Here is a 144179-nt window from a genome sequence, read left to right on the forward strand (position 1 = left end):
CGTCGCGCTCGCGAATGTGCATTCCGCGTTATCCGGCCATCCCCGAAGGATCCCTCGCCCGGCGCTCCCGCTGTCGTGCGGTAAATAAAATCGGTAAGCGCCGCGACGATTTACGAAGGCGGAGAGAGAGAGAGAGAGAGAGAGAGAGAGAGAGAGTGAGAGAGAAGGGGGAGGGGGGAGGGCAGTAAAGGTTTCCGCTCGATCGGCCGTAAGCGCGGTTGCTCGATGTACCGATACACGATAACCGCTGCTTCCTGCCTCGTCCTGCCGCGGCTGGCTCGTCGATCCTGCCGGCTCGCGTCTCCACCCCGTCCCGTCGAGAGTCTCCGCGAGAGTCGCTTCGAAAGCTTTATCGTTCCCCGTCTTTGCCTCCCCTCCCCCCTTGTCGCGCTGCACGCTCGCGAGCTGCGATACATTGTCGTCGACCTGGAGTGGTCGCGCTCGCATGCGACTGCGTTATCGCTGATAATCGTCGAAAGCTTTCGGCCAGCCGCAACGTTTCGAATTAATTGAAAGCGGAGGGGGAAGCGGAGGGTTTGAAGGAAAAGCAGCGACCTTCTCACAGCGTCTCTCGCGTGCATCGGTAAGGCACGTGTGTGGAAGTACACATCAGTTGTCAATTAGTGATTTTATATGTATAGGGTGAGGCGCCTAAAACGAGTCACCTGAATAACCTTGGAAATATTATAATCTTGTTAATTTGATGATTTGAAACTTCCAAAAGTCATCAAGTTAACGGAAGGCACAAGGTTGTGACAGCGATATTCTCGAGAGCAGATAGAGTAACAAATCCAGCATCATTTTTCCTTCCGACAAATAGTTACCGAGACTTGCAAGCCAGATATTGAGAAAGTTACCAAGTTTTCCCTCAATATCTCAAAAAGTATTAGGCAATTAAAAAATTACTCGAGACAAAAATCGTTCAAATTAGTTGGTAGAAAAGTATGATATGATAAAAAACTGGGGTTTCCATCTAAGAAAAGTGATGATCAGTGAATATTTCGGAGGTGGTGCTATTTGTAAACAAATTATGATATCGCTGTTTTATATTCCCCTTCAAACCAAACCACTTTTATCTGAAACATTTTTCTATATCTTTCATGTTTTTCCAAATATTTTAGCGAAGATATCGCAAGTCAAATACTGAAAAAGTTACCGAGCATTCCTTAAATATCTCAAAAAAAATATTAGGCAAACGAAGAAATGTCTCGGGCAAAAGTTGTTCGAATTGATTGGTAGAAAAGGGTGGTATAATAAAACAAATGGGGGTTTCCACCTAAAAAATTCAAGGTAATCTTCCTGTGACCTTGACGACGCTGTTCAAGCTCGCACTAGTATCGCTACGTGACGCGTCACTGAAAACCCTACAACTTCTGTGCCTAACATCTGTTTTTTCTACCTCGCATACCTTCAAAGTTATTCAGGCTTTAGATCCTTCACCCTGCGTTTGCTTTATTATCATTATACGCGAGCGGATGTACTTCACCGCCGCATACGAGACGTCGGTATGTCACTTTCCGTCCTTCTCAAACGCGTGCTCGACTCCCGGATCAATCAAGTCGTGAGAAACGCGTAGCTTGAAGCGATGGTCGAAATCTCTCGACAAAACTACCCACCATCGATGGCGAGACATCCGCGCGATCGCGGTCCTTCATGTCAGCCAGGCTTCCGATCTGGCAGTCGCGAGGCCAGGCGAATCCTCCACGTCATGAGTTTGCGACGAGCGTCGCGGGCGACGTTGCGGTCAACGTAGAAGAGGCTTGATGAAGAACTACGACGAGCGCGCGCGTTCCCGCCTGATTTATAGTGACGAGGGTCCCAATGGGGCTAAGAGAGAAAGAGAGAGTAAAAAAGAAGACAGCGAGAAGAGAAGAAGCGAAATACACGGCACTACGTGGGTAGGCCCGCGCGCGGCCCAAGTGATTTAGTTACTCGCTCTTCCTCGTCGCCGGCGGACGGGCCGAGTCCGGCCGACGCCGACGACGCCGACGACGACGACGACGACGACGACGACGATCGCTGAAAGATCAACGATCCACGGGGAGACGCGGAGCATTCTTCCGAACGGCGAATAATACTCGTAAACAAAATCTCCCGGCGGACTCGTAAACGTATCCTGGACGCACTTCGCCCGCGCTGTCGCTCGCGCGCGACTATAAACGTCCGCGGCGACTGCAATTTCCGAGCGGCGAATTATAGCGGCGTCGCGCCGCTCTCTCGCGAGCGCGAGCGAGCGCCGGATGATTACGAACACCGCGCTTGTAAAGAAACCTGCGAAACCGCATCGTTTCGAGCCTCGCCACAAATGTCCCTCCCGCCCCCCCCCCCCGCCCCTGCTCCTCTTTGTGCCTCGCAGACCCCGCGAGTTCCTCGCGTCGAGGAGGATCCCGCGCGAGGTCCTCGTTAATCTCTCGTCGCCGGCCGAGCAGAAGGCGTTGACGAATCTCGCCCGGACACGAGGTGCGCGCGAGCGCGAGCGCAAGGGCGAGGGCGGGGGCGGGGGCAAGGGTGAGGGCGAGGGCGAGCGCGCTCTCGCCAGTCATTCTCGTTACCTCGTTCCCGAGCGTGTCTTCGTGGATGATCAGGGACTAGCCGGCCGGACGGACGGAGGGAATCCTCCTCCGTCTCTCACCTTTTCCCCGCGCTCTCTCACTCTCTCTCTCTCTCTCTCTCTCGCCCGTTCGCCGTCTCCTTACTCCCGGAGTGGGCGAGAATTACAGGCATTGTGTGCGCGCTGGCCGTTGCGGTAATGCGGTTCGCTGATTTATCGCGGAGGTGAGCCACGAGGAGGTGTAGCTAATTGTTCTTGCATGCAGATCCTCTCGCCGAGGCGCGCCCCGGCTCGTTTTCTCGTCGCGACGCTTCGAAATTAATTGTCCGCCGCGCGTCTCTCTTTTCCTCCCGGAACCGAGAGAGAACCCACCGGCCCCCTCTCCCTCCCCCTCCCCCCCCTTCCCGCCGCCGCCGCCGTCGGCGTCGACTATCTTACCGGGGCTCCTTTTTCAGCTGTTTTTCACCGACGCCTTATCGTCTCCCGGCGGCGGGGCGGCGGGGGAGCGGGAGGACGCCGCCGCGTCGCATTCCACGTCGGCCTCCTCGCCGCCGCTGACCCCGGCGCGGTGCCGCGCGGCGGTTAACGTATTTATTACGGCACACGCCGTGCTTACAATAAGCAGATAGCAATCTCCGCGGCCGAAGCCGCTACCTCCGGCGCGGGAAAAAAGCGATGCCCGGGCGCGTAATCGGTCGCGGTGTCGATTAATAATCCCATGCGAGCGAGCGCACCTTTGTGTACGGTACCTGAAGATTAATCTACTCCTTCCGCGAGAGAGCGGGCCCCGTATCTCTCGGCTCTGCGCTGCCGGCGTGCGCGCTTTCGTCGGGGCTTTACAAATAACGGACGTTCTCGTCGCCGCTCGGCGACGATTTATCGAGCTCGCAAGGGGCAAGGTCGCCCCGCGCCGCAGGTTGCAGGATCGAACGAATCTGCCGAACGAGTTCGGCCGAAGGCTGCGGCTGTCGCCGAGGACGTCGGGCTGCGAAAGCGGCTAAGGACTCGGGACTGCGCGAGATTCGTTCGTCTCGCGGTCGAAGAGGACGATGGCAACGTAGTCAGGACGACTTCTACTAGTCGATCGCGGTCGGGAGGTTCGCGAAAGAGATCAAACACGCGGTTGCACGCGTGTGCAATCTAGATGTTCGCTTCGCTGGCGACTGGTCGATCTAATTACTCCGCGGGATAAAGTCGCGCGATTAATACGAGAGCGAAACTACCACTGTCGAGCTCCGCATTTTCAGTTTCCCTCCTCTTCTCTCGCATGAACGAGAGACCTGAGAAAGCAAAGAGAAAAGTAATTTCAGAATAAGCGAAATCGTGTAAATTTTGGAGGATTTCACTCTTATATGTGGCCTCGAGAGAATTTTTCTAAGATTAAGGGGAAAATGTTGCAAACACTTATTATTCTTAAAGTTGGGGGGATCATGTGTATAGTGCAAATCTTATTGATTTTAACATAAATTTCTTCTTATACACAGATTATTTAGTCCTTCTTTAAGGAGGATCTTTTTTTAAGGCGGATTATTATTTATTCTTGTTATACTTTTATTCTTACCGGTTATACTGGTTAATTTGGAAAAATATTACAAAATGAAAAATAAAGTATATATAGATGTACTTTTGGCTCCAGTTCTATACTAAGTAGGCGCGAATGAAATAAGATCATCGTAACAAATAAATTTCCCATCAGTTTTGTTACGGACTTCATTTTATAGCTACAAAGATGTCAATCGCAACCATTTGTATGAAACATAGTTAAAAGAGAGAATATATTGTTCAACCTCTTGCAATAGATTATAAACTGCACTTGACCAAACATGGGTAAATTATCTTTCGTTATATGTTACAGCAACATACCTTTCTTTTAAACAGCATTCCAAATATTCTGATCCATGGGCCATGTAGTTCTGATTCATATGGTTATCTTTTCGTTCATGTCCGGAGGTAGAGCATGACTGACAACAAAAGAAGCCGACATTCAAATCAACGTATTCCTCTTCACACGAGAAAAATTAATTGGTATAAGAGGAAATCCTCTCGAAACAAGAGGAAAACAGTTAGAATAATATCTGATAAATTTTAGATGAATGGTTCACTTTCGCTTTACGGAAAGAGGAATCCTTTTCTTGTAAAAGGCTTCGCTTAAAATACGAGATTATGGAAAAAAATCACTTTACAAATAGAATACTTTTTTTTTTTTCTTTCAGAGAAGGAACGCGCGCAACAATTTTGGCAAAAGTAGCTCCAGTTTGTCATATCGACGGTACCGAACGATCGAAATCACCAGTAATTTCTCTTTGAACAAGGCTGTGAAAAAATACAGGTATATTTCCGGTAGGAACCGTCGTCCTAATGCTAATTCGCGAGAAAGAGAGAGAGAGAGACAAAGGAGAGAATTATTCCAAAGGATTCTTTTTGTGATCCTTTTCCGAAAAGCTGTCGTTTCGACCGCTCCGCCAGAAGCACGCCGTTTTCATGTTAATTCGAGAGAGACAGAGAGAGAGAGAGAGAGAGAGAGAGAGAGAGAGAGGAAAAGATTAGAATTATTTGAAAAGATCCCTGTCATAATGCACCGACTGAGAATTTTCCCGCAACTTTGTAACGAGCAGTATCAGCGGGCACTATGATTACCGGTTCATTCATCAACGGTACGTATTATCAAGCGCCTCGAAGAGCGTTTTAAGAGCAAGGAACGCGTCCGAGCGCGTCATATTTCCAGCAGCAATCGGGTAACGATACTCGACGGTGCGTGTAAAATTCGAGGAAGCAAATTCGCCGCGACGTATAATCGCCCGGCGAACGCCAAGCAACGCCTTTCCGATTTGCCAGCTGAAGCAACGTGGTGACTGCTGGAGAGAAAAGAAGAGAGAAGGCAGAACTCGGGACGGAGTTCCGGGCCAAGAATCGAACGTCGAATCCGTCGATCGAGCGTGCGAGTCCGCGAGCTGGTCTCCCTCGCTTTGTCTCTCGCGGCTCGGCGGGAATTCGGGCGACGCGAAAATAAGACTCGTCGCCGTGTTTGGTGCGAAACGCGCGTTTTACGGCGGCGAGCGGCCGGCTCGTCGCTAGACGAGCGCGAGCGTCCGATTTTTCTGCCGCGACGTCGCGTCGCGTCGACGCGCGAGTTGAAAATAGCAGCGCGACGTCGCCGGAATCTTGGAACGTAGCCGTAACCGCCGTCGTCGTCGTCGTCGTCGTCGTCGGCTATCCGGCGACCCATATTAATGGCGCGCCGCGAACGCGCCTCGCGAAGGGTTCAAAGTCGGCGGCGTAATGCCCGCGCGATACGAGCGGCTCTCTCGTCGCGAATGCGCCGCTTCGCGGAGGGTTTCTCGCTCTCCCCCTCCCCCCTCTCTCTCTCTCGCTTTTTCTTCGCCGAGAGATTCGCCAGCGGACGTCACCATATTTTTCCGCGGCTGCGACAGCGCGCTCCGCGCCGCGCGAGCCGCGGCCACCGCAATTATGGCGAAAACGAGGGAACGAAAGCGACGTCCGTTCTGCGCGACGAGTCCGGGCAATTTGTTTCGGCGACAAAGCGCGGCGAAACTTCTTGGAGCGGATCCAGCGGCCACCTCACACCCGCGCGTGCCGCGCGCCTCGGTCTCGGGGACGATTCGTTCGAGCTCGCTCGCTCGCCGCCATCTTCGTCGCCGCGCCGCGTCGCGGCGGCGGTCGTAGCCGGGCGCGAAACCGATGGCCCCAGTTTGTCACGAGGCATCACGGAGGAGGCACTCGTTTGTCAAGGGGATTACACTCGCTGCTTTCTCGCCGCCGAGGAATATTAAAATTCCGGTGTATCTTCGTCGGCGCGCGCCGACCGCCTCCGAAGATGCGCGGAGCGCGCGCCTCGCGAGGGGAGCCGGCTGCCTTTTTTGCGCCCTCACCCCCTCGCCGCCGCCGGGGACAAGAAGGAGAGCGACGTTGCGCGTTTCGACTGTCGCGAAGCGCGCAACAACGGAGTGTAATGGCAATAAATCCCGCGTCCGCGCGATCTCCGTCCGCGTCGTTCTCGCTTCCTTTCTCGGCCTGCGAGACCGACCGGCTCGCGTTCGATCGCGGCAAAAACGCGCGTGGCGGTTTTTGCCGCGGATGAGGGGCCATCAATTTTGCCAAGTTTTCGCCCGCGGTCGTCGGGAATGTTGTTGTTATTTTTTCGTTGAATTTTTTCACAACTGGGCGCGCTAACGAGTGAAAATGTTTATTCGGCGGATAATGACGTATTTATTTGTATCTAACTTTTTTTTCCAAGGTAGAATGAATCGTTTGCACAGAGAAGGCTACTAGGTTCGGAGGAAACGTGGATTTTTCATACGAAAAGGTTTTCCTGCGAGCACTCGTTGGTCGATTAGGACTTTGTCCGGGTAAAATAATCGGCAGGTCAATAATCAAAATTAATCGACGATGATTAGTGCGTATGATATTGAAATGAGATGAAAGTGATCGATGGAAATAATCGTTACATGCAATCACGATTTACTCGGTGCTAATTTTATTGCAGTCGACGAAAATTTCATTAACATATTTTTCGTAATAAATCTTCCCGTTTGATAAAATCCGCACGCAAGAATGCGGCTACTGAATATTTTATTCTACCGCGGTCTCCTCCATGTGTTGAGTGAATTGAATTGCTTAAAGAAGCGCTCGCTCGAGAATAATTCGTATTCATTTTTCACGTCAAATATTCATCATCGGATTATTTTATATTTGCTTACTGCGACATTCTATTTGCATCTAAGAAATTAAGGAAAATGAATTGTCTTTAATTGACCCTTAAACATTAGGATGAATGAAAATTTACCAGATGATATTTTCTAACTGTTGTCACTGTTGTGCCGAGTGTTAATGTATATTTTTCATATTTTTAAAAGAAAGATTTATAATATTTATGAATGTATCTTAGACCATTTGTATCCAAATAAAATTTCTTCCTGGAACAGTGGAAAGTTATTATCTTTCCTTTGAAAAATTGCACATGATTTAAAACTGTCTTATACACAGCCACAAATTTTTATCAAATATTTATATAGTTTATGTACACCCGAAGAAAAATAATAAAAAAAATTGAGTGAAAATTCACCCGATCATATTTATCGACCGTCTGTCTATCTTAGACCACTTATGCTCAAATAAAATATTTTCTTTTACAGTGGAAGGTTATTTTCCCCTTGAAAAATTATATATGACTCAAACCAACTTCCTTACACATTGCTACAAATTTTTACAGTGTATGTACATTCAAAAGAAAATATTAAAAAAAATTATGAGTGAAAATTCACGCGTTCCAGCAAGGAGCCAACAAGCCCATCCTAATGTTCAAGCATAAATTAATCCCCGAGTCCTCGCTCAAGCCGCAACAAGTGAAATCAACCATCGACACGACTCTAAATTCCGCCAGGAGAATTCACGAAATTCTCCTGGTCAACGATGCAACGAAGCAAGCTCTCGACTCCCGAGCGAGCGCGGCTCGCGGGCGGCGCTTGAAAGTAGAAAGAGACCGTTGGCGCAACGTGAACCTTCAGCTGCGCGGCGCGCATTGCGCGAAATTTACGAAAGATTTGCGCAAATTAAATCCGCGCTTTCCCATTAATCTCCGCCGCGCAATCGACCCGCCGTCGGCGATCCGCCGGGCATATTGAAAGCGCCGATCGATCGATCGATCGATCGATCGATCGATCAGCCGTTCCCTCCTTTCTCCGAGTTGGCTCACGTTCCCGGCGTCGCCGCGGATTCCAGGCGGTAGCGACGGAAAGAAAGTCGGCCGCTCGTTAACTCCATTATTTATTCGCGCCCGGCGGACTCGCCCGGGTCGCGGATACGTATCGACTTTTGCGCGCAATTTGCGCCGACTCGCTACGGCGACGGCTGCTCGGCGAACGGGCTCGTTTTTCCTCGGACGAGTTAATTGACTGGACGTGCCGCGCTCTCAATAATAAATAAAAGCGGCTAAACAGGACGCGTTCCGTCCACTCGCCGGCATTCTGGTGCGCGCGTGCCCGGCCGTGCCGTGCCGTGCTCGCGTCGCGAGAAAGAAACGTCGGGGCGGCGGGGCGGGGAAGAAAGAAACAGGCAAAAGCAAAAGAGGGAAAAAGATCCCGCGCGGCCGCGCACGTGGCCGCGACGTGGCGGAGATGGAGGATCGCCGCGCGTCCTCAGAGACGCCGCTCCGGGCGGACCCGCGCGATTGTGTCGGGACACGCGGCGTCCCGGGCGCGTCGGCGTGTAATCGCGCGTCTAATTCGCGGCGACGTGTCTCGCGTCGTTATCTCGCATATTACTACGGCCGACCGAGCTGGCCGCCGCCGCGCCGCGAGCTAGCTGGAGATCGCTCGCGAGGACGGACGACACCGGCGACTCCAACTAGCGAGCGAAACGCAACGAAACGCTTCGTCTTATTAGCGAGCGATCCGAGCAACCGGTTCGCCGAGCGCATCCCGAATAAGCATTCCGACGAGCGCGCGCTCCGATTTCCACGCGCGCAAAAATGCTTTATCTCGCGAGCCGAGTTACCAGTTCTACCTACCGCCGCCTCCTCCTCCTCCTCCATCCTCTCCGCGATAGGCCGGCGACTCCGCCAGCGCGATAATCCGCGCGTGCTCGCGCGCGAGATCGAGATCGAGATCGAGATCGAGATCGAGATCGGCGGATCAAATCGTGCGGATTTCTCTCGGCGAGCCCCGGAAATCGCTCCTCGTCTCTCTCCTCCGGTCGCGGATTTCAGCGAGTCACGCGCACCGAGAGCGGGGAAAAAGGAGCGTTTGGTGTCTGTGGCTGTAATCGCACGGCGAGCTGATTACAGCGAGAAAATGCCGCATTTTTGCGCCGGGCGCTACCGCAATGCCGGTGATAATAACCTTGTATGCGATACCGCAGCTGGTTTTTCGTCGCGGCAACAGCGGCGCCGAAAATTACTATAATCTCTACGTGCCGCCCTCTCCGAGTTCCCCCCCCCCCCTCGTCACGCGCTCCGAGCGTCCGCTCGCGCGCGAGATTGTCACTCTCTAAAGTTCCCCGAGCGAAATCCCGCTCGAAAAGTGGAGTAACGAGCGGCTCGCTGGGACTCGAGCGACTTTCCTCCCGCGCGAGCTGGGAATTTCCCGCTCGGAGCGGTCGACTGAATATCTTCGTCAGAAATGAGAGAGCGAGTCCACTGTGTTCCGTCACAGGAGCATTTTCCTCTAATCCTCTCGTACCTCTCCGTCGTCTTTCTCTCTCTCACCGCGGAAGTACATTTTCTCCGATCGCTTCAAGCTCCAAGTTCAAGCTTCAAGACCCATTTGCGTCCGTTTTGTCTGCCGCCGGTGATATTGGAAGATCCCCTTCCACCGGTAATTTCTTACCGAGCGAACGGAGATCGAGTGACAAAAATCGAGTGTACGCAGAATCGTTTCGGCGACGGACGCGTGAAACGCTCCCTCGCCTCTGTCGAGGCAACTTCATTAAGGTAAACGTCCCAATGACCGGACACGTTCTAGTATCTGATCACTTTGTAAACAAATATTTGCTATTTATTTTAAGAATAATAAATGAAGGCAATAATTATTGTAAAAAAGAAACTCCAATATTTGACAATTAGTTGGAGAAAATATATACTCAATTTGACACCTTTAAGTTAAAGTAAAAATTAATTAATAACAAGCATGCACCTATGATTTGACAAGATAATGGTCAATCGTTGTAATCTTCATCGAAAATGGAAAACCAACATGCGCATTTTCGTCACATTTTGCTTTTTTTATTACCGTAAAGGCAAAAATGCAGCGCAAGCAAGAAAAAAGTTGTGCGCCGTGTATGGAGAAGATGTGTTGACTGAACGCAAGTGTCAGAATTGGTTTTCGAAATTCCGTTCTGGGAATTTCAACCTCAAAGATCCATCGCGTTCTGGGAGGTCAGTTGAGGCTGATGAAAATCAAATAAAGGCATTAGTGGACGCAAATCGTCATTTAACAACACGAGAAATTACCGAGAGATTGAATTTCTCGAATTCGAGCATTTGAAACAACTTGGTTTCAAAACTCAATATTTAGGTTCCACACGTTCTCAAAACAAAAAAAGCTTCGAGTCGTCGCATTACCATCTGCGATTTGCTATTAAAACGGAAAACGATCAATTTCCGAGGCGACTTATGAATGGAGATGAAGAATGGACTATGCAAAAAAATATTAAACGCAAAAGATCATAGAACAGATGTGATGAACCAGTTCATAGCACATCGGAAGTTGATATCCATCAACAGAAGGTGATGCTCTTTGTTTGATGAAATTGGAAAGAAATGGTTTTTTGAGCTGCCACCAAACAATCAAACGATTGATTCGAATGTGTATTGTCATCAATTGGACAAATTGAATGATTCCATCAGGCAGAAGAGACCAGAATTGGCGAACAGGAAAGGTGTTGTGTTTCATCATGACAACGCCAGACCTCACACAAGTTTAATGACTCGCCAGAAGCTGTTAGCGCTTGGATGGGATTTGCTACCGCATCCACCATATTCACCTGATCTAGCACCTGTCCGACTATCACTTGTTTCGGTCGCTGCAAAATTCCTCGGATGGTAAAAATTTCCATTCGAATGAAGGTGTCAAAAACTACCTGATTCAGTTTTTTTTTTTTCCAATAAGGACCAGAAGTTCCACGAGCGTGGAATCATGTTACTACCCTAAAGATGGTTAAAGGTGTTAGAACAAAACGGTCAATACGTAACACAACAAAACTTTTCTTTCCAGTAAAAATATCGTCTTTCATTTTCATGCAAAAAACCGGAATTACTTTCCGAACAACCCAATGGATTTCACCGACGGATGCGGAGATGCGGCGACTAAAGCTCCGGACTTCTCGCCGCAGCGCGGTGGAAACGTCACGGCCGGCGCACAGTGGATCGAAACGGTGAAAAAGGTGGACATCGAGCCAAAAATAAAAGTTCGAACTTCACGACTTTATCCACTAGAATGTATTGCAAAATAGTTCTTCTAATATACGATCCGAATGCAGAAAATATAATGTAATCAATAATATAGATACCGTAAGCGTCTAAGGTCTCGAGTTTCTGTGATAAGGAAAATGTGTCAAGCACGAGTCGTCCATTTGTGTTCGCTGTATTTTATATAAATAATTATCGATCCTTGTCTATCTTATGGTACGCAATTCTATGGTTCTTCAAGAACATTTTTATCATATCCGTTGCCAGATTTTGTTATATTTTACGCATTTCTCTCTATGATGAATCAGAACGAAATCGTAACTCAACTCATACGTGTTCATTGAATAATTAAAAAATATGTCCATATTTATTCAAGATCTACTAAATAGGATTTAAAAAAATCATTCATATAGTAAAAAACCGTGTAGTTTTCAGCTGCGATCTCGCGCGATCTTTTCCCCTCTATCCACTATACGTCGTATAGTGGATAGAAAGCATCTAACCTATTGTGTACAATTGTACATGAATGAAAATTCGGTTCGGAGACAGAATTTCGTCCAGAAATCATTTGTAACGAAAATTTCAGTAAATTTTCTGTTTATATTTCCGCAATACTTTCATAACAATATCTTTTCTTATTGAATTTTAAATATTCCTGTTTGGTTTCAAATCAGCGTCACATAGATAAGAAACAAGACATAAATCTTTTTCAATCTGTTGCAACGGATTGAAAAAGAATCGCAAAACTTCGAATAGTCCTTTCGTTTGATCCAGTTCTATTCATAAACACGTAATCAAAGGATTTGCGAAGAACCTCTATCCCGTATCCTGTTATCCTTGGCTGTTTTCACGAATTTTGTTTTACAAAATCCACCATAGTCTTGCAATTTTCTCTTGCGTTTTCCCAAACAGATTGTTTAATCGTAAAATTTTCAAAAATATGCAACAAATATTTTATTAATCGGATTTATGCAAGAAGATTTGATATAACTTGCCCAAGATTAGCTTGTTCCCTGCACCTTCACGTGGTGCTAGCTGTTATTTCCAAGTGGGATGAAAAACATCCCACTACGCACATGTGAGTACCAAAAATGTGGGACATTTTTTATCCCATTGTTGTGTCCTCGAGGAGTTAAGGCAAACTGTCGCTACCAATATAGACGACGGACATCAAAGCTTCAGAACAAGATTATTAAACTCTAAGGATGCTGTTCAGGAACAATGTGTGTAATGATTTTACTTTAATCCTAGCTTAATTAGTCCTTCGATAATCTAGCTTATCCATGGATAAATTACGATGAACCAAGGCTCTGTTATTCGGAAATATTTTTCCGGAATAGTTTAAATTTGGTATCCGTACTAAAGGAATTAAACTCTTCGGGCGGTATTCGTGGTAGGATTTTATAAACCGAATAGAAACACTATATATTTATATAAATTCGTTACAATACTATTATTATCAAAACGGTATACAAAAATATTATAAATAAAATATTTTACGAAAATTAATTTCATTAAAACTTATTCCTGCCCAAAATTTGTTCCCGAACAGAATTCTAGTCGGTGTCCGCAGAATTTGAAGTTTCGATCCACGATGTGCGGCGCCCCGCAGTGCTCGCGGAAGGGGGGACAGGTCGCGCGACGTTATCGAAACACACTCGGATATCGTCGCGGCAGATAAATCGCTTCCCACATGTTGGCCGCACACCTGCGCATATTTTACGAATCAGCGTGCCGCCGCTTCCTTAGACTCGCCGCGAGCTCTCTTCCGCAAGAGCGGACGATCGCGCTGGCGAGACGCCCGGCGTCGCCGATTTAGCGACGAACGAACGTTCTTTCTTCTCTTCTCGCCCGCCGAGGCGGATAACGACAGCGGCGGCGACGGCGGAGCGATGTTTATTTCAAAGGCCGATAAAGCGCGCGGCCTGCATCCTCGAGAGCAGAGTATTCCCGGCTAATTGCTCTCGAGATAATGCGCCACTGCTTCGCGGAGGAGGCCTCGATGAGGGGGCGAGGGAGGGGGAGGAAGGAAGGCATAATCGTGGCGGATGCGCGCCGCTGTTCTCTCAAGAGAGAAAGAGAGAGAGAGAGAGAGCTTTCGTAGATCCGTCTAAATACTCGACTCGAAAGAGTTCCGGCTAGTCCGGCTACAAAGTACGCGCGCGCGTATATACGACGGATAGGGGACGGGGCAGGGGAGAGAGGGGGGGTTTACTCCGTATAAAAGAATCCATTATCGCGGTAAGTTCCGCAGCGAGCGCTGTGTGGTCCGCGAGAAGTTTCGAGCTGCGCGATCGGTCGGAAAAGGAGGGGAGGATGGAGGGGGGGGGGGTTGGGGAGTGAGAGGGGGAGAAAGCAAGAGGAGAGTAAGAGGACTCGAAAAGTCAATTAAACGTCCGCGGTGTTTATTCTCGATTGGACGATAATAAGCGCGACCGGGATAAGTTATGGCTTTGGAATTAGTACAAAGAGCGGACCGGCGCTCTCTTTTCTCTCTCTCTCTCTGTCTCGCGAGCAACTCGAGACACGACACTTGATTTGGATTAATGAATGTATTCGTGCACCGTGACCCCAGCGACGATCGCGTCGTTACCCAACAACGGCCGATGAGACGACTCTATTTACGAGCGCTTCCCTTTTCCCATAGCCGGCCGCGACGTGCGTTTCGACGAACGAACGAACGAACGAACGAACAAACGGCGAGAGTGAGCTGAGTCGAGCTGAGTCCGTATTAGCGACGCTGTGCGCTTTCCACGGAGGGTGAATCGGCAAATATGTAAATAAACGAAATCCCAAAGCAGCGGCGCTCGCAGCTTTCGACGACGAGCAGCGGCCTAGGAGCGCGCGTCGTCCGTGTGATCGAGTTTTTCGCTCGGAAACGAGCGGATAAATAAATGAATAAATAAATAAAATTCCAAAGCAGGCTGCTCGTGCGTGTATCTGTGTGCGTTTCCACGCGCGTTACGGCGAGTTTTTTGGCGCCGAGGGAGCACTCTCTGCGTTTCTTCCGCAAAGATGATTGGCCAAGCCGGCGAGAGCCGAAGGCGGAAAAGCGGCCATTCCGACGTGTCGCGCATCGCCGCACAATGTGCCTCGCGATCCGCTATCTCTCTCTCTCTCTCTCTCTCGCCGTCTAGGATAAGAAAACAGCCGGGAAAAAAGGCGTTCCCCAATTTATCGGGCGTACCGCATTCATCCACGTCGCCGGCAGGGCGTAATTAATAACCCGTTTAATCAGGCCCATGCGCGCTGGATCTCCGGCGGAAAAAGCGTATCCGTAAAAACGCACTGATTTATAGTCAGGTGATGAGAGAGAGAGAGAGAGAGAGAGAGAGGGAGAGAGAGAAACGGCAAGGAGGGAGGGAGCAAGAGACAAAATAAAAGCGCTCCAAGGAAGCGACGCGGCCGGATTGATTGACGTTAAGTCGGCCGGCTGACTCGATTATCGTTCGTCCCTGGTCATTAAGGAGAAACATCGTCCGCTCCGGAGTAAAACCTCCACTTACGTGGATTAAGATAAGTAATTATGGCCTGCGCTGCGCCGCGCTGCAGAGCGCGTTTCCAGATTAATCGATTTCCAGCCGCGAAATCGCGGCCGCGCGACGTCCGAGCGGACCATCAATTTTCGCATCATCCGGCATTAATGGTCGGGCCTTCATCGACACGCGAGCGAAGCGCCGTCGTCGAGTCGTCGCACGCGCGAGTGGAAACCGTTCGGGCCAATTAACCGCGTCTCATTAAGGCAGCAGCTCGTCTCCGTCTCCGTCGAGAGAGCTCGGCAAATACAACGAATATAAATTACCGCGCGGGTCGGCCTCGCGCGAACCGCCCGAAGACGTCGCGTCGCCTCGTGAAAACGTCGGATTCCGGCCGGAGGCCGTTTCCGCCGTTTCCGCGACCGGAGCGAGTTCCGACGAATTCGACGACGACGACGACGACGACGACACGGCGATATCGCCGCTTCAGCGGCCCTCCGGCGCTCGTAGACTCCGCGGGACTTGCCGGAAGTCCGCGCTCGCGACGGGGCCGCCATTGTCTCGCAACGCGCGGGCTACTGCCGCCGCTTCGGCAACTTGCCCGCCGCAATCTCGCCGATATCGTCCGAGTTGGAGCGTTACCTCCTCTCGTCGGAGGACGTCGGAGAGTAAACGACTCTCGACGAACTCTCCCTCCGTGAGAGAGGAGGAGGCGGCTAAGACGCCACGTAGGTCGCGTTTCGTTTTCATACGGCCGGCAGGAATCGGCGAGTTGGAAGCACGAATCTCACGGGGAGGGGGGAGTCCTCGTGACCGGCGTAAATCCTTCGAGGAATTAAATTCCGCGCGCGCGCGGCGCGCTGAGAGAAGGAGCGATCGAGCGAAGGTAGCGCGGGCTAACCTTTTTACGTCCATTATCAGAATTACACGTTTGCCACCGAGTATCGGCCGGCCGCTCGGCGAATTACGACGTTGCGTGGCCGCGCTGGCCGGGGAAACGAGACCGGACGGGAACCGCCGCGAGGAACGTCCGCGTGAGACGGCAAATCGAGCGGCATCGATTAAAATTGATGAATGAAAATCCGTCGGCGGAGCGATCGGCGTCGCCAGCGACTCGTCCGCGATGAAAGATGAGGAGGCTCGCGGGAAGACGCATTACACGGAGATACCATTTATCGCGAGATCGAATCACAATCACGAATCCGGAAATTCTGCCGACGTGACTGTAATTGAATTCTCAGACACTGAGAAATTAATTTCATTTACTCCCCGAGAGGTCCCACGGTGTGTGTTTATCTGATCATTCATCACCGATCGCGCGAGATCGGATCGTCACGAGTCCGGAAATGCAGCAGACGTGACTGCGATTGAATTTTTTGAGAAGTCGATTCTCTGGGAAATTTACGCTGTTTACTTTCCGAGGGATTTTTCCTACTCAATCATTTATCGGAATAATAATCCGGGCGCTGCGAAATTAATTGTTCATCCGAGAAAAACGTAATTTCAAAACAAGCAAAATCGTCTAAATTTTAGAGGGTTTTTTTCTTATACGTGGCCTCAAGAGGATTCCTCTAAGATTAAGAGGAAAATATTATAAACACATTATTCTTAAACTTAAAGAGATATGTTATGTATATGTAATGCAAATCTTATTAATTTTAATATAAATTTCATCTTGTACACAGATTATACTTAAGCTTCTTTTAAGAGGATTATTATTTATTCTTATTATATTTTATTCTACTGATCATACTGGTTAATTCGAAAACGTTATAATGTATAGCGAAAAGTAATATAAATATATAGATGTGTTTCTATCTTTCTTCAATTCTCCAGTTCTACAATAAGCAGACACGAATAAAATAAGATCATCATAACGAATTTCTAATTTTGTTATAGACTTCATAGCTACAAAGATGTTCATCATAACCAATTGTATGAAACACATAGTTAAAAGAAAGAATATATTATTCAACTTCTCACAACAGATTATCATCTTTGATTTGATTTGAAATATCTTCGTTATATGTTACCGCAATACACAATACCTTTTTTTAAAAAGCGTTCCAGATATTCTGACTCATGAACATATGATTATTTTTTCGTCCATGTCTGGAGGTAGAGCATTCCTCTTGAAATACGTAAGAGGAAACCAGTTAGAATAATATCTAATAAATAGACGAATAGTTCACTTTAATCGCTTTACCGAAGAAGGAATTCTTTTCCCGGAAAAACCTTCGCTCAGAATATGAGACTACGGGGAAAATCATTTTACAAATAGAATACTTTTCCGGGGTGTTCAACTCCCAAGAGACTGACTTTGCGAGTCAGTGAAAATTCTCTCGCTCAACGCGGGGAGAAAAATTTGCCGAAAGCGGAGGACTTTTGTTTCTGACGATGAGACGAACCTGTCTAAATATTGCATCAGCACGAACGCGGAAACTCAGACGCGCCTGTAATCGAGAGTCTTCAGTCCGTGTAAAATTAACCAATCGAATTTCTCCGAGAGGCTCCTTCGAGTCGACGCAAATCCTTTCTCTTAGCCTGCCAGGAAGACTCTTCGCAGGCAGACGCGACTCGTCGCACAAATTCAGGGATGATTGATCTCTGAGAGGACTCGCTTGAACACCGCATTAATATACAGCTGAATAACGGAAAGGAGGCGGGCGGACGACGCGATTCATGATAAATCCCCGATACGGCCACGTCAGAGCGTCTAGCCGCCGTAAACGATGGCCGACTCTCATCCCCGGGCCGACATCGAAACCAGAGACAAATTATCGCACGGAGGCATCGATCTCCCTGATCGATGCCCGCGGGACAAGCTGGGAAACAGATGCGAGTGTCTAGCCAGAGTTTTTCGGTGCCGGGCCCAAGGAAGAGGCGAAAGAGAGACGTTAACGGCGGGGCAACTGGAGAGCCCGCGGCATGAATGGGGCGAAAGATCCCGCCGTGAAAATCCGCCCGTCAACCGCGACGGGCTCTGCGACTCGCCGTGCGTCGCCGAGTTGGAAAACGCGCGCGGCCATTGCACGCTGAGGAGCGAATTAAGGGCGGATCGATCTTTCCGCCCGTGTATCGCCCTCCCCTCCTGTGTCCTCCTCCTTGCGTTCTCCTCGAGCGAGCGAACGAGCGAGCAAGCGAGAGAGAGAGAGAGAGAGAGAGAGAGAGCGCACGCGTACGAGCCGGCATCGCACAAAGGGCCCGGTGTTACCCCGATGCATTGTGCAACGGTCCCGCAATCCATTGCGAGCCGCGGCACTGTCAAGAGAGCAGTTCCTGGCCCTCTCGACTCTAAGAAAGGAGGAGGGGGGGGGGGGAGGGAGAAAAAAACAGTGGCACGAAACAGTCCCCGTCGACCACACGACGACTCACGAGCGACGTCAAGGTAGACTGAGCGCCGGACAATGCGAGCGCCGCGGTGAATCGCGAGCCGGGCGACGAGAGGAGGCAGGAGGCAGGAGGAAGAGGGGGGCGATGGCGGCGGCGGCGGCGGCGGCTCTTCCATGGGCGCGCAGCCTGCAGCTGTCAGATAGAGCGGTCGTCGTCGATGCGCGAAATGAACGAATCCGCACCTGCGAGCGGGCACAGGTCGTAGGCGCGGACGTGCGACTTTTTCGGCCCCGAGAGATGGAAGCCGTCGATAATAGCGCCGCGGCCCGTCCAATTTCGACTCTCCTCGCCGCCGTGTAACCCCTTCACCCATCCCTCCCGCTCCTGCCGCCCAAGCCGACGAAGAAGAGACAGAGAGAGAGTGAGAGGACAGAACGACTTCGGACAACCCCATCCGTCCATTAATCCGACCTTTTTTGTACCGGCCATCGATCAGCCCTCGCGCACTGGGGGGGCGCTACATACCTCGAGGAGAGCCCTCCTTGATCTTCTTTCTGCCCGCGTGCCACCTCGTTCGGCTAATTTCCAGGTAGAGCCACACGCTGCGCGCGTAAGCCACGCGGAGCCACGCAGGCCTGCGCGCTCGTCCCGAGCGTGTATTAATTATGTTAATTACGCCACGGACAACGGCCGAGCGTGTACGACGAGCGAGGAAACGGGGCTGAAATTGATTTTCCCTCTCGGACACGATCGCGCGCGCGCGCGATCCGCTGTCCGCGCCGGCCGTGGGGGCCCGGGGGAAACCCTCTCGCAAAAGAGAGAGAGGGAGAGAGAGAGAGAGAGAGAGAGAGAGAGAGAGAGAGAGCGTCTCCCCCGCGGTGCGACTTTCTCGTATGAACCGAGTCGGCAGGGGCGATCAGAGAAAAGAAATTGATTTCGTCGGATGGCGAAGCAGCACGGCACGTAACCCGAACCCTCGTAACTCGCGGGAAAATCACCGCTCTCTCAGAATCGCTGCCAACGGAGTCAGCCGTCTCTCTCTCTCTCTCTCTCTCTCTCTCTCGCTCTCGCTCGCTCTCGCTCTCGCTTCCTCTCTCTCCTGCTGCGGGTGCCGGCGGATATCTCGTGCGAGCAAAGCCCTCGGAGCAGGGCGTACGACGGCGTATTGAAACGTACCGGGCCGAATGGTGGTTGACCGGGAGGGGGGCAAGGCGGAGAGGGAGGTGGGGGAGGGGGAATGCCGACGCATTCACGATTGCATAAGTAGCGCAACGGCTGTATAAAGCCTGTTGCACAAATGCATATCCCGCAGCGAAAGAGACCAGAAAGGGAGAGAGAGAGAGAGAGAGAGAGAGAGAGAGGGAGAGAGAGAGAGTGGCGAGGGAGGGAGGGGGAGAGAGAGAAAGAGAGATCGCCGAGAGCCTACTCGAGTTACTCGCCGCTCGGTCGAGCGCCGCTTACAATTGTGTCGCCCTATGCGTGCACGCACGTATAGATCCTGCCTGGCTGCCTGCCTGCCTACCGTACCTACGTCTTCCTTTATCCCCCTCCCCCCCAGCTCCCCCCTCGACCCTCTTACGAACACAGGCGGGCGGACGGTTCTCGCAAAGCAGCGTGTAATAGCTTGTAGCCCGCGGTGCCGTTCAGCGGGGTGGTTCGACGATTTCGGAGCGGAACTCCACGCGGAAGCTCGCGCGGTCCTCCTCCTCCTCCTCCTCCTCCTCCCTCCTCTCTTTTCTTCGTCAGTTTTCCTGATTATTATTATACCCGCGACCGTGAGCCGTCGTGCCGATACAATGGAACTCGGCCGTGGCGAGCACCAGTACTTTGGACGCGAGCGCACGAGAGCACGCGCGCTCGCATATGGTAGTTTAATGACGGCAACTTTTGTACACCGTTCGGATAGACTATTGTTCGGCCGTAGACGCGCAACGGCGTGAATCGTAAACTCACGCTCGCGTTACAATGCGGGGCTCTATTTGCCGTGAGCGCGAGGAACAAGGCGCGTAGCGCGACGCGGTAGCCGCGAGGTATTCTTCTGCCAACAATCGGCGCGGGTTACGCGCATCAGCTCGGTGTCCCTCTGACGCGAGTGACACGCTGAATTCTCACCTCTCTCTCTCTCTCTCTCTCTCTCTCTCTGTCTCTCTGTCTCTCTGTCTCTCTGTCTCTGTCTCTCTGTCTCTGTCTCTCTGTCTCTGTCTCTGTCTCTCTCTCTCTGTCTCTGTCTCTCTGTTTCTTTCTTCTCAGCGGCAGGTAGGCCGCCGATTGCGCGACTCTTTGATCTTCTATTTCATTCGCGCGGCGAGACATTAGCGTCAACGCCAAGTCAGAGGTGGGACAACGTAACGCTAAATGCACACGCAATAGTCTCATATTCTAAGCGAAGCCATTTACGGAAAAAGGATTCCTCTTTCGATAAAGCGATTAAAGTGAGCCATTCATCGCAATTTTATTAGATATTGTTCTAACTGTTTCCCTCTTACCTCAAGAGGAATTCTTCTTATATCAATTAATTCTTCTCTCATATGAAGAGGAATATGTTGATTTGAATATGCCGGCTTCTTTTGTTCAGTCATACTCTACCTTCAGACATGGACGAAAAAATAATCATATGCTCATGGGTCAGAATATTTGGAACGCTTTTTAAAAAAGGTACGTGTGTTGCTGTAACATATAACGAAGATAATTTACCCATTGGTGAAATACAGTTTATAATCTGTTGCAAGAAGTTGCATAATATACTCTTTCTTTTAACTATGTTTTATACAATTGCTTATGATTGACATCTTTGTAGCTATGAAATCCATAACAAAATTGATTGGATTATTTGTTATGATGATCTTATTTCATTCGTGCCTGCTCACTGTAGAACTGAAGCCAGAAGTGCATCTATATATATATATATATATATATATTGCTTTCCGCTATACATTATAATAATTTTTTTCAAATTAACTGGTATAACCAGTAAAAATAAAATACAGTAAGAATAAATAATAATCCTATTGAGAAAAGATTAAGTAATCTGTGTATAAGAGGAAATTTATATTAAAATTAGTAAGATTTGCGTTATACATATAACATATAATTCCTCTAACTTTAAGAATAATGTATTTATAATATTTTCCTCTTGATCTTAGAGGAATCCTCTTGATGCTATATATAAAAATAAAATTTGGAGATGATTCCGTTTGTTGTGAAATTACTTTCTTTTCGGTGTAACGAGCTCCTTTAAATCCCTTCTTCAAGAAGCGACAATGAAAAAAATTACACCTTTCGAGAAAAGCAGACTGTCTGGTAACACCCTCCTCCCCCTCCCGAACGAAACTGTGACAAACGGTGACGCTGTAATGTGCGAGAAAAATATCAGTCGCGATAAGATCGTCGTGCGAAGGAACGTTTCGGTTCGGAAGAAATAAATTTGAAAACGGAGTGCATAACTCAATGAGCGTATTCAGGAAATAATGATAAAAAGAGCCACCGCCTCTCTGGAAAAAAGGGCGAGGGAGACGCCGAGCGGCGCTCTTCTCGAACAAAATTATGTACGTAACGACGCTGTGCTGCGCGGGGAAAATGCGTCGCATGAAAATACGACTTGTCGCAACAGCGTCATGTAAATTAACGTTTCAGCCGCAAAGAAGGAAAAACCTCGCAAAAAGTGCAGGGACGCTGGGACGAATCTCAGCGAGCGCATTCAGGGAGTAACGGAAAGGAGTAAAATTCAGCCTGCTCCAGAAAAAGGGCGAGGAGACGCAGCCGGGCAGCGGCCCTCCTCCCGGACAAAACTGTGCGCGTAACGACGCTGTGCCGCGCGGAGAAAATATGTTGCATGAAAACGCGACTTGTCGCAACACCGTTAGGCAAATTAACGTTCCTCCGGCCGCAAAGAAGAAACGACGCTGGAAACGTCGCGAGGTGAGTCTCAGCGAGCGCATTCAGCGAGTAATGACAAAATTCAGCCCCTCCGACAAAAAGGGTAAAAAGACAGCCCTTCTCTCTCTCGAGCCTGTACATAATGATGCTGAAGTATAACGGGCGGCGGACGGGGGACGGACGGGGGAGGGGGGGGAGGAGATCCGTTCTACGAAAACATAATTTGGCGAAACACCGTCGTATAAAGCGAGCGCTCTGAAAGAAGGAAAGAAATTTAAGGACGTAATCGCTCGTAAGGGCGCGACTCGAGAAGCAATAATGCGATCGAGCCGGGAACTGAAAGCGCTCGGCGAACTTGAATGTTCGTTGAAGATCGAACGTCCGAGTACCAGCTTTGGTGTGTCGCTCCTCGTGCGACGGGCCGGCGCGCGCGATACGCTGCGCATACGCGTCGAAAATCTCGTAACAATCCCATTAGCCGCCGCGGCTACGGTCGTAACAATCGTGATAATAGGAACGAGCGTTCCGGCGCACACCCGTCTCTCCGGGGGCATTAGCGAGCTAATGAAACGTGAGTTGGATTCGTGGAGTCCGCGGTGTCGCGTTTCCGGAAGCCGAGAGAGAAGAGAGAGAGAGAGAGAGAGAGAGGCAGAGAGCGGGAGGGGGGATTTCCACCGTGCCGTGCTGCCCGCCAGCGACAGGAAGAAGCGGGACAGGCGGTGTTCGCAAGGGTAAAAAAAGGGAGGGAGAGAGAAAGAAAGAGAGATCAGAGCACGAGGGCTGCGCGCGAACCCCGGGATGAGGAGAAACCTGATCAATTTATTTATTAAACGTTTTTCGTGTCTTTGTTGGGGCTGACGGGTTCCCACGGGAAATACGAGGCGCTTAAATGAGCACTCGCCGGCAACGGCGGCACGAATCCCGCCGTACGAGGAGGGAATCGTCGCAGGACGAAGGAGCGGGAGGACCAAGTGGACCGAGAGCCCAGGATCAAGCGGATACTCTCGGCTAATGGAGTCAGCGCGGCAGCGGCGCGTCGAAGGTCCAGGGAACAATCCTGAGGTCGGCTACAGAGCGCGCGAGAGGGTCACGATAGCTCGAATTTTCGTCGGGATGCGGCGAGATGCTCTCCCCCTTGGCGTCGTCCTTGGCGCGCTCAGGACCCGCCTGAGCGGGTGGCTCCTGAGAATCGGGACCGGACAGGCCGCGTGGAAGAAGGGAAAGAAGCGAGAGGCCGATTCTTCTCCTCGGGAGGAGACAGCGGTTCGCCATTAGCGCAATCTAATCGTCGGGGGTCCCTTAATAACAGGTTGGCCTCGGGAGGAGCTGCAACCGCGCCCGGAGCAGAAGAGGAAGAGAGAGAGAGAGAGAGAGAGAGAGAGAGGATCGAGGCGCGGAGGCGCATCGGCATCCGAGGAAGGACGAAGACGGAGGGTCGACGTTGAGACGCCGCGGCTGGAAATTCATTCGGTTTCTCGGATAGCATGTTTTCTATCCCTCTCTCTTTCTCCCTGTAATCTCTCGGCTCTGAGGCTCAATTAATGCTTAACGACAAAACCCGACGAGCCCTCGGAAGAAGCGGCGAGCGCGTGGGACCGTTGACGGCGGCGGCGGCGGCGGCGGCGGCGGCGAGAGGAGCGCTGTAAGAGAATGCCGTCTCGAAGGATACCGCTGATTGTGAAGCGCCCTCGTACCGCAAATTGCCGAGCACGCGTCCGACCGAGGAATGCGCATCGAACCGCTCGAGCCCTTCCTTCCTGCGCGCTCTGTCGTCCTCGGCCGGATCGTAGGCTCCGAGAGATGGACCACGCGTTTCCCTTGGAGGATTCAAGTCAGCATCAGTGAGAGAGAGAGAGATAGAGAGAGAGAGAGAGAGAGAGAGAGGACAGGACGATTTCCTCGAAGGTTCGTTGTGAAGTTGGTGAGAAGATGGGAAAAGAAGCGATAGCGTAGTCGGCTTTCTTGTCAAGGATACTTAGATACTTAGAGATAGATGGGCATAGCTCTTTTTAATTGGAAGTAACACATCTGTATTATTGCAACAAATGATCAACAGCATATTAACACACTCAGTAGAGGGTAATGTTTAAAGTACAGAAGAATTTTTGTGAAAAAAAAAATTGATGGGACGCTAATAATAAAATATTAAAATATTATTCTGCGAGGGATAGATGGTGAGGTGTCCGGGTTAAATGGTCATATGTGAAGGGATAGCTGGGCATGCCTGTAATAATAGTAGAAATTTGCTTATCTTTATTTATTTCTTAGATATTTTACATCTTGTTATTAATCATTAACCTTTTTATTAATGCCTTTAGTAATTATTAATAAAATAAAACATTCCCACAAGTTTCTTGTAAAAACCAAGGACAACATTGGAGAGAAGGCAACTTGAAAAGCGGCAACACAGAAACAGATCCTATGGGAAAACATTGTTTATCAAAGAAAGAAATCTACTCGGCATCTTTAATGTAAACAAGAAGCTGTTTAAAATGTACTGAAGCTTTTAATGGTACCCAGGGAAAAGTAATAGTCGAATAGATATCGGATCGATTATACGCCTAAAGCATCTAGAGGACGTCGATCCGATGTCCATTGCTCGCTGTTTCTCGCCGAGTAGGCTGCCCATCTAATCCTGATGAAAAATAAACCATCTATCCCGTTTGGAGAGTTCGCGTAAAGATGTGTACACCGCATGAAACGTAGCGTCTTGGTGACGAATTTTGAGGTTAAGTATTTGGAGGTTAAATACGATGTTTTCTTAAGTCGTTTAAGCTCAGGTCTAAACGCTGCTGATTCAAACCGTATTCGCAAGATATTTTTCCGACGTGTGAAACATTTTGGAGGTTAACAGAAACATAAAACGTTCATTCACTCAAATAACAATAACAGTGTTTTTGTGCATCGGGAAGAGACACATCCAACTCACAACGATCAGCGCTGACGCCTAGCATATATTAACAAAATTATAACAATTGACCGAACACTTACCCTAAGTGAAGAAGAAATCGGTTATGTAATTAATGTAAAGGAGACAGAACTTTTCTGGTCCTCGGAGCGGTGGAATTGATTCGCGCGTGTCGGAAACTCCGCTTCCTTCAACCGAAACGCATCCGACCAATCTCGATCTACCATCATGTCACATTCCGTCACTTTGAGATTCGTCCCGGACTTTTTAATAAATTCGTCCCTGAAAAATTCAAACGCGTCCTCTCTCTTTCCCTCTTTGCGTTACGTTTCTCTTCTGTTCCCCCGCTCCGTCCTGTGACAAGCTCCTGTGTGATAAGGAAATCATCTTATCCGACGTATCTCTGTCTCTCAATCTCGCAGTTAACCGCCCCGCAGGAAACGCGCAATCTGTCCCTTGAAGTCGCCTACTTTCGACCGGATCACGACCGGCGCTTTTTGTCGCGCGCGACCCTCCGCTAATTGGGAATCACAAAAACGGCCACGGGGGAGGGGGTAGTAAACAGCAGGTTCGAATTGATTGGGTTCGCCGAGGGCGTCTGTCCGCCCTCGGCGTGTAACGCGCGCAATGATACACCTTGAATGGGTGTCTGATTGGCGGACACTCGGGCGCGCGGCGCGGAAAAAAGACGACGATCAGGCACAGACAGGAAGCCGTCAAAACAGATATCGTTCTGCTTGATCTCCCTGTCGTGTGGGGCTCTCCTCGCAGCCCGCGGACTGCTAACGAGCGATTCTGCGGGACTGTCGAAGTCGCGTAAGCGCGCGAGCCGATCGTGAAGCGCGAGCGTTAATCACGCGAGGATTCACGTCGGGGTTTTCGCAATTCCGCCGATGCCGCGCCCGACAGAAGAGCCGCAGAAGAGCGAGAACGACCCCGCTCCCGCCCTTACCTCGGCCCCCGCGCGATGATTTATGATACGCGAAAATTATGTGTTTCCGTTAAATGCCAAGAGCCGAGCGGGGCCGAGATCGCCGATAGGACGATCAATCACAGCATGACCGAGTCACGACGGGACTTCTTCTTTCCCGGTTCAGCCCGTATCGCGTCATCGCGAATCGCTCAGAGTCGCGCGTAATCGCGCGAGGAGGACACGCCGCGACGAAAGGACGAAAGAAACTCCGCGCTTCTTCCAGACTGCTGTGCTACAGTTTGTCGCGCAGACCTTCGCGGAGTCCAGTGAGACTCCGGCTAGCCGAGACCCCACCGTCGTTACCTCGAAGGGCAGCCACAGGTACGACGTTCCAGAAAGAGCGAGGGGGGAGGGAGGAGGAGGGGGGAGCGAGCGGGGCGCTGCAGGTGCAGCGCCGGGGCTGCGCGGGAGGGAGGATGCGTGGGTTCTCGGTCACACAAGTAGAGATTGAGGGTGAGGAAACGTCTCGTCCGAGAGTTCCAACCACGGTCACATTGAAGTCCCAAGGTAAGGGGAGGCAGAGCTGGCCCTACCACGCGCGCAGCGCCTTTCGCGTACACAGTCCGGGATAATTCGCCTCCTAGGCAGAGCGCCGGGATGCAATCTGCCAGATTGTGGGGCACCGAAATTGCCGGGTTATTCCTTACCGGGGAGAGCTTCGGAGGGAGGAGAGGAGCGACCTCCGGAGGGACTCCGCCGGCTTTGAGAAAACCAACGTGCCATTAGCGCGGCCGATAGTCGGCGTGCAGCGGGCGGGCCGGTATCGCCGGCAAATAACGCGTCGCGAGCAGAGGGTGTGCCCCCGCGAGCGAGAGACAGAGAGAGAGAGAGAGAGAGAGAAAGGAAAGCGCAGTTTTCCCCCGCTTCCCTTCTGTTTTTCCGCCAGCTGGAACTCTCTGGACTCTCCGCGTAGCGAGGTCTGCGCAGCTTCCTTCTCCGCCGCTTCAGGATCGTCTTCCGGCTCGGCTGGCGCGGTGACCTCGCTGTGTGAGGTCTTCCAGCCGAAGTATACGCTGCGCTTTTCGGATCTCTGGAGCGAGATCGCTCGTGAAATTTCGGGGTATTGGCGAGAGAAGATGGAGTTTGGAGGTGCGGTGCCCCGCAAGATGCTCGAGGAACTTTCCGCGCGGCCGACGCAATTTGCCCGATGACGAGTTTGCGACGAGTCGAGTGCAGTTTTTTCAAGAGTTTGCCGCGCGTCGGTGTCGTATGAATGAAAAGAAAAGGAACAAAGGTTACGGCAGCGAGGTCGAATCGAGTGGCCCGGAGCGCCGCGATCTTCCCCGAAAATAGCCGAAAGTCGACACACAGAGCGGCGTGACAACTTCGACACGCGATATAATCAAGTCATTAGTATCCTTTAAACGATTTATGTTTCCAGACCACAAATTACTCTTTCGACACACATCTAACTTAACTGTAATCCTTAATAAAATCCTTAATAAAATCCTTAATAAAATTAAACTTCATGCACCTTCTGGATAGCTTCGCTCCTTCGATATATTTCATATGCAATATCATCGTGCAAATTATGGTAAGTTTAATTACCCTAATTAGAATTACCCTAGAATACGTATATTTGCAAAGAACTATTGTGACTTGTCTCAGATTTGTCTCACGACAATATTCAAAGTTTCAGGCATGATGATCATTATTGCAGGACGAAACAGCTAACAACAAGCCGCCTAAAACAGGCCTAACAGAGTAACTTTGAAAATATGCAAGATAAAGGAAATGTTAAAAACAGAAGTTGTAGGATTTTAAGCGACACGTCAAATAGCACCTTGAGCAGCGTCATTAGAGTTACGAGAATTTTTTCAATGGAAACCGCCATTTCTTGTTACATCACCTTTTTCTATCAATTAATTTTAACAACTTTTGTCTGAAGCAGCTTTCTGTCTGCCTAATATTTTCTGAGATATTTAAAGAAAACTTGATAACTTTCTCAATATTTGGTTTACGATATCTCGATTTTTCTATTTATCGGAAAAAAAAGCGATACTAGACTTTTTTATTCTATTTGATCTCGAAAATATGCTGTTACAACAGTGCCTCAACTTTTGTTAACATGATGATTTTGCACGTTCTTGAAACCAAATAGAGTAAAAAAGTCTCGCACCATTTTTTTTTCCGACAAATAGTTACCGAGATATCATCAAGCCAAATGTTGAAAGAGTTACCAAATTTTCTTTAAATATCTCAAAAAGTATTAGACAAATCAAAAAAATGTTCCTACCAGACAAAAGTTGTCTGGTAGAAAATTAATTGGTGGAAAAAGATGATAAAATAAAAAATGGGGATTTCCATTTTCTTTAAAAAAAACTCGAGACGACTTTCCCGTTGATGACGCAGTTCAAGATCACACTAGCATTGCTACGTGATGCGTCATTAAAAATCCTACAACTTTTATATTTAACATTGTATTCTATCTTCCATATCTTCGAAGTTATTCGTTATGATTTTAGCCGCCTCGCCCTCTACATAATATTTTCTTACTATTTACCATTTTCTACTAATATCGCATTTCTGCAATTGAACTGATCTCTGCACATATTTAATGTTAATCTTCATCCGACTGATAGATTTTCTCCTTTGCATACCAATGAGTATAATATCCGTTTACCTTTCCAAATAAATAAATAGATAAACACCTCTCTCTCTTTCTCTCTCTCCCTCCTTCCCTCGTCGTCGCTTCACGTCGGACAATCGCCAAGCGACAACAGATCAATAACGTTTATACGATCAGAAGAATCCTAGTAACCCAGTTGCATTGTTATGCACGTTAAGACCATTAGGCCGGCCTGTGTACAATCGGCTTGCCTTAATCGACAGTAAACGCAGCGTCCAGGTATTTACGCGCCGACGGCTGATCCTCCGCATCGCCGCTCGACGCGATCGATGGTCCAGCGTCAAGATCGCGCGAAGGGTACGGGGGGAGAGGGATGGGGGGGGAGAAGCCAGCGGAACCCAGAGAGAGCGCGGCTGCCTATCGATACTTCCGATATCTCCCGCGGGAAATCTGCCGATAACGGCTCAGCGGAATTAATGCCGCAGGCATTTGTACTCGCAATTTCGCGTACTTGGCCGCGGGTAACGAGCGGGACTTTGTAAACAAAGGACGGACGTTGTAAACGTTGGCGGACGGCGTGGACGGGGGCGAAAGGAATAAAAGTAATCGTATCGGCCGTAAAGACCGCGCAGGTAGGACGCTCGTAAAGGTCGCGGTAGCCGTAAAAAGGACGCGCTCGCCCCCCCCCCCCCGACTGGCTGCGAGGATCCGAGCGCGTATTGCCCCGTAATGTGGGAACGTTCTCCAAGATAGAGGTCCATGAAGGGCGGTCAGGAAGGGCCGGCGAGACGGCCGCTCTCGAATTTACGAGCGGCGCGAGAAAATTCGATACGCGCGCGCGCGCGCGCGCGCGGGATACCGGAGATTTGTCGTACAACTTATCGATTCCATTAGGTGGCCGAGTTGATTCCGTTATTAGCGATCGTCACACGAGCGGGACTGGCTCCGGATTGCTCTCGCACCGCCACTTCCACGTTTACCTGCCGGCGCCTCTCCCGAAGCGGCCGGACGGTTGTTTTAGGAGGACTCTGAAGAACACACCGGGAGATCCTGCGCTCCAGATAAAAGACTCAATCCTGGACCCCTTTTCTCTCCTTCACACATTCTCTCTCTCTCTCTCTCTCTCTCTCTCTCTCTCTCTCCTTCTCTCTTGATGAGAAGAGGTCGAGGCCCATTGCCGGATACCTCGAACACACCGGCCGAACGCGTGTTCGTCTTCTCCGTCTCTGGACCGTCGTTATCTTCGAGAAACCCTCGAGAGGTCGTCTCGTGGGGTCGTCAAGCGCGCGTTCCTCTCTTCCCTCACCTTGCGCGCTCTCCCCCGCGCCGCCTTGTCCCTTTTTTCCTCCACGAGAAATGGGACAGGCTCGAATTTCACTCGTGGGCTCTGCGAGAGGAGACTGCGCCTCGTAACTCGAGACGTTCGACGTCGATTTTCCTGCGGAAAATTAATGGACTCGCTGACGCGTTCGCGCACGCGCAAAAACAACAGGATTATTATCTCGCTCCATATTGTGTCCTGGATCACTCCACAGCGCGTCGATCCCGATCCGGTGAGGTCACGTGTACCTGTGTCCCCTTCCTGCGCTCTCCTCGTTTCTCCCTTCTCCTCTTGTCTCTCTCTCTCTCTCTCTCTCTCTCTCTCTTTCTCTTTCTCGAGAGAGAGGAGAAGGAATATACATATTTATTCACCGGCATATTCGAGCGTGGACGTGACCCTCTCGTGAATTATTTCCGTGCTACGCTGCACGGCCCATTACATCGCGAACGAGGAAACCCGGGTAGATCGCGTTCGTGGGGCGTTCTTTATATATCCTAATCATCCAGGACCCTCTCCTCTCCTCTCCTCTCCACGGCGCGGAATTCTATACATATTTACATGGGACGCGCGCGCGCGCGCGCGCGAGTTTACGTAAACCGGATCGCGCGCGTCTCCTCAGCCCCGATCCGACTCGACCATAGAATTTCGGCCCGCTCCTCCCAGGGGGGAGGGGGGGAGGGGGGGAGAACGATACCGCGGCGGCTCCGTTGACCTCCTGGCGAAACGAAACGACCTTACAAGAGTTTCCTCTTAAGGAAGGCAACCCACGGGAGCGAGTACGAGGGTCTACGGGAAGAAAAAAAAAAGAATATTCCACCGACGGCGCTCGCCGGCTCGCGGAGCTCCGAACCGGAGGCTTTCGCCGGCTCTGGGAGAATTCCTGGCGCGCGCGCGGCCGACCCGTTACGTGTATCGCAGCCGTTCCGAGGAGACGTACACTCGCCTCGCGCATACTCCAAAGTTTCCTGCCGATAAGGAGCGATTTCCGGTGCGCACTGCACTCGGCAGACGCGCTCGTGTTTCCGCGATACGGCGTAACTGTCTTGCCTGCGCCATGCCTGCGCGTCATTAGCGGGACATTCAGCGGGGAGGAGAGCGAGCGCGCGCGAGAGGGAGAGAGAGAGAGTGCTTCCAAAATGAGAAACGTTACGAGCGACTCGTGGGCGTCGCAGGCAACCGAGACTTTCGAGGTAGGAGTGCGCGACACGTGTTCTCCCTCGGCTAGCTTGCTTCTTAGTCAGAGCCGGCGTTATTTCGAAAACCGTACAAAACTCCCATCGCTCGTTTCTCACTCGCCTCTCCTCTCTCTCTCTCTCTCTCTCTCTCTCTCTCTCTTTCCCTGTTTGCCTTGGTTTTTCTGTGCTAGAAGCCGTCGCGGAGGCGCATGATTACCCATGGAGTATCCTTTAAATTTCATAGAAATGGATCCCTGGAAAGACTAAAGAAAACAAACCTTCAACCTTTAAGATATGCAAAATTTAAAACTTAATTACGTTAGAACATGCATAGATGCTCCCGTCATATAGCGTATACAGATATATTATAAATACATCACTCGATTATTGCCTTGGGCAGATTACGAGTTAAACAGGAGAGAAAAGAGTTGTCACAGAGAGAGAGGGAGTGGGGGGAGATCACACTCAGGTCGAGTGAAAATGCACTCGAAGCGGCAGTGAAACTGCCGCCACTCGAAATCAAGAGCGACTGCCCAGCTGAAACTTACTGTAGATTCTCTCCAGCTGTAAAGGTGAATATCGATCAGAGCGAATTTGTCTCTGTGGCGGCGCGAAGCATGTTCGATTCATTCCTCAATTCCGGACAAAAATATTCGTTCGACGATTTAAAGTGAAGGTTCGATCAAAATGAAACGTCGCTCGAATTCGAGTTAAGGTAAACGTCCCAATATCCGACCACTTTGGAAAAAAATATTTACTATTTATCTTAACAATAACGAATGAAAGCAATAATTATTAAAAAGAAAACTCCGCCATTTGACGATCGGTTGGAGAAAAAATATACCCAATTTGATACTTTTGTATTAAAGTAAAAATTAATTAAATAAGTATGCACTTACGGTCTGGCAAAATAATGGTCAATAATAAATTCATCGAGAGGTAAGGTTTATATTTATGTTACTTCTCGTTACACACATACTAATTTTCTAATTGCGGTCAGACACTCGGCCTCAGACTAATTATATCCGAATATCGAGCCGTAATCTGTTTCAACTGTCCAGTCACTGGTACATTAACGCGCTTCGCTACTTGCGTAAATATTTCGTTAATGATAGATAGAATATATACATTGGTCTAAATCATTTTTCTCTACTTAAGTTTCGAACAAATGCAAATACTTATATCAAAACCATTCTTAATATTATATATTGTATTTTTTGTGACGACCTACGCTTAAACGTCCGGTTAGAAGGACATTTACCTTACTTGGCTGACGCTCTACTTTCCAAGCGGAGCTTCACTCGAAGAGATTTAGGAAAAAAAATAGGCAGAGAGAAAGAGAGAGAGAGAGAATAAAACAAAATAGAATCTACTAATTGTAGTCTGCTAGCGCATAGGTTAAGCTCTCTAGGACAATGCCCTGTCAGAGGAAAGGTACAATTACAAAGCCAAAATGCGGGCGCGTCAAATTAGACCTCGGAGTAATCACTCGGCACGTCCAAAGTTCTTCACGGCGAAAACTCACTCGCTCGCTCGAAACGAAAAGAAAAACGCACTGTCGAGGCCGGTGTCCTTCCCCAACAAGATGAAGCGCGTCGGCTCCCACAGTCCAGTTCCAAGCAAGAATATTCAATCGACTGTTGAGAATAGGAGAGCCAGTGAGTCACTCGAACTCGAGTGAGTGACTCGGCCGAGCCTTCACCCTTCGAGTGAAATTCCATGGCGGGAAACCTACGACGAGTCCGCGCTAAGAAATGCCACGAGGAAGAGGCGCTCGTTCATTACGACTTCGCGAGAAAGAGAGAGGGAGAGAGGGACGCGGGGCTCCTCGACCTTTCACGATTACGACATGCATCCGCATTCGTCCTGCGCGTCGGCCGCTCTCTATGACGAATGTCTTTTGAGAATCATCGCGGACCGCTTGCATTGTCGCCGCGCGCGCTGCTCGACGCTCACCGTCGTCGTCGTCGTCGTCGTCGTCGTCGTCGTCGTCGGACGAGTTCCCGGCGCGGCGGCCCGGCGTTCCGATGACGAAGACGCGAGGCTCGAGGAATGGAAGGATCCTGCGAGAGGAGCCTGTGGGGACGCTCCGTATCATAGACCAGGCATACTCGGCCCCCCGCTGCGAGGGGGTGTGGCAGCGCTGCAACCCTCGGGATCCCGCGGTCATTCCCGGGCCTTTCGTCGGCGGCCTTTAAGGCTCCGTGCACAACGTGAACGCGGCCGAGATTACACCGAAAGAGAGAGAGAGAGAGAGAGAGAGAGAGAGAGAGAGAGAGAGAGAGAGAGAGAGAGAATCCGGCCGTTACGGCCCGCCCGCTGTAATGGGATAAAAATAACCGTGTTTATATAGGATTACGAAGCGATCATCTTCTCCGTTTCGCGTCGGCTCTCCGGATAAAGCCACGAGGAGAGCAGGGGTCGATTTTTCAACTCCTCTCTCTCTCCCTCTCTCTCTCTCTCTCTCTCTCTCTCTCTCTCTCTCTCTGCCTCACCGCGCTATTGTCTACGGAGACTCTTATTTATCGATCAAGAGCCGTGTGACAGGAGGATACGGGCGGACGAAGGGCGGAAGGAGGGCTGGACACGCGCGCGACGACATCGCGTTACCGTATTGTCGGGATCAGATATGAGATTGTCGGTAATTATATACATAACGAGCGCACAAGCAAGGGTCGTAAATAGGCGACGGCGACGACGACGACGACGACAGCAGTACGAATAGAAACATGTGCGCAGTCTCTCTCTCTCTCTCTCTCTCTCTCTCTCTCTCTCTCTCTCTCTCTCTCTCTCTTCACCTCGCGCATTTAAATTCGTTTAATTAATATTTCAACGCATGTATAGTCGCGCAGCGCGACGACGATCGCGTCGAGTCGACGGCGACACACGCGGGGACAAATAAATTTCTTATATCGCGATATCGCCGCGGGGGCTGTTCACCCCGCTATAGTCGTTGCGCGCGCGCTCTCGAGTGTTCTCATAATCTATTTTTAATATTCAATTCTTGCCGGAGAGCTCTCTCTTGAAATATCGCCGAGCGAATCCTGAGCGGAGACGGCTGCGATGCTTTTGCGTATAATGAACACCGATATAGATCGCGAATCGAGAAAGAGAGAAAGAGGGGGGGAGGGGGGAGAGGAAAAGAGCAATGTACCCCGGGGAAAGAGAAGGTTGCGCAAGAGGTATTCAAGATTCAACGAGAGAAGAGCGCACTGCCGCGGAATTATCGATCGTCCAATTAGAGCGCGCGCGCACGGAGCGAGAGGAGGGGGGGGGGAAGATATTCTCGATACACCGCTCGATAATGGTGACATTTAAAATTAACGGCGGGAGGGCGGGGGGGGCTCATGTTCTTCGCGGAGGCCGCTTTTCGAAGAAGCCGGCCTTCCGGGATTCAACCCCCGCTTTGCTCGCATGCACCACCCGCAGCCCCCTTCGACGGCCGCGGCTGCGGGGCTGCAGGAGGGCGAGACGGAGGAGGTTATCGACGCCGGGTGTATGTTTGTTCTTCGTGTAACGCGCGCGTTAACGAGACACACCGCGAAACTTGGATATTAAACATCGGGCGGATTATTTGATTAGAGTTTCGCAAATCCGCTCCGTCGGATTCCCCCCCCCCCCGGCCCCGTCCCGCTCGCCCAGGGGTTGTGCGGCGTGTCGCGCTTTTCCTTTCTCTCTGGTTCCATCTGCCAATGTCGCTCGTCTCGTTGCTCTCTGTCTTTTCGCCGAGCCGTGCGATCGACGGTGGTCGCGTGAGGGCCGGAGGGGTAAGAGGGGCGCAGCGGGAGAGGGGGACGGCTCGGGAGCGAGCGGCGAACGCATGGAAATGAACGTTATTAAATTGTTCTACCGTGACGCCGAATCCACCCGCAGGCATAAATTGACACCGACAATGTCGAGTTAGGCGCGTTCGGTTTTTGGAGGCGGGGGTGGCGGGCGCGCGAGGGCGGGGGGCCCGTGTCAGAGATTGGTCCAGGTGAAACTAAACTGCGCGCGTACTCGCCGCCACCCCCGACCGGCCGACCCTGCTGCCCGCACCCCTTTCCCACGGCTCGCTCGGCCGCCGCGATTCCGCGAGTAAACGCGTGCAATTCCGCGACGGGGGTTAAACTTGTGTTATTAATGGATTTGTTTGCGGTGCCCATCTCGACGGTCAATATTTATTTATCGGGACCGGGTGTGCGCGCTGTGCGCGCGACAGGTACGCTCACATCGACGTTGGGCCGAGCGAACCGGCGGACAGCGGCGGAGGAGGAAGAGGAGAAGGAGGGGGGCCCGATCACAGGGAGAGCGGACGGAAAGGAGAACGACGCGCGCGGGCCACCGTAAATAAATGACCGGCCGTATTTATTTGGTGAAGAAACAAATATATGCGCCGGCCGCCGCGAAACGCGGATTCCACGCCCGACCTGAGCCGGCTCGCGCTGTCAAAGGCAGAAGTATGGCTCCGCGCGGAACTCGCCGGCGTGTTACTCCGCCCTCTTACCGGACTCGCTCGCTGTTTCTTCGACCCTCGATTCGACGAAAACGCGAAAGCGCGCGATCTCTCTCTCTCTCTCTCTCTCTCTCTCGCTACCAGGCCCAGCCGGATTTTTGCCGGCGCGGAATTACACCAGCCACCGGTATTAATCATTCGCGAGCTCTTACATTCCTAACGGCGACCGCCGAACGCGCGCGAGAGGCCGCTCCGCGCGAGAGTTCGCCCCCGCCCGGGCGGACTCCCCCGAGTAATCGGGGAACAAGCGGCCTGGACAAATATTCCGCCACGAGGCCGCTGCCAGTGTACACGACAGCCTGGCTGCGGATGAATATTTAACAAAGTCTGCGGCCATCTCTCTGTACACGGATCGCCCGCCGCCGTTGCTATTGCTGTTGCTGTCGCCGCGCCGCCGACCCGCGGCGTCCGCGCGTGCAGCAACGACTGCGGGAACAGCAACCACGCGCTCTCCCACCAGCCTGCCTGCCTCTCTTAGCTGCCTCTCTCCGCCTCCGCCGGCGCACCGACGCACACATCAACTGTCTCTCTCTCTCTCTCTGTCTCTCTCTGTCTCTCTCTCTCACACACACGCTCACGCACACCGTCGAGAGGCATCGGCCTCCGCCGTTACCACCACCATCACTACCATCGCTACTACCACCACCACCACCACCACCACCACCGCCACCATCACCACCACCACTACCACCACCGCCGCCGCCGATACCACTACCATCGCAGCGACCGCCGTTGCTGCTTCCACCACCGCCAGCAACATCCACCACCACCACCACCAGCCATGGTCGCCCAGCACCGGCGCCCAAGAGGCGAAGGGCCTCCAGGTTTCTGCGCTACGAGTCAGTTGGCCGACACGAGCCGCGCGTGCTGGGGCTTCTGGTGTTTACTCGCTGTCCGCTTCTCTGTCTGCCGACGGACGCTGATCCGGAGTCGTCCTCGCGCGCGCGACACTCGGGACTCGCCGCGGAGACTCGCGCACGCGGAGGGTGACGGAGACGGGCAGCCGTGGGGGTTCCTCTCTCGCGAGCGCGTCGCGTCTGTCCGAGGGGGAGGCTTCGATTCTTCCGCGGACTCGCGGCCTGACGGAGGGATCCTGCTGTGCCCGCCGTTTCGTCGTCGGGCTTCTCGCAGAAGAGAGAGAGAGAGAGAGCTTTTCTCTTCCTCTCCCTCGAGGAGAGCGGGGAATAATAATCGGCTGGACGAGGCGAGTCGTCGTCGTCGAAGACGAAGAGACGTCCGATGGTCGCGACACGGTTGAGGGAATGACGTTACGACGCGCGGTGTAACGAACTTGCGAGGATGATAACGCCGCCAGTGTCAGTGCAGTGGGGTTAAAGTGCCAGCCGGTTTATGGATAACCACCGAGCGCCGTCGCTCACCGGATCCACGAGTAAGTGATATACCGAGCGACCCGGCTTGCGTAACACACAGCTTGTGAGAGCCACGCGTGTCCTCCTGCGCTCGTCCACCGGGAAGCGTCCACCGATAGCGTGTGAGAAAGAAGTCCTAAAGGCTGTTTTACGCGGCGCTGCTTTTACTCCCTTGGAGCAGGCTCCTTCGAAACTTCCTCCGGACGCTCGAGTTTTCAGCCTGATCTACAAAATATACCTGCTGCTACCTGTTTCCTATATATACTTCATCTTTTTCTATCTTGAGGCATAAGGTTGAAGCGAAAAAGAGACGAGGCAAAGAGCAGCACATCGTAGGTAAGGCTTTCTTTACTCGCCAGCGGTCTGGCGGTCGCAGTGACAGAGAGCTGAGTGTGTCCAAATTCCAGCGTGTGGAGGAAGTTTCCAGCAGCGAATTCACATTGGAATTTAAAGGCTTTGAAGGCTTGCTGAGAGCGAATAAAAGCAGCGCCGTTTAAGGTAATTTTAAGGACGCGTGGTTACACAGTGCGCTGCTTTTATTCCCTTGGAGCGAGCTTCTTAGTCCGCCGGCGAATTCGCCGGTAAAAGCTGGTCCCAGACAATGGACTTTTACTCTTCAGCATCTGAAATTTAGAAGACGCGGCGTCTAGTGGTCGCTGCGACCGCAAAGCTGGATATGTTCAACTTTGACCACTCCGCCGCGCCTTTTAAACCTCAGACGCCGGGCGAATAAAAATCGTCGAGCGTCCAAGGAGAAACTTTTAGCAGCGGCTTCTAGATTTCAGACGCTGCTCAGGGCGAATAAAATCACCCTTTGCGCGCACCTTCGCGGCGCGATTACATCCGCCTCTCTTTTTCCCTCTCGCGCACGCCCATAAACAGCGCGACGTCGTTTTCAGACCAGACCCGCCGAGCGAGGCGAGGGCGATCGTCGCGTTGAGATTCGCGCGCGGCGGCGCGCCGGAAAGAGCCTCTCGGCGCTAACCGGAAGAAAGAGAGAGAAAGCCGCAAGACGAGGAAAATGAAAAGCGCTGCGCGGCGATATCGCTCGAACGTTTTTCTCTCCCCCGGGGACCAAGATGGCCGGGAGAGTCTCGCGAGTCGCTCGCGCGACACTCGGGACGATTAATCGGGACGATTTATCACGCGCTTTCCCGCGCCGCGCATTAGCGATTCATTCCGCTGGCTGCACATTTTCAAAAGCCGCTCCCCCGCCCCGCGCGCGCGCGCGCGCCGTTTAACCCCGGCGCGCTGCATCTGCATGCTCCGAAAGTCGCCGGGAGCCTATTAAAAACTCGCGGCCCCCGTCGTAAAGTCTGCCGCCTCCTCGCCGCCGCCGAAATACCAGAGTCGTTACGACGCGCGGCCCGCCGGGCGATCGCTTTCCGATACGAAACTACCGGATTCGCGCGGAACGACTATAATCCGCGAAGCACGCGCGTCGGCGCGACACGGAGCAAGAGAGAGAAAGAGAGAGAGAGAGAGAGCGCTGCAGCACGGAAAAATCAACGCGGCAGCGGCGTTAGCCCTCGTGACAGCGTCTATTACTTGTTGCTTCTCTCGTCTCGGGCCGATGTTTATATTCCTCCTTTGTGCGGCAGCGACGGCGCGGCGGCGTGAAGCGTCGCGCAAAAACGCGCGAGGCGCTCCCTTTGAGCGAGCGACTCGTACACTCGCTCGAGGATCCACTTCCCTCGCGGCAACCCCCGTCGGCGGGCGAAGTAATTCGCAACGCGGCGAAAATGAAGTACGGCCGCGAGTCGATGAACGGCTCCCGGGCGGCCGAAGATCGCGCGCTCTCTCGGCCGCGCGATCGTAAAGCGCTACGTCCGGCCGTGTGTGCGAAGTCGAATCGCGATTTGCAAGTATTACCGGGGCGAAGGCAACCCCGGGAGCTGGAGCGCAGCGCTCGTTGGGACTGGCAGAGAGGGAGGGAGACCTCGCGCCGCTGAGGCTCAGGGTGCTCTTCGGTCTCGACTGTCGTCTCCTCCCGTCGCTCGAATTGAAGCAGTAGCAGATGCGACGTACTTTTATAGTTGTATAGTTGCAGCAGGGGTGTAATAATGGCTTGTTGCAAAAGCGCCAGCCTTGACTGTGTAATTCTGCCACGGTGCGGTTGCAGGTAGCAGCAGGCACCCTTTTCTCTGTCAGACCGCTCCGGTCTCCGCTCCGGCGCGGCTTACCGGCGGCGGCGATTTATGCGCCGATGAGTGCAATGTGCGTCTCCTTTGAGCTGCTTTGAGTCACCCTGGCGAATTTGAGGGAGGAGATCCGGAGAGATCACGCGGGGGCGTCGAGTTTTTCCAAACGGAAAAGCGATTCGAGGCCCATCGGGGGAATCGCGGTGGCTGCTTCGAACTGGCCGAGAGGCTGGACGCTTCGCGATTCGGCTATTAGGGGTGAAACGCGGTCGCGAGGGGCGGGCATTTTAACGGCTGAAATTGGGAGAGCGCGTTAGCGCGTTCGGCTAAGGTGGCGAACGTCCCCCGGATTCCTCGGTGTAAAGTTTCGCCGGGAAAGTGCAGTGACGCTGCCGAGCCACTCGGGGCCGAACGAGGCTTTTCATTCATACGGAGCGAATTCGGAAAAGTGAGTCTGATTTTGCTCCGTCGTTGTTAGAAGAAATATATTCCGGTTGAAAGTCGTCCGCTCGTATGGGATAAGAACTTGCTCAAAGTTCGGTGCGCTTACTTTCGATTTCGAGTAGCAGTGCTTTCACCGTCGCTTCGGGCGGACTCGCACACGTTCCGAGTGAGACTCGCTCCGGGGAATTTAAACCACTGTCGTTACTCAAAGCTCCTGTGTAAGTTCTTGAGGTCTCAATTTAAAGTCAGATCCATTCGATTAAATCAAACGGCAACCGCGACTTTAGATCCATAATTGCAGCTCGATCGAGAAATCCGCATCCGACTTGAGACTCGAGTCTGAGCGCCTCATATGAGACAAGATTCAGATATCGGCAATTAATTTTCGAGCCTCGATGAGTTCCAAAGTATTCGAATTTGGGAGAATTTTAGGTCCGACTCGTTCGATTAAATTAAACGATATTACATCCAACCGCAGCTCGATTGAGAAATCCGCATCCAATCCGAGCCTCGAGTCTAAGCGTCTCATATAAGACAAGATTCAAGTATCGCCAATCAATGTGCGAGCTTCCAAAGTATTCAAATTTAGAGGAATTTTAGATCCGACTCGTTCGATCAAATCAAACGACATCCGCGATATTATATCTATAATTGCAACTCAATTGAGAAATTTTCATCCTCGAGTCTCAAATCCGAGCGTCTCATGCTAGACAAGATTCAAATATCGGCAATCAATGAGCGAGCCTTGATGAGTTCTAAGATACTCAAGTTTGGAAGAATCTTAGATCCGACTCGTTCGATCGAATCAAACGACAGCCGCGACATTATATCCATAATTGCAACTCAATTGAGAAATTTTCATCCTCGAGTCTCAAATCCGAGCGTCTCATGCGAGACAAGATTCAAGTATCGGCAATCAATGAGCGAACCTGATGATTTCTAAAATACTCAAATTTAGAGGAATATTAGATCCGACTCGTTCGATCAAATCAAACGACATCCGCGACATTATATCTATAATTGCAACTCAATTGAGAAATTTTCATCCTCGAGTCTCAAATCCGAGCGTCTCATGCGAGACAAGATTCAAGTATCGGCAATCAATGAGCGAACCTGATGATTTCTAAAATACTCAAATTTAGAGGAATATTAGATCCGACTCGTTCGATCAAATCAAACGACATCCGCGACATTATATCCATAATTGCAACTCAATTGAGAAATTTTCATCCTCGAGTCTCAAATCCGAGCGTCTCATGCGAGACAAGATTCAAGTATCGGCAATCAATGAGCGAACCTTGATGATTTCTAAAATACTCAAATTTGGAAGAATCTTAGATCCGACTCGTTCGATCGAATCAAACGACAGCCGCGACATTACATCTATAATTGAAACTCAATTAAGAAATTTTCATCCGACCCAAGCCTCAAATCCGAGCGTCTCTTGTGAGACAAGATTCAAATATCGGCAATCAATGAGCGAGCCTTGATGAGTTCTAAGATACTCAAGTTTGGAGGAATTTTAAATTCGGCACGTTCGATTAAATCAAACGACATTACATCCAACCGCAGCTCAATTGAGAAATCCGCATCCCACTCGAGCTTGGAATCCGAACGTCTCATATAAGACAAGATTCAAGTAACGATCAATCGGTAGATAACAAGCCTCGGAGAGTTCTCAAGTATCTTCTCGCGCGTTAAGCCGTCATTTGTTTCCGCCGGCGCGATTGTCTTAACCGACGTTCGAGCTAACGAGCCGACGAATCGAGTTTCGGCGCGGCGACGATATCAAACGCCGCTAATCAAGGAAATCCCCGCTGCCGCCGTGGCTACACATCTGTGCTTCCTCTGCCGATTTCTCGGCGCGCGCTGAGCGCGTATTTGACTGCGATTCGCGATGAGACGCCATTACACGCGATTGATTTCTGATCGGCAATTTTCATCGTGGACGATGATCGATTCAACCGCAGCCTCCGCCTCCGCGACGGCACCCCGGCGGGTAACAATCGTATCATCGCGTCAGCGCGCGGAACGTCGCGCTGAAAGTGCGCGCTGTTATCTCCCGGCGAATCGCCAACCTCGCGCTTCCGACTATCCGCCGCGTTTATTAGCCACGAATCGTTAGTCGTGACATTCGCGCGACCCCGCGATAGCCTCGACGAGAAGAAGGAGATCGCGCGGCCTCGGCGTGTCGCGGAACGGAAAACGCCGCCGCGTCGGCCGCGCTCAGATTACGCCGCCCCGGGGCGCCCGCCGTTGCGCCGCGTTAATTAATAATGCCGCGCTATCTCTTTAAACGGCGATGCTGGAATGCATTAATCATGACAGCGGCACCGGATTAATAATTGCTACTTCGTTGCGCGAGACGAAACGTCACATCCGCTGGAACATTTTCGCCAGATAAAACGTTAATTAATTATCGCGCCGCGCTCGAGCGCCCGCCAATTCCGCGCGATAACGCGCGCGCGCGCGCGCACACACATTCATACAAACACAGAAAAATCCGCGCATATCCTCCGCAAAAATTGGCACGCGAGACGGGAGGACCGGCCGATAAGCGGGGACGCGATCTGGAGCAATCCGCGGCGACGTGTGATCCCATCGTTATAAATAACCCGGTGAAGCAATACGAACGAGAGAAAAAGAGAGAGAGAGAGAGAGGGATTACGGTGAACAGATCCAGCTGCTGACTAAACATTTCGACGGCCGGCTTTCACGGCGATTGAAAAGGAGAGACCTTATTTGACTTTGTCGTAGACATTATTAACAGCGCGCGAGCGCGATCCCTTCCTCTTTCTCTGTCCATAAGCTCTCTCTCTCTCTCTCTCTCTCGCTTAATGATCGTTGCAGCGCAGCGCGGAGAAGGGTTCTCGAAAATAATGAAGCGAAGCGAGGCGGAGCGGAGCGCGCGTTATGCCAATGGATCCCTTTATTTCTGCTTTCACGGGACGCCGTTCGCTCCGTTTCTGTAAATACATCGAGCGTGACAAGCCGCGCTTCTTTGAATATTCCCGTCGCCGACAGCTTGTGAGCTCGGCTCTGCTCTCTCCAGCGTGGTCGTTGTCGTTCTTCTCGCTTGCTCCACCACCTCCTCCTCCTCCTCCTCCTCGTCAAGGCACCGTGCCGCCGGTGACGGCGCTTGCCCTTCGCTTCCGCTTGAGGATTGCGCGAAAATAATTACCCGCACCGAGGCGATCTGTGTTTCTTTCCTGGCGCCGCCGGTGGATGCCTCCTCGCGCTCTCCCGCGGGAGAAGAGCTGTTCGATTTTCGAGAATAAACGTCAAAGTGCATGAACGCGCTCCGTAAGCGGGGTTACGGGGGGAAGGGCACTGAGGGAGAGAAATATGTAAAATATCAGGAGCATTTCAGGAGGTGAGTACCGATGACATATTTACTCGCAGCGAAGTCTTAGTAATTTTGCAATGAGGGGAATGCACGTTTCCCCAAAGCCGCGCACGCGCGGAGGAAAAAAAGCACTGGCCGAGTTAACGCGACGATAAAGAAAGCAAGCGTGTTTGGATCGGAGGAAGCCAGATCGACTCGCGAGTCGAGAATAATCTTTCCTCCCGAGAAGCGTCTCCGCTCGATTAAAGAAAGAAATTAAATGTGCAAAGCACGTTCCTCCGGAAATCTGGGTATTTAACAGAAATTTGTTTCGTAAGATTCACTATTTACATAGTGCTGTAGTGTTTTTTTTTTTTTCTTAATAAATACCATCTGTCTAAAAAAACACATCAACAGGTAAATATGTCACCACTGATGTACCAGCGGCGAATCAATATTCAAGCAAACTGGACGAATACTCGTCGTTTGATCCTTTCATCCTCGGCGTAGGTCCCAGCCGATTATCTTACGTAGCTCGTGATCTGCGCGATCGCGCGGAGATTAAGCGAATGAGAATAACAAGATTCGAGTGGCAGGGTGGTCTCCAGGCGTATCGAGCGATACGTTTTAGCCGGCAATTTATAGCAATTTATAAAGTCTACACCGCTCTCCTCGCCCGCGCCTCCGCCTCCGCCGCAGCCGTGCACTCCTCCGCCGAACGTGCAATTTCAGCTTCATTGCCGTGAGCGCGCGCGCGCGCGCTTCGTAATACGTTCGTTGAAAATTCCCTCTCTCTCTCTCTCTCTCTCTCTCTCTGCCTCCCCACTGCCCATGAATAAAAATATCACGCTGGGATACATATTCCGCAGGGGGCGGCGAGCAGCGAGGAGGGCGAAACTATTACGCGAAACCTGCACTCTCGAATCTCCACGGGATCCGCGTCGGAGGAGCCGAGTTAATACACCGTTCGCACGCGATATTATTCGCGGAAGGATACGCATTCGTGCGCGCATTGCTCACGTTCTTCGTGTCGGGCCGGCGATTTCACGGGCGTCTATCATTCCACGTGGCCGACGCCGACGCCTCCGCCGTCGCCGTCGCCGGCGCCGGCGCCGGCGTCTTCCACGAGTGCACGCGTTTCCCCGGTTTCCGTTACGCGACCGGAGGAGCGAACCATGTCGCGGAGGTCGTCGCCGTCGCCGTCGCCGTCGCCGTCGCCGAGGAAGACAGGAAGTCCGACGGCTACGTGCGGCGAGTGCGTGAGGCGGCCGGGTGGAGAAGGCCCGCGGCTGTCCCCTGCGCGGTCCCTCCGCGCCGCCGGCCCTTTCCGTACCTCGGTCATTAAAAACTCGGTATGGTATCGCCTTATCTCACGCCGAGGATCGACCAAGTGAGGGCCGCCACGCAGAGCGCGGAGCGCCCCTCCGTGTATCGCGGTTTCGATCGGGCCGGCTCTCGCAGGAAACACATCATGTTGCGTTCGTTCATTCGTTCGTTCGAGGACCTCGCTCCTCGTCGAAAGAGGCCCACCTGGCACGCGCAGGGGCCCTATCCATCTGCGGCCGGCTCGTTCGGGGCCCTCGTGAGAACACGGAGGAGCGCCTACCTGCTACGGCGCGCGGGCACAAAGGCGCCGAGAAAAAGACAGAGAGAGAGAGAGAGAGAGAGAGAGAGGGAGGGAGTGAGTGAGAAGGAGGGAGGGCCCGATGCGCCGCGCGAAAAAGAAACACATTCACGCGTCGACGATTTTCTGCGGTGGCGAAACGGCCGTGTCTTCGACGTGCCGCTCGCCCGATCGATCGATCGATCGATCGATCGATCGGTCGGTCTTCAAGGGGGATGCCTGGCTTATCTGGCGTAATCTGGCCGGAGAACAGCGCCGATAGAAATCGAAACGCGGCCAAATAAAATGCCGATTTGCACGACGGGCAGATGTTAAGCGCTTCGAGATTATTTGATCGCCCGATAACGCGCGGCTAAGAGCCGCGGGAGGGGGGAGAGTGATCCTTAAAGAGAGCTAATACGCGAGACGTGATGGAGATAATGATGTGGAAAGCGATAGCGCGTTTCAGTCTCTCTCTCTCTCTCTCTCTTGCCTGCGTATTTGCCGAGATAATAACGGTACGGCGAAACCGCGCGCGCATACGGTAACCGTCGAAGGGAGAACACGCGTCGAGCGGAAAATTTATACGGAAAAATGTCATTTCACTTTGATGAAAAGAGAGCGATCTGTTTCCCTTTACTCTCCTTTTCCCAGGTTACTCTCGATCGCAAGTACTCGCTTCAGTTGATCTTTTTATACACTTTTAGCCAAGAATACGAATAAGAAAAGAATACATTCCCTTTGGAGGAGCATCTCATGAAACTTGTAATCTGTATAACTGTACAACTATAGTTGGTAAATTGTAGTTGGAGTTTCTTCGGCTCACTTTCTTCCAAGTAACGGTTATTCTGTAGGAAGAACATTCGCTAGTCTCAAAATATACCTTCCTCGTCGCGTAGCCAGAGAAAGAATTTCTTCTGTGCTTTCAGCAATATTACGAAACGTATATTCTGCATCAGTGGAGCAAACTCGTGAAATACTTTACCCTTAAACCCTTAAACTACCACGGGTGAAATTTCACCCCGTGAGAATTTTATACCTTATTAAAGAACCACCCTGACGATACCAATTTTATTGGTACTTACTCACACTATTGATAGCGACATTGTAATAAACCAGGACAATTCTCGCACATACTTTGCTATATAACAATACAACGAGAGAAGTTAGGTCAGGCTGATGTGATTTGACGGTAAGTTTTCAGAGTTAAATATCCCCATCGTATACGGTCGCGTTTGAAGAGGCGATCGCCGAATTGTTTACGAGCAGTATTTCTCGTTTAAAACACGACACGTACACACGCACGCGAAACTGTACGATAAATCGCATTGACTTTCAGGACGTTTCGCGCAAACACTCGTCAGCGTGGATCTTTACGTCACTTTACACTTTTTGTATCCAGTCTTGTTGACTCACCGAAAGATCACCAGCTCGAGGCCAGCCGCGCTCCGCTCCTGATCTGGAACAAAGAACACGGTTTTGTCGTCTGAATCAATCGCGTGCGACGTAACGAAACAATGCGCGCGGACGCAAACAGAACCGCCTCGCGATCGCGATTCAACGATCTGTGCCAACGGCACTCCGGGAACTGACCTCGACGTTCGATCGCAAAAGGTTCGACGGAAGAGCACAGGAAGTCTGCAAGCTTACCTTCGAGCTGAGCCCGCTCGGCCCGAGCCGGATCCTCCGGCATCCGCCGATGCAGCATCTTCGCAATCCTCTCCGCGGGCAGTATCCACCCCCCCCTCCCGTGTGGCCGCTAGTTCCGCCGGATCTGCGGGCAAAATTGTTACTCCCCCCGTTAGTCGCAGCGATGGAAAATTCTTTCAGTTTCGATGAATCGGACGTACAAACAATAAGGAGAAAAATCAGCTTGAGACGATTACTTGATGGTAGCTTTCAAGGATTGATATTCCCGATTGACATATCGAATTGGCGTAGAGTTCCACACTTTTCAACACAAATTTGACGCTGACGCGATGAGCTTGCACGAGACTCGATTCGCAGCGAAGGAACGGCGCGCACATCCCTTCACGTGTACGCGCGTAAAATCTCAGCGACCCGAATCCTCCGGAGGATCCTGCGGACACCGAGGCATCAAGTTTCCAACGAGTCGTCGCGTTCCCGTCGAAGAGCCGGGGGACAAAGAAGTAGAAGAAGGAGGAAGTCGGCGCGGGGGCGAGGGGGGCGCCGGGTCGTCACGCTGCGACAAAACTGTACGGCGTTGCGGACCCGTCGCGAACGGCTTTTCCTTCTCTCGCGCGCATCCTCGTGTGTACGGGACTTGTTATCAGCGCGGATAAGGTCGAGAGACTATACGGGTCGCAATCGTTCCCCGTCTCGACGACGACGACGACGTACCCGAAGGCGGCTGGAAATAGGGATGCAACGATTTCTCAAAATATCGATAACGATATTATCGTCATTCAGAACCGTCGATAACGTCGAATATCGATAATTTTGAAAAATATCGATAGAAAGATGTATATACATAAGGATATACACGAAAAATTCAAAAAGATCTTCTAAAAATAATTTTTCGTCATATTCTTAGTAGAAAATATTGATATTTATTATTAGAAAATATTAGTAAATATATAATAAACCGCGGTCGTTTGCCGGAGATCACCGCGTGCATGAAGCAGGAGATCTATTACGGTTCAACGACTGAGGTGGAAATGATGAAAATGAACGAATTTACTAGACATCGACCGAATTACATAATATAATATATTCCAGCGATATGAATTCACTCGCTTTTGTAATTTTCATCTCGGTCGTAGAACCGTAATAGGCCGCCCCCAGAGCTGTAACTGAAAAATACGAAATATCGGTAAAAAAATTCATATCGATATATCGATTTTATCGGAGACAAAGAAACATCGATAAATATTCGATATTTGTCTCTCGATATATATATCGATTTATCGTTGCATTCCTAGCTTGAAATCTCGCCAGAGGAGAAGAGACGAGAGATCCGATTCGAGAAGCGAAACGGGAGAGAGAGAGAGAGAGAGAGAGAGAGAGAGAGAGAGAGAGAGAGAGAGAGAGAGAGAGAGAGAGAGAGAGAGAGAGCTTCGCATGGCGTCCGGCGACGTTCCGGCTCTCATGCGTACACGTGCGCATCCTCGCCGTCGCGCACAGTCGCGGAGATGCCGCCCGGGGCGGTCTCGTACTCGCATTGTACTTTATATTCATGCAAAAACGTCAAATAACTTGCAGGCGGCGGCGGCGGCGGCGGCGGGCGTTCGCGTTTATTCGGCTCGCCGCTGCAGCGTTTGATCCTCCACGGGGAAAAGGCGCGTCGGCGTGTAACGCTATAGCGCGCGCGATCGTCGTCCCCGTCGTCGTCGTCATCGTCGTCGGCGAGGCGGCGGTATATATATTTTCAGCGTCCCACCACCACCCACCCTTGGCGTTCTTTGGCGCTCTTTGCGAGACGGCTACACGCGGCAAAAGCCGCGTTACGGCTCGCGCTCCGTGCGCGGCCGATGAAACGATCAAAGAGCAAAGGGAAGGCGTATTTCAGTGCGAGAGCGAGAGCGCTGCTCGTGCGAGAGCGGCCGGCCGGCGCGACGCGGAGTCTCGCCTCGCCTCGCTCCACCTCGGCGAATGCGCCGATATCAACCTGGTCCGGCATAATGAACGACAAAAAAAGAACTTCGAACGCGGTCCGCTCGTGCGCGCGTTTGCGGCGTCTCTCGTTTCATTTTCGCGCGGTCTTTCAAAGGAAGTGACGGAGTGTGACGAGAAATAGAGATGATTAATTTAGTCGTTTTTCCTCAAAGTCTCAGCGACTTTCAGTAGCCACTCGAGAGAGAGAGAGAGAGAGAGAGCAGCGTTTGTGTTTTCTTTTTTCTTTCTCTTTGTCGGACCGTTCACACCTCAAATGATTCCAAGCTATAGTCTCTTCTGGACCTGCCAATCGTCTCTCTGAGACGATGAGCCTCAAGATCGGCAATTCGGGAGCGCGTCATTTGTACTTGCTTGCGACTCCTTCCCGCGAGGCATTTACTCTTTCTGAACCGCAGCATTTTCCAAAGCTGTCCGAGAAGCGTCACTCTTGGAGGTCTCTCGAAAATTACCGACGAAACTCGAACTCGTTTGTGCCTCGAAGCGATTTTGAGTCCTCTCGAGAGTCGTCAATCGCGTGAACATCGTCTTGAGATACCAAAATGAGCGCTTCAGAACCGCGTCGCTTGTGTCCACCTTGAGCACTTCGGAACTGCAGCATTTCCCAAGTCTGAGCGTCATCTTCTGAGGCGTCCCGAAATTGTACGCGTTTATGCCTGCTCTCGCAACTCTCGATGCCAGTGTTACCAGATTCGGGGATTTTTCCCCGAAAAAGGGGGATTTTGTTGCGTTGTTGGCGAACGTTTCAAGAAACGAACTTCTGTAGGGAAAAATTTTTAGGGAAAGATTTTTTACTTGGGGAATTGTTTTGGGGAAAATCACGATTTGACGAGTTACTTTTCTTTTTGCGCGAGATAACATGTACAGATAACATGTCTTTCTCACTTTAACATATTATATGAGTTAAATAGATGTAGCAGAAAAGGACAAGCCTATTGTCGCAAAGAAATAAATGGAGTATAATTGATAAATGCAGAACGTAGGCAATTTCACATTTTATGTTTTGAGGTCAAGAATAAGATTACTTTAAGTGGATTAAGAATAGAAATATTTAACATATAACGATTTTAAAGTATGCCTAAGGCGTAATAAGAAAATACTGGAAAGCCTGGGAGTTAATTCCAGAGTTTTCTGGTAAGTTTTATTTTGATTATTATCGTTAATTATTATTTAGTATATATATATATATACCAGATAGCACACTCTGGCCATTTTTTATTTCGCTTTTTTCTCATAACTAGATGAAGTAATAGGATTATATAGTAAGAAAGAATACATATAATGAAAAATTTACATAATAAAATTTTTATAATAAAAACAGATCGAAGCAAGAAATGATGTACCGGTGTTATAAAAATCGGCCGATAGTTGTTGTAAAAAAAGGTAATTCAAAATGCTCTTGGCCTTCAATGCCTTCAAAACCGGCGTATATATGTGAAGTACAGATGGATGTCCAGGATCTTCTGGAAACGGAAAAATTGTGAAAATTAATCGGATCAAACTAAGAAGAAAAATCAAGTACCATTTTGCAAAAATCGCGATAGTTATCAAGTTGTCAGTGACCACGTCTAGAAACTCCTTTAATTGACAACCTGAACATTTGCGTACTTTGCAAGATAGTAAAGAGAAAATTCCTAAATAAAAGTTGGGCAAAAATTCTGCTTCGGCCATCCGGCAACACCGCCCCCCCGGTGCGCAGATAGAGACGTTCGTTCTTCACGCGGGACGAGAGAACTTATCAGTGGCTCTGCGGGAAGACAGAACACATCAGGACGGGTCGAACTCGAACACGACGCCGCGCTCGACGGCGAATGTTTCGCGCGCGACACTCGTGTGTGGGCCGATCGAGCACTCCGCATCGCGATGCGTGCACTCGCCGTGTATTTCCGCGCGACTCGCCTCGCGACTCGTCGGCAAAGCCCCGTCCGGTCTTGTCTCGTTGCCGACGAATTACATCGCCAACTTCCCGCTCGATTAGCCGAGGATCGTGCGAGAGCGACGGGGTTAACTCGCTTGTGTGCGAGCCGCCTGTCAAACTGCCGGCCATTACGGTCAGTAGTTGCACACGCATCTTCGCCTTTCAAAGGAGAGCTATCAAGAGTTTAGGTGCTTCGCGGAGGAGGGCGCGGATTAACACGCGCGACGCGCGCGCCGACGCCGACGAACGCGAGGCGACGTCATCGCGCAACGGCTCAATCAAGGCGAACGATTCGGGTGCACGAAAATATACAGAGGGCTTGACAAAAATAATCTGCCCGTGATGCCTCGAATTTGTCACCGATATCCGAGGAGAGCTCTCTCACTCTCTCTCTCTCTCTCTCGTCTGTAACATTTGTTCGAAGTATATAGCGCTTTCAAAATCTGGCAAGAAGGAAATTTTGCTTTTTCTCGGATAATATCTTGAGACAACCACAAGCAGGCAGAAATCAATCACATCCGTTTGCATGTCGCGGGTGAGAAATCTGTTGCATCGTCAAAATTCGTCTCCCGCTGTCGCGGAAACTTCGGAAAGGAGCGGACGGGCGATTTCTGAGAAGAAACGGGAATGATTTCACACGGACGTCAGGAAACTCCGGACATTTTCCGGCTGGTTCCCACCTGCTTCTTATCCCCTTATATTTTTCATTACTTATCGCTTCACAACTTATTGATATTCAGAAAAGAGCGAAAGACCTACCTACTGCGATAGCTTTGCATTAAAATCCGGAAAAGAAAATCCGGAGGGACAAAACCGAAGAGGGAGAAAAACTATTTGCTCGCCGGAACGGGATTAACTTCGCATCAGGAGGCATCAGCTTTCCTTCGTTCATCGCCACATCACTTCGAGCAATCCCTTTTCTCCGCTTTCGCTGAAGAAAAGCGAAACCATCATCCTGATTACACCGGGCGCGTTAAGACTATCTCGCCGGGCAGAGGCGAGCGGTGCAAACAGAGAAACCACGTCCAGGGTTCTTCTTGCGGTGCAATTCGACCGGCACGATCGCATCAGCGTGATTTTTCGAAACGCTCTTGAAAGGAGCCACGAAGGAAAGAGCGCCGCGAGGGTAGATGGAGCAGTGCGCGGGAGAGAAAGACAGACTCCTTCGCAACCGCGCTCCTGATCCTTTGATCCGCCTCGCGCTACAAGTTGCAAAGATCCTTTGTGCCGGCCGGATCCCCGGAGTCGCGACATCGCGCTGCTCCTTGCGGTACCCCCTTGCTTCCTTCCTTCCTTGCGCGCAAAGTACTCGCGGAGAGAGAGAGAGAGAGAGAGAGAGAGAGAGAGAGAGAGAGGGAATCCCGCGGATACCGCGCGACGCTCGATTTTACGGGTTGCACTCTTTTAAAGCACCTCGCTCCGGCGCGCGCGAGAGGCCCTTTGATCTCCCGAGTTATTACGCTTACTTTATGTTGGAAGCCGAAGCACGCGCCGCCACCCCCGGGTTTCGCCCCTCCCCCCTGCTCTAGCACCGGCTGAGCCTCGCTCGCGCGCGCGCGCGACTCATGGAAGTCGATGCGCTCGCGAGCGGATAATTTATGCGATACTGAGTAAAAGGTGCTCGGCGCGCATTACGATTGAAATACCGACGGGGGGAAACAAGAAGGATGAAATGGGTTCCTTACGTGAGCCGACAGAGGAAGAGGGGGAAGAGGGAGAGCGCGAGCGCGCGGCTCCGCGAAATACTTCCGCGAAATTGCGGAAAGCGCACGCGGCCAGGCCGTACGAATCGCGGAGAGGCCCCATTAATAACCACTGAGAAATCGAGAACTACATCGGCGGGGCCGAGTGAGAGTCCTTCGAACACCTGCACACGCGTCCCCCTTCCGAGCGCCCTCCCCCGCGGCGACAATAGCGAGTCGCTTTTGAAGAATCCTGAGACACGTCGCGGCCCTCGAGCGGAGGCGCGTAAATCGAATCCCGCCGCCGCAGGTAGGCACGAATTTGTACGCGCGAGAGTCCTCGGAGAGTCCTGCGGCTTTCCGCGTCCCGGCTCGCTTCACACCACGTCACGTATCAGCTTCCCTTCTTTCTTCCCGCCGCGCGAGTCGTCGAGATCGATCTGATGAAAATGAGAAAGAAACGACGGAGAGGGGCGGGCGAGGAAGAGGAGAAGGAGGAGGAGGAGGAGGAAGACGAAAGGAAGAACAAACCGCGATGACCTATCCCGAGGTCCTGATTGCGCGCGGATAGGACACGCGTGACCGATCGAGTTCGTGTGAACCGGACTAGACGCATCTGCCGTCGGCTGAGTAACGGCCGGCGAGGGGCGCGCGGGGGAGGAGCGGTATCTGAGGAATCTCGAACGTCGTGCGCGACGTACGTAGGTACGAGTTTGGGGAGAAAGAAAGAGAGAGAGAGAGAGAAAAGAAAGGCGATATCCTCTACGTGCGGTCTATAAAGACGCTGCGCGAACCCACATCCCCGTCGCAGCGCCGCGGGGGAGGTTGACATGTTTATTTCGCTCCGTAATCTTCTCGGATTACGTTACGTGGAGCGTACGAGCGTGTGAGCGGGCGAGCGAGCGGGTGAGGCGAGCAGGAGGGGCGGGCGAAAAATGGAGAGAAACGAACCGAAGGAGGAATAGTCGGCTGCGCTCGGGAGGGCGCGAGGAGGATACCTGAGGCGAGAGACGCGTGTTCCGAGGAGATCCCTTGCGGTCGTCGCTAACATCCTTGAGGAATGCTCGCGCGCTTTCCGCGCGGATTAGTTCGCGCGGCGTACCTATGTGTGTGTGTGTGCGCATGCGCGCGCGCGATACACACGTGCGCTCCGCTTTTCTCGCGGAAAGCGAGCGGCGGCTGAAGTACGACGCGCACCGATGCGTTGCGCATCCCGCGGAATGCAGGCAGAATAAATGGAGAGACGCAGCGCGGAAAGAAGTATCTCCGGGACCGCAGCCGAGAGCCAGCGCGGAACAGAGAGAGAGAGAGAGAGAGAGGGCTCTCGCGATCTTCTCGGCGAAACATGTCTGCGCCTTCGCTACCAACTTCGCGAACAACGCGGCTCTCATTCCGCGCGCTTAGCGAACGCTTAGCGTCCTCTGCGTTTCCAATTCTAAGCGGCGTGTTTTTCCCGTGGAGTATCGAAGCGAGCGCAGCAGCTCCGGCGCTTTTGTGCCGAGCAACTGGCACCGCCGGTTTTCGGCACACTTCCTTGCCGAGATATTGGCAAGTATTAAGATGGGCGTGGAGATTAGAGAAGTGAGTAAATGAATATTTCATCGATCAGTAATCGAACACACGAATTAATAAGCCCTGCAGAGATTTTAGACGTTTTACCTCGTCCAAGGTAATGCAATCTCTTGTCGAAGTGTTGGCAATATTACGATACATGAAGATAAGAATGAATAAGTAGATGATACTTCGTTAACCTTTTTTAAAGGCTGTTGAAGGGTGAAATTTCATCCCATGCAAACTTTTGATCTTATTGAAAAACCACACTGACGATAGCAATTTTATTGGTATTTATTTACAATGTCGGTAGAGGCGATATTATAGTAAAACAGATCAATTGTCGCGTGTACTTTTGCTACAGGCAATAACAAGAAAAGTTGGCCTGAAGTGATATTTGATGGTAGCTTTAAGCTTCATTAACTCCTTAAAGGGCTACCAAAGGGTGAAATTTCATCCCGTATGAATTATTTATCTTATTAAAAAAACCACACTGACGATATCAATTTTATTGGTATCACGATGTCAATAGTGACAACATTATGACAAAACAGATCATTTCTCGCACATATCTTGCTATAAGCAAAACAAGAAAAGTTGGTTTGGGGTGGATATTTGACGATAGCTTTTAAGGTTAATAAACAATTGATAATCCCCTATAGAGACTTTTGGACGTTTTATCTCGTCCAAAATAACGCAAGCTCTTGCCGAAGCGTTGGCAATATTACGATGGAGATACATCGATATCGATAAATAAATAAATAAATAAATAACACTTCATTAATAAATAACTTCAACATAATAATTAACAAGTCCCCGTAGAGACTTCCTAAACGTTTTACCTCGTCCAACCAAAATAATACAACCGTCAAGTGTCCGCGTCCTTTCGATTCCAAGTTCCATTTTTTATACAAGCATATAACATTGCTTTTAGCGCTGAGAATTGATAATCAATCGGTCATTCTGCGCTCGCACAGCGGACGTCGACTGCGTCCCCCCTTCTAATCCCATCGTTTTCCTCACATGCCAGTGTCAACGTCCCGGCGCTGTTTCAGCTTAGAGAAAATTAGAGAGGCATATTTAGCATCCGAATAAGGCCCAGTCTCTGCTCCCCCCTCCCTCTCGAGCGGCCGGCGGCGGCCCCTATGGTTATCGAGAATTGAGACGTTCGAATTTATGTGCGGAGCGCACCTCCTTTAATCCGACGGGATTATCCTCGCTCATCGGCGGCGCGTGAAGCGGCCCGCCGAGAGCAAGCGCGAGCGAGGCTCTTTGATTGAAATTTACAAGCGTGTCTCTCTCTCTCTCTCTCTCTAGCTGGGCTGGCTTCTTTCTTCTTCCGGGACGTTGCACGTCGCGTCGCGCCGGTCGAGCGCTCCTCAAAGGCGCGACTGTGCGTACCATTCTTGACCCTGTTCGAATCGAGGAAGACGACTAGCTCAGGCCGAGAACCGGTAGCTGAATTCTTCGGAGGGTCCAGTCTCGCTAGTCTCGCTCTACCTGTTGTCATGCGATACTCGAGATGCATCGCGAGGACTCTCCAAGCGCTCTCGCTCTCTTACTCTCTCCTCTCTTCTCTTCGCCTTCCTTCCTTCCCCCCCCCCGCCCTCTTGCCGCGCTCGCGCACTCGTCTCATATCGCGCTCGTTCTCCTCCAGTTGCCACGAGAAAGAGTATCAAGCTTCGCTCGTTTAACCGCGAGGAAAGCCGGCTCGGGGGAGACTCGACGACCACGGCGGCCGCGAGCGCACAGAGAAGCGCGATCGCGCGAGCTCGACGGAGAAGAACGTAGGAAGTCGGTAGTCGGCTTTTCTGCTCGGCTTCGCCGGCCGAATGGAGCCCGGGACGAGCGGATTCGTGCCAACTGCAGTGTGAAATGCCATGTGGCCATGTGTCGAGATGACGCAGCGCGTGTGCGCTCGTCGCGGTCGAGTGTTTTAAAGCTCTTCGATGAATAATACCGGGCGCGCGTTTATATAAATCGAATCCCCGGCGGGATTAGGACCAACCCGAGATGGCAGATCTGCGTAGGACCGGCGATGAGGGCGCACCGCTCTTCGTCGGATTGTTCCGCGTCGTGAATCTCCGAGGGCACTTTTGCCGGTTGCGGCGACGTCGAGCGGAGGGGAGGATTTCGCCGATTTTTCTGTTTGTCTTTTTCCCCCTATTTTTCTTCCATTTCTCTCCTATTTTCTCCTATTTCTTTTTTCTACTTTTGTACCTGTGTAAAGGCGCGGTGCGAATCAAATTCCGCGACTTGACGCTGCGAATTCGAGAGAACGCTTAATATATATTCGATTATTCCAATTCCCCCTCTCCGAATTTAATTTTCCTTCTTAATCTCAAGTAGCGACGTGCTGGTTATCTTTCTTACTCCTCTTCTCGATTATATACAGGGTGCTAAGTTTCAAACGTAACAGACGAAAAATCTCGAAAACTACGAGAGATATAAGAAAAAACTAAAACACGTGCTTCATGATTTCGAAGGGGAAAGAGAACGGCATTATCAGTGTTTTATTTGGAGGGCATTTCCAAGGTCAGTTGAAGGTCAACTTAATTCTTTTAAATAGAAAACCCAATTTTTCATTATATCTCCTTTCTCCGCCTATTAATTTTAACAACTTTTGTCCGAAACATTTTTTTATTTGCCTAGTATTTTTTGGAATATTTAAGGAAAACTTGGTAACTTTTTCAACTCATTTAACTTACGATATCTCGCTAACTATTCGTCGAAAGAAAAAATAATATTAGACATTTTTATTTTATTTACGATCAAGAATATATTACTGTAACAGTGCCCTGACTTTTGTTAACTTATCGACCTTTGGGAATTTCAAAATTATCAAATTATTAATATTATGAAAGTTCCTGCGCTACAGAGAGTGTTCGATGAGCAAATATTAAATAATCGACACTTGCTCATCGAGCTTGTAATATACCGCGTGTAAATAATTGATACTTGCTCACAAATGTTCTTCATTCATATTTCCGGTATCGTTATTCGCTCCTGACGATGGAAACTTCGACAGAATTTGGGTATTCAAAAGGCAGCGGAGAGAAAGGGATTGCAAGAGCCGGAGATACTGCAAATTGTGTAAACATCAATCAAAAACTCAAGATTTGTACGACGCTGCGAAGCTAAGGAGAAACAATGAAAAAGGCGTTGTTGGGCTTCAAGGTGAAGGCTCAAGGAGGAGGAAGGCTGAAGGAGGGTTGAATTAGAGAAGCAAGTCTCAGCATCCACGAGACTCCAGCCGGCGTTCATAGCTATAAATTATTTACTGCCTTTGATTAAGAGCATAATTCCTTAAGACTGTTATTCGCTCGGCTGGATCGATACCGATAGGACAAGCGCAAGATGACTAACAGTCAGAGACTCACGAAATTACGATTACTTATCAAAGGATGGCGAGTCGTGAGCGTCTGTCTTTAAGTAGATCCTACACTTCCGCGCTCTCGTCAAACTCGTCAAACGTTCTGTGCAACAAACGACTCGACACACCTGACAGTATATCTCACGAGACATCCTGCATCCCGCTCCTTGCTGCTGACTGCTCCTCGGCTGCTGCGGAAACGCGAGCCTGATGTCAGATATTTCAATGGCCGACGAATTAGGCTGGATTCACACTGTCCGTTTAGACGGTGGCAGACAGGCCCTCGTCAAGTCCCTTCCCCCTTCCCCCCGCCCGTCGAAACTCTCGCCGATGCTTCTGCGTCGGCGACTATTCACAGCATCCGTCACTGTCACATCCCGGCCATTCCCTGAGCGGGAAAAATTTGACGGAGGATTAACGGCCTCTTATTTGACGAACGTCCTTGGTACATCGTAATCGTTGATTAACGCTACATTTTCTCGACCGAGTCGTCTTTCTTTCGTGGGACTATCATCGAGTCTCGGGGGAGGAGGGGGAGGGGGGGTGGAGGGCATCCCAGGATGGAACATAGGACGCGGGTAGCAGCGCTCCTCGACTCGTTCCTCTCACCTGCCTCGAATGTTCGGGTCTTGTCGAAATTTCCAACGCCTGCAGAAGGTACCGCGTAAAGCGACGAGAGCAAGCTTGTTGTCTCATTCGCCCATTCATCGTCATTAATCTCTAGCGGATAATTTAATGTCTGCTTGCCGCTCGCGCATAGCCTGCCTGCGGTTGAACGCGTCACGCAATTAGCGCGACCTCCGTGATATCGTACCTTGAAATTGTTCATCGACACCGCGAGTTCGACGGAAGGGGTTAACGCAGGGTTAATGCGGAATCGAAGCTACACAATTAAGGTTAGCGCACACGCGAAGCTGAAATCGCTGAACAGTGATTTCTGCTCGTTTGGCATCGTGTGTGTTTGAACAAGCTATGATACTGCGATATATCAAGCTGTCAAAATGACAGATTAGTCGAATAATTAACAGTCATAATGTGTACGCGTATGCAGACACGAAGCAAGCAGCTGGTAATCACTAACGAGCTTCGGCCCGGTGAATGTTACCCGACTTACTTCGTCTCGAAGCCAGGCGTGTGATTCCAGGAAGGAAGAAGGACCACCGCTATCCTGCTTCAATGTTTAGGTACAAAAGTTTCCTCGCGAAAGGAGCGAGTTGTCAACGAGGCGAGACACGTTCCGCTCGCGTCGCTGGAAGGAACAACATCTCAACGGCCGAGAAAACAACGAGATTTGCAACAATCGAGCTGCGAAAAACGGCGAGATGGCGAAACGCGCCGGCGTGCCGGCGCGGCGGTTGAGAATAATAATGCGCGCGGTGTATCATAGTCTGATCGATTTAATTGTTTCACAAAGTGACGCCCGGAGCCCGGAGTTGAGCCCGGCCGCTATCGCGAGCGTTGTGTGTATAAATTTCCGGGGGTGCGATCGTTATCGCGAACACGCGGCCAGGCGGCTCGGCGGCGCCGTGCTTTCTTTTTACAAACACGGCACACGCTAAATTTCGCCATTCCAGCCGATTCCGCCGCTCCGTTCGCTCACGAGAGAGCCGCGCGCGCGGCGCGGCGCGGCGCTTACGGATGTAATCGAGCATCTAGCGAAAGACCTTGACGAACGACATTGATAAACGATCCCTCAGTCGTGTTTCAACTAACCGACTCGACGGGATCGTATAACAAGTCCGTACTAACAAGTCCCGCGTATGCGCGCACGCTAGAGGGCGCGCGTGTTCGCGATCGCGCGCGCACACGTCCCTCCGCGAATTTTCCCTCGCATGATATGCACGCATCGCGTGAATTTTAAGCATCTCACCGGGAATTCGAAGTTATCGAGCGACGCGCGCGCGCGCGAGAGTAACTCTCGCGTAACGAGCGCGGGTGTAGTGCTGTGCGTGCGCGGTGACGTTACTCGAACCCTTGAACGCTGCTGAAATATTTTTGTCACCTCCTACCACCGGGGGACGTCTGAATGTGCTCACCCATAATTTTTTTATTATTTCTTTCGCGTGTATATAAGCCACAAATCTTTGGTAGAAATTTGTAGCCGCGTGTAGGACAGTTTTAAAGCATGTACGATTTTTTTTTCTTTTTTTTTTTTTTTTAGAAGAACAGCATTATAACCTGTCACTGTGAAAACGGTTTTTCCACCCGTAATTTTTTATATATTTTTTTTTTACGGTGTACTCGAACTATAAATATTTGGGAAAAAATTTGCAGCCATGTGTAAGACAGTTTTAAATCGTGTACGATTTTTTAGAAGAAGAGTTACAACTTTCACCGTGACGAAACTTCTTTTATTTCAGCATAAATGGTCTAAGATATATTACAGATGAACAGAAAATACGATCGGGTGAATTTTCACCCGTCCTAGTATTTGAGCGTTAATTGAAAACGTAGATCCGTGTAGATGCGATAAAATATACGCTGACAAAAAAAGGAGAACTCTTGCTTGTGGCGTCGGGCAGAGAGAAGTGACATCGTTGCGAGAGCCCGGCTCTCGCACTGACTCGCGCGAGAGAGAAACTTTCGAAAATCGGTCGTTGGTACCTCGTATTTTATGTACCTGTTTGAACCGCGCCTCTCGTTTCCGGCTAGGCAGTAACTGTCATTTTCTGAAATATCTCGGGACGGCTAACGGTGCTCGAGAAAGAGAGAGAGAGAGAGAGAGAGAGAGAGAGAGAGAGATTTTTCCATCCTTTGATTGTATCACCGCAGTTGAAGTGGGCATTTTTTTTCAACGAGTCGAGCGAATCGAAAAACGTTCGTTTCGACGAGAAACGGCGCTCGTAACTCTGGCGAGAGCGAGCGAAACCCATTTTTCTCGATTCTCGGTTAATCGTGCGAAGCGACGGCGAAACTGTCGATATGCGATTCGTCAGCAGCGAGATAATGTTGGATCAATTTGCCAATGAAATCGACACGAATGGCGCAGAGAGGCACACCTAGGCGCGCAAAGGCGGACTGTCGGCCATTTTCGTGATATCGCCCCTCAGGGGGATGAAACCCTTTTTAGGAATTTCCTCTTTCGCTCAGAGAACCGACCAACGCGATCGCGATAGCGAACAGACGCGTTTCTGTCGACGCGAGCTCTCGATTGAACAAGAAGCAAGTTTGCCCGAGAGGGAAAGTACCATTACTTCCGTCCATTGCCAGATAATAAAAATTAAGAGAGCATTAAGCATCAATAATCAGCGATCGGATGTGAAATATACACGCCAAATTCTTTAACACACGAACAAAAATTAATGGCACTTTCGATTTTCGAATTCGACCCTGAGAACCAGAAATGCTTCTTCGACCAGAACGCATTTGATGACTCGTTCGTCATCGCGACGTTGATTCGATCAGGTTCTTCCAGCGCCGTAGCTCAAGGAGTCCGAAATTGTAGTATTTTCAAAAAATCTGCATTGACCGACGACATTTGCTTTCCTTCCAAATCGCTCGTAGCCTTAAGGCTGCAGAGTACTCCGAAATCTAAGCTGCCAACTTCGTCGTCGTCTGAATACTTCGAGACGACCGACGACACTCGGAAACTCTCTCGACTTCATTTAGGTCGCCAAATCCGCCACTCCGGTGTAAACACAATGCGAAACGCGCTCCTAAGCGCGTAACGAGCTCGACTTTAAGCGCGTCGGGATCTCGAGTGTTCGATTTAGCGGCACGCGACGATAATCCCGAGGAGCCGCATTTCCCGCAGACGAATCGCTCTTAATAATTAATTCTGACAGTTATCGAGCGGAGTCCTCCTCCTCCAGGCTGCCTCTGCTCCACCCCCGAGGGCGAAGAACAGCAGTTTCGCGTTCGAGGGAACGATCGAGCCACAGCGGGGCGGGGGGGGGGGGGAATTACGCTGCTTCCTCGCCCTTCGGCTTTCCTCTCGCGGCGTTTCCATCGCGGTGGCGCGACTGAAAATGAAGCGGCGGCGCCGCGCGAGGAAATTTCGCGTGCGGGAAAGTGTCTGCCGCCGTTGGAATATTTAAATGGCAAGGGCTCTGCCCCAGCCACGTCCCGTAAGTGGCACTCTCGACTTTCCTAACCGTCTTTTACGCTTTCCGGTAAAGAAACAACGCGGCGCGGCGCGGCGCGGCGCGGCGACCCGACGATAAACCCGTTTCACCTCGATACTTCCTCGGCCGGTTGCGTGCGAGAGGGAATTTCCATTCTGTGTAAACAGCGGCCTCCTCCGGGTGCAGCGCGCCGCCGAAGTAGGTTGCTTATCGTGTTTCTTGAAATCGGTAAAGCTGCTAAATCGTATATTCCGCTTCTCGTTCTTTATACACCGAGCGGCCGAGATTTACGATTACCGGCGCCGCGCACCGGGGCGCGATTACGCGTACCTGGCGCGTTCGCCGGAAATTATTATCTCGAGATAACCGAGACGAAACGCGGCGAGTGAATTCAAACGGACACCTCCGGGCCGTCGTCGTAGACGCGTCGTTCGCGCGGAGCTACGCCGATTATTTGTAACCGCGCTCGAGTCCTCCTGCTTCCTATCGTTGGTTGACCCTTGAATTGAGACGGGTGAGAATTCACCCGGTGATGTTTCTTATCCTCCTGTTAGGATTTATAAGGCTCATAAAGCATTCTCAGACCAATTATGCTCGAATAAAACAAGTTTTTTTTTAACGCAGTGAGAGGTTATTATTTTTCCTTCGGAAAATTGTACGTGACACTTAAAACTGTTTTACACATCGCTACAAATTTTTGCCAGATATTTATATAATTCGTGTACACGCAAAAAGATGAAGAAAAAAGAATTATGAATGAAAATTCACTGGCAATAGGAAGTATAACAGAAACGTCCTAACATTCAAGGATCGATCGCAGCCTGCTAACCGCCATCTTAACACGTTGCAAATGTCGCATATAGTTGGGACATTCTATCCGACATTGAAGCGATCAATGAATAATACTTTTATGTTTCACATTAAATCATAATGTCCTAATTATTTAATTATTACTTACGTGAAGTCAAAATTTGTCGACTTTGAGACGATAGACCTAAAGACGGCGACTAAAACCATTTTATTTCATCCAAATAAAACTAGACATAAACGAAAATACACAAGATTTTCGTCTAAAACCTATAAAGAAACAAAATATCGAGATGCTGAGTAAATATAATTTATATAATGATAAGTTATACAATATACGCGGATGATGCTCCGTTTGGACCATCTGCATTGGTTTAAGGACTCGCCACTTGGAGTTTTTATTCTTCAACTTCACGACCCCAAAGTACATTTCAAATTGTTGTCGAAGAAACTCTTGCATTCCTTCAATTCTCCTTTCAACTCGGCCATGTTGCGAAAACCTCTGAATACCCAATTTCAGAGAGAAACGTCAAAGTACAACGGGGGGGGATATCGCAACACGCAGCATTTCCGCCAGTCAACGGGGGTTAAAGACGTCGATTCGCGTCACGTGCCGAGGAGCGCGCGAAACACGTCATCGTGTTACCTCACACGCCATTAACCGAAAGCTCGCTTTGCGTTTGTGTTGCAGGTGCGAGCTGCTATCAAGCCGACGAGCGGCCTGCTGCGGCGAGTGACGCGGCGTGCTGCGGCGTTTAAAACCCGGCGAGCCCGACGATACGAGAGATGAACGAATGACCGGGCCGACGCGGTGATCCATACGCGATGAGGCCGAAATCGTGCTCGCCGTTTCTGCTCTTCTGCGTGCTCCTGCCCGGAGTGGTGCGACCCTTCACGTCCGGCGAGGGTGAGTAGAGGAACGCCATTTCCGCCGTTACACGAGGAGCGAGCGAGCGAGCGAGCGAGAGAGAGAGAGAGAGAGCAGGAGTCGCAAGCCCGCGCGTCCGCGCTGGGCAAGAGAAGGAGAAAGAGAGGAGGAGGGCGGGGGGAGATCGTTAAGTCCGCCATTGAACTCGGTGTGCCGAGCCTATAATGACCTCTCAACCGGCGCTCATCTCCGCGGATTCGAGGAGCTGCCTCGGAGCATCCTCGCTCGAGGTGCTCGCGCCGCTCGAGTGCCACTTTACGCGAGTTCCGTGCTCGGACGCGAGAGCTCGTCGCGGCTCGGTCCGTTTGCTCGCGCGAGCGCGAGCGCGAGAGAGAGAGAGAGAGAGAGAGATTACTGTTAGTTAAGTTGCAAATTACCTCGTGTCGTTACGTCGTTGATGGAACGATCGTCGAGCGCGCGTTATTAGTTTGCCCGAGGCGCACGCTCTCGGGCGCGCTCTCGTCGAGGCGTCTCTCTTTCTTCCTCGCGTTTCGCCCTGCCGTTTCGCGAAAGCACGAGCGCCGAGGTCTCTCCTAATGAAATCCGCGGGAAAGGCTCGCGTCACGGTGAGCAGCGCGTTTGCTGGTGCGCGTCGCGAGACGACCAGCGGCCGACGAGCTCTCTCGTCGGCTCGTCGGCAGGTCGTGATGCGCCTCGTGACTCGAGGATTCCGCTAACGATCGCGAGCTCCGAAACGGTGGACGGAGGCGCCCGCGCGTCTCCGGCGACGCGGTTGCAGGGAAGAGGGTATCGCGCGCGCTTGGGAAGACGCGGGGAAGAGAGCGAGGCACGGAGAGAGAGAGAGAGAGAGAGAGAGAGAGAGAGAGAAAAGCTGCTAATTATACGGCGAGGCAGCCTGACTGATTAGTCGTCGGCATAAGCGAGCGGTTACATTACAGCGAGCCGTTTTCGATGATGGATTACACTCCCCCGGAGCTACTTTCGAGAACGACCTCCTGGACTACGTATAGACCACCGACGGCATCCCCGTGCGCTCTTTCTTTCCATCTTCCGCTCTCCCTTTCTCTCTCTCTCTCTATCTCTCTCGGAGGGATACGCGCGTCTCTCTCGCTCGGCCGCGCGGCTAACTAATTAGCGCTCCCGACGCGTCCCCGTCATCGTCGCCTCGCGCTAACGACTGATCCCCGCGTCCGTCGGCGCGACGACGGCGACGGCGATGATGCATCCGGCTGGTGAGCGAAGCATAAAAAGAACGGCGCGACGATCAATCTCCGGACGAAAGTATCGCGCGGTCGCGCGGGAGAGCGGCCGATTACGTCCTGCAGAACAAACACGACCGACCGATCCATCCTGCGCGCGCGCTCTTCTTCGTCCTGCTCCTCCTCCTCCTCCTCTTCGGCGTCTCCCTGCTCGCGCATTGTTAGCATTCCGTGCCGAGCGTGTAACCGCTCATCTTCCCGGCTCGTCCTCCCCTCGTTCGTTAACGCTCGCGTAATTGTTTCCCCGCTAAACGAACAGTCGCGGCGGGAGAGGGAGAGGGGCGGGGCGGATGAGGGGGAGGGGGCGGGAAAAAAACACGGATGTGTATGATTTCACGGCGGGACGAAACGAGAATACAATTATAACCTGTTAACCGTCCGCCAGATCTAACTATATAATCACGGCGCCGCGCGCCACGCCGTGCCACGGCGAGAGATCTCGTCCTTATTATCCTGCGCGTCCGCGGGAACGAACGACGCCGCGGCTCGACAAACATTCGCCGTCCGCCGTTCGCCGCGGCGTACGTGCCGCACAATAGAAATCGCAACATAACGCTCGCGCGTATACTTTTCCTCCCGGCCATTTTTCTCGCGGTGTCCCGCCCGGATAAATAATTCCTTATCCGGCGCGCATCCTTACGAAGGAGGCCACGCCGGGGCGCCTCGCGGTATTCCCCGCACGGTCGCCGATCCAGCGGGGGAAGCCGCGAGAAATCATATCTCATGCACACATCGCTGTACACGTGCTTTCTCCTCTCCCCTCCTCCCCCCCCCTCCCCCGCCCGTGCCGCTATCTTCCTCCCCCGGGCCGAGTGTGCTTTCCATTTCTCACGCACGTCCCACGGATAAGTAACAATTATCCTCGCACAACAGGCACGTCGCGCGTTCCCTCGCGAGACAATACGTGCGCGCGTGCGCGCACGCGCTGTGTACACGGAATCGCCGCAACGTGCAATCCCGGTGAGCGACGAGCCCGTATGTGTGTGTGTGTGTGTGTGTGTGTGTATGTGTGTGTGTGTGTCTCGTTCGGTCGTCGCGTTCGCCGACGCGACGCGACGCAGCGTTTTCTCCGAAGGCACACGGCGGCCGCGCTCGCTCCGTCTCCGAGATACGCGGCGCGTAATGACACGTCACCGGGCGCGACCTTTCAGGCGTATGAAAAGAGATTGCGATCTGCGTCACCCCCGCGAGAGCGGTCGCGTGTAACGCGCAGATAATTGCCGCTCTCGTTGTTATCGTTGCGCTCGCTCGCTCGCGCGCGCGGCAAGCTGTAATGTCGCGTACACATGTCGCCCATGTATTACAAGCGCGCGCGCGCGCGCGCGCGTGTGTGTGTGTGTGTGTGTGTGTGTGTGTGTGTGTGTGTGTACGTGGCCACATCGACCTACCGATAAATAACAATTACGGCCTCTGACCTCGTAATCATTCCAGCGGGATTTGCCCGCCGCGCCGCATGGCGCCTATCGCGCTCAGCGGCGCGGCGGTCCGGCCCTCTTAGACTCGCGACTCTCCCCCCGCCCTCTCTATCCGAGACGAGTAATCGTCGTCCGCGTCGTCAGCGTCGTGCTCGTCGTCGCCATCGGACAGGAAGCGGCGAACAAACGGCCGTTGCTTCGTTCCTTCGGCCGGCCATTCTCTCGTATGTGCGGCTCGCCGTATTACACGCACGCATGCGCACATGCACGCACGCACGCTCGCACGCACGCACTCGCTCGCTCGCTCACGCGGCCGTGAATAATTACCCCGACGATTTATCGCGACGTGATATCGCGTCATAATTTCGCTGTCTTGAGCGGCCTCGCCGCCGCCGCCGCCGCCGCCGCCGCCGCCGTGGCGAGAAAAATATCAGCCGCGTTAATAATTAACGGGCCGGCCGAAGCGCGAGGAGGGTCCGAGCTGACTCCCCTCCCCGCGTTCTCACGTTTCGACCGCGCCGCTAAAGCCGCATACACACACACACGCGGCGGCCGATTAGCGATTTTCTACGTTTCGCGACGCGCCGATTCGGCGCCATTTTTTAGCCGCGGAGCTCGCGCGGGCGTCCTTCGTTCGCGGCGCTTCGCCCTCCTCGCGCGCGCGCGCGCGTCTATGAAATTTATGAAAGCGATAGCGCGCGAGCAATTTATGCCCCGCGACGCGGGATTACGCGGGGAAATTGATCGTCGATTCGCTCGCGCGCGCGCCTCTCTCGGCTTGCCTCGTGTGATTTATGCCGAAGCTTAATAAGTGTGCGAGGCGCGCACACGGCGGCGCGTACGCGCGCCCGCGGTGACGTTGATCAGCGTTCTTATGTAATTCCGCTGAGAATAACCTCGGCGCAGCCTTCGCTGCACCCGCGAGAGGCGAGAGCGCGTCTCGCGGAATATCGTCGCGGCTGTGTGTACAGGGTGTCCTGAGAGTTCTTCACGCCGGTAAACGGAGGCTGCTGCCCTCTCCGGATGTATAGCCTTCGCAGCCTCGATCGATATATCGGGTGAGTGCAAAGTTGCGACGAAAGAGTGAGGCTCGACTTTGCCGATGATGATTTACTCGCATTCTACCAGGCAAGAGCCATTGCTCTCTCTCTCTCTCTCTCTCTCTCTAGCATCTTTGATGTAATATACATCTATGTGTACCTGCGAGCGCTGCCATAAAAGTGGACCAGTCCTTGAGGATCCCATCGGAACTTTTGCATTCGCCCGATATATAAGTCAAGATCCTTCTTGGAAGAAAGATGTGACTTACTTCTTAGGATTTCCTCTCTCTTTCTCTCTCTCTCTTGCTCTCTCCGGCAGCAGCGAGTATCAGTCGAGAGAATGAAAGCAAAGTGTAGAAAAGAGAGCGCGTCTCTCTCCGTAGGTTTATTCCTTTTCGAAGAACTTTTCTTGCGCAAGTTCTCTTCCCCTCCTTCCGCCGAGTCTCAGCTGTAATTTCGTTTCCTCCCGAGTTTCGAGAGCGCGTTAGTTCTTCGAGGAAGAACAGACCTGAACGGTCGATCAATTCAGCTGATGTTCACCGTTTTTCGGGAGCATTTTTCTCCGGAACTGGAGGCCATCTTTCAGCACCAATCGCGTCGGCAAGATCCGTCCTCTCGCACGCATTCGCACTCATAACGTTCGATTAATTCCCGAATCACACCCGACTCCCTTCCTCAGTTTCGCCCGCGAGGAATTTCCGGACACCCTGTACATGTATATGTAACGAGAATCTCGCGACTCGGCGGTGAGGTATTATTCGCTGCCGCGGAAGCCCCCCTCCCTTTCTCTATCTCCCTCCGGAGGAGTCCCGAATGGTCTCGAATATCTGGAAAGTCTCCCGATCGTTTCAAAAAGTCCCTCCGATCGTCGCGACGTTGTTCACCCTGAATAGAAAAATGAATAGGGCTCTGGTAAGGGCCTGATTATTTTTCCCTAACATTAATCAGGCCCTAGTAGGAATAGAAAAACAAGGGCCCTACAAGATGTGTAACAAATGGTTTTACGAGTCCTATAAGGCAATATTACGAGGGCCTTATAAGGAAATATTTTTATTATTGCTTGAGTAAAAATATTCGTTCTTTTCGTTCCAAGAACAGAAGAAATTTAGACTGTAATTTCTTTATTTCTTTATGACTTTGTTAGTATACAACAAGAATTTTTTATTTTAAAAATATAGCATACTTTACAATAAAATATAGCATTCCTTACGCATAAAAATCCTGCTACTGTTTTCATTAAAGTTTGCTGCGTTTCAAAACAAAGGCAGTACCAGAAAAACCCCTGGAAGAGACCAACGAATGTGGCAACCAATAAAAATAATAAAATTTGCTTTCAATTGCGGCATAATTAAAAAAGAGCTCTTTGAAGGAACCAGATAGAGCGTACTTACCAAAACAATACTAAACTATGACAATTTTCTACAAGCAAAACTTGATCTTGTATATCTAAAGCATCCTTAAGAGATCCTTCTAAGGCCCAGATCAGTTTTCCGTATTAAAGCGTATTATTTAAGCATAAAATCTAAGGCATGCCTAATAAATCCTTCCAAGGCCCTTCTCAGTCTTCTCTATCGAAGCCTTATTTATTAAATCAACCTCGTCCCTAAAAACCCCCTCTAAGATCCTTCTCAGCTTTCCCTGTCAAAGCCTTATTTCGTCTGAGACATCCCTGAGAAAATCTGAGACATCCCTGAAAGGTCCACCTCGGACCGGACTGATGCGCCAATAATGAAACATCCCTTTCTCGGGCATCCTACTCTCAGCCCTATCGGGGCCTTACGCCCTCATGATGGCCCTAACAATTCTTTCCTCGGAACATGCATTCGCGATGCCGGTCCCGCGGGTTCGTTTACGTGCGCCACGTTGCGCGGCAACACCTCCGAAAGCGCGCGATCGCCGGGTCGGGTCGGGTCGGGTCGGGTCGCGTCGCCTTTCGTTTCGTCCTGCCTCGACGCGAGAGAGCTCCCTTAATCGCCGCGCTACAAATTATAATACGAGCCACGACGAATTCGTGCGCCGGCAATAACGCCGGCAACACGACGTTTCTAATCATACCTCGCGAGACGATCGCGCTATAAATCCTCGGCCGTTATATCATCGCTTTCACGATCAGATTCGTTATCCTCGATCACGCAGCGCCCGCGCCAGGCGCTTACGCCCGGCAGAGGATAATAGAAGCGCTGCTCGCGGAGAAGCGGCAGAGGGCGGGGGGTGGGAATCCGCTACTCACGCCCCGGCGCGCAAGCATCACCCTCTCGGCCCCGATAAGTATCATAAGTAAATCGCGATTACCGTTCGCGATATAACCGCCGATCGGGCTACGTGCATACGTGGCGGCGACGGCGGCGGCGGCGGGGCCGGTGGGGGCGGGTGAGTGACGCGGTGAGAGCCGAGAGATCTGCTCTCTCGCGAAAGCGCCACGGGCAAAAATGCAAAAGCCGCGCGAACGCCGGTTGGTTGGTCGCTCGCTCGCTCGTACAATTACCCGGTTGGTTCCGCCAGACGGTCCCGTCTTGCCGGACTCGGAAAGAGCGGTTACGAGGAGGCACGGGTTACGGAGGCAGCAGGGGAGAAAAACGAGAAAGGGAGAGAGAGAGAGAGAGGGGCGGGGGCAAAGGGGGAAAGAAGAAACGAAAAAGAGGAGCGCGAGCGGCGATCGGGAATGAGGATGAGGACCAGAGAGGAACATAGCGAGATTGGCTGCGGAGGGGCGGAGGGACGAGGAGGGCAGCGCACAGTCTCTTTAATATCTCTCGTGGTCTCTCATCGGCACTCGCGTTGCCGACCGATGAGTCGCGCGCGCGCGCGCTCCTCTCTCGCTCTCTCGACGAAAGGTCAGGTCAGCTTTAATTATCGTAAATCAAACGAGCGGCCGCGCCGCCGCCGCCGCGGAGGAAGCCCGGACTTGCGCAAGCACGATTATTGTTGAAATCGGGGAGAGTGCCGGCGAGTACAGGAGGGCCACGATTCGGTGGGGGAGGAGGGGGGGGGGTAGCCGCGAATACGCGAGGGACCCGGGCATCGTGAAATAAATCGACCGATCGGATTACACTCGGCGGAGAATCGTGCTCCCGTCGGAACGACCGCTATTTTTGCGCGGGGATCGCGGCAAAATCGTTTCCACGATTATCCTCGATTAATTGCGGAGTTACAAAGGACCGCGAGTCGCCGGCGAGAGAGGCGTGCATTGGGCACGCGGAGAGCCATCTTCTCATCCGGTCTCAAGCTTGAGTCGGCTTGCATTCGTGGACGCGGTGGCTTTTCAACTAACCTGAGCGCGACAGCGCTCTGTGACCTTACCCTCCCCCCCCTCCCCCCCCCAAGAAAGTAATTTCAGAACTCAGCGAAATCATTTAAATTTTAAAGGATTTTATTCTTGTATATATGGGCCTCAAGAGGATGATTCCTCTAAGATTAAGAAAAAAATATTACAAACACATTATTCTTAAAGTCAGAGGGATTATATATGTTGCATGTAAAATGCAAATCTTATTGATTTTGATATAAATTCCCTCCTACACAGATCACTTAATCTTTCTTTGAGATGATTATTATTTATTTCTACCGTGCTTCATTCTTACTGGTTATACCGGTTAATTTGAACAAATGATCACAATGTATAGCGAAAAGTAATATAAATATATAGATGTACTTCGGTCTCCAGGTTCTACAATAAGTTGACACGAATGAAATAAGATCATCATAACGAACAAATTTCCAATCAGTTTTGTTATGGACTTCTTAGCTACAAAGACGTTCATCATAACCAATTGTATGAAACATAATTAAAAGGAAGAATATGTTATTCAACTTTTTGCGATGGATTATAAACTGTATTTGACCAAATATCGGTAAATTATCTTTCGTTATGTGTTGCAGCAACGCACATACCGTCTTTTAAAAACGTTCCACGATACTCTGATCCATGAACATATGATTATTTTTTCGTTCATGTCTGGAGGTAGAGCATGACTGAACAAAAGAAGCCGGCACTCAAGTCAACATATTCCTCCTGATATAAGAGGAAAATTAATCGATACAAGAGGAAATCCTCTCGAAATGAGAGGAGAACAATTGGAATAATATCTAATAAATTGTAAAGGAATGATTCGCTTTAATCGCTTCAGCGAAGGAGGAATCCTTTTTCTGTAAAAGGCTTCGCTTAAAATATGAGACTTAAAATATGAGAATGGGATAAATCGCTTTACAAATAGAATACTTTTTCCCGGTAAATTGAAAAAGACTGCGGTAACGGACGCGCAGAAAACTATTCGCTTGATGTAACTGAATTTCAATCACTACAACACCGGAAGCTTCTTCAGGGTCGACTGAAAATTTCGCTGCGACGCAAGAGAAGGTTTCCGTTGCCTCAGAAATATATCCGGTCGGTTGAACCGAGCATTAATGTTGTGTCAGAGGTACAAGTTTCGTTTCTCACACGGATAAATGGAACGTTTTTCTGTATACGTAAATGGAGGGGGAAAACACTTGCGCGGCCGGCCTGAAAATCGCATCACTGGCGGCGTCGTCCGACTTCTCCAAACGAGTCTGTTCGCTCGCGGTAACTGAGATTTCATCTCTCTCTGAATGTGCGATGTAATTCCACGCCTTCTACGAGAGCAGCCGAACGCTCTGCTGCGGCAACTATGTACTTCCGAGACGGAAAATTTCAGTTGCTTCACTCGAGAGCAGTCGTTGACGCGAGTGTGGCTCTTCGGTTCGCGAAACAGGATTTTACCGTTACTGCGAGCAAAACTCGTGGCGATCGAAAATTTGCCTACTACGGAATACTTTTCTGCGCGCAGCTGCGTAGAGTCGCACGAGTAAAAAAAAGGAAGAAAAGCCACGGGAAAACGACGGGAGTCTTTGCGGCGGCGGTCGAGAATGGACGCGCGGAAATTTGGCGGAAATTTTGCCCCCCTTAAACCAAGTGGATATGCCGGAGAAATTCAATCAGAACTTCGCCGGCAACGGAAAGTTCTCGAAGTACGCGTGTGCGGAAAATTTGTCGCCGCGTCGGTCTAACGAAAAATTTACGTCACCGTGCAACGTAAGATGCAGACACGGCGTATTCGCTCCGCAGGTGCAATTAAAAAAATTGCACCTCCGTCACTATCGTCGGGCTCGGCGTGACGGTTTCGGCGGAATCGAGGCGGCTCGATTTGTGAAAGTCATCTCGCTCGGACGCGTCGCGTCTTTTATCTCGCGGCGGCCGGAGACGGAAATTGTAGATCGTTACGCCGGGGATCGCATTACGGCGCAACGGGCAATAATACGCCAATGGGCCCGCTAATATCGCACGTCGAGCGAGCGAGCGAGCGAGAGAGAGAGAGAGAGAGAGAGAGCGCGCTAATTTCGCATTCGGTCTTTAACGGCACGACCGCCACAAAGGATCCGTGCATGCGGGGGGTGGGGGAGACACGTATCGGCGTGACGCATACACGATTCGCGGGGCCGCTGTGTTATCGATACACCCTCGAAGAAGCCACCGCGGGTGGTAACACGCGAGCGAGTCGTATCTGATTCTGTTATCCGCTTAATTACACGCCTTAACGTAGCGGCGACGCCGCCGCGCCGCGCCGCGCCGCGCCGCAATCGAGTCGTGTAATACGCATCATCACCCTCAATTTTCCACTCTTTGCGCCACTCTCGCCCCACGCGCTCGTGCATTTTCGACCTCTTTAATTCATTTAGCTGCCGCGGCCGTCGACAACGCACGTACGCATGCACGCGTGTGCGTGCGTTGCGCTCCGAGCTGTATTCGATTACTCGTCGCAAAAATCGCGCGCCGTTGGTTCTGCGCGCGATTTATCCCGCGACGACGTCGTCGTCGTCGTCGTCGTCGTCGTCGTCGCGGAAAATCGTGCGGAAAACGCGCCGCGTTCCGACGAGGAGCCGTGATTGAGCGCGCGACTTTTGCCGCGGACTCGCGGACGGGCGTTGATCGAATTGAATCGCGGTTGTAATAATTAGCAACTATAATAACCGACGATGAAAATTCAGCAGTCGTGTAATCGCGAGTAATTCAATCGACTGACGACTGATTTATTATTAATCGGCGAAATATCAGCGAAGTCAAAATAATCGATTGAGAGAATTACTGTCGGATAATCAAGAGAGTTCGTGCCGTTTTAAGATCAACAGAGACGAATAAGAAATTTCGATGACAATTAATTTCTACAAGTATTATACTCCGGTAAATTATCCGTTAAATAAGTACTTTTGTTCAAGCATGCGTAACCGCACTTTTAATTGCGCGCATGTGCAATTTGACAATGAGAAAACGCAAAAACGGCACGAACTTTACTTGATATACAGGGTGAAAAGATGGGAACCTTGAAAAATATCGAGAAATGTAAGTTTTTCTCCTACAATATTGCCTTAGACGGCCTTTACTCTACAAGATATTCCATATTTTATATTAAAAAGTGTCATGACAAACTTTAAAATATCTCAGAAAATTCTTGACCAAAGAAAGCTTTGTTACGGTGTGCTGAAAACATCTCAACGAGGGCTGCAAGAATATCTGATAAAAGTTTGGGATTATATTTAAAAAATTCCACCTGACCTTGTTCCGACCTTGGTGACGTCATCCAAGGTCAAACCGATGAGATCAGTAAATAGATCTTTTTAAACCCTTTATAACTTGTATCCGAGACATTTTTCTGTAAAATTTATATTTTTCAAGATTTCTCGATGTTTCCATACTTTTCCCTCACTGTGTATATAATCGTCGGTTTATCCGATGTTACTTTCGACTGTACCAGTGCAAGCATTTTAACCAAATTAAAACATGTCATCATAACCTGAAAGTAGCGTTGAACATTCGCTCGATTGAAACTTTGATAAAATGCTCATCTGAACCATTACGTTTGACCGGCCAAGTGCCATCGCTGCTCTCGGATCGCGAAATTGTTTTCAACCCTGTGAAAAATCGAAGGAAAATTTCAGTCAGAGCTAATGCTCGACATTGCTCTCAGACTGTTGCCAGAATGTTCCAATTTAGTAAACAATTCTAGCCAAAAGTTTCAATCGACCGATGCCAAACGCTGCTTTCAGACTCCGAGGATTTCTTAGCTGAAAAGCTGCGGTCAAGTATCACCCCGAGCTAACTTTTCTTGTTATTGTTTGTAGCAAAGTTTAGAGAATTGGTCTGTTTTTTTTTACAACGTTTTTTTCACAATATTGTTTGTCAGTGCGAATAAATAAAAGGAAGTATCTCAAGGCTCTTTCAAAGTACAGCGAAATCCCTACGATGGCCAACTTGAGCTCGCACACGTGCCTTTATTGTTACAACAAAACCTTCCAACACCTGTCGAGTTCACATTCAAAACACAGTGCGATGTGTCTTAAAAATTTGTTTTCGCGATAACAAGCATCGCAGAGATTTGATCGCGCTATAAAATTTTGCTTATTGACATATGCAATTTTAATACTCTTCATATATTAGTCATCTCAATTTTATGTACACCGAACGGTGTTTACCCGTGGAGCGTCAAATAAATAAATAAATAAATAAGTAAATAAATAAATGAATAAATAAATAAAATTAGTATTGTCAGCGATTACGTTTTTTTAACAAGAGTCGCCCATAGCAGCCTCTGAGGGTTAATTCGGCCGCAGTTGCGACGGGCGAAAACAATCGCAGCGAATTAACAGCGAGCTCTCTCGGCTGTCAGCCTGCGAAATCCCGTCGCGCGGCGCGGCCGGCGCGTGTCGGTGTGCGTGCGCGGCGCTTTCACACGCTCGCTCGAGAAGCGACGCACGTGCTACGAGCGAGCGAGCGAGCGAGCGAGCGTTCCCCTCCGCCTCGGATTAAGTTGTGCAGAGTGCCGATCCGGATCAGTCGGAATACTTTAATCCGTCCCCACGATGTCATCTCGTCGATGCGATCTCGCCGGGAATATCGCGCAGGGGAATCCTCACGAGATCTCCGATCTCGGGAGGTTCCCTCTTAGGCCGTGGCCGATCTCCCGTGCGCGATATCGATCGATAAAGAAGCACACACACTGCGCGCTCGGTCGTCGTCGTCGTCGTGTCTCTCGTTAAACGGAATGACGACTCAAGCGAGCCGGGGCCGAGGAGCGCGCGCTGAGCTTGACTCGCATTATTATTTGGGCCCCGGAGGTCGTGATCCGTGAACGAGCCGGAGGAATACAATGGCGAGCCGACCTGTGGCGCACAAGGCGCCGTCCTATTGTGACACCACGGCGACCCAGTGCCATGTCCGCGACATCCCCCGGCCGGAAACGAGCCTCTTGAGCGTCCACGGACGGCCGTGGAAGCGTTAATTCAACGCGATTGTCGGCCGGATTGTCGACTGTCGGGAGGGCCATTCGAAATCTTCGCCGCGGCACCTGGCGACGTTTACTTTGCGCGACGCGACTTTTTCATCGATCCGGATCTCGGGGCCGCTTTTCGCTCGGGGGCTTCCCCCTCCCCCCCCCCCGCCGCCGCCGCGCAGATGCGCCCGTTCGAGAGAAGGCGAAGAGGCGACTTCTGCGGACATTCTCCCTGCGACAGCCTCGGTGTTGCTGTCGTCGTCGTCGTCGTCGTCGTCGTCGTCGAAGCACGCTCGACAAGTTTCGAAAATGCGCGTATGAACGTACACCCTGAGCATAACATTGTTAGGGCCATCCTCGTGAAGCTCGTAAGGCTCCGATAAGGCTGAAAGTGGGACGCCCTGAAAAGAGATGTCTCATTATTTACCACATCAGGCCCTGAGATGGATCTTTTAGATGGATATCTTAGATTTTATGAAATAAGATTCTGATTTGAGGGATTTGATTTGGTGAGAACCTAAGAAGGATCTTTCAAGGAAGCTTTAGATATACAAAATTAAGTCTTGCCTTATAAGGACCCGTTAACCCTTTCACCGTTAGTGGGAAGTATACTTCCCACTTTTCCGTGATTCAATTTTGCGTTGTAAAACACAGAATTTTGAGGAACTAATCGGGGATTTGAGTTTTCCAGATAACTGAATAGTTGTTCAACATACTCCAGTAGGTTTTTATATTCCAATTATTCATTTGTGATTATTTATAACAAGTCAAAGTTGAAAAAAATGCTTTTTTTTTGCTTAAGGAATTGCTTGAGGAAAAATCGATTCCTCGGAGAGTATTGAATGTGGAGGTCTGAAATTTTCACCAAATATTTTTCTGCTGTTGTACAAAAACATATATTTTTTTCAGTATCTTTTTGCGGGTTAGATTTTTTTTTTATAAACAAATATTTCTACAAAAAGGGCCGAAATTTGATTTTTCTGCACGTTTTAGCTCTATTTTCCCTGTTTTTTTTTTCATTCTGTATCTCCATCTCTTATCCATACTATCAATATTATTTTACTCAAAAGATTCGTAATCCCGCGTTTCGAAAAACCCACATATCATCAATAATAATCGGAATTTTTATCAATTTCGTACATTATGGCCGCCATATTGAACCCGCCATTTTGAATTTTGCAAATCTGACTTCAGATTCGTAATCAGCGGCCCGAAAAACCCCATACACTATCAATAATAATTGGAATTTTCATTAATCTTGTACATCATGACCGCTATATTGAGTCCGCCATTTTGAATTTTGCAAATCCGACCTTTCGTCGAGATTCGTAATCAGCGACCCAAGAAACGTAGGACCACCAAATATTTCAATAATTTTCTCAAGGCAAGTTAATTCAGCAGCGAAGCAGGGTTAAATCATTTGTTACCTTGTATCTTGTCACAGCCCTTATCTCTTTCTATCCCTACTAGAGTCCAATTAATGTCAGAGAGAAATAATCAGATGAAATCCCGTTCCCTCCAGCGAAATTCCCGGCCCTCGAGGAGCGAATTTGTCTATTTGATCTTTTATCCGTAAGAAGCAGAAACCCCGTTTCCGCCGACTGAGAGGCGCCGACTCTTCGGCTCGTTCATTATCACGCGAATTCAAGCGAGCTTTCTCTCTCCGCCCACATCGCCGCTCCTGTCGATCCGGATATCTCTTTCCGCTGTCTACAACTCGCTGTCTCGCGCGCTCGCACGGAGATCGGGAAATGTGCAATCCGTTGGGTCAATGTTGCCGCGGCCACGGAACGACGAGCGACGGCGGCGACGGCGGCGACGGCGGGTGGTAGTTTCGACGTTGTTCAGCTCGCCGGTAAAATAACAAGGCACGTGACGCGAGAAACAAGGAATCCCTTGTCTCTTCCTTGACCCGACCCCCTCGCCCCCTCGGCGCAGTCCTCGCCGCGTCTCGTTGCGTCTCGTGGACGAGCGCGCGGCGTGTTATACCTGTCGCGCGTTTCGGCTGCGTGGCTCTCCGAGAGACCGAGAGAGAGAGAGAGAGAGAGAGAGAGCGAGCGAGCGAGCGAGAGAGAGCGAGAAGCTCTCGACGCTCCTCTGCCTCTCTCGGTTGCCGTTGCAGGTACCTTTGTTAATTAAGAGGCGTCATGTGTGGTCTCTCACCCCGGCGCACCGTGAAACCGTACACGGATGCGGCACACGGGGCTCGTTTCCCCCCGTCCCCCCCCCCCGCGCGATACGTGGTCAGCCCGCACAGTAGCCACGTGGGGTTCCCGGAGCGGCTCGTGTACAGGGTGTCCCAGCTTTTACCGAACCGAGCGACACCTCGGGTGATTCTTCCGCCCCCTCCCCTTCTCCTCGTAATTTGACTCTCAGAATTTCTTCGAGCCCGGCTCGTCGTGATGGCGCTCGAGTCGCCCCGGTTCGACTTTTCGGTATTTTGCGCATCTTAACCCTCCTGGAATTTCGTCCCGTCGCGAATTCTGTTTCGATCTTATGACTACTTGTTCGCACAATTGTTCGGTCAATAACGACAATATTGTTGTAAAACAGATGAGTTCTCTCCCGTGTGCTTTGCTACAAGTACAAGGGAAGAAAATTGATATTTGTTCCGAGGAGTTAATATTCTCCTGCAGTTTTTTTTTATATCTGCGGGACGGAATGACATTTTTGTTGCAACTTAGATATTTTTTTTTTTTTTGCAGTTTGAGAGCAGTATTCGGGCATTGAGCGACTGAAATCTCCGTAAAACTTTTCGGCAAACTGTTGCATAAGAAATGCTCGGAATCTATAATCGATTGAAAGTATAGTTTGAGTGGACATTTTTTTAACCAAAGTTTGAATCAATTAATATCCAGCGCTGCTCTCAGATTACGGATATTTTTTCCATGTCCTACAGTTTGCGATAACTGTGCAGCCGCGATCGGAAATGAATTTGTCCTTCGTATCGAGCGAATTCCCCACTCTGAGTCGCCGAGTAAATGTTTCCGTTTCGAAATTGAGGATGGATCTGCAAGTGCGTCACTGTCAACAACAATCCACTCTGATCGGCGTTCACTCTTGTGTCTTCAACGAAGGATCCCTTCAGAGTTTGAGTCCCCCCGTTTCTCGTCAGAGTGGCGATATTTTGATCACCACGTCGGCCGTACTTTCCGCTCGTCTCGAGCTGGATTCTACCGCGAGAAATTTAGAAAGCGCCCGATTAGCAACAGTTTCCCTCAGACCGTATGGAAATGCAAATGAAACGTTCGCTCTTGTGGTTCCGGGTGCCGGTGCTTCCGCCATGGAAATCCGAGGGGATTTTCACTCGCTTTCGGCGAGAATTCACCGCGACAAGTTCAAAGAGCGCACAAACTCAAACGGTCCGCGAGAGTGCTCTGCGTAAAAAAAAGAAGAAAAAAAAAAGAAAATCATGAAAGAAACAAAATCACCCAACTTGCAATATCCTGAGGATCCTGAAGTAACCTGTCTACCTGACTACCGATTGCATAAAAATACCGCCCGTAACACGAATGTCGGATGATCTCGGACGGAAACTCGCGGCGAGAGGACTCGAGGAAACGACAATCCGGGGATGTTCGATTATCACTGTGAAAATCGATTTTGCATCGATCCAGATTGATTTACTAATAGAGAAATATCAAACCGAAAAGATGAATCGACGTGGGAAAGATCGTTAGATGTTCCTCCAAATCCACAGACATCTATCTATTGTTGCTCGGTGCGCAAAGTATCTCGCAAATTTTATCGACGATAATTTTCAAACTTCACTTTATCGGATCAAGGAAGTATTTCGCATGACTCGTAAGCTACATTTCCACTTCTTCCGTCCATTTCCGTGTATTTTTTACTGATGACATTTCTCACTTATATGAGTCTAACGTACGAGGTGGTCGATCAAAAAGTAACGAGAATTTTTAATTTTCTCGGAAAGTATTTATTTAATCTTCGATGTTTATCCCATCTCCTTCAAAGTAATCCTCCTGTGGGGATTATACACTTATGCCAATTTGAGTGTCCTTTTGAGTTTGGGAAACAGGAAAAAGTCACAGGGGGCCATGTCTGGAGAATAAAGTGGTTGCGTTGCATCACAACGGTGTTGTGTTTCGCCAAGAACCGTTGGATAAGCAAAGCGATATGCGTTGTCGTGGTGCAAAATCGCTTTGCATGAACCGTATGAAATTCCTATTTCTTCGGCAGCCTCTCTAAAGGTGACTCTTCTATTAGCAAGCACAATCTCTCTTTAACTTCTTCCACGTTTTCATCACTGATGGATGTGCTAGGACACTTAGACCTCGCGTCGTCTTCGATGTCTACTCGGCCTTCCTGAAAGCGTTTGTACTATTCATAAACTCGTGGTTGTGACACAGTATCGTCGACGAAAGCCTTCTTTAACCCTCCATTGCCCTCGTTTAAAAAAACGAATTTTAGTTTTCTCGTATTAAGAAAATTGTATCAACATAATTCAGAAAATAACTATACAGATATAATCTAAATGGTTACAAGTAAAAAGTCAGAAAGTTTCAGAGTCAACTTTTATGCCACATCTAAGTAATTAAAAAAAAAGAAATGTAAACTAAGCGTTTGCCTCATACGAGGGCAATGGAGGGTTAACATTTTGAACGCTTCGCTGCGCTTAATTCCGTTTTGAACACAAAATTTCAGACAAACTCTCTGATCCGACATTTCGCCACACAAAAAATCGCCAAACACCCTGAAGTACACGTCTTGCTCATTCGCTCGCCAAACGCAAACTAAGCGTCGCAGCTGCCTGAAAATTGACACGTGCGTCAATTCACTGATAGCGCCACCGACGCATAAAAAGAAAAAGAATCAACTAAATAGACAAGATACAGCGCGCGCAATTTCAAAATTTTCGTTACTTTCTAATCAAACCTCGTAAGTCAATAGCCAAGCGCCGTATGCATTACTGAAGTTGCGCTACCTTGGAATAATGCATGAAGTTAGCCGGAAGCCAGCAATACCTCAAAGCCAGTAATACTCTATTAAAAACGACAGCAAGTCTTCTTATTTGATCGGAACGCGAAAACTGTCAGCGCTGTTTCGGGACGCAGCCCATGGACATTTCCATTTTCGGCGGCCATTTTCTGAAAAATCGATTCGAAATCGACCGTTCGTGCCGTATAGAGATATGGGCTTGGTCAAAAAAACAGTATCGTCTTCGATTTAATCGATTGTCAAAAAAATCGTTTTTGCATAATCGATATTTTCCTAAAAATATCGATAATAATCGATGTTTCCCTAGTTTATTTCAAATTAATGTGAAGAGTTATATGTTGCAACAATAAATCAATATATTATTAAAACCTTAAAGACCCTTTTACAATGGCTGCGAGCATAAGCTTATATAAGAATGAGGCTATAAGCGTAAGCTACGAGAAACAAACCAATCAAAGTCGGTTGTTCTCATAATATAATAGTCGACTGTTGTCGGTGTATTTTTTACTGTTTCCTGTTTACAGCTTTATTTTTGCAGCTACTGTAGCTCACGGGCCTTAATAGCAGCGAACAAAATCCCTAGTGATTTAAAATTTAGTAACAAATCTAGTAAAATATAATCGACGAAAAAAATAATCGATCTAGGGAATAATCGGCCCCAAAAATCTGCTAATCGATTTTTCAACAGGATAAAAATTCATGCTTGTTTCATCGATCGATATTTGCCTATCAGTGCCGCAGTTGGCCCCGCGAAACTCAGGACACCCGGTACGTGCACGCGCGCATATGTAGGTCTGCGACGCCTGCGACGTGTATCTAACGGAGACACAACTAACTAGCTCGCTCGCCGCGGCTAACGAGAGGACTCATGGCGACTCGCCGACGATACGAGACTACCGGATACGACGTTTCCATCCGGGTCCTATCGTCCATCCGATCGCGCCGAATTATCGGAAACCGATGACAATTCTCCGATCGGGCGGTCACAGAGAGAGAGAGAGAGAGAGAGGGAGGGAGAGAGAAAGAGCATGTCGCGTGACGCCGGGCGATTAGACCGCGCGCGCGCGCGCGCGGTGCGTCGCCGTTGTCGCGCCATTTTTCCCCGATACCGCACACGTCGCATTACCCGACACCGTCGTCGCCGTCGCCGTCGCCGGCGGATTAGCTCGACGCTCTCGCGGGAAGCGGCGCTTCCGGGATTCCCGCGACCGCCGCGCCGCGGCGCGAGCGCGAGCGAGCACGCATACGAAGAGTGAGTAATGACGTGCGACGCTCTCTCCGTGGTCATCGAATATTCATTGCGGCCAGGATACCACGGGGTCGCGCGGAATAATTATCCGGCGCGGCCGGCGGCGCGGAGGAACTTTTCCCGCCGCGCCGACTCGGCTGCGCTACGCCGCGCCGTCGCGTGACCCGCCTCAATTAAGTCGTCCGCTTCGTGCTCGCTTCGTTCTCCCTCGTGCTCTTGTTTTCGGCCGTTTAAAGACCGCGGCCGCTCGAGAGTTACGGCGGCGGCGGCGGCGGCGAGCCTCCGGCTCGATGCGAGAGGGCGGGAGGGGGAGGGGAGAGGGAAGCAGGGAGACGGAAGGAACTAACCGTGTCACTGTGGAAACTATTAAAAATACACGCGATTCTCCGCGCGAATCGTGCGGAGAACTACGTCGGCGAGGAGCGTCGTTCGATCGGCCGGCGAAAGAGCCCGGAATCGAATCGCGTTCTCCAGCGGACGATTCGATCCCGCTGAATTATTATCCCGGGGGAATCCCGATGAAAAGCCCATTCCGCCTCGCTCCACTTCCGCGCCGGCACGTCGCGTGACGTCGGCCGATTAAATCCGCGTCTTGTTATCGCGTGCACTCTTTTCCATCGCGCGCGTATTCGACGCGCGCCTCGCAGAGAGAGAGAGAGAGACAGAGAGAGAGAGACCGGCCGCGTGCCGCCTCCTGCTGCAAATAGATCACGGCTACAAATTACACAGCGTCCGCGATCCGCCGGACGAACGGCCGTAAAACGCGCTGCAATTATGAAGCCCGCAACGTCGAACCCAAACTGCCGTTCCAATCGAGTCTGCCAGTTGCCGGTTGCTCCGAAATCGGTTGCGGAAACTTTGCCTCTAGTTGCGAGGTCGGTCGGTAGGCCTTAGACCAACTTGAATAGGTTCCGTGATTGATCAGCTGATCACGCTCGGACGTTCGCAGTCATGTACCGCCTACAAACTTGGTATCAGCTGGACAGATTTTTTCTTACTTGCTTTATCACTTGCTGTCTCGATAATTGAGCCGGCTGATCGATCGACGGAACCCTTATAACCCTTATACCCTTAGAACCAAGAGCAAAGTCTCCAGAATCGATCTCGGGACGCATCTTTGATGCGCCGAAGGCGGTCCTTTGATTCCCTGCAAGCACGTGTGACCACGAAGACGACGACCTGGTGCGCGTCGACACGCGGAAACATCTCGACTCGTCTCAGACCAGACGAGCTGCCGACGAGGACTCGGTGACGAGAGGCGATGTCTCTCAGTTGCAGCGAGTCGCAACTGGAGATTAATGAGAGCAATTGACCGAGCAAAAAGCTGCTACGCACAGAAGGAAGATCAGTCGAATGATGAACGTCCTTATCGGACGTTAGTAAGCTGTGAAACGTTGTCGTTGCTTTGTTCAAATTCTACAGGCAGAACTCCGATCAGCACGTACCGATTCACTCGCGGCGTTGCGTTGACTCCAACGTCGCATTTGAGTCTTCACATGAACGTCCGATGAGAGTCAACGCGACGATGGGCGCGTTTCGCAGCGCGAAACCGAATTCCTGCTTGTCGCTATCGAGTTTGTCTCCGGTCACGCGAATTCCACCAATTCCTTTTCTCCTACGCGAGACTTTGCGTCCCCACAAACTAGTCCTCCCTTCGGGCGACAGGGAGGTCAATCATGCTGACGGGGTTGCTCTTTCCGCGTGTATGAATACCCCGGCGTATCGCGTGCGCTTGGTTTCAGTGCGATTTCACGGGGACTCGAAGACCGCTTGAATCCTCGCGGCAGCGTGACGGTTGGGCGCGGAATTGTTGCCTCTTCAGAGCCGAGTCTGAAGCCAAAGAAGCCGCAAGGTTGCCCTCAGCGCTAATTAGAGCCTCCCCCCGTGACACGCCCCGTCCAGGTATTCAGAGGTCGACGACGACAACGATGACGTTTCCCCGACGCACGCACACGCACACACACACACACACACGCACACGAGATACGCCATCCTGCGACAAAATCCTGCGGGTGATTGCAACGGAGAAGCCGCGCGCGCACACACACACACACACGCTCGCACGACGGTTAACGAACTAGCCGCATGCATCCAAAACGGCTAACGAGAATTCGTATGGATGAATTCGCCATCAGGCGAAAGCGGCTAGAATGATTCCGATGGTTCCTATCGGCCATCCGATCTGCTCGAATTATCGGAAACCGATGGAAATCCTATTTTACTCGCGTCTCGCGCTCGCGTACGAGTGCGTTGCGCGTTACCGAATTCCGGCTGCGACGCCACGTCGCCGTTGCGTCCCATTCAGCCCTTGGCAATTCCCAACCCCCCATTGTAGCATCGCGAGTCCCACCCTTTCTCTCCGCCCGACTCGACCTCCCGCCGAGAGCGACGCGCCGCGTACTTTTGAACGCGCTCGTTTGATCCTGCCGGACGAGCGTCCGATGTGAAATTGAAGGACTCATCGATACAAGGATATCCGAGCGCAGCATCCCCCCTCTCTCTCTCTCTCTCTCTCTCTCTCTCCGGCAGTAATTAGCGGCGAGGGAAAGTTACGACATTCTGAGCTCGTTTCCGCGGCTTCGCAGCAGCAGCGTCTTTGAGAGGTTTCGCTGCGTTGGTTCGTCGCAAGTCGCCGATATGTCGCAGCCAAAGTACCGCGACTTTCGCTTCAGCGCGAGTTTTCGCTGCACCTTCTTGCCCGAGTCGGCGGCCGAGTGCAAATTTTCATCCCACTTTCGACCGCGATGCTCCACCGCACGCTGACTCTAGCAGGCTTCGTGCTCTACCTACCCCTGCGGAACTCACAAGTGGCGACCCCTACGTGTTCTCTGCCAGTCGAAGGCACTAAGAAAAATATAATATCGTATAAATCTATATGAAATTAAATATAAATCTAGGATAGGCCCGAAATAGACGGGTATAGGGGACAGAGATGGTCAATTGCTATATAATTTTGTTAATAAATTTGGGTCTGCCACCCAATATTTTACTGTTGTAAACGAAGGAGCAGCTCCGCTTTGATACTGGTTGGAGTGAGGCCTTTCAAATGAAAGTATCGCATCACATAACGATGACGAATTTTTTCCATGTTTACAAATTCACTGAGAGCGTTCACTATTGACGGCTGCCGAACAAATACTGAACAACGTAGCGTCGTCAAACTTCAAACTTAAGCTTTATAAGGTTGGTACTTTCTCCCATAGCCATTCTTTCTCAAACAACAACCGCCGTCTATACGTCAGGTCAGGTACTTCTGGGACTACCCTCGTATATGCTAGGCGCCACAGCGCTGATCGGTCAGTTGTGAGTTGAATGTACCACGAGTAAATGTGTCCCTTCTTGATGCATGACGCTAAACGCTATTATTGCGAGTAAATAAATACTTTATGTTTCTATTAACCTCCTAAATGTGTGTTTCACACGTCGGAAAAATACCTTGCGAATACGATTTATTTTGAGCTACAACATTAGACCTGGGCTTAAACGACTAAATAACGTCGTATTTGGGTAAACCACCAAATTCGTCACCGAGACTGCGTTTCGCGCGGGATACGCATCTTTACGCGAACTCTCCAAACGGGATAGATGGTTCACTCTTATCAGGGTTAGATGGGCGGCCTACTCAAGAAATAGCAAACAATGGACATCGGGTCGACGTTTTTTAGATACTTTAGATGTATAAAAGACGTCGATCCGATATCTGTTCGACTGTCATTTTCCACCATCGTGGGTACCTAATATTAAAAACTTCAGTACATTTGAAACGGCTTCTTCTGTTTCCATTAAAGATGCCGAATAGATTTCTTCCTTTAATAAACAATCTTTTCCCGCAAGACCTTTTTCTATGTTGCCACTTTTCAACCTTCTCTCCAATGCTGTCCTTGGTTTCTATAAGAAACTTGTGGAAACGTTTTATCTTATTAATAATTAATAAAAGGGTTAATAAAAAGGTTATTAATTAATGAAAGGATGTAAAATACTAAAAAAATTAACAAAGGTAAACAAATGTCTACATTAATATAGTGATGCCCAACTATCCTTTCACGTATGACCACCTACCCCCGCCCCCCTCACGGAATATTTTTAATATTTCGTTGTTACCGCCGTCCCATGAATTTTTTTCACGAAAACTCTTCTGTACCTTAAACATTATCCTCTACTGAGTGTGTTAATATGTGGTAACGGATGTATTATTTCTAATTAAAAAAACTATGCCCATCTATTTATATCCCGGACCTACCCTATATATAAACTACATGTTCCATTCAGTCAAAGCTGCAGAATCTGGAGATGTCGGATGAGAAATATCAGGCAACCAGGAAACTTCGTGCCGTTTCTGCCGAAACTGCACACGCACACACCATCAGTTAAAAGCGTGCTTATTTAACAGAGAATTTAGCGGCGTAAAACACTTACGGAAATTTATTACTCATCTCTGTTCATGAAAATGGCCCAAACTCTCTCTCTCTCTCTCTCTCTCGATTACTTAACAGACGGGAAATTCCAACTCCGGCAAACTCCGCGGAGACATTCTCTCGCAGCCAGCAGGTTCGACGATACGTTCGACGGCGACGCTGAAAAGCTACAATTCACGTCGCGAACGCTATAAATTCCCCGCACCGGCACTGAATGCCGGTCGGGACGCGATTCGATGGACGAACGTTGCGTCGTCCGTCGCCGGCGGCGCGGGAGGAGGCGGCGTTTGTTTCGCGCACGAGCCCGACGCCGCGTCGGCCGCGCGTCCGTGCGTTTTGCGCGCCTGGTCGCTAAAGGGCAGGGACGGCAAAGGGGCGGCGGAAGAAGGAGAGAGAAAAAAAAGAGCGATCGATCGCAAGACAGCGCTCACGCTCGTTCGTCCGGGCTGATCCCGCGATATATATCGCGCGCTTATCCCGCGTCGACGCCGCGTCGCGTCGCAATTCAATGACTGCGACACGGAGGGCGCGCTCGCGGCTCAGCGCTCAAAACACAGTCGCATGGCTTTTCCATCCCGGTATTTATGCCTCGCAACGGCGCGCGCCCGCGCGATATCGGATTTTATGTTGACAAATTGAGCGCCGTATAAAAAATGGAGCGCAGACAGTTTACTACTGACACGCTGCACTTTTTTTCAAGCCCCCGAGGGGCAGAGGGGCGGCCGGAGAGGGGACGAGTGGGAGCGGGAGGCAGAGAGAGAGAGAGAGAGTGCGACGCGACACCAGGGTGGCGTTTGCGCTCGCTCGCGTTTATCGCGATGGAAATTGTGGCCCCCGGCCAAATGTCGCACGGGGATAAAGGTCTAACCACTCGTTGGCGGAAAATACATCGGACTTGTGCACCGGTGCGCCGCGTAAATCCGAAAATTCATTACTGCAGTGCGCGCCGCGATTGTTCGTAGCCGGCGCGCGAAGTCGCGCGGAGCGTCAGCATTAATGGCCGGCCGCGAGGATTTACAGGCGGAGGAGGGACGCGCGGCCCATTGTTGACGGGCGAGTATAAAATTTTCGCGAGCCCGCGATATAGCGAGAGACTCGGCCGAACGATCGTCGTCGAATTAATAACCGGATCGCGTGAATTACAGCTCGCGGCGCCGCGGCGCGCGCATTTCCCCTGCCTTTTCCTGTCATTACCCGCCGAATCCTTGCGCGCCCAACCTAACCTGACCAAACCTGACCTGACCTAACATAACCCTAGCCTGACCTAACCAAACCACGCGCGCGATTTAGACGGGTGTAAGCCGCGAAGGACGAATCACGCAGGTGTGCAGGAGGACTGCTCGCCAAACGTAAGGTTACTTGAAGGACAATAGAAGAAATCCTGTTGCTTCTTCAGTCACACCTAGTTTCCAATCCCGGGATCCTGGATCCCGGCCAAATTTTTGGTCCCGGAAATACTCAGGATTCAACATCACAAATCCCGGGATTTCGGGATTTCAAAATTTAATGCTTAGTGTCTATATAATACTTACGTTTTACAAGAATTTTAATTTGATAATTATTATTTATTGCTGATGTTTTAGAGGATTTGCTGGAGAGTAGTGTGTATTTATATTTTAAATTTAATTCCATGTATTACTTTTATCTGTTTTAAATATTAAGGGAGTTTTCTATTTTTAATTTCGCGGATAAACTGGCGCAACACAGACTCGAATCCGGGATCCTCGATCAGATATTTTTTAACAAAATTTATGTTTTATTATTTTTAAGGTCGCTTTTTCAAATGTGAAGAAGAAGAAATAATTATTTTTATTTTTATTACAAAAACTTTTATATTTAATTGTAACGGTTTTTGTGCAATCATTAATGTAAGTTGCTTTCATTTTTATTGAAATTTTATTTTTTGTTTGTCTTAATGTTCATAAAAGTCTATGAACGTTCTATAAATGAAATAATTCTATTATTTGTAAATATCCCTTGTTTCTTTCTTTACATATATATAATCCCGGGATCCTGGGATGGAATCCAAAAAATCCCGAAATCCCAGGATCCTAAATTGTATCCGGGATTGGAAACTCTAGTCACACTTCAACTCTCTCTCTCTCTCTCTCCCTCCTCACACCTAACTCCATCGCACAAAATTCAAAAATGTCACGGACATTGTCGTGGAAGAGTCGTCGCGGGCTGTACGTGACGCACTCCTTCCTAATCTTCCAGACATGGAAGATGCCCTTCCGTGCCCTTTCCTATCATTACCTTCTGAATCCTCGCGCATCTATCCTAACCAAACACCGGAACTCCAGAGTTTCCCTATTGTCACGAAAAGCGTATCAAATTTCTCACTCTATTTGCCTTCGGTCCACAACGGTGCATCCTCGTGAAACTCGTCCCTGAGAAATCCTGTGTTACAGTCCTACGCAGTTAAAAATATTTCGTACTTTTGTGAAAATTATTTGTGTGTAGAAGGTTTCGTGTTAAATTCTTTACACAGTCGTGTGTTAATTTAACATATCGTTGTTGCGTTACCTAGACTTTCTTGTGTTAAATTAAGATTATCTATTTTCAAGTGTTAAATGCGACATTTCCAAGTATTAAAATAACACAACTTATATGTAAATGCTTGAATTCTTGCTGTGACATATTTTATATGTTGAAGTCAACACCTGAAATGTGTTACTTTCCTCATTATAATAATTATCATGTGTTAAATGTATAACGTTAACATTTCTGCTATGCGAATATTGGATCTCTAACACATAGATCATGCCAATCCAACATTTTCATTTCATCAGATCATAGATCATTACTTTTCCCAAATGTTGAAGTAACATTCATTGTGTGTAAATTTAACACAAACTGTGATTCTTGACGGCATGCAAGTGTTAAATTTTTGCGTTAATTTTTTACTACATATTACGTGTGTTATTTTTTAACATATTTGCTGTATGTATGTTAAATTAACACATAAATGAGAGGTGGATGATTTGAGACGCGTGAAATATGTTAAATTTAACACATCATTTCTTACAGCGTAGGTTACACAGTCGCGTAACCATTTTTGGCGATAAATTTAGGATTCTGATGCAATTTTTACGAATCATATCTTCCCTCCCGAACTGGTAGAAAATCGCGAAGCAGTTCGATTCCCGACACGCTCGTCCAGGTCTGGACTCTCTCTCTCTCTCTCTCTCTCTCTCGCGGTCCTAGCTGTCGGGCAATTTTGAGCATCCAGCGAGCATCTATGAAGCGACTCTTCAGGCAACTTTCCTATTACGTTTGCGAATCCCGAGGAGTCAGTCCGTCCGTCGCGTTTCCTCGGCCGATTGGCGGGCGACGTGACGGCGACGATGTGGCCGACATTGGCCACATCGAGAGCTTCGTCGTTGACTCCTCGTCGTAGTCCTCTCGCTAGGAGGAATGTTTTCGGAATCGCCGGCGTCGCTTACGAGTCGCTTCGAGCCAGCGACCTTTTGTCTGATGACTATTTCGTAGCGACTTTGTTTCTTTCCGTTACAAGTCCTAAGAGTAACGGTGAGATGCGATTACATTTCTCCGCTAACGAGTGCTAACGAGTATAACCGTTAATTTTATCGTTGCTTCGCACGCGTGGAACACGCCTGCGTGCAACGAGCAGCGAATCCTAGCAATCACCCACCCGTCTACCTTTCGTCCAATATTCAATAATAACAAAGCATTCAATTGCGCACATTGACTCTGTTAGTCTCTAAAATAAAAATAATATACGGGGGTAAGATTTCACCCACGACCGCGCATTAACGCGATTTTCTCGGGTGATAGCTTCTACGGGTTGAGGGTCAACAACGGGGAGAGACGAGTTACTCCTGAGAAGTAACTTTCCCAACTTTGTTCCCGTGCGAAAACCGACGCCGTTCGCTTCTTAACGATCTCCGCTCCGTTCGCGGATAATTACAACGGCGCCGATAACGAGCGGCGGACTAGCTTTCAGCAGCTCGGCGGCGGTTTCGCGGCAGCGAGTCGTTGAAAAGTCGCGCAATCTCTCTCTCTCTCTCTGTGTCAGAAGGCGAAGACGCCGCGGAGGAGGACGACTCGTACCTTCTGGAGGAGGACGACGTGCCCTCGGCCACGATAGCCAGCGACACCGAGCTGATCTCCGAGGGCGGCGGTCACCTGCCGGTCTTCCTCACCGAGCCCGTCAACTCCTTCGTCGTGAAGAACAAGCCCGCCACTCTGCGCTGCAAAGCCGCCCACGCGCTGCAGATCTACTTCCGCTGCAACAACGTGCGGGCGGAGGACTCGCAGCAGCAGGACTTTGTCGACCCGCACACGGGCACGCGGATCGTCGATTGCGAGCTCAACGTCACGAGGGATCACATCGAGGAGTACTTCGGCAAGGATAAGTTCAAGTGCGAGTGCATCGCCTGGTCCGGCTCGGGTCAGATCAAGAGTCAGCCGGCGATCATCGACGTCGCCTGTGAGTAAGCCAACGATCGCGCGCGATCGTTTCTCTCTTTCTCTCTCTCTCTCTCTCTTCTTCCTTTCTCTGTTTCTTTCTTGTCTCGAGCCTTCCTGAAGATTCCCCCCAGCGAAGCTCGCCAACGAAGCCCGGCAAAAATCGTCGCGACAGCGACGGCGACGTTATCGCGGAGAAGTGGCCCGAGCCCTTTCGTCCTTTTTTTCACTTTCGAGTCCGGACGATTCTCTCGTCCTCTCTCCTCGCTCCCGGGACAGTTACGCTACGCGAATCAGAGAGGTTTGAAATGAACGAGCCAGCTAGCGCTAGCTCCCCGGGACAGGCGACTTTTCGTCTCTCACTTTGTCTTCGTCCCCTCGTAATTATCTTGATTCTCTCCTGCCAGCCGAGTCGTTATTTAATTCCGCTCCTTAATTGACGACAATGCGATGAGCGTCGAGTTTCCAGGAGAATCAATTTAAAGGGACCACCGCTCGGCCAATTTCGAAGTTACACAACTCGAGTGGCGGACGTAGAAAAAAGAAAAAAAATGCGCTCAAGCGGATGGAAAGACGCGTCGCGAGCGGAGGCGGGGGGGGGGGGGATTGAAGCGTGAAGCAAAATTCGACGCGTTTCGGGGATATTAAACGAGGCACTCGCGATATAACAGAAAGCCGATATATATGACGCGGCCGGTTTCGCTCGGATTACCAGCAGCGAGGAGGCCGCCTTTTTTAATCCGGACGTGAAATTCGTCTCTTTCAGACCTGAAGAAGCAGTTCGAATCGCCGCCGTACTCCGTGTCCGTCGAGGCGGGCCAGAGCACCGAACTGAGATGTCTGCCTCCACTGGGAGTGCCGCCGCCGCGGGTTTACTGGCTGAGAAATAACATCCCGGTGGACACCGAGTCGGACACACTTCTGGTGTCCAGCGAGGGTCACCTTCTCGTTGGTCAAGCCAAACTTAGCCATCAGGCCAACTACACGTGCGTCGCCGAAAATATCGCGGCGAAACGGCAGAGCGAGCCGGTCGGCCTGACAGTTTACGGTAAGTTCACGGCCGCGACTTTGACACGCAACATCGTCGCCATTCTTTCTCGCCTTCATTGCCTGAAAATGAAGCTTTTTCTCAACTTGTAATCATGTTTAAAAGAAACGAATAAAATAAAATGTAACTGTGTAGGGGGCGAGAATTCTACCACATGTCTGCTGTATACTGTGTAAAAGTGTTCAAGTGTTATTCAGTTGAATAGTTTTCGCGTAATCGTGTCGACAGTTTAAGAAAATGGTGTTTCCAGATAAAACGCGTTTAAAGTTTCGTGTGTACTTTCCATATAGATAGTAACACATTTATTTTATACTTGGAGCGCTAACGTGATACACTGTGAAAATCAAGTCAAGTCCATTGATCCTACCGTTTCTGTGAAAAAAAGATTCGCGAAAATATCCGTGAAAACAGCCTGCTCCGCATGTAATTCCCCCCTCAAGGTGATTATTCGGGACAAGGCCTCTTTCGAGTTTTCATATTTTCCGCGCTTTTCATGATCCTACTTGTGACTCTAATCGAGATAATCAATCGAGGAGGTGGTCATCTTTTTAATCTATTCGGCTGCGGCGGCGGGAAGATTCCCGTAGCGGAAATCCGACATCTCGGTCGCATTCGAACGCAACCGAACGAGACGCTCGGACGGTCGCGTTTAACAGAGATATCGCTCGCTATTCCATGAGCTTCGTCCACTTCCTCTTCCTCGCAGTCGCACGAACCGACATTTCTCGACCGTGCGATAGTTTCGGCCGCTCGACTCTAATTACCCGCACGACGACTACTCGCCCGGTCTCAAAGACGCTTTGCACCGTTTGCTCGACAGTGAACGGCGGCTGGTCGTCGTGGTCGTCCTGGTCGGAATGCCATCCGCGATGCTCGAAAGCCGGCCAGAAGCGGACGAGGACGTGCACGAATCCGGCGCCCATGAACGGCGGCCAGAATTGCCTCGGCCCGGCGCAGCAAAAGATGGACTGCAACATAGGCTGCCCCGGTGAGTCCCTTGAATTCATTATCCGCGCGGTACTCGCGACGAAGAAAACCTCCTCTCTCCCCCTCTCTCTCTCTCTCTCTCTCTCTCTCTTTCTCTCTCTCTCCACCAAGGTATCCTCCAGCCGGCCGGCCGGCTCGAGTACGCCTCTTTGTTGCGCTCCAACCTGTTACTCGCGACGTCGCCCGAGGAGTATTTAACGTGCAAGCGCGAGCGGATGGAAGGTGTCTCTTCCTCTTCTTGCGGCGGTCCGCGTCGCGCAAACGACAGACGAGTAGGTTTTGCCCGACACGGGCGGTGGAGACGAGATATTACCGATGCGACCGACCAGAGAAGAGACTCTCCTCGCTTGATTTACGATCCGATCTCTCCCCCCCCCCCTCCCTCTGCCCCTCGCCGCGACGTGTCCGCTCGGTGGCTCTCGTCGCGCGCGCGCGCGGCGCGCGCCTCGTGATCTCCTCGTCTCGAGAGTCTTTGAAATCGTATTCACCTTTCGCAAGGTCCGCGCGCGGCGACGTCTTAAAGGCACCTGTGGCTATCCTCGCGAAAGGATACGCGGGCCGCATGCAAACGACGCGGCCGGGAGAGGGAGGGAAGGAGGGAGAGCCCGGGGATAATGGCCGGGGGCGAGTCGGCGACCGCTTTATGCACCGGGCGTATGGTAGCAGCGAGACGTTGATCGATCTCGAATCCGTCGGCCGCGTTTTTTCCACGCGAGGGACGCGCTCGCGCTCTCCCGCGTCGTCGTCGTCGTCGTCGTCGTCGTCGCGAGAACCCGGCGGCGCTTCTTCTTCTTCTTCTTCCACCTCTTCTACTACTTTTTCTTCTCCTTCTTCTTCTTCTTCTTCTTCTTCTTCTTCTTCTTCTTCTTCTTCTTCTTGTTGGTCAATGCACCCTCTCTCACCACTTGTGCGCTCTTTTTTTCCCCCCCTCTTGACGCACGCTCTGGAGCAGCCGGCGCTCTGGAGGAATTCACTAACACCCTGGGTAAGTCCTCCACGTGTCTGCATGAATCAACGGCCCGCGGAAGGCAGTCCGCGCAACGCGCGCTGTTTATATCCGGTGGCGCTTGAGTGCCAATAAAGCACGGCCGAAGGCTCGAAGGGAGCGCGAGAGGGAGAGCGGGTTAGTCATCGTCCTCTTGTTCTCGCTCCTCCTCCTGCGCTCCCTCGCCGGCCGGCGACGCGGAGAAAAGCGCGTCGATGCGAGTGAATTGTTGCGAGAGGGCGAGTAAACGTCGCCGTCCGCGTCGGCGTGGCGACAAACGCAGCCCCGAATTCGCCAGGTACGATCCTCGCAACGAGACCGCGGGGATTCGCGCGAGTTATGAGCCCGTCGAACTTTCTTCAGCATAGCGCGTCGTCGTCGTCGTCGTCGTCGTTAACGTGAACTCCGCGGCGGCGGCGGCGGCGGCGACACGAGACGGCTCGGTCTTTTATTCTAGCATTTTGTTCTTGTTTCTTTCGGCCGCTCTTCGCCGCCAGTCGTCGACGGCGGATGGTCCAGATGGTCGGCGTGGTCGGTGTGCGGCAGCGACTGCACGCACACAAGGAGGAGATCCTGCGACGAGCCGCCGCCCAGCCACGGCGGCCGACCTTGCCAGGGCAGGGACATCAACGTGGCCAATTGCACCGGCGGCATGTGCAACGGTAAGTCACCGTTCCGGCATTCCGACTTTTCCCGCGGCACTTGATTGCTCTTCTCGCTCGGAGTCCTCCCGCGTGGTGCCGTTAAGTCAGCCTCGAGCCACGTCGAGATGCGCGCGCTCCCGGGGAAGCTCCCCGGGATCTTCCGCTGGCTTCCGGAGGCTCGCCCTCGCGCTCGTCGTGCGAGACGTAAAACGGAGCATTACTGCTCGCGCTCGCTCGAGCCGCGCGAATTCAATAACGACCGTATCTCGTCGACGGTGAAACACGACGCTTTCTAATTTCATAAAATACCACGAAGGCCGACCCCGAGCTCGGAATATTACCGGGAACATTCGGACGGAATTATCCGCGCTGGAGGGAAATGGTTAACCTCGGCAGAGGGCGTAGTTACTTTCGGCGGTGTATAACTAATCGTCTGGTTCCGACGAGTATCGTTGCAGAGTGCGCGGAGGAAGTATCTCGGGGAACGTTACGCCGGAATTTCCTTTCTTTCGGCAATATTTCTGCAAGACTGGACTAAACAGAGATATTACGTGTGCACGAGAGATTTAGTCTTTTTTTTTTTTTCAACATTCTGGTGTTGTTGTTTAAAATTGAAATGTTTTCCCGCCGTTTTGTATCTTCTTCAGGTTGGTGTTGTGAATGTTCTAAAAGGACATTCATTATGATTCATCGGTGCGCGTAATCCTAAAAGTAACAGTTGATACAATGAACGATGAAAGATAGACTTATATTACATGCTAATATTTTCCCACCGTTTTGTGTGTTTTTTTTTCTTCAGGTTGGTGTTGAACTTTCTAAAACGCCACTCGTTATGATTCATCGATGCACATAACCTTGAAAATAACAAATGCTACAACGAGCGACAAAAGACTTTATATTCGACATACTCGATCTGAATTCCAATGAGGAAAAAATGTTGCTACGAGGCGTGTGAATTCACTTGCTCCGTTCTCAAGGAAAATATTATGTCCCGCAAAACGCGCAAATATTGGCTTTGTCGCTTTAAAGATGGCGATCTCGACGTGACCGATCGCCTGCGCTCTGGAATGCGCCACGAAAGTTTGAGAGAGCGACAATTGGGAAGCATTGTCGAATAAAAACCCGTTCCAAATAAAACTTGCAAAGCAGCTGGGAGTTGACCGAGCAACACTTTCAAGGCGACTGCATGAAATGGGAAAAATTTAGAAACTTGGAAAATGGCTGCCGCATAAATCGTCGCAAAACTGCGTTATCCGCCGGTTGAGTACCGGGGTGCGTTCCATTGCTTTCCAAGCGCGAAAAAAATCTTTTTGTCTTAAATTGTTATTGCCGATCAAGAGTGGATTATACGTAATAATCCTAAACGCAGATATTCGTGGGTGGCCTTCTACGTACGTCAGTGGCAAGACCAAGTATTCGCGGTGAAAAGGTCCTTTTGATGGGATACGAAAGGCACTATGTGGCACCAATAAATCATAATGAATGGCGCTTTAGAAATACCAATACCTTATAAAAGCGCAAAACGGCGAGAAGATATTTCGATTTAAAATAATTAAATTAGAAGGCTGAAGAAAGACTAAAACTTTCGCATACGCCTAACAGTAAAAACAACGTTCAAGTAATCGCAACACTGCTGTATGGTAAAAAATGAAACGCGGAAAATATTGTCAAGCGAAATCACAGCAATTTCGCTCGTATTTCCTGCACGGTCCAGGATTACGGAAATTTTGCCGCGGGTTTCAGCGCAATATTCCCCCCGTGTTTGCGCGGAAAGTCACTAGAATCGTTGAAGTAAAAATCTTCTTGATTCAACATCATCCAAACTGGTGCATCGTTTTACCCGAGCAGAGCAGTCACGATAATATTGCTATCGAGTCTGCAAAATTATTGTCGCACTAACATCGATCGATCGAGGTTGCCAGGCACTCTTCTCTGCGAGCGCGCGTGTAATCCGCGCGCGAGGAAACGTTCGCGATGGCCAACGGAGAGCGCGCGCTCCGTTAAGAGACACGATGCGCGCAGGAGCAAGTGACTAAAAACGTTAACTAACGGACCCAGGCGGCACTTGAGCGAGGAGTAGTTTATCAGCGGAACGGCGCGCTGCTATCGAAATCCTTTAATTATCCAACTTACCGGCGCTTCTCCTTTTACAGTCGGCAACGCGAAGGTGGGCGGCGCTCATTTAACCGAAGAAGGTGAGTTGGCCGAGCAATAAAGCATTTTCCCCGCTCTTTTAATCCCACTCGATTCGTTTCCTTTTACGATTCTACCTCGACCCTCCTCTCTCCCGCCCGCCCCCCCTACCCCCGCCGCTCCCCGCTCGCGATCGGCCGTGCCGCGCTGCGGCAAAGAGAAAAGTTTTCTCGATTAGATAAGCCGCGATCTCTCGTGCGATGTACCGGACCTCCTCCGATTCGTTCCGGATTTGTAGACGCTCGCGAAAAATAAAACGACGAGCGGGAGAGAGGGAGAAAGAAAGAGGGAGCGAGAGAGAGAGAGAGAGCGAGAGAGTAGAAGGTGGTTCCCTCGTGGCAGGGCGCGACCGAGGCGCTCGACCGCGAAGCAAATGTCCTTAACTCGTCGCGCGACATTCTTGGATGGATTCTTCACGCCCGGTGCGCGCCATTTATATTCCCAGCGACGCGGCGCTACGGCCGGGCCGATCTGATACCATTCAAATCAGATGTTTTATGCGGCTCGAGGAAGGCTGCAAAATAGAGAGCGCGATTCCAGGCGCGGTGGACATTAGCATTATTCATTAATCCGGTATAATAACGCGACGCGAGGCGCCCCGGCCGCGCTGTGCATCATCGCTTCGATCTGATCGCGCCCGCTTACGCCGAAAATAAAATTCCCGCGGATGCGCAGGAGAGAGACAGAGAGAGAGAGGGAGAGAGAGAGAGAGAGAGAGAGAGGGAGAGAGAGGAAGAGCGACGCGACCGCGATATCGCTCGTATTTGCGGACGCGTTTTTCCGCGCCGATAATGAACGCGCGGCGGCGGCCGTCGGCCCGCACCCTCTCCCCCGCCGCTGCGCTATTTACTTTTAATTACTCGACCGGTTAATTATTGACGCTCCGCGAAAACCCGAGCCGCGCGATCGGCGACCCCTCGTTGCGCGCGATCCAAACAATCGTAACAATGAGGCGGCTCGTAGCCAAGGGTGCTGGCCTGCTGCTCCGTGCGGATCCACCCGGCCCCCCGCCGCCCCCCCCTCCCCGCTCTCCACGCCCCCAGACTCTCGCCCGGCACCCTAAGGTAGTCAATTCTATCGACCGAAGCACATCAAAGTTGCACGCGATACGGCTGCACCCTCTCCTGCCCCCTTTGCGCCGTGGGGCGGAGACCGGCTTTAATATCGAAGAAAATTATGTAATCGGTAGCCGTTACGCCCCCGCCGCGCGCGCGCGGAAGGGGGAAATTGATCGCGCATGCAAATAAAGTGCCATTATCCCGTGGCGCAGACCCGCGAGCGTATACACGACTGAATCGCTCTCGCTCTCTCTCTCTCTCTCTCTCTCTCTCTCTCTCTCTCTCTCTCTCTCTCTCTCTCCCCCCCCCTCCGCCTTTCTCTCCTCGTGAGACGAAGGAGGTCGAAGGAGCTGGATGTCTCGAAACAGCCCCCTTGAATCCAGAAGTGAGTTCGATTTTCCTGAAAGCGACGATAAAATATAGATGGGAAGTACGTCGCGCGCGCGAGCCCCCCCCCCCTCTCTCTCTCTCTCTCTCTCTCTCTCTCTCTCTCTCTCTCTCTCTCTGACTTGCCGGATGAACGTGATGCGATTTACCGCCTTACACCGACAGGCGCCTCGCGCGAAAACTCCCGTCATCTCGGACGTACGGTGTAAATATTTAAGACACGATGCCTTCAATCGAGCTGGAACGTTTAAAGTGGACAGGCCGCGCGCTGATCGATACACGAGCGCGCATGATGCGACGAATAGGAATTAGCCCAGGTTACTTTGCCTCGATGACGGGGAAACAATTCCTCGCTATCGCGTCAGATAAGATCTTAAGGGAAATTTACCTCTTCGGGGACAATTTGTTGAAATCGGGGGAAAGTGATGTAAATATGACATCTCTCTCTCTCTCTCTCTCTCTCTCTCTCTCTCTCTCTCTCTCTCTCTCTCTCTCTCTCTCTCTCTCTCTCTCTCTCTCTCTTTCTCTGTCATACGACGAGATTTTTCTTTCTCCGGTGAAATTTTGCGGTGAATATTCACGGCATTGTATCTTTGTCGACGAATGTTTGAAGTGTAACAGAAGAATTGAACGTATTTAAACGTAAAATGAATGCGTGGCCCGATGAGTGGTCAAGTAATCTCATTGTGGAAATAAATTAATAAATTAACAATATATGCTAAAGAGATACACAATGTTGGGAGCTTTTTAGAACGCTTAGACACTTGGGGTTTTTATCGTTGCGTTTCTCTAATATATGCAAAGATCTTAATTTTTTCTTCATCTCCTGGAATAATTAAAATATCGTTTAGTGACGGATTTAGCTTCGTTTCGTCCGTCCACAATTTAATTCCGAGGAAATTAAAGAACAAGATCTAACGGACATCTGACATTGTTTATCAAACTCCAAGACGTCAACGAGTCCTGTTCGAATCCTCGCCGTCTCAGCGCAACTGTAGTTTTTAATACTAATCGAAATCTAGCCGGGGTAAAACTCCCGACAATACACAAAACTTAGAGAAGGGAAATTCATTGAGCCGATGATTAAGTGAATTATTAAGAAAAACGAATGCAATCGTCGCAAACAAGGACATTCCCGAGGACGTCCGCCGTGCGCGCGTCCTGAATATCCCCGAGGAGGTGAAGAAATGACGAGTTAACAGGTTCCCCCGACGACCGAATATCGCGAATATCACCGAACGCGCGCGGCTTTCCTCCCCCTTCTCTCCTCCTCCGAGGAGAGAGGCAAAGATGATAAATAGCTCGACAATACAATACATTGAGCCCGGGTTATGAAGCGTTATCAATGGCTTCGGGGAGAAGATAAATCCCCGACGGCTCCGGCGCGGCCGGAAAGCCACTTTTCAAGCTGTCTCCAGGAGGGGGGAGGGAGGGGGGGGGCGCGCGGGCAACGCCGTTTCCGATCTCTTCCGGGCGTCTTGCGCGGCTAACGACGCGGAACCGTCGCGTTTACGGAGTCCCTCCGCCGAATTCGTATGCATTTTCGTCGCCCGCGCGTATATTGACGCGCGGGGCACGTGTCGGGAACACGTTGGCGCGCCAACGCGAGGCACACATGATCCCGCGGAAGGGAGCCTCGACTGCACGAAGTCACGTAGCGGGGTTACGGCCTCGCGTATGGCTGTGACATTCTAAAATTGGAGGAGGAAGCTTAAGAGTGTCAGCGGCGAACGCGGCTTGAGGTATTTCTTCGACATTTTTACGAGCCCGACCGGGAGTCTCCTCCTTCTCCCTCTCCGCGCGCACCCCTCCCCCCTCCCCCTCTTCCCGCATCGATACGCCGCGCCGGATACGAGACCGCCGGAGGGCGGTTGCTCGAGGGTAGTTCGCCCCTGAGAAAAGTCCGCTCTCGCGAGGTTGCCGCGCGATCTTAAAGACGACCGGGAGGAATCCCGACGACGTGAAGCGGCTCGCCCGGAGGAGCGGGACGGGGCGAGCGGAGGGGGATCTTCAAACTTGCCCGCGACGAGCCGCTCGTAATATTTAGCGACCCGGGAGCGCTTAACGCTGCTGCGTTAACGACACTTTCCGAGCTGCTTTGTCGCGGCGGAGCAGGTCTCCCCTTTCTCTCCCTCCTTCCCTCCCCCCTCTCTCCCTCTCTCTCTCTCTCTCTCTCTCGCGCGTAAAAAGGGCAAGTAAAACTGATGACGTTAAGTATTCATGGGGAAACTGCCGCGCGGTCGGAGAGAGGACCTTCACGCTGGGGCGTAACGAAAATTGCCCGGCGCATTTTGTCAGCCGTTTACGCTAATAAACGGCCCGCTGCTTGCGACCAAACATGAAACGCGAAACGCGGAACGCGGAACGCTTTGGCCGGCCGAGATGTCACGTTTCCGCGTAGACGTAAGACGTCTGCGATTTTTGCAGAGAACCGCCAGATGGACGTGGCCCTGTACGTCGGCCTGACGGTCGCCTGTGTGGTGATCGTCAGCCTGGCGTTCTTCCTGGTGAAGCTGCTGCGGCGCAAAGGCCGCGACCACTCCTTGTACTCCATGGCTCGTAACGGTAAGCATTTCAGAGGTAAACGCGCGGTCGAGTCCGCTCGCGAAAGCGAGACGCTGTCGTTCCCCCGCCCCCCTCCCCTCTCCTCCGTCCTGCTCCCTATGATATCTCCCTATGATCCTCGGTGTCGCTAATGTTTTCGACCCTCGACATCGGGAAGCAACGCGTGCTCTCCGAATCGACCGGACGCGCGAGCGAGCTATTATTTCAGGGTCGACCAGAGCACACTCGCCGGAAATCGGAAACAGTAGCCGGCTTGAGTGACTAAACTAAACTTCAATCGCACGGCGACTGTTCAAAGTCACTCGCGTTGATTTTGAAGAGCGACTCGTTACCGATGTAACGTCGCTCGGAGAGCAAAGTTTTTCCAAGACCCTCCACCGCTCCATATTTTTACTCGCGCAAATATTACCGCACAGTCGTGTATTGCCACCTCTTGAGAAAAACAGAAAAGAAAGAAGAAGCGGCGTCGTTTCTGAAGAGAAGAAACTACGAACTAGAGGAACACGGAGGAAGTTTCTAATTTGTCGAAAAATTCACGTCACACACACACACACACCGCCCCCTCGTGAAATATCGGTTGACTAATGAGACGGTAAGGCACGCGTTCTCGAGACGCGTACGAATGCGAACGTCTTCCAGACAAATCCTCTCCCTGTAACGTCAACGAGTGCCGCGAGTCACGCGAGCTCTCACCTCGAGTTCTCCGACGATCGCGCGGAGCCCGATATCGTGATCGGGAAATAATCCCGCGGGACCTGTCACTCTCCGCCTGCGCCTGTCCAACTAACAAACACGCGAAACACGCTGCGACTCGCGGCCGACTGGCGGCCAAAGGAGAATCCGGAATAGTATCTCGGCGGCGTTTGTCCGCAGCGCGCAGAGATACCCACGAGCCGTGCCTCGGCCGTGTGCGTTTCAGAATTCCAGCCGGAGTTCTTCCCGGATCAGGACAAGAAGCTGAGCCTGCAGCCGGACGTGACGGCGACGAGTGTGCCGGCCTGCTACGAGTATCCTTTCGACCCGAAGCTGTCAATGTCGAGATCCCTCTCGGAACACCACTACGACGTGCCGCATTTGTCGATCGCGCCCCAGCCGTCCCCGATGTCGCCCACGCCCAGCACCTCGACCCAGGAGTCCTGCAGCGACAAGCAGATCCATTCCGACAGCGAGAACAGCGTCACTAGCTCCTACCCGTCCTCGGACTCCACGTACAACGTCGCCTCGGAGAGCGTGCGCCTGCCGAAGCTCGAGGCCGGGAACGTCGCGAGGGCGGCGGTCAACACGCGCGGCGCCCTGCTGGTCCTGCCGGACTCCGGGATCTCGATGTCGGTGCCGGAGGGGGCAGTTCCCAAGCCGCTCAGGGAGGAGCTGTATCTGGCGGTGCTCAACGAGGATCGTTACAGGCCGCGATTACCTGGTGAGTACGAATTATTCATCAGCCGCCGCCGCGCCGCGCGCTGCTCCGACGAGACTTTTACGAGCGCAGCTGAACGCTCGCGTGCTCGCCTGCGTGGGCTGTTATTTTTATATCGATGCCGTTCCCCGCGCGTGCCTCCGATGGCACCGCCGCCGCCGGGGGTGTGTTTCCGACGCGCGGAAGGATTCAGGACGACTCTTGCGGTCGCGGGGAATTCCGCTCTCGCTCTCACGGCCGCGCTTGTCGCGGCGACATTTTTCCTCCCGTCATCGGCAAATTTCGATGGTCAACCTTTTGTTGCACGTTTTTCTTTTTTTTTTCTTTCTTTTTTTTCTAATGGGTATAATTTTGTGAAACTTGGAGTCACTCGGGAGTTTTTAGGGTCGCCGAATACACGGTCCGGTGTGAAGAATGTGTTGCGATTCGAGATAGCGGATCCAATATGGCGGGCGAAATTTTTAAAATCAGCCGAATTCGGATTAAAATTTGTTATTTAAGGTGTTCGAGTTTAAGGTTTGCTAATTGTAAATTCGTTATCGAAAATTCGAAATGCCAGAGCTATGACACTATATATGATAAGGATACTATATATGATAAGGTTCGGTTGACACCGGTCAGGTTGTCCAGTTCTCAACTTGTTTCTATAATTTCTACAATTATGTTCGCCGTATGAGATCCGTCAGTTTGATTGTTGTATTCAATTTCACACCGGATTCGTATTCAGCGACTTCAAAGACTCTCGAGTAACAAGTTTCAAGCGAATTCGACTGATTTTGAAATTTCCGCCCGTCATATTGGACCCGCCATTTTGAATTTTGTATTTTTCACACCGGATTTGTGTATTCAGCGACGCCCGAAAACCCCCAGATAATGAAATTTTAAAGTGTACGTTATTGCTTAAATTTTTCGTATAAACAACGTTATTCTCTAAAAACGACAGTTTTGTTCAGTATATGCTTATTAACAACAAATTACTTGCTTGAAATGACACGAAAAGTTGGTGTATTTAGTTAGAGGAACATTTTAGTAGTCCGACAACACCAAATATGCTAAAGAAGTGTGCGAACAATTTAAATTATCGGAAGAACAAGCTTGGATGATAAGTGGCATTCTGGGGGAACCACTGTGCGGCGAAGGGTTAAGCTGTGTCTAGAGAGACCCGCCATCTTTCCTTTTCCTTCGTAAAACCGTCATCTCTACCTTTTAGAACTGGCCGTATCGCGTCGATACGGTGCCGGGTGTGTGAAATCGCGTGACTAGAATTTGACGCCGATTGGAGAACCGCGGCGAACGTTTCGCGACGATCGCTTTGATGCGATCGGCCAAAATTTGTCGCCGGCGAATCTCAAAGGCTCGTTGCGCTTTTCCTCTACGCCAGGGTGTTTCGCGCATCATTACTTACCCAACCTACCTTGCGGCGAAAATGCCGAGGGAAATGATCACTTGCGGCGACTTTTCAATTTTCAACTGCGGCTTATCTCGCCGCAGATGAAATCTCTGTTAAATTCACTGGAGATCGATCGGACAAGAGAGAATCTCGCCGCGACATTTCTCGCGAAAAAGGAACAGCGCCGTATCATGATCGAAGGAAAACAAGGTAAAAGTAAAACATTACAATTAAAAAACGCGCGAAATGCAATCGAGACTAGAGATACAATTCGTCGAGCACGAGGGGCGCGCTGTGGTGTGTTATCCGTGCACAGTCCCAGCGATATCGCAATTACGGGCTGTCATTATCGACAGATATTTCTTCGTCCGAGACGATAGCGCCGCCGGCGAGATGAAGCGGCGACGCGCGCGCGTCAAAGTGCTGAGTCGCGTTAAATAATACGCGCGGCGCGTTTAATGCGGCGGAGACAAGAAACGGCAAGAAGAAACCGCAGCGCGCAGCGATGATAACGCGATAACGCGCGTACAATAACGGCATTAAGTTCCGCACAAACCGCGAGATATCGCTTGCCTCCGCCGCCGCCGTCAATCTTCAGCGCCGACTGCCGCGGCAGCAATCTCGAATCTCTCGATCCCGTTTTTCACGCCCGCAGACGGGATAACCCAGTTATCGGCCGTGGTGACCTGCGGTCCGTCGTCCGCGACCTTCAACAAGCCTGTGATCCTGCAGTTCGAGCACTGCGCGATGCTGCACCCGGCGACCTGGGAGCTGAGCGTGTGGGCGTGCGACGGCGTTAACGTCGACGACACGTCGCCGTCGCTCGCGTCCAAGGACCACCAGTCGTCGTCGTCGTCGTCGTCGTCGTCGTCGTCGTCGTCGTCGTCGATCACGTGGAGCCGAGTGCTGACCCTCGGCAACGAGACCATCAACACGCCGTTGTTCACGCAGTTGGACCACGCGGAGGCTTTCATCGTGACCGAGCAGCTGCGCGGCTACGTGCTGGCCGGCCAGAGCAGCGAGAGCGCGATCGCCACGAAGCGATTGCGACTGGCGCTCTTCGCCAGCCAGGCCGGCCAGTGCTGCGTCCGGGTGTACGCCGTCGAAGACACCAAGGCCGCCATGAAAGCGATCGTCGACCGCGAGTCGCAGATCCGCGGCTATCTGCTGGACAAGCCGCGCACGCTGCTGTTCCAAGACAACGGCGAGTCGCTCTGCGTCAGCCTCGAGGAGGTCGGCAACGAGTGGCAGAGCAAGTCGCCCACGGAGCGCCAGGAAGTCTCGTTCCGGGACGCCTGGAACTGCCAAGAGAACGCCAAGCACGTGACCTTCGGCCTGGACACGGCCTTTGGCCCGACCACCACGAGGAGCTACAAGCTGCAGGTCTCGCAAGGCAACTCCGACACGAGACAAGTTTTCAGAATCGTTTACGACGGCGCGAAGCAGCTCATCTCCTCGGGTAGCGTCACGAGGCCGCTCAGGGAAGTCACCGTGGTCAGCAGCGGACATGCCAACAACGCCACCACCGACTCCACCACCCTGCGACCGTTCCGGTTTACGAGATCCTTGAGGAAGCAGCTCTGCCAGTGCCTGGACCCGCCGAACGCTCTCGGCAACGATTGGAGAATGTTGGCGCAGAGGCTGCAGGTCGACAGGTCAGTAACCCGCCAAAGCTCTCCCCCCCCCCTCCCCCCACCCACCTCGTTAACCGCACCTGATTCAGAACGGAGAGCTCCTCCCCGCTCGGCTACCACTCTACGCGTTTACGCGACTCGCAAAACACGCTCGCCGGAGCTGAGCCGAGCCGACTTGCGCGTCTTGCGTCTCACGGCCGGAACAATGTCTAATAACGAGGCGCTCGCGCAGTTTGATGACGTGAAATATCGCGTCGTTCTTCCGTGCAGCGCGAGCCGATGTGTCTCTGTCGCGGTCCTCACCGCGTGCTCACCTCGTGCGCTTTGTTTCTTGCCTCTCTTCGTTTCGAAGTTTACGCGTCGCAGACGGGACGTGTACATATATAGGGCTGATATATTGCTCAAACTTGAAGTAGAAACGGTCGGGATGAATGCGTTAGTAGGGTTCTTTCAACAGGATCCTCGCCGATTCGCCGAAAAGTCTCGCGCCTCGCGACACGCGTCCTTTTCGCGATACGCCTTCTTCACCTTTTGTGCAGATTGCTTCTTTCATAAGGGAGTGATCTCTCAACGTTTCCGCACTACGGAGAAGTGTCAACTCGACAAACGTACGACACATTCGAAAGAAAGTAATTTCAGGACAAGCGGCATCATCTACATTTTAGAGGATTTTATTCTTGTACAGGGTGTTGTATCTGAAAGTATATTACAAATTTGCAGGGCGTATTCTAGAGATCAAAATAAGAAAAGAAGTCCCTGTAAACATGAGTCCAAAAATGCTTTCCCTTCGAGTTATAACCCCCTAAAGTTGGCGGGGGGAGGGGAGGGGGAAGATCGTCGAAATTTTGCACAGCATAATAATTAATAATTAATAGTGATAATTAATAATGTCCTCGATAGTGACCTTTATTTTTATGCGGTTTTGACAATTTGGTCCAATTTTGAGGGGAAGTGTGAAGGGGGATGCTAATTTTCAAATGGCGATATTCGATACGACGAAAAATAAAAGAATATGGCCATTCGAAAATTAGCACCCCCTCCATACCTCTTCCTCAAAATAGGACTAAATTGTCAAAACCACTTAAAAATCAAGGTCACTATTAATTATTACGCTGTGCAAAATTTCGACGATATTTTCCCCCAACTTTAGGCTATAACTCGGAGAAAAGGTATTTCCCTCCGGCATTGGATTCATGTTTATAGGAACTTTTTCTCTTATTTTGACTCCTGGAATACGCTCTTAAAATTTGCAACATACTTTTAGATACACTCTGTATATGGCCTCAAGAGGATTCCTCTAAGATTAAGAGGAAAATATTATAAGCACATTATTCTTAAAGCTAGAAGATTACATGTTACACGCAAGTCTCATTGATTTTAATACAAATTTCCTCTTGCACAGATTATTTAATTTTTTTTAAGAGAATTATTATTTATTCTTACTGTACTTTATTCTTACTGATTATACTAGTTGATTTGAAAAAATAATTATAATGTATAGCAAAAGAAGTAATATATATAAATGTATTTCTGGCTCCTGTTCTACAATAAGTAGGCGCGAATGAAATAAAATCATCATAACAAATAAATTTCCAAGTCAGTTTTGTTATAAACTTCATAGCTACAAAAATGTTCATCATAATCAATCGTACGAAACATAATTAAAAGAAAGAATACATTATATTATTCTTCTTGCCTGGCGGTAGAGCATGACTGAACAAAAGAAGCCGACATTCAAATCAACATATTCCTCTTCATATGAGAGGAAAATTAATTGATATTAGAGGAAATCCTCTTGAAATAAGAGGAAAACGATTAGAATAATATCTAATAAATTTGGGATGAATCGTTCACTTTGATCATTTCTGATCGAAGGAGGAATTCTTCTTCTGTAAAAGGCTTCGCTTAGAATATGATATTATGGGAAAAATCACATTGCAAATATTAGAATACTTTTTTTTTTCTTTTGGGTACATGGACGTCACTTCAGGGTTGTGCACGACGGACCGAGCGCCACGATTCTTTCGGCAAAATTCGCTTCTTACTTTACTCGTCAATGTACAACAAACACAAAAGTTAGATTATCGAGGCGACCTCATTGCATGCATTGTAATTACATCAAATTATCGGACCGTTTTGCATGTAGAACGAGTTTTTTAATTTTCTCCGTCACTGGATTCAACCTGTCGAACGAAGAATGAGATCAAGGGGGTGAAATCTCCCGCCGCACAGTCGGGCCAGATGACATTCTTTGGTTCAAAATTCTCTAGAAATCTGAATTTCCAACCGATCATCGACACCAATGGATGAGGTTGATCCTGAATAAATTCCCAAAGAGATCTGTCTAGCCGAAATTTTGAAAAGATCATCGGTTCAGGGTTCATGGGTTTAGGGTTTGTCTTAAAAGTTTATCGTTTGAAGTACAGTGTCTTGGGTTCGACCGCAATAGGTTCGAGCCTACGGATACTAAATCCCCCAGAACTTATAATCACCTTTTAGGAAACTCAGAATTTCAAAGCTCATCATTTCAGCCCGCATTAAGAAAGGATTAAGGATCAAAATCCCTCGGTTTTGTGCTTAACCGGTCTGTTATATTTGATGTTTTTGTATTTTGGGCATATGAGTTCTGAGTTAATGGGTTTCTGCTTCAAGATCGATAAATCTCGAGGTGTCTGTTGATCGGTTTCATAGTTTCAATCCACTGAATACGCTATTAGATGGAAATAAGTGTCGAATAATGAGTATTTCACAAGTTTCTCGCGTTCAACGATAATTTCCTCTTTTTTCCTCTTTTGGGGGGCTAGTAATTCGAGAAAAAAAAATTTTTTTTTCAATTTTGCCAACACGGATCTCTTCGGAATGTATTCAGGATCAACCTCGTCCACTGATCGGTCGATGATCGGTCGGATATTCGGGTCTCTAGAGGATTTTCAACCAAAGAATGTCATCTGGCCCCACTGTGTGCCGCGCGCCGGGTCGACGCGATCTTCTGCTCCGTCGGACCCGATCGCGCCTTGCGCGCTGAAATCGGTCCTTTCCGCTCCACCTTTTCTTTTTTCTTCTCAATGTACGCGACGAGAAAAGGCCGTTCACGGCGTTTCCACGGCAATGACGCAGTCATGATGCTTCGTTTCGACAACAGGTACATCAATTACTTCGCGACCAAGGCCAGCCCGACCGAGCACATCTTGGACCTGTGGGAAGCGAGGCACCGGGAGCCGACGGCGGTGACGGATCTGCTGAACCACCTCCGAGTTATGGGCAGGACCGACGCGGCCACGATCCTGGAGGCCCAGCTCGGCCCGTGGCTCTGAACAGACCGGTAAACCGGATCTCGAAACCGTTTCCAACGGTGAGTGAAAGTCGCGAGCGTCGTACGCCCACGAGCCGAGCGCCGGGCGATCGGCGGGTGAATCAGTGGGTGATCGAACGGCGCGACCGGTGAACTCGAGAGATCGATCAGTGAGTACCGGAAGGGACAATCGGCGGAGTGAGCGAGTGACTGAGCGAGTGCGTGCGAGCACAGAGGGAGGGAGGGAGGGAGGAAGGGTGGAGAGCGGGGAAACGGAGGATTCGATTCTCCAAACGGACTCATCGAAACACTGCCTTAATTGTGCGCGACAAACGCGTCGGTACTCTGTAAATAAACGTGAGTTAGCGGGAAGCCCGGAGATCCCGCTTCAAGAGGAGATCCTTCGGGCGCGTCAAGGACCACGAGTCGAGAAACGCTTCAGCCGACAGCTCGAGAGACGAGGAGCGAGAACGAGAGGGAGAGGGAGGGAGGGAAAGTGAGAAAGAAAACGAGAGAGCGCGGGTTGCGGTCCGTGGTCGAAAGGGAAAAAGGGTGGGAGGGAGGGAGGAGGGACGAGAGTAAGGGGAACCGTATATAATCGTGACGACGTAATTAGGGACTGTGCATTTAGATGGATATACGTGTACATACGTACTAAAGACACGCGCGCAGATACAGATGGAGATATATCCATTTAGAGATGGATGTTTATATATAAATATATGTTATATATTATATAAATATATATATATAGATATCTACCAGGACACACCAAGAGTATATGAAGCGCTCGCGCGCGGACATCGCGACATCGACTTGTCCGCGGCGACAGCTCGACGCGACGAAGGTACTTTTTCAGTCGATTATCGTTATCGAACACGGACGACGAGCACGAGACACCGCGCCGGCTGGGTGTCGTCACTTCACTTTCGTTTCCTCGGAGAATCGTGCCAAAATTATCTCGGTTTCTCGTAAGGCGCTACAATTCCGTTGCTGTTGCATCCGAGTTTCGTGAAAGACGCCGTATATCCTTTTTCACACGTGTCGACAATACAGATCGCGGTGCGCGAGGCAGGAGGACGCGACGACGACGATGACGATCACGACGACCACGACGAGAACAACGACTGCGGCGGCGGCGGCGACGACGCGGTGGACGATGCGGCGAGTCGCCGTGCGTGGCGCGCGCGTCGCTCACGAACGCGAGCGCGAGCCGCGAGCCGTCGCGTAAGGAAGAAGAAACGAGAGAGAGAGAGAGAGAGAGAGAGAGAGAGAGAGAGAGAGAGAGAGAGAGAATCGAGCTAATTACGACAGACATGATTTACACCGACGATTTATTTGAGAGAATTGTATATTTGTTACTTTCGACGAATAAAATATTCTTGTATACCTCAGAGTCGAACTCGCTCGTCTGCTTCATTGCACCAGATCCCCGCCCCCCTTTTCCTTGTTATTCCCGGATAAAATATCCCGGCCATTGAGCTTATTAATTAGCGCGGTACTTTGCGCGGCACATTCGCGCGCTTTTACGGCGGCGTGATGCATTTTTTTCGGGACGTTGCCTCGAACACGAAGTCGCGCGCAAGCGGAGCTCCTGCGGAAGGATCGCGTCGCATTCCTGCGACATGTTGATCAAGGTAAGTAGATTGCGTATCCTTTAAGAGCCGCCGGACGCGACGAATGTAGACGAGGCGAGACGTCCAATCTCCGCGCGCGCGCGCGCGCGCGCGGGATCCATTCCCGCCCGGGATCCACTTGGCGACGTGAAAGATCGTTTCGGCCTCGTCCCGGGCCCGCCCGGAGAAAACGTTGCCCGTAACGCAATAACTCCGCAAACGTATTTTATCGGCATGCTGTCAACGATTTTTTGCCGGACCGCCACGGAACATCCTTGCCGGGCGGGTATTAAAGGCGCACTTCCTCCGTGCCGCGCGCGCTGTATATTACTTCAATTTCAGCTTGTCTCCGGACGTTCGACAGGGACAAGATATTCTATCTTCCACCTCCTCGATCTCTTCGGCTTGCGGCGGCGGCGGCGGCGGAGGCGGTCCGCCTCGATTTTCTCCCGTCGAAAATAGGAACGTACTATCGCGAGAGTCGAAGGAGGCGAAAATAGGTGACAATGGACGTCGAGCGTTGCAATTTTGAGATGTCGATACCAGTCACGCGAGTGACACCCGTTCCTTTCCCCCGTCTCGCTTCCCCGCTCCCCCGTCGCACACCGCCCCTCGGTCGTCGTCTACCGTTCTTCCTCCTCGGCACCCTACTGAGTTTCTTCAAACTTGACGGCTCATTCTCTCTTTCTGTCTTTCTCCAATCTGCGCGATGTCGGCGGGACGCCGACGTGATTCGTGCCTGCCGCAAGTTTTGGATTTCTGTCGCGCGAATTTCCGCGCGAGTCTGCGTATAAAGTTTCGCTTTTCCAGGACGGAGAGCTCTCGCGTAGATTCAGCGAGAATCACGTTTATTCGACTGTCCGTTGTCTTTTTTTCTCTCTTTTAATTGTTCCGCCAGAGAAACGTGAAATTCAAACGGATCGAAAGGCAAACGTTTTACGATAAATTCAGCGGACGGGACGGAAGCGGGACGATTATCGAGAACGGAGAGGCGGCGACAGCGGCGACGTTCCTGTCGTATTTGTACGTGTTAGTACGGTAAATTAAACTTTATCTGATTCAATAAATGCTTTATCTCTGCTGAATTGTGGGAAACTTTCATCGCTGCGCCGGCAACGCGATGTGCCGGAAATTAAACGGGTAAGGCGGCACTCGGAGGTGCGGAGGAGAGAGAGGTGGGATGGAATCGCGGAGGAAAGAGGAAAGAGCAGAGAGTGAGAAAGGGGGAGGGCGAGAAAGAGGGAGAGAGAGAGAGAGAGAGAGAGAGAGAGAGAGAGAGAGAGAGAGAGAGAGAGAGAGAGAGAGAGAGAGAGCGAACGAGGGAAAAGTATTTCAAAGTTCCGTTTAATCGCGGCGAAAATGACGGACGTCGGAATTAACTTTTTAAAGTGCAATTTTATATACGCGAATGTCAACTGCATCGAGATAAATGGCTCAGCCGACAAAATTTCTTCGCTCCAACGTATTTTTCGCCGCGATGCAAGTGCGTCATACATTCGCGGTGACGCGAAATGAGATTACTTTTTAACGCTCTAAACCGGTGGCTTTCCGCCCGACGAACGCGCTGTTAATCGTTTCTCGCGTATCCCCTTTCGTACACTCCCTCTCTCTCTCTCTCTCTCGCCCCCCCCTCTCTCTCTCTCTCTCTCTCTCTCTCTCTCTCTCCTTCACGCCTAGGAAAAATACTCGCTCGATACTTCCTGCTTCCCTCGCCCTCCATGTCATCGAGCACGAGTCATTAATTAATCATTTATCCGTCCATTCATCCGCTTATTAATATTTGCCGCAAGTGCGAAAAGGCGACAGAAAAGCGAAGGAGCTGAAACACCGCCCGTGTGGAAAGCATCGATCAAGAGTGGCGTAGGTGAAACTTCGAGGCGGCTAGCTCCTCGTCGGGCTTCTCACGAAGTCGCGAGCGAGCGTGCGAACGGAACGCACCGCGAGGTACTTAAACTCGCAGAAAAAAAATGATGAATGACCGCGCGTGGTGCGCGTACCTACTCGAAAATTAAAAAGCGCCGCCGCTATGAAGGAACGCCCTCGGACAAGAGACGAACAGAGAGAGAGAGAGAGAGAGAGAGAGAGAGAGAGAGAGAGAGAGAGAGAGAGAGAGAGAGAGAGATAGCTCCCGGCCTCTCGTTTCTGCTCGTCGCTTCTTTCGGTCGCCCGGCTCCGCCGCGCAGATCGTTGCGTAAACGTAACGGAATGCGCACAAGTGTTTTTCAAGTGCTCCAGCATGCTGCCGGTCAGAAGGAGCAGGCGCTATAAAAATAGCTCGCACGCACGGGGTTACTTCCTCCGGCTGATACGCCAGCAAGAGCGTGCCGCGGCTCTTGGACTTTGTTATTCTTGCGATAACCGAGCGGTTCTCTCTCTTTCTCTCTCCCTCCCTCCCTCTCCCTCTCTCTCTTTCTCTCTGTCTCTCTCTCTCTCTCTCTCTCTCTCTCTCTCTCTCTGTCTCTCTCTCTCTCTCTCTCTCTCTCTCTCTCTCTCTCTCGTCCGCGTCGTGTTGTGCAGCGCATCGAGACGCGCTCCTCGCAATCACACCTTTCAGCTCTGCGCTTCGTTCTCTTTTGTTCCCGGCCGAGAGGGCCCCCTGAGGATTCATCACTCACTTCGCGGCGATGTAGAGTACACTGGAAACAGCGCTTGCTACATTTGCGAGTAGAATCGCCGAGCGAAAGAATTATAATCGGGGAGATTCCATTTCCCCGGCGCGTGCTCGCGCGGTGTCGGCAGTGATAACTTTACGCGTGTGTATTGTTGCCGCTACTTCTTGGCCAGAACGACCAGAAGATGCAGTCGGTGCCGAGGATAAAAGTGATCTTCACCCAGCCGTTTTTCTTCCTCCAGGGTAGTTCGCATTGATTTTCACATCTCAGTATCTAATTAACGCGACGGCAGAAGTGTTCACTGTATATATGTCGAGTAATAAGCTCGACATAAGTCTGTAAAGAGTTGACATCTTTGAATACCGCCGCGTTAATTACACGAAAACTTAACCCAAGGATACGACAAATAAATAAATTAATCGAAGTAATTTAGTAATTAAAGTAATTAAAAGTAAAGTAATTCGAGGCACACGCACGGAGAAAAGAAATTATCAATCTTATCACAAAGTGCAGTGTCACTTTCGGCGTGTTTCCTTCATCCTGAGGATTCGTCCGAAGATATTTTTTAACTGTTGCTATTAGACGATACATTACATAGCGGTAATGTCCTGGCAGGATTTATTAGGTCTAGTAGTTAACTCCTTCCGATGAAATTTACATCGCTCAGAGCAAAATATGAAATTGAGATATTCCGCCGCTCTTTTGCGGTTTTAAATTTGCGCTGACATTTAACTTTTCAAAATGCTTTGGCGTTTGATGCATATAATCTCAAGTGATCTGTAATATTCACGATGGCTACCAACAAAGAGCATATTTGATACGCAATGCATTTCACATTTCATTCAAACAAAAACGTTTCTGAAACAGCCAAGATAATTTGTGCCGCTTATGGTGAAAATGTTGTGACCATGTTCTATTGATTTTTAAATAAAGATTGAAAATTGTCAAAAATTAGAAAGAATTAACTACTAATATAATGTCTGAGACAAATATCTCAGACTATTTATGCTCAGATAAAAAAAATCTTCTTTTTTACAATGAAAGGTTATGGTTATTATTTTTCCTTTGAAAAATTATGTATAATTTAAAACCGTTTCACACACACACACATTACTGCAAATTCCTACCAAATATTTACAATTCGTGTAAACTCGAAAGAAATAATCAAAGAAGAATTATGGGTGAAAATTCACTCGTCCTGACAATAGAAAATAACAAAAACATCCTACTGTCGAACAGTCAAACAGATGAATCGATGTAAAGACAAGCATTTTCATATTCTCCTGTCAGCCTAGCAAAATGTAGTGACAGCTATATGTATATGTACAAGGCTATTGTCAATGCATTATCGCAGTGCTCGCCACAAAAGTAGATTCCTCCATTCATTATTTCACCGTGCGATTATAGCCACGAGCGTCGGATTGCCACTCCCTGCATATCTTTCACCTGGTTTAACCGTTATTCATCGGCATATCAATTATAACATAATCATATTAACGTATAATTATATCTGCTACATCAAATATTCATTTAATTATTCAATCATTACGTACATAATATATACGATAATTACATTTCGGTCACTTTAGCAGAATGTCGCGGCCGTAGCCGGCGGCCGTCGCGACATCATGCGTTAACCCATTTGCAATTCTCTAAATATCTCGAAAAATTCTTTTCTTCGTCAAATCTAAGGACAAATACCTCGAAAACTTTGTTAAAAACTTAATATTGCAGTGATTCGTGAAGGATAAAAACGAAGAAAAAAGTTCATACGCACACATCGTGTGTGTCGACGAAGAGTATAACGTGTTGTAATAAAAAGAAAAAAGGACAACAATAATGATGTAAGATGAAAGAAGTCTCAAAGAGAATACAATAACATTTTAACCGATATAGATAATTTCACCCGTTCGCGGCCATCATTATTCAGTCACGATGTGAACGATGTGCGTGTATACAGGGGAGTCCCAGATCAGCCGTATCACCCGATATTTTTGTAAACGCGACATTTTAAAGAAAAATGTTTCAGACAAAAATTTGTCGAATTTGTCGAAAGAAAAAATAGAGATTAGACTTTTTTACTTTATTTAGTCTCAAGAATATATTGCTAAAATAGTGCCCTAACTTTTGCTAACTTATTGACCTTTGGAAATTTTAATTAATTATCAAATTAACAAAAGTCAGGGCGCTATTGTAACAATATATTCATAATATCAAACAGAGTAAAAAAGAAAGTGTCTAGTACCATTTTTTTCCCGACAAATAATGAGATATCGTAAGTTGAAAATGTTGAAAAGGTTACCAAGTTTCCTCTAAATATCTCAACAAATATTAGGCAAATAGAAAAATGTTTGAGACAAAGATTGCTCAAATTAATCGGTAGAAAAAGATGATATAATAATAAAAAATTGGGATCTCCATTTAAGAAAATTGATGATCACAGTGAGTATCTCGAAGGTGGCGCCATCTGTAACAAACAAAATACTATCGCTGTCTAATGCCCGCCTTCGAAGCAAACGACTTTTGTCTGAAACATTTTTCTCTAAAATGCCGCGTTTACGAGAAAATCAGATGGTACGGTTGGTCTGGGACACCCTGTATATACGCTAACGATGCAAATGAGTGAACGAAGCGCCGAAATCAGCCGCTTTTCCCCACGATTTTTCAATTCCACGCAGGATAAACCCGCAGCGCGCATTATGCCGGTTCTTCTCTCTCGCCTATCCTGCCGCGGATCGGCGTGAAATATCGAGGCGAGAGCGCCGCTCATATCGCCCGGCGTCCGCGAGACAGTCAATGACGCATCGGCATGTCGAATCCTCATTGAGAATGCGTCTGCGAAAATAAGCGCCTCGATTCGTTCCTGTCGCGAGGCGCTGGGCGGACAGACTCTCTCGTCTTTTTTCGCCTCGTCGGATGTTCGCGCGTGGGTATACACGAGCGCTCTATCCATCCGGCCTGCGTTACAGAGAGCGTGAGAGAGAGAGAGAGAGAGAGAGAGAGAGAGAGAGAGAGAGGAGGAGGAGGAGGAGGAGAACGAAGGAGATATAAATTATAATAAAGCCGCGCGTGTGATCGCACGCGCTCCTCTCCGCGCGTTACGAGCGTCCCTCTCTCCCTCTATTCATCAGCCCTCTCTCTTTTTCTCTCTCCCGTCTCGCGCTGCGAGGAGCGTCGACATTAATGACTTATTGGCATGTTGAATCATCATTAAGAGACGCGGTGAGGCACGTGAACGTAGCGCGGCCGCTCGCTCGCTCGCCCCGATTTGTTTCTTTCTCGCGAAGCGGACTTCAACGGCTTCGCTCTCTCCCTCCCTCTCTCCCTCTCTCTCTCTCTCTCTCTCTCTCTCTCTCTCTCTCCGTCGGAGCTTTTTTGCCCGCTCTCGTCGACGGAGCACGCCAGCCCGCCCGCTTCGCGTGCGCGGATGCTCGCGCGAACGTCCCTTCGTGACAGAAAGTGCAAGTAATAACGCGTTGCCGCCGCCGCCGCCGCCGCCGCCGCCCCGCCCCGCCCCGTCCCGGCCGGCTTCGTCATTATTTTCCGCCGTTTGATCGCGCGCGTGTGCGCGCCACGCGTGTTCCGGCCGCGCGGCACGCGAGAGCGAGAGCTATCGGTATCGACGTGCAAATGACACGTTAGACGGACTTTGTGGGATCGCCGCGTTTACGCGGCCTTATCCGCGAGCGATCCGACCTGCTCTGAGGAGGGATATCGTGTCGCAAGAATTTAAATTTCTGCCGCGGGCGAGGGAGGGACACGCGAGACACGCGTCGCCGCCCGATTGTTTTCAGCGATTCGCGCGAAAATGGATTTTTCCCGCTTCTTTCTTCCCCTCTTGTTCTCCTTTTAGCCACGGCTTAGCCGACGACAAACGCACGGCTGAACTTTTCCGCTGTCCGCCGGCACGTACGCGTGCGTTTAGATATGTTCGATCATTCGTTCGCAATCCGAACATTACCGCCGGAGATGTAACGAGCACACGACTGTGAGCGCGAAATATGCAGCGCGAAAAACGAGTTTCACAAGAGGAAGATAAATCTCGTCGAATGAACGTCGGACAGCGCGATTGCGCCACTTTCAGACTCCTATTTCTTCGTTGTCGTCCCGAATCGTGACGTTGAGGCGAGCAAGCGCGGTCTAAAAATTCCTGTAAAATTTACCCGAGCAAATAAACGCGCTGACAAAATGACACTCGCGAGCGGTCGACATTTTGCAGATCCGTGAAATAGTCCGAGCGATAAATAAACAACCGCCAAGTTGACGCGAGAAAAGATAAATTGAACAGCGGTGGATCGCGCGCCACGTTAATTTTACGGTAACTTATCGCTTGCCGAGTAGAAAACTGAATAGGGCTCTGGTAAAGGCTTGATTATTTTTCTTTAACACTAATCGGGCCCTCGGGTAGGGATAGAAAGACACGGGCCCTACAAGATATGTAATAAGTGGTTTAACGGCTCCTTATAAGACAATATTATAATAAGAGTCCTATAAAGAAATATTTTTATTATTTCTCGAGTAAAAATATCCGTTCTCTTCATTCCAAGAAATTTAGACTGTAATTTCTTTATTTCTTTATAACCTTGTTAGTACACAACAAGAATTTTTTATTTTAAAAATATAGCATACTTTGCAATAAAATGAAGCATTCTCTACGCATAAAAATCCTGCTACTGTTTTTATTAAAGTTTGCTGCGTTTCAAAACAAAGGCAATACTAGAAAAACCCCTGGGAGAGACTAATGAATATGGCAACTAATGAAACTAATAAAACTTGCTTCTAATTGCGGTATAATTGAAAAATCTTTTAAAAAGGATCAGATGTAGCGTACTTACTAAAACAAAACTAAACTATGACTGAACAATTTTATTACACACTTCAGATCTTATTAATTTTCAATAACAAAACCTAATTTTCTATACCTACAGCATCTTTAAAATATCCTTCTAAGGCCCACATCAGTTTTTCCTATCAAAACCTTATTTATTAGATCTAAGGCATCCTTAAAAAATCCTTCTAGGGCCCTCATCAGCTTTCCTTATCAAAGCCTTACTTATTAGATCTGAGGCATCACTAAAAAATTTTTCTAAGGCTCTTCTCAACTTTCCCTATCAAAGCCTTATTTATCAAATCCAAGGCACCCCTGAGAAAATTCTTCCAAGGCTCTCATCAGTTTTCCTTATCAAAGCCTTATTTCGTAAAATCCAAGGTATCCCTGAAAGATCCATCTCGGGGCCTGATGCGGTAATAATGAAGCTTTGCCTTCTAGGGCATCCTACTTACAATTTTATCGGGGCCTTGTGCTTCATGAGGATGGTCCTGACAATTTTTTGCTCGGGTCCCGACGCATTTCTCCGCTCCAATGCAATTCGCGGAAATTCCCGGCGCGACGAGAGAAAGCCTCGGGATTATTAGACTGTCCTCTCCGTCCGACTTGAAAATCCGTCTCGTCTCGTCCGTAAAGCAAAATTCCCCGCGGAGAGGTTAACAAAATGACTGTTTACTTCTGTAACGCTTACCTCGGTCGGGGCTCCATCGCGCGAGCGACGCGGTAGTCCGGAGAACGAGGGGCGCTCTCGACACCGCAGGAATGCTCGCGCTCGCGCCCGCCGCTTTCGCGGGCGGGGAGACCGCAGGGTGGTGTACGTGCGTGTCATAATAATGCGTGACACCTTGGCGGACTTTGAGCGCGCCTGCTCGAGGCGCGTCCCGGCCGCGAGAGCAAACACACTCGCGGCCGCCGTGCAAACACTGATTCTGATGTAACAACTGACATTTCGCAGATTAAGATCTGCCGGCGATCAGCGCGGATAAGCGGCGGCGGCGGCGACGATAAGCCCGGCGATCGGCGCGAGAACGTGGAGGGAGGAACTAGGAAACTCGTTCTCGCGTGAAAGGATCCATTTTTCCCGCGCGCCCATTCCTCGCGGCGATTCATTGGAAAGAAATTGCACCGCGATAATTTATTTCTCGGATATTCCCCCGAGAGGGAGGGGGGGGCAAAGAGGCGCGCCTCAGACGCGCCAGGCGCGGAAAAGCGGCCCGAAGCGTCGGCGTTGGCGCCATTCATAACTACAGTCAACATTATTATGACACTCGGGAGATATTTATGAAAATTATGCAAAGATATGCGCGAGCGCGTAAAAGAGCTAATGCGATAAACACACGTTTGCATAACGCGCGTAACGCGCGTGCGAGCGCTCGCGCGTGCGTGCCCGAGCGGTAATTAACATTTCGCAAGGATAGGATAGGTAGGTGTCGAAAGGCGCCGCGCGCAGCTTCCCGCTGATTTACGGCGCCGCCTCGGCTTTCGATTGTGCGCTCGCGCGAAAAACGCCGCGAATCCTCCGCGATTCCTCCGCCTCCCCTCCCCCGGCCGTCCCTCATCCCGTCTGTCGAGGAATGAAGCGCGAGGCGAGATCTCGCGAATACCCGAAAGACACGTGTGAATGCGAGCCGGCAAAGATCATGTGTACGCATGAGAGAGAGAGAGAGACGCGGCCGCGTTCCGACGAGCACGGATATATAATAATACCGTCGAATCTCGCGTATACAGGGTGTCTGACAGAGACCGCTCGTGCGCAGATGAAACCCGCCAGACTCAACGGAAAAGTCCTCCGCCGTTTCGCAGACTATCACGTTGAGGTAGGATTTGAAATGGATCGGCGAATTAGTGATGCGATAACTCCTTAAAATGGTTCACGCGAGGATTAAGCTTTTCGCTCCGAGTAGTACGTAGTATTTTAAGTTAACATTATTATTTATTATTATTATATTATATTTATTATTGTATTATTATTATTAATTTTTATTATGTTATATTACATTAATATTATTATTTATTAATATTTATATTTATATTATATTATATACATTTTTTATATTTTATTATATTGCACTATACTCATGGTACAGCTATTGTGTGTTCATATTATTGTACTATATTTTAAATTAATATTGTTATAAATATTTTTAAAAGACCGTATATGCAGGACGAGGCATCTGAAACAGGCCTAACCTGAATAACTTTGAAAATATGCGAGATAGGTTTCGATGACGCATCGCCGATAATATTGCACCACTGGCCGCTTAATCGTTTTTCCAGCGCAAGCTGGTTTCGGATCAAAAAAGATAGAGCGACCACATTGCAGAGCGCAGATCAGGTTAGATCAGAGCTGATACTGACTTTTTTATCATCTAAACGTATGTTTAATTACATTGTGCGGATAGATCTGAAAAAGTCACGTGACACCGATAGCAATGCACAGCGCGTTACTTGAGCGCTTCTCATGTTAATCCTGTAACAATTATGAGAAGCTTTCGAAATTTTATCCCCCGCGAACAATCAGCGCGATTGGCTGCAAAATGGCGGAGAGGCTCTCTCTTTCGCACACAACCTGACGAGTTGCAGCCGCGCACGCGAGCGAACGTCCCGCTGGACACCCTGTATATCGGCGCGCGAGAGCGCAGCCGGCACAGAGACGTATTTACTGCAAACTCCGCCGGAAAATGCACGCTCGAGACGCGCGCGATCGCGCGCCCGGCATTATTACGTCGGACGGCGTTTCTATACGGAATCGATTTCGGCCAACGGCGCGGCGCGGCGCACAGTGGGGCCAGATGACATCTTTTGGTTCAAATCCTTTGGATCCTGAATAAAAATTCCAAAGAGCTTCGTCCAGCCGAAATTTTGAAAAGATTATCGGTTCAGGGTTCGCTGGTTTAGGGTTTGTCGTTAAAAGTTTATCGTTTAAAGTACAGTGTTTTGGGTCCGAGCCTATGAATACTAACTAAATGCGAGACCCCAGAACTTATAATCACGTTTTAGAAAACTCAGAATTTCAAAGCTCATCATTTCAGCCCGCATTAAGAAAGGATTAAGGATCAAAATCCCTCGGTTTTGTGCTTAACCGGTCTGTTATATTTGATGTTTTTGTATTTTGGGCATATGAGTTTTGGGTTAATGGGTTTCTGCTTCAAGATCGATAAATCTCGAGGTGTCTGTTGATGGGTTTCACAGTTTCAATCCACTGAATACGCTATTAGATGGAAATAAGTGTCGAATAATGAGTATTTCACAAGTTTCTCGCGTTTAACGATAATTTCCTCTTTCTTCCTCTTTTGGGGGGCTAGTAATTCGAGAAAAAAAAATTTGTTTTTCAATTCTGGCAAGACAGATCTCTTCGGAATTTATTCAGGATCAACCTAATCCATTGGTGGAACCGATGATCGGTTGGAAGTTCAGGTCTCTGGAGAATTTTCAACCAAAGAATGTCATCCGGCCCCACTGTGCGGCGGCGCGGTGCGGCCGCCTTTTTCATTCTTTCCACTTTATCCGCGGCAAGAGCGGAAGCCTGCAGGAGCGCCGCCGCAGCATCGCCGCGATGCTGCAAAACCCCGGCGGCCTTCCGCAATTTTCTCCGCTCATCGCCTCGTGTATTATCCGCGGTGGCCGCAAGCAGCAAACGCTCGAGTAAACAACTCGCCGGCGCCGATGGCGGGACAGAAGATTCCGCGCTCCGACGCCGATTTTCCGCCGGCGAGGTGGAGTCGAACTTGGCGAAAGAAGCCGACGACTTCGCGTCTCTTGAAGCCGCGCTCGCCTCTTTCTAGGTAACATCGCGAGCGATTCGCGATTCGCGCTGAGTCGCGAGACGCGCTGCGTAAAATCCGCGAGCGTGCGTCTTCGGTAAACAAGAAAATCGTCCGAGTCGAGCTGCGATCGGCGGTCTCTCGGTGCTGCACTGCGCTACGGAAAAATACACACCGCGTTCGGGCGAATGTTGCTTCGGATATCTCGTAAGTTGCGTAGCCGCAAATCTATCGCGAGCGGAATGGAAGTTTCTGTCAAGAGTGCTCTCGAGAAGAGAATACATCCTTTCTTCCCTCGCGAGCACGAAACGACGATGAACCTTTTTCAAACTTGCGACGAGTAGATTTTCATCGTTGTCGAGAGAAGATATTTCCCGTCGAAGCGCAACCGTTACTTACAAGAAGCGAACGAGTGAACTTTTGCGATCGCTTTGCTCGCAGCGGCAGAATGATAATCTTCTGCGTGTAAGCAGGCGAAGCCGCGCGTAGAAGCTTTATCGCTGTACAGCCAGCTTCAGCAAAGTCTCAACATTCGCCGCAACTTGCGTGACATTTGCAACAAAAGTCTTGACACTCTCCAGGTGAAAACTCGCCAGGCTTGTCGAATCGGTTTGGTTAATCTGTCAGAGTTTATCGCTTCGTGCAATATCTCTTCTCGTGTCGCATTTCGAAATTATATATCGTATCCCAACCAGAGTTGGCACGTTTTAAGCCTCTTGTTTAAAGCAAGAGTTTTAAACATGTTTTAACACTTGCACTCGGAATGCCAGCGCAGCTGGCATCAACATTTCTTCCGGCAGCACGGAATGCCAGTTGCGCTGGCATGAAAAAGATTTGGAGGTGAAAATAATAAAATGCGGCGGCGACAACATTAAAGAAAATAATGATCCTTTTTTGTAGTTCTTCTATAGGAATTTAGAAATTATATTTATAATTATCGAGCTGGTGGAAGAAAATGTGTAAATATTCCTCGAATGCCAAAAAGGTCGAACATTCGATGATTTCAAATATAATACGTTTTTTTAAAACATGTGTTTTTTCAAGTGTTTAATATAAATTTTGGACGTAAAATTATTACATGTATAAAAAAATATATATATATATTTTATAGTTTATTTAAATGAAATGATTTAAAAAGTTTTCTTATTAAACCACCGACTGCACTCCGAACCGCATCAAAAGTCACGTGTTCAAATTGTACTAAAAATAAAATGCATATATGTTTAAAACATGTTCTCTATGTATTTAAATGGAATTTTTGTGTTTACTTAACTCTTAAAACATGTCTTCGTTGCCTTCTATTACTAAAACGGATGAATTTCCGCTTATATTTTTTATTATTTCTTTTTTAGTGTATATGAGCCATAAATATTGGGTAAAAATTTGTGTGCAACGTGTAAAACACATTTGAATCACATACACAATTTTTCAAAAGAAAAATAATAACCTTTCACTGAAAAAGAAAGAAAAAAACTTTTATTTGAACTACTATTTACTGGCAACAATTAAAAAGTATCATCGGATGAATTTTTATCCTTCCTAACATTTAAGGGTCGAAACATGATGTTTTGCTTTTTATTTTAAACATGTGCTTCACCAACTCGGATCCCAACACGACGAGGACGATCATAGAGACTAACGAGTCCTTCGAGCTAATCGCGACGTCGCGACTCAGAACGCGCTTCGCCGCTAAACTTGCGCTAAACTCGTACGATAAGCGACGCGATCTGTCACGTCGCGGCGTGTAATTCGCCGCAATCCACCGAAACAAGTGAACAAACCAGCTGCTCGGTAACGACGAGCAGCTACCCGCCGGCTCTCTCAATGCGAGTTGCCGAAGACAGCCGCCACAATGGCGCGTTTCGTCCTGAACGAGAGCCCCGCTCGCTCAGCGGGAAGCCGCTGCGCTTCGTCCTCAAAAAAGCCGTTTAGCCGCAGCGACGGCGCGGTTCATACACACACTCTCTCTCTCTCTCTCTCTCTCTCTCTCTCTCTCTCTCTCGCGCTCGCTCTCCCGAGCGACGAGCTCTCGCGATTGTGTGTACCGCAGGACGCGCGTACACGTGTATCCGCCTTTCCGACCATTGTCGACCTGGTTGCGAGGACAGCAGATAAACGGCCGCGCGCCGGATACCCGTTCGCGCAAAACCCACGCGATTTTCGTGACTCACTTTGGAGGAGCACCTCGAGAGCAGGAGAGACGAGGGAGAGGAGGAGCGGGAGGGCGAGAGAGAGAGAGAGAGAGAGAGAGACGACGCTGCCGCGTGTCACGAACAAATGGTTTCACCGCGGAGAACGGCGCTGCGCGACGCATGCGAAAGACAGACGGCGGCTTCATCGTGCGTGAAGCAGCGATAAGATCGCGCCTCTCACGCTGGACGGTTTCTCTTCTCTCTCCCTCGTCGATCTTTTATTTGCGGCCGCGTCGCCTCCAATTAAATACTTTCCCCGAGAGCCGAGGTAATTACGGTCGTAATTTGTTTGCGCGTAACCCGCCGCGCGGCCGGAGCGCTGCTTAGCCATTAGTCTTCGCGCTTAACCGCGGCGACGTTCCTTTCGGACGAGGCCGCACGCTTTCGTAACACCCGGGCGAGCGAGGGAGAGAGACAGAGAGAGAGAGAGAGAGAGAGAGAGAGAGAGAGAGAGAGAGAGAGGCCGTCGATGTGATCCTCGGGGAAGCGGAGCCGCGATTTTTCGCGGCCGTCGGCGTTGCGCGACGCGAGAGATTGCGTCGATTGCGATGTACTCTTCGAATCTCCGTCGCGCTGCAACGGTAACGACTGTGGTGCGAGGAAAAACGTAAGGGTGCCTTCACACCTGGGCAGAAGAGCAGAAAGCGGAAAGACAGCATCCAGTCAGAAATCGCGCTGACAGTCTGTCTCTCTCTCTCTCGCAAGAGCTGACATAAACATCTATTCTGACAGCTCGGAATGCCAGCTGCGCTGGCATGAAAAAGATTTGGAGAAGAGAATAATAAAATGCGGCGGCGACAATATTAAAGGAAATAAAGATCCTTTTTTGTAGTTCTTTCAGGGATTTAGAAATTATATTTATAATTATCGAGTCGATGGAAGGAAAATGTGGAAATATTCCTCGAACGCAAAGGGTTAAACGTTCGATAACTTTAAACATACATTTTTCTAAAATATGTTTTTTTAAGTGTTTAATATGAATTTTGGACATAAAATTGTTGGTGATATAAATTGATATTTTCATAGAATATCTAGTTTTTCATATTCTTACTCTCTCTCTCTCTCTCTCTCCCTCTCTCTCTGTCACTCTCTTGGCTTCTGCTGTTTTGCTTCCTGCTTTTCTACCAAAGTGTGAATCCGCCCTAAGCTGTAGGAAAATTGACCAATCGGAAATGGAATGCTGACAGAGTCGATCAGCTGCAATTGGAGCAAAATCTCTCCGCGAATCAACAGCGCTGTTTTTGGAAAACATTGGAATTAAACCCAGCTGGTTCACAATGAACCGAGACGTTATTAAACTCGTTGAATGCTTTATCAAATTGCTCGTATTGAAAGACTACATTATAGTGCAATAAAAAAATCATCGATGCAATTTGTCCAGAGTGAGGAAATATATCAGGGTATTATTTCTCTTAACCATCGAAAAATGAACTGAATGACTGAATTAAGCGATGTGTCCTAACTTTTCTTTTCACTGATATCCGTGCACAGGTTTCTAATCCCGACCTTGTTTCTTCCAGTTTGAGTACGAAGGGACTTTTGTGTCTTTATTGTGTATTAACACCTCAGGCTGTCGCGATGTGCAGAAATGCCGGACGTCTTCCGCGTTGATACCGCGTCCATCGTGGATTCGTCTCCGCCGTTTCGTGAACGTTTCAATATATTTTTTCCAGAGAGGAGGAGCGCGAACTATTCACGAAACGCGGAAACTAATTCACGATGGACGCGATGCCAGTCCGAAAGTCGGACTAGACCGGGTGACACAATATCACCTTCGGTGATGCTATCGAAATTACATTTATCGTCGGTATCGTTACTAAAAAAAAAAAAAATTACCTTCCTTGAAAAAAAATATGGAGGAAGACGCCAAGTTTATCGTGCTCCCTCGCACGAATAGAGCACGACATGAAAGGAAAAGTCGTCGTGAAAAATATCCCGCTCATAAGGCAACAAATACAAAGACGCTAAAACTGCACATCGCTATTTAACCCCGCTCGCTGCGCCGGCTGATGCTCAAGCTTACCCCGCCCATGCTGCCTCCTCCTCCGGAACACACTGGAGAGTCTGAATCGATGTCTCGATGGGTTCTACAGTCGAAATTTACGTTCTTACGTTCACGGTTACGGCAAGTTGCGAGCAAACAACCTCAATGCTATCGAGACTTTACACAACCAGCCGCCTCCCTTTGTTCTTTTCGCGCTCGCGCATCCCCCGCTCGCTCTTTCCTCTCCGGGCGGCCGCGAACGCAGCAGCCCGGGGCCAACCCTTCCCCGCAGTATGTCGCTCACCCTCAACGTTTGGATCGAGTTAATGTTTTTAAAATTCCTACCGTGACCCCCGCGGCTGCACGTCCCGTCACACACTAATTCTCACCCTCCCCGCACGAGTGTCGGACTCCTCGAGATCGTTTACGTTCCGAGGGAGCCGGCGGAATAAAAACGCGCCTCCGAAAAGCGCATCCTCCACGCTCGCACGTACGAGAGAGAAAGAGAGGAGAAAAAAGAAAGAGCGGAGGAAACAAGGCGCGCGCGCGCTCTCGGCGAATTCTGCCGTTTCCGAGGGGGCTAACTCGGCGACGCGGAATCCCCGAAGAACGCGACGGGGCCGCATTGTGCCTTCGACTTTGCTCGCTCCTCTCTTTCTCTCCCTCCCTCCCTCTATCTCCGCAATACAATAAAATCCTCTTTGCACGGCGCGTCATTGTTTAACGGCTGATTGACGTTGATCGAGGGGCACGCGCGCGTCGACGCGATCTTCCCCCTCTCGGGAAAGTGTCACCACGTGGAGACTCACACGCTCGTTCTCTCTCTCTCTCTCTCTCTCTCTCTCGCTCGCTCGCATCGCTACGCGCTCACGCACGCACGTGCGATTCCCCGACTTCTGGGATATCTTTGACGTCCGGACGGCGTTGTCAGTATCGAGCGAGCATTGTGCGTGCGGGAGACGCGCCGGGGAGCCCAGTGACGCGTGACACGTCCCTGGAGGGCCGAGGGCGCCGCTAAATAGAAGGCCCATTAGTAACGAACACCGCGAGGTATCCCCCCTCGTGCGCCGCGAATGCGTAATGCGGCCGCGCCGGGCGAGTCTCCGCGCGACTCCTCTCGGGGGTTGCGGAAGGCGAGCGCGAGGGGTACGACGCGCGCGGACGTTTCGGCGAGGGGTGCGCGATGGGCGCCGAGGCGGCGGATTCTCACTTGCGCGCCGCCTTGCTTCGATCATCTTCGCGCGTTGTCGCGCTTTCGAGCTCCGTGCTGAATCGCCGCGTTGTTGTCGCGAGGACCTTGTTTGTACAAGCGCGCGGCCATTAGGATTACGATTAGGGGCGCGCTTTAATTCGCCGCGACTGCAGACCGGCCCCTCGCGAATCGCCGAGCGAACGACGAGGGTACTGTGGTAAAAGTTGCAACGAGATGCTTCCCGAGCAGAAGAATCAATAGGGCTCTCTGGCGAGGGCCTGATTATTTTCTCCTAACATTAATCGGGGGACCTAGTAGGGATAGAAAGACAAGGGCTCTGCAAGATGTGTAACAAATGGGTTTAATTCTGGGTTCTTATAAGGCGATATTATGAAGATCTTGTAAGGTAATATGAACCTTATAAGGCAATATTAATAGGGTCTTATAAGGAAATATTTTTATTATTGCGAGTAAAGCTATCCGTTCTTTTCATTCCAAGAAATTTAGACCGCAATTTCTTTATTTCCTTGTAACCTTGTTAATATACAACGAGAATGTTTTTAAAATATTTTAAATTTTAAAAATATAGCATACTTTACAATAAAATATAGCATTCTTTACATATAAAAATTCTACTACTGTTTTTATTAAAGTTTGCTACATTTCAGAACGAAGGCAATACTAGGAAAAGCCTTGGAAGAGACCGATGAATATGGCAACTGATAAAACTAACGAAATTTGTCTTTAATTGCGGTATAATTAAAAAATCTTTAAAAGAACCAGAGTAGAACATATGTACTGAAACGACACTAAATTATAACAACACTAAGCTATAAATTTTATTACACACCTCAGATCTTATTAATTTTCTATAACAAAACTTGATTTTCTATACCTAAAGCATCCTCTTAAAAGATCCTTCTAAGGCCCTAATATCAGTTTTCTATGTTAAAGCGGTTTTCGTAAAATCTAAGGCATCCTTAATAAATCCTTCTAAAGCCCTCGTCAACTTTCCCTATCAAAGTCTTATTTATGAGATCTAAGGCATCTCTAAAAAATTCTTTTAATGTCCTTCTCAACTTTCCCTATCAAAGCCTTGTTTATTAAATCGAAGGCATTCCTAAAAAAATTCTTCCAAGGCCCTCATCAGTTTTCCTGATCAAAGTCTTATTTCGTAAAATCTAAAGTATCTCTAAAAGGGGCCTGATGTGACAACAATGACAGACATCCCTTTTTGGAGCATCCTACTTTCAGCCTTATCGGGGCCTTATGCTTCACGGCCCTAACAATTTTTTGCTTGGTTTTCGCAACGTTGCGGGCCGCACACGGAAATGTATTTTCATGCAGAAGCGTCCCGCGCGTTTGCCTTTCCGCTGCGCGCTATTGTAATTGCTCCAACGTTTTGTTTGCTCTGCCCTTTCTCTCTTGTCGCTTGCTGTTTCTATCAATTCCTGGCGCGATTCATATCGCAATATCGCAATATCCAGCTTGACGAAAATATACCTTAAAGGGAAATATGATTTTATAACGTATGATTTTTACCGCGATACTCTCGTCTCTGTTCTCAGCCAACCTAACCTAACCTAACCTAACCTAACCTCGGCCAACGGAAAACCCAGTTTTCCCTCAAACTAACGGAGTTGTTTCTTCCGCGCAGTACATCGTGGATGAGCGAGAAGAAGCGTTCTTGGACGACGATCGTCGAGTTTCAGCGAGCTCTCACATATCTCACAGCAAGTCGCGCGAGGTCGGATTTCTCCCCTCGGCCAGCTGTCGCGCCGCTACCGACGCCGCGATCTAAATCAATATCCATAACAATTTGTACAATTGCGGCCGGTAATTGCCTCGACACTCGACGAGTTTCAACGACCGCGAGAGCGAGACGGATAATCGCTCAATTGGCCGTGCGCGAGCAAACTTTTTCATACGCGAGCTCGGTTTTTTCGCGCTCAGCCTCGCGGGAGGCGAGAAGTGGCGGGGGGAGCGGCCGTCGAAGGCTCACGGGACGATTAAATATGTACGATCGCCATTCGCGATACATTTTGCACGTTGTAATCACTGCTAATAATTATCAAGTGCAATAAACGCAGCTTAAACCGGCCGGCCGGCGCGGCGCGGCGGTGCGCTTTAAACGCTTTTATTCTCGCCGAATCCGCCCGCGAACGGGCATTATCGTGAAACTGCCAGCCGCAGAAGTAAACGGCCGTGTATTTGCACACATGTATTCACGATAGATTAGTTAATTGCACGGCCGAGTGTAATTAAAAGCGTTATTATGCCGACCTTAAATTAAAAACCAATATCGCACCCTGTTTTTCCATCCCTCTCCCGCCCTCGCTCGTTTTCTTTTCCTTCCCGTCGCGCGCGGATGCGGATGACGTGTCTCTCGCTCTTTCTCCTTGCCTTCCCACCCACCCACCCCCCTCTCCACTCTCTCTCTCTCTCTCTCTCTCTCTTTCTTTTCGACTGAGAAACGAGATCGCGATATGTTCCAGCGGCGGTCATCCGCCGCTGGTTTGTACTTGCAGCGCGCTCGCCTCCTGCGCGCTGCGGCGGCGGCGGCGGCGGCGGCGATTCATGCGCTACCCGTGTTACCGTGCAATTAACGCGTTTCAACATCCTTTGTACCTATCAATTTGAGCCTTACTTTCCGTATGATTAAAGCGCACGCTGACAAGTGAAATCCCAGCGCGCCCCGGCGAGAAAGTAGATACTTCTCTGGTGCGCGCCGCGCGGAACAGCCGCGCTCGTTTAATAACGTGGAAATCGTTACCCGCCAATTGAGATATCAATCTCGACAATCATTTAATCGCGAGATATCGATACGTACACACGCACGCACGCACGCACGCACGCACGCAGGCGAGGCTGCGGCTGCGGAGATCGTAAAAGCGATCGCGCGATCGCGATCGCGCGATTGGCGCAACCGCCCGCGAAGCTTGCGAAACGCCGGCGTCAGCGCGCGGCGCAACGTGCAATTACGGATTTTCACGGATTAACATTAAATCCTACTTTCCGCGGCGGTTACCGCCGCCGGCCGGCCGGTGGTTCGCGCGTTTGTAAACAGACGCGGCGGTGAAACAATTGGCTAGATTGTTTCTCACGATGATGGGCGCGCGCTCGCGGCCGACCGAGCCTCAACGCGGCGACCGCTTGACGGCTACTTTTTTTACTCGCGGCCGAGGAAGCTCCGTATGAGAGAGCTCCGCTCAGGTAAAAGCACCGACGCGTTTCTTCGGACTCTGGGCGTCCTCACGCCGCGCGCGTTGGGCTTTCAATTCGATCGTGGAAACTTTCGTCATGGGGTGTGTACATATATTCCGTGTCGAGAGTTTAAACATCCGCATTTGTTTAACCAAAGTGATAAGAACTTGTTTGCTGAAGTCTGTCAGATTCTTATCTTATCCTACTTTTATACTGGTTTATACTTATCTTTAAAGTTCGAGATCATAGGAACCTTCAACGTGGAGTATATAAAGGGTGTCCCAAAATTCACGCAAGAAGAAAATGAGCCTCATCACTGAAAATGATTCTGTTCGAAAAATCAGCATCCCACCAGTTGTTGTTGTTCCATAATCCATTCGACGAACTCTCTTCGCTGTGGCCGTTTGCCCGATATGCTATTCCATACATAACCCTATACTGTACGTACTTTACGAATCAATAAAAAATTTACAAATTTTAATTATAAACCTGTGTTTTCTATCAAAATTACTTCTTGCGTGAATTTTGGGACACCCTTTATTAGCATGCAAAAGTTCTTCAGTCTTTTCTTCAGTCCTCTAATGCCTTCTTTTTTTAAATTGAAATATTTTCCCGTTGTTTTGTGTTTTTGTGAGGCTGGTATTGAATTTTCTAAAACACCATTTATTATTGATATGATTCATCGGTATTCACATAACCTTTTGTATCCCACCAAATTCACAAAAGGACCTTTTTACCGCGAATATTCGATTTTGTCACTGATGGCCGTTCAGGATCCACCCACGAATGTCTGCGTTTAAGATTATCACATCTAATCTATTCTACTAATCTAATCTACTCTTCATCGCCAGTAACAATTTTCGACAAAAAATCTCTTTTGCGCCGTCTGGAAAGCAATGAAACGCACATATTCAACCGGCGGATAATGCTGTTTTGCGACGATTCATGCGGCAGTCATTTTTCAAGCTTCTGAATTTTTCCCATTTCATGCAGTCACCTTGAAGTCACCTATTGCTCGGTCAAGTCCGAGCTATTCCGCAAGTTCCACTTGCATTTAGGATGGGTTTTCACTCGATAACACTTCCAAATTGTTGGCCTCAAGCTTTCGTGACTCTTCCAGAGCGCGGACGATCGTTCACGTCAAAATCGCCATCTTTAAAGCGACGAAGCCAATACTTGCGCGTATTACGGGGCATAATATTTTCCCCAAGAACAAAACAAATGGATTCCAGCATTCTTTCCTTGCTGGAATTCATATCGAATGCAGTGTCGAATACAAAGTTTTTCATCACTCAACTGTTACCTTTATGTACACCAATGAATCATAATGGCGCTTTAAAAAATTTAATACCAACCTCAGAAAACACAAAACCGCGGGAAATTATTCCAATTTAAGATAATTACATCAGAGGACTGGAAAAAAAGACTAAAACTTTTTCGTGCGCCTAATACATACATTCAGAGTTTAAATATCCGCATTTGGAGACCAAAATTATAAGAACGTATTTGCTGCGCCAATCAGATTCTTATTTTACCTAGTCTTATATTGGGTGTCCTTAAAACCCCATCATTGAAACTGTCAACGTGCAATACGTATATATATATGTTTTATTTTAAGGATTTAAATGTCTACATTGAAAGACAAGAATAACAAGTCGCGTACTTTTACTTTAAACCCGACTGCTCACACACGACGGCGACGAGATCCTCCGTCAATACGCGCACGCGCGAATCGAAATATTTCACGAATTTCTTAATCAAACATTAGAGACGTAGAATTTAGCACTTTGGCGGACGTGGCGCGGTTTCCTCTTTCCCGTTTTCAACCAGCGAAAATGACGGAAATGAAGAGGGAGTACGGTGAGAGCACGGCGAACGGGGTGAATGATCTCGCTCGCCGCCCTCTCGCAAGAGAGGGGCGGAGGAGGCGGAACACACACAGAGAGAGAGAGAAAGAGAGAGAGAGAGAGAAAGTTCATGAAAAGACACGTGAAAACTGCACACGGTTGTGCTAACCCACCTGAAATTGGCAGCTCTGCGCGCACGGAGGGTGCTAATTTCGGAGGGTCGCCGTCGTGGCCCTGTAATTAATGGGGTTTGTCATCCGAGTAAAAAAGCCCCGTGGGTGCAGCCGCGCATCGGCCAGTACGAAGCGGCGGCGCGATCGTTGATTGGTATCGGTAATTGGCCTGATTGTCTCGTGGCCCAATTAATTTAATTACGTTTAATTGAGGGACACTCTTCCGCTCTTCGGCTCCTTTGCCGCGACGCGCTCGCTCGCTCGCTCGCTCGCATGCCCATTTTCCCGCCGAAAATCCAATAAACCGCCGGAGCTCCGGCGATTCGACGACGACGGCGAGCCTCGTTCTCGCGCGCGCGCGCGATGATTTCCGCCAATGTCGAGAGCGAGAGAGCGAGCGAGCGGCTCGCGTTTTCGCTCGGGTATTAATAGAAACTCTAGTTCATTACGTGTTCGCGGATCAGCCGTTCGGTTGCCGGCTCATCGCGCGTTGTGCATCTGCGCGTTCGTGTGCGCGCACACACACGTATTGTCTGCGGGCTCATTATGTGCAACCAGTATTTGCAGAACCGGACAGGTGGGGGGGTTTAATGAAGTTTGCAGAAGTTTATACGTTATTAAAAAAGCCGGAAAGTTTCCGTAATTCCAGCGGGCTGCGCTCGATCGATCAATCGGACGTTCCGAATCAACCGGATGACGCGTGACGCGCGTTGTTCGACGACCTCGCGCTGCACTTCGGCGCGAGCGCCACGGCGAATTGAGTCCCGAAAATGCGAGAAAGCAACAAACGTCGGAGAGATTCGGGGCGAGCGAGACCCGAGGAGATCGGCGGACGGTCGCAGGATTTTGCCCCCGATATATATTTTGCGCGGGCAAATTTGCAATATTCATCGAGGCGCTCGCGCCTCTCCGAGCGGGGTCTGAGACACCCCGTGCGAGATATTCGAGGAAGCGACGGGGAAACGAGAGCAAATACCGAGAAAGCCCTTAATGAAGACCAGCGAATGAGCCCGGGCAATATATTTGCGCGGGACATATAGTGACGCTAAAGTAGCGGCCGGGAGTCAGCGAGGAACCGCGCCGCGGAGAATTATAAGTTTACGTCGCAGTCAGTTTTGTCATTCTTGAGCGCCTAGTTTATGTAAATTACGGCACTCTCTTCCTCCCTCTCTCTCTCTCTCTCTCTCTCTCTCTCGACCAAAGCCCCTTTAAAATGCTGCGACGATATTGCTCGCTCGCTCGCGAGCCGCAGTAATGCCATGCAAATCTCAGCTAGTTTCGAAAGTTCGTTATAACAAGCTGCCAGAATTTCGCGCGCGCGCTAAAGAGAGAGAGAGAGAGAGAGAGAGAGAGAGAGAGAGAGAAGAGGAGAGCAGAAGCAAAAAGAGAAGAACACGAGAAGAGCCCGAGCGCGGCGGGACGAAAAACTACGCGCTAACTCGCGACAGTGGTGGCGCGTTGTTTCGGCGCTGGCGGCAGGACGGTCGTCGAACGAACGAACGAAAGGCGAGGGAAAAAAAAGCGGGGGCGGAGGAGAAATCGCCGACTGCCGGGCGATCCTTTGTGCGCGAAAACCGGCCGGAAAATGAGCTTGCCGCGGAACCCTTTAATTAAGACCTCGGGAGCGCAGGAACAAAAGCGCGAGCGCGCGCACTTTCGTCATTAAACGGACTTCTAATCTCAGACGATCTCTTTCTCTGCCTCTCCCCCCCCCCCCCCCTCAACCCTGCACTCCTTCTCTCGCGATTCCGAACGGTAGTTTGTACTTTTCACAACACTCGCCTCTCCGGACGTGAATCCTCCGGCGCGGCGGCGCGCGGATCCAGCGGAAGGAGCAGGAATTCAGGCGGCCTCGGCGCGCCTCGCATCGGGAATTCCGAAACAGCCGTCGATCTCGCGATCGGCCTCTCCAAGGCGGACAGGCGGCGCGGGCTGCGCGGCAATTTCCGCTTCGGTATTTTCGGATCGATTCGCAACCCCTTTTCTCGCCGTCGACGCAGCGCGCGCGCGCGCGCGCGCTCGTCCTCTCCCTGCGCCTCGTCCAGTCAACCCTCGTCCGTCCAGACACCCCTCGCGTCCAATTTTACCACCACAGCGTGCTCGAGTGCGACGGAGACACGGGCGGACGTGGCGTGGCGCGGCGCGGCACGGCGCGCGGAGCGGAGCGAGGAGAGGCCGCCTCCAAATGGATATTAATAGTTCTGCTTGTAGCACCCCGCGATCGTCGCTGATTACGCCGTTACAGCTGTTATCCTTGATTAAAGCCCGGTGGGTGCTTAGACAAGCGGTGGCGGCGCGAGAACGTGGACAGAGTAAAAGATCGAGGGAGAGCGAACGGGGGGAGAAACAAGGAGGCAGAGAGAGAGAGAGAGAGAGAGAGAGAGAGAGAGAGAGAGAGAGAAAAGGACAGTGCGAGACCGGGAGGAACGCAGAGCTCTCTCTCTCTCTCTCTCTCTCTCTCTCTCTCTCTCTCTCTCTCTCTCTCATTGTCTCCCTCTCTCGGGCCCATTTATATAAATTCAAGCGCGGTAGCGCCACGACAAACGGCCCCGGTGGGCCCCGTAAACAAAGCCGCTGCTCCGGGAACCGGTTTAGCGCGGTTCTCTAACGTCGCGGCCGCGTATCCGCGGGAACCTCATCTCTTTACTCGACCCTCTCCCCCCTGCCTCTCCGCCCGCCCAGCGGCTCAGAAGCGCTCGGGGAACGGCAAATCGGTAACGACAGCAGCTTAAAAGCTTGCGCGGGCCGCGCGGAATCGACGCGTTCGTAAGGATCGAACGCGACCAGGGCTTGCGCTCCCGCGCAAGCACGGTGTAGGCGAACCCGGCGCAATTAGCCGACGTAACGAGCCCGATAAAAGCGTCGTTAATGCGTCCGCCAGCAGCGGCGCGCGCGTGCGACGATCGCGGTAGGAAACGACAAACCCTCGGCAATTCAGCTCGCCGAGACGAGGTCCGCGCCGGCGACGTCGTCTCCGAAGCGAGAAGCCCTCCCCTCCCTCTCTCTCTCTCTCTCCGTCCCCTTTCTCTTGAGAAAACGTGGGAGATGATATTCGGGGTGGGAGGAGAAGGGGGGGGGAGATCGGACGCTCGTACGGAGAATCGAGCGATTTATTACGCGCGAGAGCCAGCCGGCGACGCGCGCGTGCTCCGCGTAATGGATCGTTGATCGAATTTAACGATCGTTCGCGAGAAACCGAGCAGCGAGACGGCTGCTTGTACCGCGAAGTATAAAAGTTTCATCGGACGACGTCGGACGGTCGCTCCAGATCTCGCGATGCCCGATCGCGTCGATTGGGTCGGCCGGGCGCGCTCGCGCGCGTGCTTCATCATCGGGAAGAAATCGCGCCTCGACCTCCTTGCGCGAGAGCGTGTTTGCGCGCGGATTACGAGCGAAATCACGAACGAGCGTGGAAAGTCGTGTTGCGAGAGCAAACACGCGCCTCTGTTATTCTATCAGCTGCGAAACGGCAGCAGCGCGACGTGCCGTATGCAGAAGCGCGGGGCCGTCCGATATTTTATTGATTCCCTATGAGCCGTCTCGCTCTTTACTTCTCCCTCTCTCTCTCTCTCTCTCTCTCTCTCTCTCTCTCTCTCTCGCTTTCGCGTTCGCAAGCGAGAAAGAAGCGCGGCGTTATTTTTTCGGCTAATATTTATGAACGCGCTACGGCTATTATAAAGGTTAAAAAAACAGGCGCGCGCGCGCGCAGACACGAGCGCGAAACGCGGAAAATAAAAACGGCGGAATTGGCTGCGATTACGCAACGCGCGACATAAATCTAGACACCGTAAGGCTATTAATCCCACTACAAAAATCGCCAATAAATAATGCCGCCCGTTACAGCGATCGTAAAGCCCGGAACGACTCTATAAAGTACTTCGCTTTTAATTACTGCCAGCCGACAACGTAACCCACATTTAACGCAACGCAACGCGGCCGGCGGCGGCGGCGGCGGCGGATCGGCCCTGTCGATCGGCCGATTTTACGCCGCCGTGAAATACGACTTAATAATCTCGCCCATGTTCTGTACGACACAACGATCGAGCGACGGCGATAGAAGAGCGCGCTCGCTCACCCATTTCCTTTGGCGTTTAACCCCTCGCGACGGGGTCACGTCGCCCGGACGTTGCGCTCTCGCGAGTTAACTGGTGCGCGTTGCTCGATCGAAAAAGCTGGCTCGATCTCATCACCGCCCGATAAGACGGAGTCCACCGAAAAATCTCGGTGAGATTGTCGATCCAACTGTAGCGCACGCTTGTGTTCCTTCCGAGCGCGAACTGGCGAAACTGAAATTTGCGAGCGATCCTCGCGCCTTCTTCGTCAGAGACCCGACTCAACCCTATCGTTTCGCAACCTTGGAAAAAATCCTGCGCAGATTGTCTAAGGTAGATGTGTATATCCAATCGCGATGTATGGATCCTTCCTTCCTTTCGAGCCGGCTGAAATTCGCCGAGACCTTGCACTCGCGTGCAAGATTTGTACGTTATTGATCGCGAAAGCTGACTTAAGCCTTTCTCTCTTTCGTTTTTAACGAATGTGCTATTCAGCGAAGATAAGCGTAATCTCAAATTGTTCTGATACATTGACGTTTACTTTGCATATTCCCCATGCGCTCTTTATATCCAATATTATTCACTTTTAATTAGTTATAATTCACTTTTGAATTATTTATTAACAAGCAACGTTGGAAGAACGATCTGCTACTTTAGATTTGTAATCAGCGAGGCAAGAAAGAGCGACGAGCAAGCAAGCGAGCAAGATTTCGCAGAAATCCGCCAGGTGGGAAAAATGTGCCGCACGCGAAGGGTCAAGCCCGATTGTTTCAAGGAAATTCCGCGAGATATCCGTCCAGCAGCAGCTAGAGAGACGCGACGCGCTCTCGCGCCTTCTTTCCTAGCGCCAACTGAAATAGATGCGCGCGCGGCCAGAGATTCCGCGAAATAAATGCCAACGCAAGGGGGGGGGGTTAATTGACACTCGCGCGCAGGACACGCGCGTCTATTTAAGTGCACGCTCACCGAGAGAACAAAAGCGCACAACTCGCATCTCACGCGAGGGGCCGAGACGCGCTGGACGATTTTGGCTGGTAAATCAAGTGGCGGGACCTCCGGCGGACACACAAGCGAGCCCGAGCGGAGGGATTGAGAGGAGCCGACGAGGGCATTCAATTTCGCGGGAATGCGCCGCCTCCCTCGATCGCCTCGCTCGGTCGATCTCACGATCGATCGATCTCACGGCCGACCGGCTTCTCCCTCTCTCTCTCTCTCTCTCTATCTCGACTCTATCGCGGCCCCGAATCCTCTTCGCCCATTGGCCTTTCCGCTTCTACCGTGGCGTGCTCCACGTGCCGTGCTCGCGATACCGATCTAACAGCGCGCCAGCGAGAGAGAGAGAGAGAGAGAGAGAGAGGATTTCGTGTACGGCGCTGTCGGACAAGGGGGAAGGCCCCCGGCCCTCGTTATTCGCCGGCACGATTACGCGTAGGTGTGTACGGGGCCCGTTAAATCAACGTGGGGCCCGGGCGTAGTTAAAATGCCGATGTTAATCGCCCGGAGGCCTCGTTAGCGGCCTTTACCTCGCGGCCTCGCGCGCCTCCCCCGCGCCTCCCCGCGCGTTTTCGATCCGAGCGACAGCACGACGAGCGCGTCGCGGGAGAGGTACGCGGGCGCAAATAGATCGCTCTATAAATAGCGGAGGACGCTCGCACGAGAGCCGCGACTTGTTGTTGCGGGGGCGTGGATTAATTACGCGTAAGAGGACGCATCGCCGAGCGCTCTCTCCGCCGGGCGATGCGTCGCCGATATTAAGCCCGCTTCTCGCCGGGCGCGACGCAGAAGTAAATTTCGCGCTCTTCGGGGGAGAATTCGGACGACGACGACGACGACGACGACGACGGAGTGCGTTCCGCGTCTCCGCGCGCTCCCGGCTGGAGAATCGGAAGGGGTGCGGGGGATTCTTGCAAGCGAGGGTAATTCATTACCCTTGCCGGTTTTACGACCGAATAATCAGACTCCATCGAGGAGCCACTTTTGCGCTCTGGAAGATATCACGGTGAAATAGAAAAGGATAGGATAAGTCCGGGAATAGATGAGCAGTTTTTTTAATTGGAAACAACACATCTGTATTATTGCGATAAATGATCAACGACATATTAACACGCTCGGTAGAGGATAAAGTAGAGCAGAAATTTTGTGAAAAAAAATTCATCGTACGTCGATGATAACGAAATGTTAAAAATAATCTGTCATGAGGTTAGATGATCATACGTGAAGGCATGCCTGTAATAATGTAGAAATTTGTTTATCTTCATTTATTTTTTCTATTTTACATCCTTTTATTAATTATTATATAATATAATATTATATACAATATTATATATATTATATATATATAATATTATATAATTATAAATATAATAATGTAGAAATTTGTTTATCTTCATTTACTTTTTTGTATCTTACATCTTTTTATTAATTATACATTAACATTTCCACAAGTTTTTTTTAGAAACCAAGGACAACACTGGAGAGAAGGTTGAAAAGTGGCAACATAGACAAAGGCCCCACGGGAAAACATTGCTTATTAAAGAGGGAAAAGAGAAAGAAATCTATTCGGCATTTTTGATCGAAATAAAAAGCTGTTTAAAGTGTACTTTAAATAAATAAGCTTTTTAATGTTAGATACCCAGAGAAAAACGATAGTCGAATGGATATCGGGTCGACGTCTTTTATACGTCTGAAGCATCTAGAAAACGTCGATCCGATGTCCATCGCTCGCTATTTCTCGCTGACTAGGCTGCCCATCCAACCCCTGGATAAAAATGAACCACCTATCCCGTTTGGAGAGAGTTCGCGTAAAGATGCGCATACCGCGTGAAACGTAGTCTCGGTGACGAATTTCAAGGTTAAGTACCCAAATACGATGTCCCAGGTCTAATATTACGACTCAAAATCAATCGTATCTGCAAGGTATTTTTCCGACGTGTGTGAAACATTTCGGAGGTTAATGGGAACATAAAACATTTATTATTTACTCCCAATGATGGTGTTTTCGCGCATCAGGAAGAGACACACCCACTCGTGGTACATCCAACTCACAACTGACCAATCAGCGCTGACGCTTAGCATATATTAACAAAATTATAGCAATTCACCATCTCTACTCTCTATGCCGATCTATCCCCGGACTTACCCTATATTTATACGAAGAGGCAAAGTACAAAGATTTCTCTTCTCCGGCACGGCGTCGAAATCGATCGATTACGATCGCCGAGCCGGCCGTTCGATTTTCTGGCATCGCAAGCCGCACCGCAGGCGGCAACGGGGCGGAAGAGGGGAGGCGTCATTCTCGACTGCTTTGTTAGCGACGCGCGGGGCTCGCCTTGGCCAAATTAAATTTGTCCCCCTCCCCCCTGAATGCCGGTTGTTTCCGGTCCACGGCTGCTCCGAGGCGGGCTTCGAGTGCCAATTTAGCGGCATCTGGCCGCGGTCTGTTTTTCTTTAAGGGACTATCGAACGAGCCAGGTCTCGCGGCACGTCGTTCTCCCGGGAGAGAAGGTTCTCACTCTCCGTTTAATGTCTTCCTTTATGCTAAGGTAAACTTCCATCTCCGCGTTGATTCAGTTTAGCAGTCGCAGCGCCTGCTGCCTGCCCGGAGGAGGCCCGCCGGAATTGCTCGCTAACTGCGAACACCGCGACCGCGACGTGTTCGAGTCGAGGCGAGTCGAGGCGCGCAAAGGTCGCACTGCGGAAAATAGAGAGAGAGAGAGAGAGAGAGAGAGAGAGAGAGAGAGAGAGAGAGAAGGAGGGAAGGAGAGGACGTAAAACACATATATTTCGTATTCCCGATGAAATATTTGCCTCACGGCGGACTTGGTTACGTCCCGACCTAATTTCAATAACCAGTTCATCCGGTTATCCCCCGCCCCGAATCCCACCCTACGATGCCTCCTCCTTATCCCGCGACTCGATCTACCGAGAAACATCAATTCCCCCGGCCGAAACTGCATTATCAATCGTAATAACGCGCGACGAGAGTCCCTCGCGCAGTCATCCTCCGCGTTACAACGTTATACGCGGCGAGAGGGTGTATGGGGGGGGCGGGGGAGTGGAGGGGCGAGGAGAGAACGCCGAGACCGTGGGGCCCTTCGTTAACATTAAAGCGTCATCTCGCCGCCCTCGTACGCGCCTCGCTTCTTGTTCCGCCCGAAAGAAAAGGAAATTCCACCGAAAAGGGCCGAGAAGGGGGAAGAAGCTCGTAAGGGAAACTCGTTTACTCGTACCGCGACAGAGACGCGCATAAATCTCGACTCTCTCTCGCGCACTCACGGAAACGCGCGCGCGCGCGCGCGCGAGAGAGAGAGAGAGAGAGAGGAGCGCACAGGGACACTCTCGTGAGTCATCTCCCCGTTGAGAAACCCCCGTGAAACTTTCGGCGCATCTCCCACCCTCGCCGTCATTGTGATCTTCGCTGCCATTAAACTGCGATTCGTGCGATGCCGGCCGTTGGCGGGTCAGCAAGAAAAGTCGGCCGCGCGCGCCCGAAGGACGGAGGAGGAACTCGCCCCCTCTCTCCCCACCCCCGCGTTCCTCCACTTCCCGGCTCTTACGCGGCTAATGGCACGTGGTCCGCGCCGACAACTACGCACGTGACGCATGTCACGGCCATATATCGTCGCGTTGGGTCTACGATACAGCTCGGATAGAGCGAAAGCGAGAGAGAAAAAGAGAGAGAGAGAGAGAGAGAGAGAGAGAGAGAGAGAGGAAGAGAGCGAACGTGCGTGGTCCGTGGATCGTAAAGACGCCCGTCGTCCGTACGAGAGCGATCGTAAAGCGACTGTCGGCTATTGATCCTGGATATTTCGGAAGAGTGACGCGACCCGCGGGGGGATGAAAAATTCACCGTGTAGTCCACCCCCCTCCCTCCCAGACGTGGGACGCGAAAGAGATACACGGAGAACAGCGGACGAAACAGCGGAGATCCCGAATTTTCGGCAACAAGGGGATGGACGTTCCACGTTGACGAGCATCTCCGATGTCTCGATTTCTCTCCCTCTCTCCGTCCCCCCTTCTCATCCTCTTTCGCGAGCGAGCGGCGGCGGAAGCTTCCTCGTGCGATACGGCAATCTACATATTTGACGAGCGCCAAACCGCCCACGTCCCCGCTTTATTGTCTCCGCGGCGGAGAATAGCGGAGCGCGGCGATAAACGCACGGAACCGCGAGAACCGCTCTCGTACGTCAGCAGGAGGGAGGGGCAGGGGGGGAGGCGCGGCGCGGCGCGGCGCGGCGCAAATGTCACCGATCGCCGTAAAAATATCGCTCGCTGGAGCGAGCGTTCCAGCGGGTAATCGCTCGGCGCGAGAAAAAGGTTACGCGCTCGCTCGCGGCGCGGAATTGCGAAGCCTGCGAGACGGCGGCGGCGGCGGCGGCGACGACGACGACGACGACGACGGCGATGCGCCTCCCGGATTCCTCGGGGCGCGCGTGTCTCCGGCGACCGGCAGGGCAGCGCGTTCGCCGTAAAGCAGGCTACCGTGAGCTCGCAAGAGCTCGCGAGCGAGCGAGCGCGCGGGAGCTACGAGGCATTTGCATTATTGCAAATTTATGACCGCGCGCCCTTCACCCAACCGCCCCGTCGTCGGACCCGGCTGGCGCGGTCGCCGCTCCTTCTCCTCCGTCGCGGAGATGTATTATGCATTATCTTTCCGGCACGTAGATCAACGTTAGTCGAACTTTCCGAAGGCGCGCGCTCCGCCGCGGCGATATCCTCCGCGTGAACTCCTCTCGAAGCGGAGCGGAGTCCGCGCGCGCGCGCGCGCGCCGACTTCCACTCCGAGAGAGAGCGCTCGACGAACGCGCGCTTCCTCGGCCTTTGTCGAGCACCTCGCGGAAATGCCCCGGTACGCGCGCGCGCGCGCGATCAAGTAAATCGCGCGTACGTGTTAGCGCGGTAATTTACGACGCACATGCGGACCGACCTGGCGCATGTCGATTCCCCGAGGTATGCGCGCGTTTATCTCCTCCTGCCGGGCCGGCAGAGATCTCTCGGCGGGGTTGGAGCGTGTCAAAGTTATGTTTAGATGTAACCTTTATCTCTCTCTCTCTCTCTCTCTCTCTCTCTCTCTCTCTCTCTCTCTCTCGTCTCGGGCACTCACAAAGCTATCGTCGATAATCCATTAACCCGCGTCACGCTCGTACACGTACGAGAGAGAGAGAGAGAGAGAGAGAGAGAGAGAGAGAGAGAGAGGACGCGCGCGAATATGCGTGTCCGCCGCGCCGGCGACACCCAGCCAGTGTCGTGTCATAACTGCGCTTTATTATTCTATCACGTCGTGCGCGGCGATAAGGATCGGAGGACACGCGTAATGCCTTACCCTTTCGGTGACACGAGTCCCGATTGGCTTCACAAAGGACATTCTCATACGCTCGGCAGCCGATCGCTGCGCGCTATTAGAGGAGCCGCGCCGCAGACGGACGTTTCGAAATCATCGCGATGATTCATCGAATCGAGATATCGTGCGCGCGTTCAGAGATCCTAAGCTCACGATTGCTCATTACGACACCGTATTCACCGGCTTACTTATCTGCGATCATCTGCCGTGCTTACCCGCGCGCGCGCGCGCGTGTATCCTCCACTGACATCTCCGTTCCCGGTTATCTGAGATATTCCACGCGGCGTCCGATAGACGTCTTCATAGTGGGTTTATACACCGTTTCGTAAGTCACGCCTGTACGACGAGCGAGAGTGCTCCCGCCTGCTCGGCCGCCGATTTTTTACGCACCGATCGGCCGTGTCGCGCGAGTTTTCAGTGACGATCGAGATGCGATTCGATAACGGGCCGATGATGCTTCCCGCGCGCGCGCGCGCGCGCGAAATTGCTCGGATAAACGGGTTACGTAGGCTCGACGGTAACTTTATCAGTCGGCGCGTCTGAAGATTCCATCTTGTGCTTTACATATATGCAGTGAGACGGAAAAATCACGCGACTCGAAATGAAATTGAAATTACAGTCATTTTGGCGCCAACTGTGTCTTATCCGTACAAGAAATAGCGATCGCAATATGCATGTGACGTTATCAACTTAACGGTACCGTTTGATCCGAATTTTGACGCCGAATTAATTCACTTAAGACCACCTTCTTATTAAATTTTTGTGTAATTAAATAACTGCTAGCTATTAACTCAGGTAAACGTCCCGATAGCCCCGGCACGTCCCGGTATCCCGAGCACTTTGGGAAGAAGTATTTACTATTTATTTTAAATGAATGAAAGTAATAATTATTGTAAAAGAACTCCAATATTTGACGATTAGTTGGGAAAAATATACCCAATTTCATACGATATGACTGACTTTTGTATGAAAATAAAAATTAATTAAATAAATATGCACCTACGGTTTGACAAAATAATGGTCAATCGTTAGTAAATTCACCAAGAAATAGCATCTATATTTATATTATTTCCCGTTAGCACGTACTAATTTTCTAATTGCGGTCAGACATTAGGACAAATTATATCCGAATATTGGGCCATAACCTATTTCAACTGTCCGGACATTAATGCGCTTCATTACTCGTGTAAATATTTCAGTAATAACAGATATATATACGTTGGTTTAAATCATTCTTCTCTACTACTAAGGGAATCTTAAGTTTTTGAATAAATGCAAGTGTTGATATCAAAACTATTCTTAATATTATATATTGTATCTTTTGTGACGATCTACGCTCAAACGTCCGGTGACTGGGACATTTACAAGTAGGAAAATAAATTTTAGAACGATTTCAAGGAATATGAGGTAAGACGCAAAAAAATGACATATGAGCGTTTATATGGAGCGGTGCTTTCGGGATATAAAATTGTAAAAGTGGCTTATATGCAGTGAGAGACGAGAATGACTCGGAAGAAAATTGAAACCTATTCTTGATACCTCATTCGTGCAGGATAGTAGCAATCGCACTATGCGTGTAATATTATTACACTAATAACAATCTTTTCACCGTGCAATCATTATAGCAAATACTTTTAGCGTAGCCTTGATATTTGTCACGTGAAGCAGCAAAAAGCGGAAATACGGAGAATACATCAGCAAGAGCAAGAGCCAACGTCCAACGGAATGGGAAAATCTGCGGGTAACTTTCAACAAGAAAGTCACGCGTGAAATGCGTGAGAAAAAATTTGCACCGTGTGATACAAATTTAATGAGTAATTCAAAGCGACATGTTCGCCCTGTAAATTGATTAGGAAAACTTTTGGGCCCCCCTCATCGATCGTCTCGCGTCGCGCGCTACGGTCATGAAAGTGTTACTCTGCGGCGTCTCTGCGGCGCGAGGTGACCGCGTGTCCGTGGCGATGACTTCGTCGCGCGGTCACGTCGTCATCGGCACGAAGGCAGGCGCCAAGGAAGTGGCGCGGCGTCGTATTCGCGGCCGGAGACCCTTCTAAATCGGCGCGATAATTCATCGGATGCGCGGCGCGGTGCGGCGCGGCTTCCAGGAATGCGCTGACTAAACCCGGGGGCATCCCGTCTTCGCGGGGTCCTGGCAACTTGACAAGCCAATCCGCTCTCTCGCTGACTGCCAAGGCGCCGTGTTCCGATTCGTACGAAAACAAAACGTGTCCACGTGCAGCACGAGGGGGGCTCCCCTCTGGCCAAGGAAGATGTCTCTCGTTGGAGATCGCGGCGCGCCAACTCGCGAAATTCGAGGACCGTCGAGGGGAAAGAGATTCGCGATTCGCACTCGCGAAGCGAAACGACCGTGAGACGAAGGCTGGAAAGGACGACGGACGACACCAACCTCGTTAGCGAGATCGTTACAAATTACGTACTTGATCGCTCTCCGACGAGCGTAAATTCGCCCGCGGAGTCGGAAGATCGAAGTGTCGCTTTTAATTTCGGCGCGCAATGATAATCTCGTTGCCACTCGTCAGACGGAAAATTCGTGTTTGGCAAAGAATGGATCACATCGTTTTTAAGCAACATATACCGGGAGAAATGGTTAAGCTAGTGATAAACGATTAAAACATTGTTAATAAAAACGCACAGCAATTTTCGCCAATCTTTCGTTGTGGAAAAAAATAGCGACGTGCTGAGCCAAGCGGGTTTTGCCTAAAGAGAAAAGAATTTCTATTCCTCGGAACAGAATTCGCTCCGCGAGAACCAGAAACTTTGCTTCCTCTCGGACGTTGATTCAACCGACCTTCTCCTCCTCCGTGTGCAAAAACCGCCATTGAATCTTTCCTCGTGCAGTTATAACCGCGAATGCAGCAAATCCCGGCGTAATTAATGCCCAGACATTCGCAAGATCGAAAGTTGCTAGACACTTTCGCGGCCAGACATTCGCTTCTACAAACCCAAAAAAATAATAATTTCAGAACAAGCGGAATCATCTAAATTTTAGAGGATTTTACTCTTATATGACCTCAAGAGGATTCCTCTAACAACAAGATTAAGAGGAAAATATCATAAGCACATTATTCTTAAAGTTAGAGAAATTATATATTATATGTATAATGCACAAATCTTATTGATTTTAATATAAATTTCCTCTTATGCACAGATTACTTAACCTTGTTTTAAGAGGATTATTATTTATCCTTACTGCATTTTATTCTTACTGGTTATACTGGTTGATTTGAAAAAATTATTCTAATGTATGGCGAAAAACAATATATATAGATGTACTTCTGGCTCCAGTTCTGTGTCAAGTAAGCGCGAG

At 50.3% G+C, this 144179-nt stretch overlaps 1 protein-coding gene across 6 annotated transcripts; it reads left to right on the forward strand.

The window, feature by feature from the left end:
* The first annotated feature begins 36422 nt into the window (after positions 1-36422).
* Positions 36423-108449, forward strand: LOC105181075 (netrin receptor UNC5C). 6 transcript variants are annotated; one of them, XM_025302166.1, is made up of 12 exons: positions 36423-36990; positions 62203-62418; positions 89059-89472; positions 90217-90498; positions 91319-91486; positions 92438-92470; positions 92968-93132; positions 95268-95309; positions 99180-99317; positions 100237-100734; positions 102777-103776; positions 106898-108449. In XM_025302166.1, exons 2-12 carry the CDS (start codon positions 62337-62339, stop codon positions 107067-107069), a joined length of 2994 nt encoding a protein of 997 aa, XP_025157951.1. In that variant the 5' UTR covers positions 36423-36990; positions 62203-62336; the 3' UTR covers positions 107070-108449. The 6 variants fall into 6 exon arrangements, with proteins under 6 accessions (XP_025157951.1, XP_025157953.1, XP_025157955.1 ...); XM_025302168.1 differs by having other exon boundaries at positions 89062-89472; XM_025302167.1 differs by lacking the exon at positions 36423-36990 and adding an exon at positions 37289-37306.
* Positions 108450-144179: the final 35730 nt, after the last annotated feature.

The sequence above is a fragment of the Harpegnathos saltator genome, unplaced genomic scaffold (assembly GCF_003227715.2).
Source record: "Harpegnathos saltator strain DR-91 unplaced genomic scaffold, Hsal_v8.6 scaffold47, whole genome shotgun sequence".
NCBI classification, from domain to species: Eukaryota; Metazoa; Arthropoda; class Insecta; order Hymenoptera; family Formicidae; genus Harpegnathos; species Harpegnathos saltator.

Bases quoted from the DNA above. Each gene is read 5' to 3' on its own strand.
- LOC105181075 (XM_025302166.1), top strand. From the start codon at position 62,337: ATGAGGCCGAAATCGTGCTCGCCGTTTCTGCTCTTCTGCGTGCTCCTG. The intron at 62,419-89,058 runs GTGAGTAGAGGA...TCTCTGTGTCAG, and splicing joins ACCCTTCACGTCCGGCGAGG to AAGGCGAAGACGCCGCGGAG. The intron at 95,310-99,179 runs GTGAGTTGGCCG...CGATTTTTGCAG, and splicing joins CGCTCATTTAACCGAAGAAG to AGAACCGCCAGATGGACGTG.